Source organism: Dendrobates tinctorius, unplaced genomic scaffold (genome assembly GCF_039654945.1).
Source record: "Dendrobates tinctorius isolate UK_male_01 unplaced genomic scaffold, ASM3965494v1 ptg000202l, whole genome shotgun sequence".
Lineage (NCBI taxonomy): Eukaryota > Metazoa > Chordata > Amphibia > Anura > Dendrobatidae > Dendrobates > Dendrobates tinctorius.
The window spans coordinates 5,449,784-5,593,962 of record NW_027361869.1 but is presented as its reverse complement, the minus strand read 5'-3'; positions in this window follow the sequence as shown (position 1 = coordinate 5,593,962).

Genomic DNA, 144,179 nt, shown 5'->3' with positions numbered 1-144,179 from the left:
GCCCTTGCCGGTATCCATATACACCAGCCACCCGTACGACCGAGGAGTAGACATAGCGGCCTCCCCCTTCTCATGGAACAGCGCCCACACCTCCCGCTCTTTGGCCTTCTTCTCGATAATCTCTGCAACCCAAGCAGAGGGTCCGATATAGGCCGCAAAGTCCGGTGGGCGAGCTGCAACCGAGAGTGGAGCAGAGGTGGCCGCAGACATTGGGGAACAGGCCGCAACCGGTGTAGCGGACGGGACAGAGGCGGCCACAGGCATCGTCGGATAGGCTGTGGAGTCGGCTGCAGCCGGAATCAAGGCGGCCGTGGGCTCCGGTGAGTAGGCCGCAGCCGAGGCCGCGGATGGGACAGCGGTGAATGCCGGTAAGTAGGCCGCGGTGGTCTGCGGCGGGCCCGAAGTGATGGCAGGCTCTGATAAATAGGCCGCGGCCGGAAGATGGAGCGCAGCAGGGGCAGCGCAGGTTGGTTCCACGCCGGCGCCGCCAGGCGGGGTGGCTCGGGATGGTTGTCAGGAGCCGTAAAGTTATCCAGAGCCATAGTCGCTGGAGAGCGGGCGGTAGGCCGAGGGGGCCGAGGGCCGGTGTCAGAGCCCGGGGACCTGTCTGGTGCACTGGGCGTGGGGGCGGGATCTGTCTGTGGTGCTGCCGGCTGGACCAGGGGAATGCTCACCTCTCCCGGCCCCGCAGGCTTTCCTGCAGCTCTTTTAGTAGCCGTTGGTCTTCACCCTGCCATCTGGCAGGGCCGGCCTCCTGGAATGATGGCTCCGCGGGGAGAACTCATGCAGTTTCTTCCAGCGGCGGTTCCAACAAGGTCCGGGGTATCGAGAATGGCTCCCGGGGGCAGGTCTCCCGACGGGATTCAACCTCCTGATGCCATTTCCACTCCAGGCGTCCGAGGCCACGGCAGCTGCAGCGTCGCATCTCATCCGTGTTCCCGAAGCTCAATGGCGCCAAGCAGCTGCACCCAGTCTCTTCACCTGGGCCACTTCCGCTCGTGGGTGGGGCGTTGATCGGCCTCTTCACCCATCTTCCAAGGTCCAGCATGGGAGGGCGGCTGTCTCCTGATGTAGGGCACTCCCCCTTGGGGCGGATGCGACATAGTCCCAGATTGTCCAATATGGCTGCAAACTCCTGTGTTTCTTTTTGATGCTGAAATGCCACGGCCATTTTGGCAGAACACTTTTCTGCTCCGGATCCACTTAATGGCAGCCAGCAATCCTAGGCACAGTCCCAATTTGTAATCCACAGGAAAAAATAAAATCTTCACCCCGTACAGCTTGGGGTCCTTTGGTACTTTGTGGCAGGCTTGCCGCTGAAGGTAAGACACAGAAAAAACACACAGTATGACAAACGTGCATAAATACTCTGTTGTAAAATATATGTAACAGTAAGCAACAAGTGCTAGTAAGAGATGTTAACAAAACCAGGGTATTTTGTTGATACTTTTTTTGCAAAAAAAAGTACGCTAAGCCACTCCACCACGTCACGGTATACCCTTCTCGGAGCAGTCCTATCTAATATATTTAAAACCTGAACATGTGAACAATAGCTTCATGAGCAGGGTTCAGAAGGGTGCTGCCCGGTATGGACTCGCTGGGCAAGATGGCTTTTTATGTGCATGTCCCAAAGTTGTTGTATTTGCGGCAATTATCCTGCCGACTACGTCAAATGTAGGTTGGGTGGCCGACCGGGGGAGTGACCCACTTCTTGCCGCAGACAGACACGAGACGGAGACAGAATTTGTATTCAACAAGTCCGTTTTTATTGGCCGCCCTTCTGATGACCACAGCAATTCACCACAGCAGCTTCACATTTCTCCATACACAGGCCCAGGTACCTTCATTTCTTTTTCACTGTAGTCGTGGCGTCTCTCGTGGCTCTTTTCATTGTGGCTGCCCTAGGCCCATCCACCACAGCGCTTCACCAGTTTGAGTATGCCGTCCTTTTGGTACCCCCAGGCTGTCTTCATCTGTGGCTACTGTCCTCTGGGCCACCTCCCGTGACCGCCTCAACTGTCAGTCCCCTCCGGAACCTTTCTGCTGTCTCTATCTCCTCAGCAGAACTTCCTCTCTACTGTGCTCCTATCACTGACTGACCCTTCCAAAATCTTCCCTCAGCCTTTTATACTTCCAGTTCTGGTAACTCCACCCACCATCACCTGACAGTTTCTCTGACCAATGGCAGTTGTTCAGTCCCACTCTTACACTCTCCACTGCCCTCTAACGGTCAAACTACAATACTGCACCTTCCCTTTATCTCAGTGGTTTCACACCTACACTGCCCTACACCTCTGCCTACCCACTACAGACAGGTCTGTCTGTCAGTCCACCTTCCCTACACCAGCACCGATAACAACTGATCAGCACCGAGTGCTGGCCCCGGCCGATCATACATTGATGCCTTATCCTAAGTAATGGGCATCAATATAAAATTAGTGGACAACTTCTTTAAAGGGAATTTGTCAGCAGAATTTTACAGCCCAAACTATTTATGTAGCCCAGTCCAGCAATACCTTTATATGTCCAATCCATTCCTCCGTTACTGAGAAATCAGCGCTTGAATTTACTTGTAAATGAGGCTTAAGAGCTATGATAGATCTGAAGCCTCTGTCACTCCAGCTCTATTCCCTACCCAACGCCGTCCCCTCCTGCTTGAATGACGGCCTCTATGCTGTGTCTTTTTAGGCAAAGGCTCCAACATTCAAGCAGGAGGAGGCAGCGCTGGGCAAGGAACAGTTCTGGTTTGACAGAGGCTTCGGATCTACCATAGCTCTTCACCCTCATTTACATATCAATTCAAAAGCTGATTTCTCAGAAATGGAGGAATGGACTGACCATGTAAAAGTATTGTCGGACTAGTCTTTGAACAAGCTACATACACATAGAAATTGTTTTGGGGGTGAAATTGTGTTGGCAGATTCTCTTTAAGCCCCGTTATTTAATATGTAAAGGAGATAAACATGTTTTAAACTATTTCTATTTCTTACAATGCAGCTTCCATGTAAATACAAAAAAAAACAAGTTTTGATTTAAAGAATCCTATGATTTTTGCACACAGCTGCTATGTATATTGATGTATTTTCATGGCTACAGTCTATAATGAAATTATGTGTAATTTATAATATGGGGCAGATGGCAGAGGGTATGAATGTAGGACTGTAGCTGTACACGCAAAACGGGAAGGAAGGACAATTAATGTGATTTACCCATATTCACTTCATGCATATGTTCTCCAACTTCTCTATGCAGTTTTCTTAGCTGTCAGGGTGTGAATTGGGGTATCCCAGATACTGTAAGGTGGGGTACAATAAAATGCTTTGTGGATCACTGTTTTTATGTCTTTTAATCTTTTTTTTCTGCTGCGTCAAATTGAAGAACATTTTCCAAACATCTTAGATCTTTAGCTGTTACTTTTGCTGAACTGGTACATTATTAATATGGTGTCAAAAATTACTTTATATTTTGGCAGAAATGCTCCGTAAAGCAAATGAAGTAAATTAAAAGTTATCAAAGTGTCATATCCTCTTGTAAGCATTAATCTTGTCATCAGCTAGTATGTCTGGGTGGATTTTAAGGGAAGCATCCAACTTTAAATACCATTTAGTGTTATGCTCCAAACAGTTTTGAAATTATTTGAGTAATTCCTTAATCCTTTCAGGAGTAGGACATTTTTTTGTTTTGCTTTGTTTTTTTTTTCTCACCTTCTTCTAAAAGCCATAACTCTTTATTTTTCCAGTCGATATAGCCTTGTTAAAACTTGTTTTTTTTTTTTATGGGACGAGTTGTAGTTTTGAAAAGTGTCATTAGAAAAACACAGAATAATACAAAAATATTGTTTATACAACAGCAAAAAAAAGCCATACTCAGCTCTCTGTACCTAACGGGCCCAATTTCCATGTTGCCCAGTTCTTGCTGCTCTGTGTTCCCTAGTCCCATCCTCGACAAATCAGAAATGACTGAAAATATCCTCTCAGCCAATCACTGGTGGAGGCGTGTCCTCTCTGAAGTCAGCAATTGGCTGAGTGAGCATTTCCCGCCTTGGGACTATCACAAAGCAGCTTGGAATGGGCAGCACTGGCTAGGGATCTGTGGAGGTCAATTAGGGTGAGTATGGCTTTTTTGATTTGTTTTAAGCAGCTTATACCCTTTTTATAAAAATGTATCTTTTCTAGACAAACCACAGAATTTTGCTCATGAATGGATGTAATAAAATGAATTAGCACCCACTTTACATACCCCTTTGGATGTGATATGCTACAAACAAAACTTCTTCAACTCCATCATGGCTGAGCAATGCAGTGATGAAATTTCTATGCACTTTCTTCTATGGAGACCTTCGTCTAGACGTTTCTCCTTTAAGATGATATAATGTAAGCTCTTCTCATGCACCACTTAAAATGTATGCAATTATTATATGCCATTAAATGACAAGTATTTCAGAAAGTGAGATTCTGCCTTCAACAAAAGCAGAAGAAGAGGAGGAATCCATTAGTGAGTATAAGCTTGAAACATGATAGATAGCTCAATACAAAGGAAGCTGTAGAGAGAGCGCGAGAGAGAGACGGCCTTGAGAAGAAAACAAGACTTTACCAGAAATGGGAGTCTGGGCCGGGAGAAGCGATTCATAATTGATAAGAATTGAGTTTTGAGCGTTGTAGATGCTATTATGTTAATGCTACGAGTAACAAACAGGCCATTAATCTATAAGGTGAAGGAATCCATTCATAATAGTCCGGCTTCTACATATGCAGAAGTAGTTATGTAAAGTATTGCCCTCGTCGTGCCTTGAATATTACCGCTGTCAGCATTAATAAGCCATGAGAGTCTGGAGACGTTTTATTTTCCAATTAAACAGCATGTTTTATGGCGGAGCCTCGAGACTGCTTTATGATATCAGGCGCTCGTGCGGTTTGACACCGCTAATATTAACCACTCCCAAGTTGCCCGTAAGTTTGGAACATCCTTCGGTATCTCGGTGTCTCTGATTATACAATAGGATTAATTGATCAGCCCTCAGTCGGGGGAGACGAAAATAAATATATAATCTGGACTAACAGTTCGCACAATTACCGTCTCCTTGTTTCATGCTGGGAATCGTAATCAGGTATATGCACGGCCTACACTAATGAGAAAATAATAGATTAGAGCTTTTCCTATTTCAGGAGAAAAAAACGCACATAGGGATTTTCAGGCTAAAGTTGGAGATGAGCAGTTTAACCTATTAATGATATTGTGTCTGGAAGCTTGGGGGCCATTGCTTTGGGTAAAGCAAGCCGAAGTGAAAGCGGGAGAATAAAAGAAAACTACTACTATAATACCAATAGTATTAAAAAAAATAATCTGGAAATATTCCCCGTTTTTCACTGGACAAAGAGCTGTTAAGAGGTTAACATTTTTTTGCCTTGTGTGGTGTACATCTCATAATTATTGTTCGGTATTACAATACGGAGTGGTGTAATGCTGGCCTAATTGCAAAATCTACAATGGGGCTCCTAAAACACTTGAGTTTTCATTAGTGTTGTTATTTTTGTGACCTTTTGGTCACCCCCATAGCCTCCAGTGCCGGGGTGATATTGCCACCCTTGCACCTATTATAGCTACACTCCAGCTTCAATTATAAAGAACGAGGAGGATAACCCAACCTCATACCATTGTAAATTGGCAAGGCAGATAACCCAGTTTGTGTCCCCCTCTCTGCACCAAGGATAGTTTATGGCATGGCAAATTGGGCAATTATCCAGTCCTGAGTCCTAGACCTGCCTTAGGCTTCCTGCCATAATGGCAAGCCTCGTAAGGTTAGGAACAAGTAACTCCTTCACTGTGCTACACAACCAAGGACATTACAATTAGGCTACTACCAAACTATGCCACAGCAATGTGGAGTGAAACAAAATAGTGTAACATCTGACCATGGTGATGATTGAAGTTTTGGCTGGAAACATCTGACACTTCCATTAACGTAAGCAGGACCCTAACCTACCAAGAACTGTAATGTTACACTTTCATTATTTAGGCAATGAATAAAAGCACTAAATTAAGTTTTATTTATTTCCACTAAATTGGAAATATATGGGAGATGTTTGTGGGCAATTTTCACTTGGTGGATACAGACAGAAAAGGACCCCAGTGTATGAACAGTGTTGTGAGTTCATTTTTCCCTTCACCGTTGAGGTCTGATGAACTCCCTCTTCTGGTGAAGGAAGGTAGTGAGGCTGATTACCAAACACCTGGGCAGCCAGATAATGACTGGGTGGCTGGAATTGAGGACTGGATATAAGGCAGCCGACGCCCTTCTGTCTTGCTGGTGATCCTGCTGGATTCTTGGAGACCAGTCTGATTCCTGCGTCTCAAAGCTAGGTTTTTCTGCTCTGCTTTGTACACTTCAGTTTTGTTTTTGTTTTGCCTTGTTTTTTGGGAGTTCTGCCATCCCCGGCCGGCGGTGAGCTGAATTCCATTTTTGTCTCTGATCTGTTGATCTTTTGCTCTGTCTTCAGAATATACCTGAGTGCTGATATAGTCTTTTGAAGCCTAGCGACTTCAGGGCCTGTTTTTCCTATCAGTCGGTTGGCACATTTTGGATAGGGTTTTTGCGGATGGCAGACAGCAGCTTTCCTATCCTGTCCTATTTAGTTAGCTTGGGCCCCATCATTTGCTCAACCTATCTTTCTATCTGTGTTAGTGTTTTCATCTTGCTTCACCGTCATTATATGTTGGGGGCTGCCTATTGCTTTGGGGTCTGCTCTGGGGCAGTTTAGTTTTTCCCCTTTCTGTCTTTAGGCTATGTAGTTCTCCGGCTGTGATCGAGGGGTCTAGGGCACCGTAGGAACCCCCCACGGCTACTGCTAGTTGTTGTGGATAGGTTCAGGGGTCTGCAATCCGATAGCTGCCAACCTCTCTGGTTTTTCTGGACTTAGCTAGTATTTTGTTTTTTCCTCCTACGGTGACTCATCATAACAGAACAGTATAGCTGCACAGGATGCACCAATGAGGTGTCCACCCCTGGCACTTTCCACTGGCATGCCTGCCAATTGGCAAAAATTTCTCTGGACTGTCCCTAATTTTCAGACACAATTCCAAAAGATTCTGTGCATTTTGGACTGAAAAATGGAGGATGTATGTAAACTCTCCACAAATGCTAGTGTTCTGGAGTTGGATGGAGGCATTACCAAGAGTGTAAGGGCATTCCAAGGAGGAGTTTGCTGGTGGTACTTTTGTCCCTATCCCTCCAACAGAAATGTTGGTTAATAGACAGTAAAGATGAGCGAATCTGCAAAATTTAAATTTGCGAAATCACATTGATTTTATCAGAAAATGAAATTCATAGTTCTCAACCCTCTCCAATCCGGTTTCCGCTCTTTACATTCTACTGAAACTGCCCTCACTAAAGTCTCTAATGATCTACTAACAGCTAAATCAAATGGTCATTACTCCATGCTAATTCTCTTGGATATCTCAGCAGCATTCGACACGGTGGATCATCAGCTCCTCCACACTATGCTCCGTTCCATTGGCCTCAAGGACACCGTTCTCTCCTGGTTCTCCTCTTATCTTTCTGACCGCTCCTTTACTGTATCTTTTGCTGGCTCCTCCTCCTCTCATCTTCCCCTTACTGTTGGGGTTCCTCAAGGATCAGTCCTAGGCCCCCTCCTCTTCTCTTTGTATACTGCCCCTATTGGTCAAACAATCAGTAGATTTGGTTTCCAGTACCATCTCTATGCTGACGACACCCAATTATACGCTTCTTCTCCTGACATCACGCCAGCCTTTCTAGAAATCACCAGCAATTGTCTAAACGCTGTGTCTAACATCATGTCCTCACTATATCTGAAACTGAACCTGTCAATGACTGAACTCCTTGTGTTTCCTCCCGCTACTAATGTACCTATGCCCGACATTGCCATTTCCGTGTGTGTTTCTACTATTACTCCCCAGCAACATGCCCGCTGTCTTGGGGTCACACTTGACTCCGAGCTTTCCTTTGTCCCCTACATCCGATCACTGGCTCGCTCTTGTTATCTGCACCTCAAAAACATTTCTAGAATTCAACCTTTTCTTACTTTTGACTCTGCAAAAACTCTGACTGTTTCTCTTATTCATTCTCGTCTCGACTATTGTAACTCCCTTCAAATCGGTCTCCCTCTTACCAAACTCTCCCCCCTCCAATCTGTCTTGAATGCAGCTGCCAGGATCATATTCCTCACCAATCATTACACCGATGCCTCTACCTTGTGCCAGTCATTACACTGGCTACCCATCCACTCCAGAATCCAGTACAAACTTACTACCCTCACCCACAAAGCTCTTCATTGCTCAGCACCACCCTATATCTCCTCCCTTGTTTCAGTATACCATCCTACCCGCGCCCTCCATTCTGCTGATGACCTGAGGTTAGCATCCTCAATAATCAGAACCTCCCACTCCCGTCTTCAAGACTATACACGTGCTGCGCCAATTCTTTGGAATGCACTTCCCAGGTCAATACGATTAGTCCCCAATCCCCACAATTTTAAGCGTGCCCTGAAAACTCATTTATTCAGACTGGCCTACCGCCTCAACACATTAACCTAATATATCTCAATATGGCACAGCCAAAAGTTTTTTTTACCATAACCAGGTTCCCCGTATCATGTTCCCACATGCTTTATACATCCATTAGCCCTCTGCATCCGCACTGTTACACACTTAGCATTATGGCTGGTCCATACAATCAGGGCAACTGTTACCACCCACCTTTCGTGTCTCCCCTTTTTTCCTCATAGATTGTAAGCTTGCGAGCAGGGCTCTCATTCCTCTTGGTATCTGTTATGATCTATGTGATTATTGTTATGCTGTAATGTCTATTGTCTGTACAAGTCCCCTCTGAAATGTAAAGTGCTGCGGAATATGTCAGCGCTATAGAAATAAAATTTATTATTATTATATTATTATTATTAAGTCATTCTTCACAAATTGAATATTCCCTCTTATGTTCTGGGGTTTCTCTAGATCCTGAACTGTATTTAACATAAGATGTAAAAATAAACCCTTATACCTCACCACTCTCTTACCACTCTCCAGTTCTCTGCACCTCTGTCCCACCGCATCTCTGTCCTGGTATTCACTATGAGCCAGGACTTCTAGCCCGAACAGGCCATGTAAGTCTACTCTACTTTTGTAATGTTTAAGTAGAATTACATTCCACTCGAAAAAATCTGCCTATCTCTAGTGAGCAGTAGTAGTATTTATGACCCCTACAAATGTTACATTACTTAGCTAGTTTAGGCTGGATCAGCTGACCATCGAATGTGTATGTGGGGTATGAGGGCTACCCTTACTGATGATGCTATGGATGAAAATGATCACACAGTTTAAAACTGCCAAGCAAGCTAAAAAATGTAAAATAAGGTATACTCCTCTCACTAGTCCTCAGCTGGTCATCTAATGATGCCACCGGTCTCTGGTCACATACCAGGACCATCTGATCAAGATGCACATACACCAGCTGTGTAGATCATTTTTTAGCTGTATGGACACATGAGACCATCAAAGACCTAAGCATTACTGGAAGAGGAGCACCTGGGGATCGGTAGGGTAAGTGCACTTTATTTTATACTAGCTGAAGAGCCCGGCGCTGCCCGAGCATAGTAACTAAAACACAAGAAACGCATTGAGAACGCAAGCATCTATATCTTCCATGCAGGCATTTTAACCTCTACCCTGTATCAATTGAAGTGAATAAAATAAATTTGTTTTCACTACATCGTGGAGCTGGACAACTTTTTTCCATGTCCGAACCAGAGCGCTGAGTGAAACGGTCCTAACTTCCATACCCGGGATCCCTTTAAGAGAGGCCTGGGGTGAGAATCAGAGCACTGAGGGATTTACCCTAAATTCCATACCGGAGATCCCTTTAAGAGTGGCCTGGGGTCAGTACCAAAGCGCAGAGTGGATTTGCCCTGACTTCCATACCGGGGATCCCTTTAAGAGAGCCTGGGATCAGAACCAGAGTGCTGAGTGGATTTGCCCTGACTTGCATAGAGGAGATCCCTTTAAGAGAGCCTGGGGTCAGTACCAGAGCACTTGAAGGCAATTATCCTGACTTCCATAACAGAGATCCCTTTAAGAGAGGCCTGGGGTGAGAATCAGAGCGCAGAGTTGATTTGCCCTGACTTCCATACCGGGGATACCTTTAAGAGAGCCTGAGATCAGAACCAGAGTGCTGAGTGGATTTGCCCTGACTTGCATACAGGAATTCCCTGTCAGAGACACCGCACTGAACTTGCTCACTGAGCCAGTGCGCGTGTCCTGAGTAAAGCGAACAGTGCTCAAAGCTACCTGTGGAGCGGGCAGCAACCGAATAGATGTGTACTTCAGAGCCGCAGGACCTGAAGCACGTGACTGCTAGAGGCGTGGCTTAAACTCCACAGAGCTAGGAGCTGCAAGACAATTCCTAGCAGAGTAACTGCGAGACAAAGTTACCCAGGGGCATAGACAGGGAGAATAGTCAGGAAGTAGCCAATGAGTCACACACAGAGATAGTTACAAGGTACAAGAGGGGCGAGCAGAGAGTAGTCAGGTCACAGGCAATGAGTCATACACAGATAATAACGCAGTACAAAATCAAAAGGCAAACTCACAACGGGAAACAGAATCGGGTCAGAACCATATAAACAAGCTATAGCAACAAACAGGCACACGGGGGTCAGCACACTAGGCCAAAAGCAAAAGTATAACTGGCAGGGATTGAAGCTACCCAGGGGTTTATGAAGCTCTCCCAGAACCAGAAAGAGGCCACAATCATTAACCCCAAGTGTGCAGGTCAAAACCTGCACAGAGCTCCAGACATTAACCCCCGGTGTGCAGCTCAAAAACCTGCACTGGGACCATGACAGTACCCCCCTCTCAACGGGGGGCCTCTGGACCCCCAGGCTTCCCCGGGTACTTGGTATGGAACGCCTGAACCAGGCGATCTGCATGTACCAAGCGAGCAGGGACCCATGAGCGCTCTTCTGGTCCATATCCCTTCCAGTGGACCAGGTACTGCAAAGAGCGGCGCACCCGCCGAGAGTCCACAATATGTCCGACCTCATACTCCAATTGACCCTCCACCAGCACTGGAGGAACAACAGTCTCAGAGTTCTCTTTGACAGATCCTGCTGGTTTCAACAGAGACTTATGGAACACATTAGATATTTTTAAGGAGGCGGGGAGACGCAACCTATATGCCACAGGGTTGACTATCTCCATAATCTTGTACGGACCAATGAACTTTGGTCCCAAATTAACTGATGGTACCTTTAAGTTGATGTTACGCATGGAGAGCCAAACCTTCTCTCCCACCTGAAACATGTCTCCCAAGGCTCTCTTTTTGTCCGCAAAATATTTGTATCTCCCCTGGGCTCGAGAGACATTACGCCGGACTACAGCCCAGAGGTTTTTTAACCGTTGAACGGACCCCTCTGCTCCTGGACAACCGGAATCCACCCGAGAAAACTCCCCAAAATGCGGATTAAAGCCATAGTTAATCAGGAATGGGGACATGTTGGTGGACTGACTCACCCGGTTGTTAAAAGCGAATTCAGCCAACGGTAACGCATCACACCAATCCTCCTGTCTGGCGGAGGTCAGACACCTGAGAATTTGTTCCAGGGATTGATTGGCGCGTTCTGTCTGACCATTACTCTCCGGGTGATATGCCGACGTGAAGGAGAGTGAGATGCCCAATTTCATACAGAACGCTCTCCAAAATTTGGCCACAAACTGCACACCTCTGTCAGACACAACATTCAGGGGTACCCCATGCAATCGGACCACATGCTGCACAAACAATCTTGACGTTTCTGCTGAAGGTAATGCTGCCAAGGGAATGAAATGGGCCTGTTTAGAAAACCTATCCACCACCACCCAGATCACGGTATTGCCCCTGGAAGGTGGAAGGCCAGTAATAAAATCCATGGAAATATGAGTCCATGGCCTATCAGGAACCGGTAAAGGTATGAGTTCCCCAGCCGGTCGGTTATGCGAGCTTTTGGAACGGGCACATATGCCACAAGCAGAAGCAAATTCCTTGACATCGGACCTTAATGAAGGCCACCAAAAACCCCTGGCTACTGCCTCTCTAGTGGCCGTGATACCTGGATGAGCACTCAGCCTAGAATCATGAAACTCCTGCAGAAGTCTAGGCCGCAATGAATCTGGAACAAACAGTTTATCGCTTGGCCTGGTTACCGGAGCTAGCGCCTGAGCCCTTAGGATTTCTTGTTCCAACTCAGTTGAGACCCCCGCCACTACCACCCCTGGGGGAAGAATGTAGGACGGCGGCTCAGGGGGAGACACTGGATCAAAACGTCTGGACAGGGCATCCGCTTTAACATTTTTGGACCCCGGTCGAAAAGTAATTGAGAACTGAAATCGTGAAAAAAAGTGACCAACGGGCCTGTCTAGGAGTAAGCCTCTTAGCAGATTCAAGGTATGCCAAATTTTTGTGATCCGTGACAACCGTGATAGGGTGAGCCGCCCCTTCCAAAAAGTGCCTCCATTCCTCAAACGTCAACTTGACCGCAAGAAGTTCTCTATTGCCTACATCATAGTTTTTCTCAGCTGAAGAGAACTTCTTGGAGAAGAAGGCACAGGGTTTGAGATTGGTAAGGGTGGCCGGACCCTGGGACAGCACAGCCCCCACCCCCACTTCAGAAGCATCCACCTCCACAATGAATGGTTTGGACGGGTCAGGTTGCACCAACACCGGGGCAGACATAAAACATTTCTTAATCGCCGAGAAGGATTCCTTAGCGAGTACAGACCAATTTTTTACATCAGCTCCCTTCTGGGTAAGATCCGTGAGTGGTTTCACCACTTGTGAGAAACCTTTAATGAATCTCCGGTAATAGTTCAAAAATCCTAAGAAGCGCTGGAGCCCCTTGAGATCTCGAGGCTGAACCCAGTCAGCGATCGCCAGCACCTTCTTAGGATCCATACGAAACCCCTCACAGGACACAATCAACCCCAAAAAAGACAGCTCCTGTACAAAAAACGAACATTTTTCCAATTTGGCGAACAATTGGTTCTCCCTGAGTCTCTGGAGAACTGTCTTTAGATGTTGCAAGTGAGATTGACTGTCCGGGGAATACACCAAAATATCATCCAAATAAATAATAACAAAACGGCCTATCAGATCAGAAAACACAACATTGATGAAATTTTGGAAAATAGCGGGTGCATTAGTTAACCCAAATGGCATTACCAGGTTCTCAAAGAGTACTTCTGATGTGAGGAATGCCGTTTTCCACTCGTCCCCTTCCCGAACCCTTATCAGATTGTAGGCCCCCCGCAGATCTAACTTGGAGAACCATTGGGCCTCAGCTAACTGGTTACATAAGTCTGGGATGAGGGGAAGCGGGTAAGAGTTCCTAACCGTTATCTTGTTCAGTTCCCAAAAGTCGAGGCACGGCCGCAAACCACCATCTTTTTTCTTCACAAAGAAGAACCCTGCTGCCACAGGTGACACAGAAGGCCTGATATGCCCTTTGCGGAGATTCTCAGCTATGTACTCCTTCATGGCTTGGCGCTCAGGCCCAGACAAATTGAACAATCGAGCCTTAGGTAACTTGGCTCCGGGTACTAAATCAATGGCACAATCATAGGGTCTATGTGGTGGCAGCGCCTCAGCCTCACTTTCGGAAAAAACATCTTCGAAATCTTTCAGGTACTCTGGAATACCTTCCAGATCGACAGACGACACAGACACGGATTTAACAGCGTTAACAAGATGTCCCCGGTTACCACATTTATTATTGCATCCCCATTGAGTGATTTCCCCTGTAACCCAATCAATGGTAGGATTATGGCGTTGAAGCCAAGGCATCCCCAGTACCAGTCCTGCAGGCAAGTTATCTAGCACCAGACAACTTAGTTCCTCCACATGAGTGGAACCCACTTTTAGAGAAAAAAGTTCAGACCTGCAACAGATACCATCTTGGGTAAGAGGAGATGAGTCAATTGCCACAAGTTTAACAGGATCATGAAGCCTGACTGTCCCTATCTTATTAAGAGTCATAATCTTGGTATCAATCAGGTTCACAGCCGAACCGCAGTCAATAAAAGCAGTAGTCTGAACAGGACCATAACCAAGTTCCAGTTCCACCTGCAGCACCATTTTTGCACATGAGGAAAATTGTACCTGAAGGTCTGGGTAGCCTCCTCGATTACTACCCAGACCTAGTCGTTTCCCGCCATCTTGGAGGATGACGGACAGGAGGGGCAGTCCTTCTTCCAATGTCCAGATTTCCCACAATAGAAGCACAACTGCTTTTCCCGGCGGCGTCTTCTTTCCTTTCCCTCACAGGTGACAGCGCTCACCTCCATAGCCATAGGAAGAATCTGGGTCTCATCTCCACTGAAGAATAAGGGCGATTCCCATTGCATAATGCCTCTAGCCCGCAGCCTGCGATCCATGCGAACCGCTTGGACCATGGCATCCTCCAGGGAGTCAGGCGGAGGATGGAGTGCCAAAGCATCCTTCAGACGTTCACACAGGCCTCTGTGGAACAGCCCCCGAACGGCGGCATCACTCCAGGAAATCTCCGCTGCCCAACGTCTGAATTCAGTACAGAACCATTCGGCCGAGTGCTCCCCCTGACAGACACTCATTACTTTGTCCTCAGCCAACCGCACTCTATCAGGCTCATCATAAATAAGCCCTAAAGCTTCAAAAAATGCATCCACAGACATTCTCTTAGGGGCAGAAGAGGAAAGCGAGAATGCCCAGGCTTGTGGGGACCCCCTAAGCAGGGACATCACCACCCCCACCCTCTGTTTCTCATCCCCAGAAGAGCGGGGTCTCAAAGAAAAAAAAAGCTTACAGCCCTCCTTAAATGCCCTGAGCTCATCCTTGTTACCAGAAAATATATTTGGCAATTTAACCGGGGATTCAGGTGGGACTAAAATGACATCTCTATTCCCCACCTGCTGGAAGCCTGCGGAAAGTACCCCCTGAACTGAGTCCTCAACCCGCCGTTGGGACTGGGCCAGAGCTTGGTGTTCCAAACTAAGCTTCTGCAGTGACTGAGTCAAGCTTTTCACCTGCTCAGATAAAGCACACATTGGGTCCATGCTGCAGAAGTGAGGAGAGAGAAAAAAAAATTGTAGGCCAGTTATAATGTCAAAGACACCGCACTGAACTTGCTCACTGAGCCAGTGCGCGTGTCCTGAGTAAAGCGAATAGTGCTCAAAACTACCTGTGGAGCGGGCAGCAACCGAATAGATGTGTACTTCAGAGCCGCAGGACCTGAAGCACGTGACTGCTAGAGGCGTGGCTTAAACTCCACAGAGCTAGGAGCTGCAAGACAATTCCTAGCAGAGTAACTGCGAGACAAAGTTACCAAGGGGCATAGACAGTGAGCATAGTCAGGAAGTAGCCAATGAGTCACACACAGAGATAGTTACAAGGTACAAGAGGGGCGAGCAGAGAGTAGTCAGGTCACAGGCAATGAGTCATACACAGATAGTTACAAGGTACAAGAGGGGCGAGCAGAGAGTAGTCAGATCACAGGCAATGAGTCATACACAGATAATAACGCAGTACAAAATCAACAGGCAAACTCACAACGGGAAACAGAATCGGGTCAGAACCATATAAACAAGCAATAGCAACAAACAGGCACGCGGGGGTCAGCACACTAGGCCAAAGGCAAAAGTATAACTGGCAGGGATTGAAGCTACCCAGGGGTTTATGAAGCTCTCCCAGAACCAGGAAGAGGCCACAATCATTAACCCCAAGTGTGCAGGTCAAAACCTGCACAGAGCTCCAGACATTAACCCCCGGTGTGCAGCTCAAAAACCTGCACTGGGACCATGACAATCCCTTTAAGAGAGCCTGGGGTCAGTACCAGAGCATTTGAAGGCAATTGCCCTGACTTCCATACCGGAGATCCCTTTAAGAAAGGCCTAGGGTCAGAATCAAAGCGCAGAGTGGAGTTGCCCTAACTTCCATACCAATGATCCCTTTAAGAGACCCTGGGGTCAGAACCACAGAGCTGAGTGGAACGGTTTTAACTTCCATACCCGGGAGCCCTTTAAGAGAGGCCTGGGGTCAAAAGCAAAGTGCTCTGTGCTCCTTTCTGTGGGGCAGACAATGGCTGGGAGCTTATGTTGCTGGGGATGCTAGACTTCAGTGTCTGCTGAGGTGTTGTCAAGTGGGAAAACTTGCTCATAGCAACCAATCACAGCTCAGCTTCTTTTAACCAGCTCTGGTGAATTGACAGATGCTTAGTGATTGGTTGCAAGGAAAACTGTTGCTCATAGCAACCAATCACAGCTCAGCTTCTTTTGAACAGCTCTGGCAAAATGAAAACTGCTTCGTGATTGGTTTGTGATACACACATACATACTGTACATTCAGTTTTATATATATAGATTTTTGACAGAGCTGGAGGTGCTTGAAAAATTTTTTAGGAGTAGACAATCTTTTCAATTTTTCTTGGTGGTGTAGAAAAATTAACTTTCCTAAAGATGGAACGGTTCTACTTAGGAATTGCAGTCCCTGTGTCCTAAAGCCAGCGCAAAATATGTATCCTCGAACGTTCTCACATGGGTGTGTGCAGATCATGTACAGTTATTACAGCTTGAAAAAGGTCCTTGCTGCCGTCTACTATTCGTGTTCAAGGGCATCAACAGAGCGCATGCACTTTGCTCATCAAACACCACTAAATTGGAGTCATCTCACCTGCCAAAAAAATGTTCACGCACCATATTACTGAAATGGGGAACGAGTCATCATTCCGGCAAAATGATACAAGTTACTTTGTTGTTAATATCGTTACAGTATGACGCGATATGGCAGCTGAATTATGCTGTACCTTAACTTGTAGGTCAGCTATTTATTTTAAAGGAGAATGTCTCTGAAAAAGAAATAACAGAAATCGCTCTAACAAAGGTGGTCCTGCTGATAGGACAAGCACTGTTCCCGAGATATGCTGTGCCATCTGTTAGTCTTGGCATGGTGCACGCTGCAGGCAGTGTAAAGCGCATAGGCAACAAGACAACTATAACTTATCAGTAAGTATATACAGAACTCTGATGTCTGGCCACTAGTGTTGAGCATTCCAATACTGCAATATCGGGTATTGGCCAATATTCGCGGTATCGGAATTCCGATACTGAATTCCAATACTTTTAGTATATCGAATACCGAAATCGGAAGTTCCCATAATGCAATGAGCCAGTTTGATTTTATTCAGCCAATGAGGATCCTAAGAAGTGTGGGCACATCCTGTTAGAGCATGTTAGGCATGTAACTATTGGCATGGCTGTAATTGGCTGCTGAAATGCTGTCATGATGCACTATAAAAGCCGCCGCCGCCATTTTGGGTTCACTCTGCTGTGAATTCAGTTAGGGATAGGACGCTGCTGTTCAGAGGAACAGTGTGACCTAGCGATTTGCTATATTGTGCTTTACCCAGGCTACTTTATCAACCGCTGTAGCTTTCTTTTGCCTTGCAGCGCTGTTCACGGCTGTTGGCGAGGTCTCTGTGTGTGAGTGCAGCTCACGCTGTAGTGTGTTCTGCACCACCTCCGGTTGTAGTCCGCTCAGCGTGCATCACTGCCTCATACATTGTCCTTTTTTGCGTTAGTGCAGCTCATTTTTCCTGCTTTCTCCTATTAGTGTTGTTCCATCCGTATCCAGCTATAATATTTGCAAACACTATATAAGAGTAGATAGAGGAGCCTTCCTGCTGGCTTGTGCCCTGCAGCCCCAGCCAGATTAGCATTAGCCTATTTTTTGGAGCCTCATCTATTGCATTGTAGGCTACCTTCCTGCATTGTAATAGCTACAAAAAGTTTGTGATACTATCGGTTTTACATCTTTGGGCACATCCAGTGTCTTTTTGTGAAAAAAAAAAGTTAATAAAGTTCACCAAACACTCCAATTTACAGTTGTGTAGGCCACATTAGCTCATATTAAAGTCTAGTCCACACTTAATAAAATTAGTGATTCTTATACCTGTTAGCAGTTGTTCAGGAACAAGCACACTAAGCCCTTAGTACTTTTCTGCCTATCTTTATCAGTCTACCAAGATGAAGAAAGCAGGGAGTAAGGCATGTGGTCGTGGGCGTGGAGTTTCTGCAGGGAGAGGACGTGGGGATTCTGTGCCTGCTGCGGGCACCAGTGACACAGCATCCCCCAGTTTTCCCAGGGAATAGTCCTTTATGCGCAGCTTTGTAGGAGCTCGCCGTACCCCACTGCTGCGGGACGAACAAATTGAAGCCGTTGTCGGATGGATGGCAGCTAACGCATTGACTTCAATTAGTTCCAGATCCACTCGGGTCCAGAGCACTGAAGAGCACCCATATGTCTCTTCACCACCTGCCAAATTGCCCAGGCAGTCAGAGAGCCCTGGGCAGGAGCCATCTCTACTTCTGTTCTCTGAATCTGTTGGCTTGGAAAGAGGGGGCCAGCCAAGGAGCATTCAAGAATTTGAAGAATAGGTAGTATGCAGTGATGCACAACAGCTTTGTCTCTCTGAATCTGAAGAGGCAGGTGGGCCAGTGCCTATGGTCAGCACACCTCAGTACGCATCTGATGATGAGACTCAGGTGCCACTTTCTGGTGCATACTGTGCTGTCGAGACTACCCAGGAGAAGCAGTCGTTTCAAGAGGGTAGTGTAGATGATGAGGTCCTTGACCCATCATGGCGTGAGGTACAGGAAGGTGGTGGGAGCAGCTCTGAGGAAGAGATTCCCCGAAAGGCCAAAAAAGGAGGGAGAGGGAGGGGGCAGACTCGGTTGCCTGTAGCCTCAACTTCGGCACCCATTAGGAGCATGCCTCTTCCAAAACCCAAAACGGGCGCTCCCAAGACTTGCAGTGCCGGTCCTTTTTGGACACAGTTGCAGATGACATTAGCTTTGTCAAATGCAAGCTGTGTAATCAGAAAGTGAAAAGAGGGAAAAGTGTCAGCAACCACAATACCACAAATATGTGGAAACATGTGCAGACCAAGCATGTGGTGGAGTTACAAAGACACACTGAAGACCTAGGCCAACCTACAGCGCCACCTACCACCTCTTCAGCTCGTGTTGTAGCCTCTTCCTCCAGCACCACGTTCCCTGTCATCCTCACACTCCCAGGCCAGTCTATAGCCATCAGTAGCAAAGGCATGGGAGAAAAGGCACCCATACTCGGCAAACCACCCCCGAGCACAGGCTCTGAATGCTGGCATTGCAAAAGTACTGTCCTTTGAAATGCTCTCATTCAGGCTGGTGGAGACTGACACCTTCCGTAACTTCATGGCATTGGCAGTCCCACAATACAACATGCCCAGCCACTTTTATTTCAGCAGGCAAGCCGTCCCTGCCCTGCAAAAGCATGTGGAGGGAAAAATTAAACATGCGCTACTAAACGCCGTCAATAGCAAGGTCCACCTGACCACCGATGCATGGACCAGTAACCATGGACAGGGACAATATATTTCCCTCACTGCCCATTGGGTAAATGTTGTGGAGCCAGGTACAGATCTTGAGAGTGGCGCTGTACGTGTTCTGCCAACTCCAAGGTTTGCAGGAATCCAGTCTGTACACATTGACTCCTCTTCATACTCCAGTTCCTCTGAATCAGAGCTGCAGGAGCCATCACAGTCTACTTCCACATGGACCCGTGAACGCTTACCTGTTACAACCGATATGAGCACAGCCGTGGCCAAACGTCAACAGGCCGTATTGAAATCAATTTCTTTGGGGAATCAAAGCCACACAGCGCAGGAGCTCTGGAGTGCCATCAAGCAGGAGAGCGACGTGTGGCTTGTGCCAGCAAATCTCCAGCCAGGCATGGTAGCGTGTGACAATGGCCAAAATCTGGTGGCAGTTCTGGGCCTAGGCAACCTCACTTACATCCCATGTCTGGCACATGTTTTCAACTTGGTCATGCAGAGTTTTTTGAGGGACTATCAGGATCTTGATGCACTGCTGCACAAGGTCCGCATAGAGTGCGCTCACTTGCGGCATTCCAGCATGGCAAGATTGCGCATTGCAGCTCTGCAGCGCCGATTCCACCTTCCGGAACATCACATCATATGTGACCTACCCACCACAGGGAATTCTACGTTACATATGTTGGAGCGGTTGTGTGAGCAGCAGGCAGCAGTAATGGAGCACCAGCTGCATCAGGCGCAAACAAGTCGCACTGCGTGCTGTTCACACATCACCATCACTGAGTGGGCCTCTATGAAGCACATCTGCCACGTTTTGCGTGCCTTCGATGATTCCACGCGGATGGCGAGTCCAGATGATGCACTAGTCAGCATGACTATCCCCCATATCTGCCTGCTTGAAAAAACACTGGAATCACTAAGGGAGGAGGTTGTGGAAGAGGTGGAGGATGAGTCACAAATGCCATCTGCTTCTGGACAGTCTGCGCAACATGGTTCCTCACAAAGGCCTAGGCAGGGGACACTTTGTGAGGAGGATGAGGAGGAGTCAATGGAGGAGGAAGGGAAGACATCTGTCCAGAGGAGGGAGGTACACAATGCTCTAGTAGTCAGTATGTAGAGCAAGGGTGGGGTGATGCAGAGCCGGAACCGGGAGCGTAAAATGCGGGAGTACCAAGACACACTGGTGCAGTCCATCATGTTCTCCATTCCACCCGAGAGCAGTGCTGCTAGTGCTTTACAAAGCAGCTCAGTGCGTCAAGGCAGTGGAGGAAGCTCTGCACAAAGAGGGAGCAGAAGCAGCGCCTCAGTACAAGGCAAGACCAGTATGGCCCAAATGTGGCAAAGTTTTGTGTCCCCGCCACAAATGTCTACACCATCACAGACGACTCCAGTCAGCAGGAGGCAACGTTTCCGTCAGATGGTGACAGACTACATGTCTTGCCCTCTCAGTGTTCTCCTACACAGCTCTTCCCTCTTCAAGTTTTGGGTCTCTACGCTGGATACATGGCCAGAGCTTAGCCAGTATGCATTGGAGGTGCTGGCTTGCCCTGCTGCTAGTGTATTATCGGAACGCGTCTTTAGTGCCGCAGGTGGTGTACTAACAGACCGTTGCATGCGACTATCCTCCGATAACTTGGACCGGCTTACTTTTCTGAAAATGAACAAGGCCTGGATCTCGCAGGAATTTGCCAGTCCTCTTCCAAATTAAATAATTGTTTGGCAACAGTATCCAGGTCTCCTGTTGTGTTCATGTTTCTACCACCTGAACTGTAATCTCCGGGCTCCAACACCGCCAGTTGCTGCTCAGAAGTGCCGTCTGCACAGTCAACACATGCTCCAGTGTTATTGGGGTTCAGTAACGTCAGCTGATCTCCTACTGTGTGTCCGGCAATTTCTCCTGCTCTGTCCACAGTCACACTACTACAGATATTAAACTTGCTCCAATTAGGCCTCTGGCTACACTCTGTTTCTACTGTAATCCCTGGGCTCCAACACTGCCAGTTGCTGCTCAGAAGTGTCTTTGGCACGGGTACTCCCTCCTGCCCAGCCTGGTTCCAGCACGCCAGCTGTTTCCGGGTAGTGTAAACGTCACTTTGCCTCCAATACGTTGTACTGTTGTGTAGCGGTCGGGTTAGCCGACTCTATGGTGCCTGCAGTTTAGGTGCTTCCTATGTGGGCTGTGGGATCTGGCAATGAAGGCTGGTTCCGTAGTGCCAGTAGGACAAGCTCCCCCTGTAGGACTGTGGGTTTCGGTAACTTCGGCCGGCTCGCAGCCTTGCAACTTTTTTTTCATGTGTACCTTCTGCTGCCTATCTGAGTTCCAGTACCATTAGCTGGTTCTTTGGAAGTCAATCTTGAATATGTCCCCCTGTGTTCCAGTAACGTCAGCTGGTTCCATGCAGAGCCTTTGGCTTAGGTGCCTCCTTCTCGGTATCCGAGTTCCACTAACGTCTGCTGGTCCTTGGTAGCGCTTTCTGGCACAGGTACCTCCTGCTTAGTAACCAGGTTCCAGTACCATCAGCTGGTCCTCGGTAGTTCCATTGGCTCTTTTACCTTCAGCTACCCATCCAGGTTCCATTACCGTTAGCTGGTTCTCAGCAGTTCCTCAGCCTTCTTGTACCTTCTACTGCATTTCCAAGTTCAAGCTTTTTGAAATGGTTTTAGGTAATCACTCTGGATCTCCCTGACGATGACCCTAAAGACGACGACCCTGATGAACACCCCGAAGAAGACGACGACCCCGAAAACGACGACCCTGGAGATGACGACCCTGAAGACCACCCCGAAGAAGACCAAGAAGTTGACCCTGAAGACGATGATGAAGGAGAAAGTGTGGGAGAAGTAAAAAAGAAGGTGAAGAGCATGGAAGTAGTGAAACATAAATATCTGACAAAATATAAAAAAGCTTAACATAGTCAATATCTTTGTAACTCCGAACGTCTTAAAAAAAATTAATTCCTGCTATTCCATTTGATTGGGCTAAACCTCTATGCCTTTAATGTCTCCTCCACCTCCCCCAATACATTCTACATTATTCTTAGTTGTTTTCCTTCATGTAGAATTAACCTACAAGGAAAGTAAGGGTTTATTTTCATTCCGATATTTGTGTCCCATTGACTTGCATTGGTTTCCAGTATCGGAATCGGCGATATCCGATATTTTTGGGGTATCGGTCCGATCCAATCTGATCCGATATTTCCCGATATCGGAAGGTATCGCTCAACACTACTGGCCACATTCAGATCTTTTTTCTTTTTTTTTTTGCAGGAATACAATATGTTAACAATGGAATATTTTCCTTTTGTAAAGAAGATATTAACATGGCATCAGCTCATCCCACATTGAAGAACTATACAAGTTTTGCAATGACAGAATCAATGCTGTAGGATAGTCGACCCCTTATGTAGCATGAGTTGATTTGTGAAGACAAGCCCTTATATTAGCTCTCCTAGTAATCAGATGATCGATACAGGTCTAACTTCCTTCATACCTGGTGATCAGCTGGAGGAAACCTAGATCTGGCCATACAGATACGTTCATCGTAACGTTTTCACAAATTTTACTAAGAGCTAAGAAGGATTGTGGTAAAAATTCTATATATTATTGCAACACGTTATCGAAACCCTCAACAGGTTGCAATCCAACAACCACAAATCAATACATATGGCGTAAACATCTCAGAATGGAGTATCACAAATTCATGATTTTTCCAAGGCTGTTAATTTCACACCACTCTCCCCAGGAAAATTCAAGCCAAGTAGGAGATGTATCTGTACATTTTCCCCGCAGTGACTGTATTTATCAAGACGTTCAAGATCCAAAATGGAGGTGTCACTTTCCTGAGCAACATTTTTTTTTAAGTCCAAGACGAATACCTAAAGTGGGGAGAGGACCATAAACTGTACATGACCCATATTTTGTATTTTTTGTAAGGTCAAGAACAGTAGAAGAAAGTTAGGAAGACATAAGTGGCATGGCAGACCGACTCCTCGTTTTATTGCTTCATGGGAGCTTCCATGCTCAGATCCCGAATTATGCAATTTTTTACACATTAACATTTGTCTGAATTAAATCCCCTGCCCTTGAATACTTAATATGCTATTGTTTTTTTTTTCACTTAAAAAAGACGCTAATCCAGCCTTGAAACGTGTTGTAGAAATAAAAAAAGTTTAACTAATCTTGGTCCCAAGGATTCTTATTACAGCAGCGCATCCTGATGTCGTGTTATCGTCCAAACTGGTCAACTATCCTGGAGGAGATCATCCTCAGTCACAAGACAGTTGCAGCTATATAATCAGATGTTCATAGGAGTTGTGCCTGCACACAACCTGCTCAGGTGAGCCCCTTCCTTTTACTTTCCTTTGTAGCCAAAAGGGTATCATCCGATGGACTTGTGCGCTCTTTGTTCCCACACAGCTTTTATACTATGAACTTAGTAATAGTGCTGTAATTAGGATATGAGCTTGGTTCAGATGCTGAATTTAGGCAATGAGCTTGGTTCATTTTCTGTATTTGGATAATGAACTTAGTTCTAATGCTGTTTTTAGATTATAAGCTTGGTTCTAGTGCTGTATTTAGGTTATAAACTTGGTTCTTTTTCTGTATCTAGGTTATGAGCTTAGTGCTTGTGAAGATATGAGGTTGTGGGTTTTAATAATCACCTAGGCAGATAAACAATGCTACTAACTTTTATTCCTTACATACATGGTCTTATAGATATACCAGGTAGATGGCCACAATGCAATGTCCCCAGGCCACAAGGGTTGATAGTTCTACTGCCCCGGTACCAGGCGATACCTCAACTTTTGGTTGTCCCACAGCTTTTGTATCTCCTGCCAGTATAGCCTATAATCACAGTCCATGCTCCATACCATGACCATTGCGCATGTCTCCCACTCTAGCCGGCAGCAACAGTCCTTAAGATAGTTCCTCACATACAGATGTTATGTATCATGACCATAGCACATGAATCAAGCTCCAGCCCGCAACAACATAGTAAAGTCCCAACCGGGGTTCTCCAAACGTCTCCGTGGGTTAAGTGAGGGGCAGAGGACCAGACATGTATTCCATCAGTTGGAGCAATGGTTGCTTGGTCTGTTCAAGAAGAGGGTCTCTTTGCAGAAGGAGCCAAAGATGCTTCGTATCCACAGCACCCATTAAGGACATTATTCCACAGGATGGAGGAAGGTGAGGGGAGGTGATCCTTCATTGTTCCATTGTTCAAATAATCTGCTTATTTATCCTGAGTGGTATAGGTTAATAAACCACAGTGGGCTGATGCAACACTCAATCAGCATGCATTCACAAATCAGCATATGGCAAGAGTCAACATTAAAGGGGGTTTTACACTAAGCAATATCGCTAGCAATATCGCTAAAACGTCACTGGTTTAGTCTCACATTAAACAAAGGCTCATTTGAGGGTTCCGAGACACTATCAAGAATCATAGAATCATAGAATCGTAGAGTTGGAAGGGACCTCCTGGGCCATCTGGTCCAACCCCCTGCTCAAAGCAGGATTCGCTAAATCATCCCAGTCAGATGTCTGTCCAGCCTCTGTTTGAAGACTTCCATTGAAGGAGAACTCACCACTTCTCGTGGCAGCCTGTTCCACTCATTGATCACTCTAACTGTCAAAAAGTTTTTTCTAATATCTAATCTGTGTCTCTTCCCATTCAGTTTCATCCCATTGCTTCTAGTCTTTCCTTGTGCAAATGAGAATAAAGTTGATCCTTCTACAATGTGACAGCCCTTTAGATATTTGTAGACAGCTATTAAGTCTCCTCTCAGTCTTCTCTTTTGCAAACTAAACATTCCCAAATCCTGCAACCTTTCCTCATAAGACAGGGTTTGCAGACCGGTCACCATTCTGGTCGCTCTTTTCTGAACTTGCTCCAGTTTGTTGATGTCTTTTTTAAAATGTGGTGCCCAAAACTGGACACAATATTCCAGATGAGGTCTGACCAAAGAGGAGTAGAGGGAAATAATGACTTCACGTGATCTAGACTGTATGCTTCTGTTAATACATCCTAGAATTGCATTTGCCTTTTTTGCTGCTGCATCACACTGTTGACTCATATTCAGTCTGTGATCTATTAGTATACCCAAGTCTTTTTCACATGTGCTGTCACTTAGCCCTATTCCTCCCATTCTATATATGCTTTTTTCATTTTTATTGCCCAGATGTAGTACTTTGCATTTCTCCCTGTTAAAAACCATTCTGTTAGTTGCTGCCCACTTCTCCAGTTTATTTAAATCTTTTTGAATCCTCTCTCTCTCTTCTCTAGTATTAGCTATCCCTCCTAGCTTTGTGTCATCAGCAAATTTAATCAGTTTACCCTCAATTCCTTCATCTAAATCGTTGATAAAGATGTTGAACAATACAGGGCCCAGGACAGAGCCCTGTGGTACCCCACTTGAGACATTCTTCCAACTGGATGTGCAGCCATTTACGACCACTCTTTGGGTCCGATCACTAAGCCAGTTATGAATCCACCTAACAGTTGCCTTGTCCATTCCATACTTAGTCATTTTTTCAATAAGGATTGTATGAGAGACTTTGTCAAATGCTTTGCTGAAGTCAAGATATACTATATCTACAGCATTTCCTTGATCCACCCAATCAGTGATACCGTCATAGAAGGAAATTAAGTTAGTCTGACATGACTTATTAGTTAGAAACCCATGCTGACTCTGTTTAATCACTTCATTCTTATCCAGGTATTGACATACATGTTGTTTAATAATTTGTTCAAAGATCTTTCCTGGTATAGAAGTCAGACTCACCGGCCTATAGTTGCCTGGGTCCACCTTCTTCCCCTTTTTGAAGATAGGAACAACATTTGCTCTTCTCCAGTCTTCTGGCACTTCTCCTGTTCTCCAAGAATTTTCAAAGATTATGGAGAGGGGTTCAAAAATTTATTCTGCTATCTCCTTCAGTACTCTGGGGTGTAATTGATCTGGACCTGGAGACTTGAATTCATTTAGGTTAGCTAAGTGTTTCCTCACTATCTTTCTGTTTATAGATATCCTGGATTCTTCTATTCCCTTAATAGGACAGTGAATAACAGTTGATGTTGCATTTCCTTTCTGAGAGAAAACAGATGCAAAATAGGAATTTAAAAGTTCAGCCTTCTCAACATCCTGTCTTACCAGAGTAATGGAATGATTGCTTTTACCTTTATCTTTATCTTATGCATACTTAAGATCCAGCCAGCATGTCTCCCTCTGCATACTGTCACTGAATGGAAACATTGATTCCAGAGGCTAAACACTTTCCAGGTGTAATTAGTGCACTTAAACTGACAAGCAAGAAAACACAGCAAGCAAACATCCAATAAAACACAACACTAAAGGTACTGTCACACTTAGCGATGTACCAGCGATCCCAACCAGCGATATGACGCGGTCAGGATCGCTGGTACATCACTAAGTGGTCGCTAGTGATCTGTCACATAGGCAGATCTCACTAGCGACATCGCTGGGGACGGGGATCGCTACTTACCTGTCACACCAGGCGATCCTGCGTCCTCCCGCCCGGCTCCACGCGTCGCTCGTCCTCACAGCAGGAAGCGCCACAGGAAGCTGACGGCGAGAAACAGTCCTGAACGTTCTCGCGCGATCAGCGATAACCAGCGGGGGAGCCGGTCGCTGGTAATTATCAGACACAGAGATATCGCTAGCAATATCGCTATAACATCACTAGTTATAGCGATATTGCTAGCGATATCTCTTAGTGTGACATGCCCTTTAGTTTAACTTAATCGGTGCTCCTTGCTGAAAAAAGTCTGCATCCCTTAAGACCCCGTTACACATAGCGATATCGCTAGCAATATCGCTGTAACGTCACTGATTTTGTGACATAGCAGCGATATTGCTAGCGATATTGCTATGTCTGATAATTACCTCCGACCGGCTCCCCTGCTGCTCATCGCTGATCGCGCAAGAAGGTCCTGGACTGTTTCTCGTCGGCCACTTCCTGCTGGGCTTCCTGTGGCGCCGACGAGCGACGCGTGGACATGGGCGGGAGGACGTCAGGATCGCCGCGTCTGACAGGTAAGTAACGACCCCTGACCGCTGCTATGTCGCTGGTGAGATCTGCCTGTGTGGCAGCTCACTAGCGACCACTTAGCGATGCACCAGTGATCCATATCGTTGTTGGGATCGCAGGTGCATCGCTAAGTGTAACGGTACCCTTAGAGTCATGGTATTTGCTCTGCGTCCATTGGTTCGGTAGTCTTCAGAACAAGGCCAACTCCTCACAGTCCTGTATTTAGCTGATGTGCTTGGTTCTGGTGCTGTATTTAGGTTATGAGCTTGCTTCCCGGTCTGTATTAAGGTTATGAGCTTAGATTTAGAGATGTATTTAGGTTATGAACTTGGTTCTGGTGCTGTATTTTGGTGTTGAGATGGTGTGCTGCTGAATGTAGGTTTTGAACTTTGCTTTTTTTGCATTTTGGTTACGAGTAGAGTTGAGCGAAACGGGTCGAACAATTTCAAAAGTCGCCGACTTTTGGCAAAGTCGGGTTTCATGAAACGAAACCCGATCCTAGGATGAGGTCGGCCACGAGGTCGGCGACTTACGCGCCAAAGTCGCATTTCAAAAGTTTGTTTAGCGCTCTTTTTCAGCCAATCAGGATCCACGGACACTGTGGGCAACGTGATGACATAGGCAGGGGTCGCCACCATCTTTCAGAAGGGCATGCAAGTGATTGGCTTGCTTTGGTGGGCGTCACAGGGGTTATAAAAGGGCGTGCACGCCGACCGCCATCTTACTTCTGCCGATCTTAGCATAGGGAGAGGTTGCTGATTCTGTAGGGAGAGCGTTAGGCAGGGAAGAAGACAAAAAAACTCCTTCTGCTGCTAGCGATTTTGCCTGTGCAACACACCAGTCACTGTGTGTGTAGTGCAAGGGGAGGCTATATTGTGGTGGATCAGCGGTGTTGGTTGTTAGGCTGCCTTCTAAGGCTTCCTGACAGCTGCATTGCTGTTTCCCCACTGCTCTGCAAACTGCTTTTTTAAAAGCAATCCCAATTTTTTTTTTTTGTCCTGCTAAGGTACTGAGCGTGCATTTATTCACACCATACAGCGGTGTACGCTCCTCACACAGTACCGTGTAACGGCTGTTATCACAGCCACAGTGAAGCTATCTGTGTGTCACTGTGGAAGGATAAGTGGAGGACTTGTTCCGTTCTTACAGACCTACACTCTAGGGAGATTCCTATTCTGCCCAATTCTACAATTCACTTTTTTCACACCTGTGCCTGTGACATAGCGCTCTGATATTCAATGGGCCTCACACAATCCAAAAGTGTCCAGTGTCCACAAGTGTCTGCAGAAATTCAAAATCTCCCTTATCCTGTAGTCACTTTTTTCACACCTGTGCCATCGAGCCTGTGACATAGCGCTATGATATTCAGTGGGCCTCACACAATCCAAGTGTCCAGTGTCCACAGAAATTTAAAATCGCCCTTATCCCGTAGTCACTTTTTTCACACCTGTGCCATCGAGCCTGTGACATAGCGCTGTGATATTCAGTGGGCCTCACACAATCCAAGTGTCCAGTGTCCACAAGTGTCTGCAGAAATTCAAAATCTCCCAGAAATTCAAAATCTCCCTTATCCTGTAGTCACTTTTTTCACACCTGTGCCATCGAGCCTGTGACATAGCACTGTGATATTCAGTGGGCCTCACACAATCCAAGTGTCCAGTGTCCACAAGTGTCTGCAGAAATTCAAAATCTCCCAGAAATTCAAAATCTCCCTTATCCTGTAGTCACTTTTTTCACACCTGTGCCATCGAGCCTGTGACATAGCACTGTGATATTCAGTGGGCCTCACACAATCCAAGTGACCAGTGTCCACAAGTGTCTGCAGAAATTCAAAATCTCCCAGAAATTCAAAATCTCCCTTATCCTGTAGTCACTTTTTTCACACCTGTGCCATCGAGCCTGTTACATAGCACTGTGATATTCAGTGGGCCTCACACAATCCAAGTGTCCAGTGTCCACAAGTGTCTGCAGAAATTCAAAATCTCCCAGAAATTCAAAATCTCCCTTATCCTGTAGTCACTTTTTTCACACCTGTGCCATCGAGCCTGTGACATAGCGCTGTGATATTCAGTGGGCCTCACACAATCCAAGTGTCCAGTGTCCACAAGTGTCTGCAGAAATTCAAAATCTCCCAGAAATTCAAAATCTCCCTTATCCTGTAGTCACTTTTTTCACACCTGTGCCATCGAGCCTGTGACATAGCACTGTGATATTCAGTGGGCCTCACACAATCCAAGTGACCAGTGTCCACAAGTGTCTGCAGAAATTCAAAATCTCCCAGAAATTCAAAATCTCCCTTATCCTGTAGTCACTTTTTTCACACCTGTGCCATCGAGCCTGTTACATAGCACTGTGATATTCAGTGGGCCTCACACAATCCAAGTGTCCAGTGTCCACAAGTGTCTGCAGAAATTCAAAATCTCCCAGAAATTCAAAATCTCCCTTATCCTGTAGTCACTTTTTTCACACCTGTGCCATCGAGCCTGTGACATAGCACTGTGATATTCAGTGGGCCTCACACAATCCAAGTGACCAGTGTCCACAAGTGTCTGCAGAAATTCAAAATCTCCCAGAAATTCAAAATCTCCCTTATCCTGTAGTCACTTTTTTCACACCTGTGCCATCGAGCCTGTGACATAGCACTGTGATATTCAGTGGGCCTCACACAATCCAAGTGTCCAGTGTCCACAAGTGTCTGCAGAAATTCAAAATCTCCCAGAAATTCAAAATCTCCCTTATCCTGTAGTCACTTTTTTCACACCTGTGCCATCGAGCCTGTGACATAGCGCTGTGACATTCAGTGGGCCTCACACAATCCAAGTGTTCAGTGTCCACAAGTGTCTGCAGAAATTCAAAATCTCCCAGAAATTCAAAATCTCCCTTATCCTGTAGTCACTTTTTTCACACCTGTGCCATCGAGCCTGTGACATAGCGCTGTGATATTCAGTGGGCCTCACACAATCCAAGTGTCCAGTGTCCACAAGTGTCTGCAGAAAATCTAAATCTCCCCTGTCCTATAGACACCTTGTACCTTGTTTTACATTACTATATAGTTTGTAGGATTTTGTCTACATTTCTACCAAAAATGTGGAAGGCTGGTGGAAGAGGCCGTGGAATTGGGCAGGCGTTGGCAGCTGGTAATGATGGTGTTGGTGGTGGATCAGATTGTAGTGGCAAAAGCAAAATAGGACCGAATGCAGGAGGTGTTGAGCCTGCGTCATCGTCTGGCTCCATAAGGCTTCGAAGGCTTAGTTTTCTAGGAGTTGGCAAACCGCTTTTAACGCCAGAGCATCAGGAAAAAGTTTTGTCTTACATTGCTGACTCAGCCTCCAGCTCTATCGCCTCCTCTTCTGAAGTTGTAAAAAGTAAAAGCACTGAGTCGTCATTGGAGGCTCATGTTCATGAACCACACCTTTCCTTGTGTCCTTCACCACAACCAAGATTGAAGGATGACGCAGGCCATACTACTGATTACTCCATGGAGCTGTTTTCACATACCATGCCTGGATTATCAAGTGAAATGGTGAATTACCCAGGCCAAGATGAATCTGACATGGAGTGCACTGATGCACAGCCGCTGATAGATCATTCTGCTGGTACATTCACTCAGAGCACTACATTGTCCTCGCAGTGTACAGAGCCAGATTCTGACCCTGATGAGACTCAGGTGCCCCTTCCCGCACACTATACCACCATACACGGTGACACAGAGGAAGGTGCACATGACATTGAAGAGGAGGTGATGGATGACCCAGTTGTTGACCCAGATTGGCATCCATTGGGGGAAGAAGGTGTTGCTTCCAATAGCTCAGATGAGGAGCATCCACAGCAGACATCAACATCACAACAGCTGTTATCTGGCAGGCCCGGAGCACTCCAAAGACAGGTTCCAAAAATCAAAAGAGTTGCTGGACAGCTTGTCCAGAGGGTCAAAATATCACAGCGTGCTAGGCCGCAAAATGTCTGCCAAAGTAGGAAGAGTGCAGTGTGGCACTTTTTTGAACAAAATCCTCATGATCAGGCCAAGGTTATCTGTAAGAAGTGCGCAAAGACCTTTAGCTGAGGGAAAAATCTGAAAAATTTGAATACCAGTTGCATGCTTAGACATTTAACCAGCATGCACTTGCAAGCGTGGACACAACAGCAAACCTCAAGTGCCACATGTGCAACTGATCACAAAGAAGGTAGTCAGCAACGCTACATTGTTTCCCCCACTGTAAGCCCACCGGTTAGCACAGCAGCAAATGTTGAGGTGTCGATGCAAAGCCACAGCAGTCAGGGAATCCCACTGTTATATCAACGAAACACTGAATCTAGGCCATCAGAAAGAACACCAACTCCATCACCATCATCAACCCTCTCTCAGTCCGCCCTGTCCACCGCTACTTCCACCATATGCAGCTCTCAAGTCCAGCTCACCCTCCCAGACACTATGAGTAGGTCAAGAAAGTACTCAGTCTCTCATCCGCGTACACTGGGTTTGAACGCCCACATTGCCAAACTAATCTCGTTTGAGATGATGCCCTTTCGGTTGGTGGAAAGCGTAGCTTTCCGCGAACTCATGGCCTATGCAGTACCACGCTATGACCTACCCAGTCGCCACTTCTTCTCTCGCAAAGCCATCCCAGCCCTCCACCATCATGTGAAAGACCGCATTGTCCATGCACTCAAGCAGTAAGTGAGTGGAAAGGTGCACCTCACAACTGATGCATGGTCCAGTCGGCATGGCCAGGGCCGTTACGTGTCCATCACTGTGCACTGGGTTAATGTGGTGGATGCAGGGTCCACAGGGGACAGCGGTGGTGGGACAGTGCTGCCTAGCCCACGGTATAGGAAACAGTTGGCTGTAGGCGTTCCACCCTCCTCCTCCAGAAGCGAAAGCTCGTCCACAGAGCGCAGTCGTACGAGCACTCCATCTGCAGCTGCCACTGTTGCACACGAGGTGTCCCCCTATCGAGCAGCTAGTGGAAAGCGTCAGCAGGCTGTGTTGCAGATGATGTGTTTGGGCGACAGACACACCGCCGAGGTGCTGGCCGAGTACTTGAAGCGACAAACTGAGTCATGGCTGGGCAGTGTACATCTTGAGGCAGGCAAGGTAGTTAGTGATAACGGCCGTAATTTTGTGGCAGCCATAGCCCTTTCAAAACTCAGCCACATACCTTGCTTGGCTCACACCTTGAACCTGGTGGTGCAGTGCTTCCTCAAAAATTATCCGGAGTTAACAGCCCTGCTCCATAAGGTGCGAAGACTGTGCGCGCACATCCGCCGGTCGCCTGTACACTCTGTTCGTATGCAGAAGCTGCAGCGATTGCTCCACCTTCCCAACCACCGCCTCATTATCGACATTGCAACAAGGTGGAACTCCACCCTGCACATGGTGGAGCGGCTGTGCGAGCAGAGGCAGGCCATAATGCATTTGTGGGAGGATACACGGCCAGGCACTTTGAGAGCAGACATGGAGTTGACAGGTGTGCAGTGGTCGAAGCTGAAAGACCTCTGTAAAGTCCTTCAGTGTTTTGAGGAATGCACACGGCTGGTAAGCGCAGACGACACCATCCTAAGCATGAGCATCCCACTTATGCGTCTGCTCATGCAAACTTTGACGCACCTTAAGGAGCAGGCGTCTGCAGCCAATGTTGACGAGGAGGAAGAGGTGGAGGGAATCCTTGATGACATTCAGCCATTGTCTGCTCAGGGACCTCTCCTGGATGAGTTGGAGGAAGAAGAGGAGGAGGAGGATGATGATGGGGATGATTACTTAGGGGAGGAGGATGCATATCGTGGGGCAAGTGAAAATGTTGGCGTGGCAAGGTCTGGTACAGGGTTTGTGCGTGACTGGAGGGATGTGGATTTGCCAGAAAGTGCTCCTCCAACCAGCACTCGCAGTGCATCATTGACACCGGGAACATTGGCCCACATGTCAGATTATGCCTTGCGGATCCTAAAAAGGGACCCCCGCATTGCCAAAATTATGTACGATGACGACTAATGGATGGCCAGCATCCTGGATCCACGCTATAAAGGCAAATTACAAAACATCATGCCACAGGAGAACCTTGACCTAATATTGGCTAATAAACAAGCAACTCTGGTAAATCGGTTGCTTGAGGCATTCCCAGCACACAGCAGCGGTGATGGTTCTCGCACGAGCCGTACGGGCCGGGGGCAGCTTGGCAGAGGTGTTCATGGTGCTCACAGCAGAAGTGGCATTGGAGACAGGGGTTTCATGACAATGTTTTGGACTGATTTTTCAAGTACCGCTCACACAATTATACACAGTAATACAGCATCGATGGAAAGTGACAGGAGACAGCAGTTGTCAACTATGGTTACAAACTACTTTTCCTCCCATATCGATGTTCTCCCACACAGGTCATTCCCCTTTGACTATTGGGCCGCTAAACTGGACACCTGGCCTGAATTGGCACAATATGCCTTACAGGAGCTCGCTTGCCCAGCTGCAAGTGTGCTATCGGAAAGAGTCTTCAGTGCAGCTGGATCAATCCTGACAGAAAAAAGGACCCGTCTGTCAACCCAAAATGTGGATGATCTAACCTTCATTAAAATGAACCACGCATGGGTTTCCAAGGATTTTGTCCCACCTTCCCCTGATGACACATAGGGTGACAGAAAAATGGCTTGCTTTGGTCCACCTCTTCCTGGTACTTCACCTATTTCGCCTTTTGCATCAGCTGAATGTCCAACATCAACATATGCCACTTTCTAAAACTCCCTAACTGTGCTGCCTCCCCCCCCATGGCCGGGGTCACCACCTACCGCACGACACCGTGCGAGTGCCGTTGCCCTGGACAGGTGGGTAGGCCGACTCTTGGGCGCGGGCACTGGCACAGGGTCCCTCATAGTGCAATCAAGTGTCTCTGACGGTGGTGGTGCACACCCGCCGTCAGACACACAGCTGTACTATGAGGGGCCCAGTGCCAGTACCGACGCCCACGAGTGGGCCCCCCTTGCTTGGGCAGGGCCCCAGCATTTGCAATCTTTACCTCTCCCTGCTCCTCCGCTGTGTAATCTGGGCCGTCAAATCCATACTGTGCCTGACACCGTCTGAGCCTGCCTCCTGAGACATATATTTTGAATGTGTACGCTATCCATACATGTTATCCAGGGATACGGTACCCTTTCTAACCTTTGTGCAATGACGTGCAATCCATACTGGGCCTAACACCGTCTGAGCCTGCCTCATGCTGTATAGACATATATTTTGAATGTGTACGCTATCCATACATGTTATCCGGGGATACGGTACCCCTTCTAACCTTTGTGCAATGACGTGCAATCCATACTGGGCCTAACACCGTCTGAGCCTGCCTCATGCTGTATAGACATATATTTTGAATGTGTACGCTATCCATACATGTTATCCGGGGATACGGTACCCCTTCTAACCTTTGTGCAATGACGTGCAATCCATACTGGGCCTAACACCGTCTGAGCCTGCCTCATGCTGTATAGACATATATTTTGAATGTGTACGCTATCCATACATGTTATCCAGGGATACGGTACCCTTTCTAACCTTTGTGCAATCACGTGCAATCCATACTGGGCCTAACACCGTCTGAGCCTGCCTCATGCTGTATAGACATATATTTTGAATGTGTACGCTATCCATACATGTTATCCGGGGATACGGTACCCCTTCTAACCTTTGTGCAATGACGTGCAATCCATACTGGGCCTAACACCGTCTGAGCCTGCCTCATGCTGTATAGACATATATTTTGAATGTGTACGCTATCCATACATGTTATCCGGGGATACAGTACCCTTTCTCACCTTTGTGCAATCACGTGCAAGCCATACTGGGCCTAACACCGTCTGAGCCTGCCTCCTGATGTATAGACATATCTTTTGAATGTGTACGCTATCCATACATGTTATCCGGGGATACGGTACCCTTTCTCACCTTTGTGCAATCACGTGTAACCCATACTGGGCGTGTTGAACGGCTGGCGAGCTGTTAAGCAAGCTACAGCACCTGTGGTTTGCACACGTAAGTTTTTCATTTTTTTCAGGAATGACGGTTAGGCCTAATTCCGGAACTGCGGTTGACCTGCACTTACAGGGAAATCATCGTTCGCGAGTAGAGTTGAGCGACTTTTGGTTTTTTAGGGTCGCGTTTCGTTTCGTGAAACCAGACTTTTCCAAAAGTCGGGTCGAGCAAGATCGTCCGATTATAGGGAAAAGTCAGGGTCGTCCCGAAACACGAAACCCAATGTAAGTCAATGGGGAATAAAAGTCGGCAGTGAGAGGAGGACAGGAAACACACCTACAGTGCCCATTTGAATGCCAAAAGCATCAATTCTTCTTTCTTAAGCTTGTCAACCTTAATTAACTTCATATTACAAGTTACGCACTGAAAAATGGGGGTTATTTGGCTACAAACTGTGGGGGGGAGGGCTGGCTCCAGGTTTTCATGTGCCCTGGGCGAAAGAGCGCCCCTTTAACACATACCACAACTCATCATGCTCCGATACGGCAGAGAAATAGCGGTATAGTACAATGAAAAATACCTCACTTTTTACATCTCATGACGAGGCCCATCTATTTCTCCATACAGAATCATTGGTCCCATATAATGTTTGAAACAGTATATGATGAGCTCCACATAATGCTACAGTATATGTTGGTCCCCATGGATGAAGCTCCACTGTCTTATGGGCCCAAATAATGCTCCAAACATAATGGGCCCCATTTCTAATGCTCTAGTGTATAATGGGCCCTGTAAATGCTGCTCCAGTGTCTGATGTCCACCTTTGGAATGTTCCAGTGTATGGTGGGCCCCATCTATCATTCTCCAGAGTATAGTGCTCCCCAAAAATTGCTGTCCCAACATTGAAAACAATCAAATAAGTCTCCTCGCTAGGGAATCCCTGTACTTGTCTGGACAGGTGCTGTAGCTTGCTTAACAGCTCGCCAGCCGTTCTCACGCCCAGTATGGATTGCACGTGATTGCACAAAGGTTAGAAAGGGTACCGTATCCCTGGATAACATGTATGGATAGCGTACACATTCAAAATATATGTCTCAGGAGGCAGGCTCAGACGGTGTCAGGCCCAGTATGGATTGCACATGATTGCACAAAGGTTAGAAAGGGTACCGTATCCCTGGATAACATGTATGGATAGCGTACACATTCAAAATATATGTCTCAGGAGGCAGGCTCAGACGGTGTCAGGCACAGTATGGATTGCACATGATTGCACAAAGGTTAGAAAGGGTACCGTATCCCCGGATAACATGTATGGATAGCGTACACATTCAAAATATATGTCTATACAGCATGAGACAGGCTCAGACGGTGTTAGGCCCAGTATGGATTGCACGTCATTGCACAAAGGTTAGAAAGGGTACCGTATCCCCGGATAACATGTATGGATAGCGTACACATTCAAAATATATGTCTATACAGCATGAGGCAGGCTCAGACGGTGTTAGGCCCAGTATGGATTGCACGTCATTGCACAAAGGTTAGAAAGGGTACCGTATCCCTGGATAACATGTATGGATAGCGTACACATTCAAAATATATGTCTCAGGAGGCAGGCTCAGATGGTGTCAGGCCCAGTATGGATTGCACGTGATTGCACAAAGGTTAGAAAGGGTACCGTATCCCTGGATAACATGTATGGATAGCGTACACATTCAAAATATATGTCTCAGGAGGCAGGCTCAGACGGTGTCAGGCACAGTATGGATTGCACATGATTGCACAAAGGTTAGAAAGGGTACCGTATCCCCGGATAACATGTATGGATAGCGTACACATTCAAAATATATGTCTATACAGCATGAGGCAGGCTCAGACGGTGTTAGGCCCAGTATGGATTGCACGTCATTGCACAAAGGTTAGAAAGGGTACCGTATCCCCGGATAACATGTATGGATAGCGTACACATTCAAAATATATGTCTATACAGCATGAGGCAGGCTCAGACGGTGTTAGGCCCAGTATGGATTGCACGTCATTGCACAAAGGTTAGAAAGGGTACCGTATCCCCGGATAACATGTATGGATAGCGTACACATTCAAAATATATGTCTATACAGCATGAGGCAGGCTCAGACGGTGTTAGGCCCAGTATGGATTGCACGTCATTGCACAAAGGTTAGAAAGGGTACCGTATCCCTGGATAACATGTATGGATAGCGTACACATTCAAAATATATGTCTCAGGAGGCAGGCTCAGACGGTGTCAGGCACAGTATGGATTGCACATGATTGCACAAAGGTTAGAAAGGGTACCGTATCCCCGGATAACATGTATGGATAGCGTACACATTCAAAATATATGTCTATACAGCATGAGGCAGGCTCAGACGGTGTTAGGCCCAGTATGGATTGCACGTCATTGCACAAAGGTTAGAAAGGGTACCGTATCCCCGGATAACATGTATGGATAGCGTACACATTCAAAATATATGTCTCAGGAGGCAGGCTCAGACGGTGTCAGGCACAGTATGGATTTGACGGCCCAGATTACACAGAGGAGGAGCAGGGAGAGGTAAAGATTGCAAATGCTGGGGCCCTGCCCAAGCAAGGGGGGCCCACTCGTGGGCGTCGGTACTGGCACTGGGCCCCTCATAGTACAGCGGTGTGTCTGATGGCGGGTGTGCACCACCGCCTTCAGAGACACTTGATTGCACTATGAGGGACCCTGTGCCAGTGCCCACGCCCAAGAGTCGGCCTACCCACCTGTCCAGGGCAACAGCACTCGCACGGTGTCGTGCGCTAGGTGGTGACCCCGGCCATGGGGGGCAGCACAGTTAGGGAGTTTTAGAAAGTGGCATATGTTGATGTTGGACATTCAGCTGATGCAAAAGGCGAAATAGGTGAAGTACCAGGAAGAGGTGGACCAAAGCAAGCCATTTTTCTGTCACCCTATGTGTCATCAGGGGAAGGTGGGACAAAATCCTTGGAAACCCATGCGTGGTTCATTTTAATGAAGGTTAGATCATCCACATTTTGGGTTGACAGACGGGTCCTTTTTTCTGTCAGGATTGATCCAGCTGCACTGAAGACTCTTTCCGATTGCACACTTGCAGCTGGGCAAGCGAGCTCCTGTAAGGAATATTGGGCCAATTCAGGCCAGGTGTCCAGTTTAGCGGCCCAATAGTCAAAGGGGAATGACCTGTGTGGGAGAACATCGATATGGGAGGAAAAGTAGTTTGTAACCATAGTTGACAACTGCTGTCTCCTGTCACTTTCCATCGATGCAGTATTACCAGTTGTGTGAGCGGTATTTGAAAAATCAGTCCACAACATTGTCATGAAACCCCTGTCTCCAACGCCACTTCTGCTGTGTGCACCACGAACACCTCTGCCAAGCTGCCCCTGGCCCGTACGGCTCGTGTGAGAACCATCACCGCTGCTGTGTGCTGGGAATGCCTCAAGCAACCGATTTACCAGAGTTGCTTGTTTATTAGCCAATATTAGGTCAAGGTTCTCCTGTGGCATGATGTTTTGTAATTTGCCTTTATAGCGTGGATCCAGGATGCTGGCCAACCAGTAGTCGTCATCGTTCATCATTTTGGCAATGCAGGGGTCCCTTTTTTGGATCCGCAAGGCATAATCTGACATGTGGGCCAATGTTCCCGGTGTCAATGATGCACTGCGAGTGCTGGGTGGAGGAGCACTTTCTGGCAAATCCACATCCCTCCAGTCACGCACAAACCCTGTACCAGACCTTGCCACGCCAACATTTTCACTTGCCACACGAGATGCATCCTCCTCCCCTAAGTAATCATCCCCATCATCCTCCTCCTCCTCCTCCTCTTCTTCCTCCACTTCGTCCAGGAGAGGTCCCTGAGCAGACAATGGCTGAATGTCATCAAGGATTCCCTCCTCCTCTTCCTCCTCATCAACATTGGCTGCAGACGCCTGCTCCTTAAGGTGCGTCAAAGTTTGCATGAGCAGACGCATAAGTGGGATGCTCATGCTTAGGATGGCGTCGTCTGCGCTTACCAGCCGTGTGCATTCCTCAAAACACTGAAGGACTTTACAAAGGTCTTTCAGCTTCGACCACTGCACGCCTGTCAACTCCATGTCTGCTCTCAAAGTGCCTGGCCGTGTATCCTCCCACAAATGCATTATGGCCTGCCTCTGCTCGCACAGCCGCTCCACCATGTGCAGGGTGGAGTTCCACCTTGTTGCAATGTCGATAATGAGGCGGTGGTTGGGAAGGTGGAGCAATCGCTGCAGCTTCTGCATACGAACGGAGTGTACAGGCGACCGGCGGATGTGAGCGCACAGTCTTCGCACCTTCTGGAGCAGGGCTGTTAACTCCGGATAATTTTTGAGGAAGCACTGCACCACCAGGTTCAAGGTGTGAGCCAAGCAAGGTATGTGGCTGAGTTTTGAAAGGGCTATGGCTGCCACAAAATTACGGCCGTTATCACTAACTACCTTGCCTGCCTCAAGATGTACACTGCCCAGCCATGACTCAGTTTGTCGCTTCAAGTACTCGGCCAGCACTTCGGCGGTGTGTCTGTCGCCCAAACACATCATCTGCAACACAGCCTGCTGACGCTTTCCACTAGCTGCTCGATAGGGGGACACCTCGTGTGCAACAGTGGCAGCTACAGATGGAGTGCTCGTACGACTGCGCTCTGTGGATGAGCTTTCGCTTCTGGAGGAGGAGGAGGAGGAGGGTCGAACGCCTACAGCCAACTGTTTCCTATACCGTGGGCTAGGCAGCACTGTCCCACCACCGCTGTCCCCTGTGGGCCCTGCATCCACCACATTAACCCAGTGCGCAGTGATGGACACGTAACGGCCCTGGCCATGCCGACTGGACCATGCATCAGTTGTGAGGTGCACCTTTCCGTTCACTGACTGCTTGAGTGCATGGACAATGCGGTCTTTCACATGATGGTGGAGGGCTGGGATGGCTTTGCGAGAGAAGTGGCGACTGGGTAGGTCATAGCGTGGTACTGCATAGGCCATGAGTTCGCGGAAAGCTGTGCTTTCCACCAACCGAAAGGGCATCATCTCAAACAAGATTAGTTTGGCAATGTGGGCGTTCAAACCCAGTGTACGCGGATGAGAGACTGAGTACTTTCTTGACCTACTCATAGTGTCTGGGAGGGTGAGCTGGACTTGAGAGCTGCATATGGTGGAAGTAGCGGTGGACAGGGCGGACTGAGAGAGGGTTGATGATGGTGATGGAGTTGGTGTTCTTTCTGATGGCCTAGAATCAGTCTTTCGTTGATATAACAGTGGGATTCCCTGACTGCTGTGGCCTTGCAACGACACCTCAACATTTGCTGCTGTGCTAACCGGTGGGCTTACAGTGGGGGAAACAATGTAGCATTGCTGACTACCTTCGTTGTGATCAGTTGCACATGTGGCACTTGAGGTTTGGTGTTGTGTCCACGCTTGCAAGTGCATGCTGGTTAAATGTCTAAGCATGCAACTGGTATTCAAATTTTTCAGATTTTTCCCTCGGCTAAAGGTCTTTGCGCACTTCTTACAGATAACCTTGGCCTGATCATGAGGATTTTGTTCAAAAAAGTGCCACACTGCACTCTTCCTACTTTGGCAGACATTTTGCGGACTAGCACGCTGTGATCTTTTGACCCTCTGGACAAGCTGTCCAGCAACTCTTTTGATGTTTGGAACCTGTCTTTGGAGTGCTCCGGGCCTGCCAGATAACAGCTGTTGCGATGTCGATGTCTGCTGTGGATGCTCCTCATCTGAGCTATTGGAAGCAGCACCCCCTTCCCCCAATGGATGCCAATCTGGGTCAACAACTGGGTCATCCATCACCTCCTCTTCTATGTCATGTGCACCTTCCTCTGTGTCACCGTGTATGGTGGTATAGTGTGCGGGAAGGGGCACCTGAGTCTCATCAGGGTCAAAATCTGGCTCTGTACACTGCGAGGACAATGTAGTGCTCTGAGTGAATGTACCAGCAGAATCATCCATCAGCGGCTGTGCATCAGTGCACTCCATGTCAGATTCATCTTGGCCTGGGTAATTCACCATTTGACTTGATAATCCAGGCATGGTATGTGAAAACAGCTCCATGGAGTAATCAGTAGGATGGCCTGCGTCATCCTTCAATCTTGGTTGGGGTGAAGGACACAAGGAAAGGTGTGGTTCATGAACATGAGCCTCCAATGACGACTCAGTGCTTTTACTTTTTACAACTGAAGAAGAGGAGGCGATAGAGCTGGAGGCTGAGTCGGCAATGTAAGACAAAACTTTTTCCTGATGCTCTGCCTTTAAAAGCGGTTTGCCAACTCCTAGAAAACTAAGCGTTCGAGGCCTTATGTAGCCAGACGATGACGCAGGGTCAGCACCTCCTGCATTCGGTCCTATTTTGCTCTTGCCACTACCATCAGATCCACCACCAACACCATCATTACCAGCTGCCAACCCCCGCCCAATTCCACGGCCTCTTCCACCAGCCTTCCTCATTTTTGGTAGAAATGTAGACAAAATCCAACAAACTATATAGTAATGTAAAACAAGGTAAAAGGTGTCTATAGGACAGGGGAGATTTAGAATTTCTGCACACACTTGTGGACAGTGGACACTTTTGGATTGTGTGAGGCCCACTGATATCTGAGCGCTATGTGACACGCTCGATGGCACAGCTGTCTGTGACCAAAGTGACGAGAGGATAATGGAGATTTTGAATCTCTGCGTACACTTTTGGACACTGGACACTTGTAGATTGTGTGAGGCCCACTGATATCTGAGCGCTATGTGACACGCTCGATGGCACAGCTGCCTGTGACCAAAGTGACGAGAGGATAATGGAGATTTTGAATCTCTGCGTACACTTTTGGACACTGGACACTTGTAGATTGTGTGAGGCCTACTGATATCTGAGCGCTATGTGACACGCTCGATGGCACAGCTGCCTGTGACCAAAGTGACGAGAGGATAATGGAGATTTTGAATCTCTGCGTACACTTTTGGACACTGGACACTTGTAGATTGTGTGAGGCCTACTGATATCTGAGCGCTATGTGACACGCTCGATGGCACAGCTGCCTGTGACCAAAGTGACGAGAGGATAATGGAGATTTTGAATCTCTGCGTACACTTTTGGACACTGGACACTTGTAGATTGTGTGAGGCCTACTGATATCTGAGCGCTATGTGACACGCTCGATGGCACAGCTGCCTGTGACCAAAGTGACGAGAGGATAATGGAGATTTTGAATCTCTGCGTACACTTTTGGACACTGGACACTTGTAGATTGTGTGAGGCCCACTGATATCTGAGCGCTATGTGACACGCTCGATGGCACAGCTGCCTGTGACCAAAGTGACGAGAGGATAATGGAGATTTTGAATCTCTGCGTACACTTTTGGACACTGGACACTTGTAGATTGTGTGAGGCCCACTGATATCTGAGCGCTATGTGACACGCTCGATGGCACAGCTGCCTGTGACCAAAGTGACGAGAGGATAATGGAGATTTTGAATCTCTGCGTACACTTTTGGACACTGGACACTTGTAGATTGTGTGAGGCCCACTGATATCTGAGCGCTATGTGACACGCTCGATGGCACAGCTGTGACAAAAGTGACTAGAGGATAAGGGAGATTGGATTGCTTTTAAAAAAAGCAGTTTGCGGAGCAGTGGGTAAACAGCAATGCCAGCGTGTCAGGAAGCCTTAGAAGGCAGCCCAACAACCAACACCACTGATACACCACAATATAGCCTCCCCTTGCACTGCACACACAGTGACTTGTGTGTTGTGCAGGCCAAATCGCTAGCAGCAGAAGCAGTTCTTTTGTCTTCTTCCCTGCCTAACGCTCTCCCTACAGAATCAGCAGCAACCTCTCCCTATACTAAGATCGGCAGAAGTAAGATGGCGGTCGGCGTGCACGCCCTTTTATACCCCCTGTGATGCCCACCAAAGCAAGCCAATCACTTGCATGCCCTTCTGAAAGATGGTGGTGACCCGTGCCTATGTCATCACGTTGCCCACAGTGTCCGTGGATCCTGATTGGCTGAAAAAGAGCGCAAAACAATCTTTTGAAACGTGACTTTGGCGCGTAAGTCGCCGACCTCGTGGCCGACCTCATCCTAGGGTCGGGTTTCGTTTCATGAAACCCGACTTTGCCAAAAGTCGGCGACTTTTGAATTTTTTCGACCCGTTTCGCTCAACTCTATTCGCGAGTAATAATTGTAATCAGTGATCCCCATCACTAACGTTGTTCAGCGAGTTATCTGCACCTGTAAGCGACAAACGCTGGCCTTTTCAGTGTAGCGCACATGCAGCCACGGACATGTAAGGGCATGACACACCAGTTATTGGCCAATCTCATGTGCCAGAACCTCACGTATCCCTCTAGTAAGCCGGACTCGGACCGCGGGGCATGACGGAGTCTCGTTCGTTAACGGAATTAAGCTTGCAATGTGTGCATCTGTTCTGTAGCTGGCATGGTTGAGGTTGCCCGTGTTGAGTCAAATTACGCCGTAGGCTCCACTCCTGGTGGTGCCCTTCTGGACATTCCTTTAAGGTTCAGCTTTGCAACCATACTGCCCACGTAAAACAAACACTTTGCCTTCATGGACGCTGTTTGGAGGGTCATCACTCGTGGGAATAACGCCGCCCAATCAGTTAACCTGCTAGAGAGATCCTTCGTTGCTCCCAAGCATGACATCACACTCCCTAGGAGGAAGATAATGCCACTGTGGCGACCATACTCCTGGGGGCGACACAAGTGCACTGATGCCCAGCCACTGCTCGATGAATCTGCTGGTACATTGACCCAGACCACTACATTCCCCTCGCACGCTACCCGGCCTGAATCTGACCCTGATGAAACTCAGGTTACCCTTCCCATATACAGTTCCATCTTACACGGTGACAAAGAGGAAGCTGCAGATGAAAGTGCAGGCTCGGCCCACCCGCCATCAGACACACCACCGTACTATCATGGGCCCTGTGCCGGTGCCGTCGCCAACGAGTGGCCCCCCCTGCTTGCTCAGGATCACAGCACTTGCAAGGTTGAAATACTGTGCAGTGAGATGGAAGATGGGGACGACGATGAGTCCAGACTAGTACAGGGATTCCCTAGCGAGGAGACTTATTTCATTGTTTTCAATGTTGGGACAGCAATTTTTGGGGAGCACTATACTCTGGAGAATGATAGATGGGGCCCACCACACTGGAACATTCCAAAGGTGGACATCAGACACTGGAGCAGCATTTACAGGGCCCATTATACACTAGAGCATTAGAAATGGGGCCCATTATGTTTGGAGCATTATTTGGGCCCATAAGACAGTGGAGCTTCATCCATGGGGACCAACATATACTGTAGCATTATGTGGAGCTCATCATATACTGTTTCAAACATTATATGGGACCAATGATTCTGTATGGAGAAATAGATGGGCCTCGTCATGAGATGTAAAAAGTGAAGTATTTTTCATTGTACTATACCGCTATTTCTCTGCCGTATCGGAGCATGATGAGTTGTGGTATGTGTTAAAGGGGCGCTCTTTCGCCCAGGGCACATGAAAACCTGGAGCCAGCCCTACCCCCCCACAACTTTAGCCAAATAACCCCCATTTTTCAGTGCGTATCTTGTATTATGAAGTTAATTAAGGTTGACCAGCTTAAGTAAGAAGAATTGATGCTTTTGGCATTCAAATGAGCACTGTAGGTGTGTTTCCTGTCCTCCTCTCACTGCCGACTTTTATTCCCCATTGACTTACATTGGGTTTCGTGTTTCGGGACGACCCCGACTTTTCCCTATAATCGGCCGATCTTGCTCGACCCGACTTTTGGAAAAGTCGGGTTTCACGAAACGAAACTCGACCATAAAAAACCAAAAGTCGCTCAATTCTAGTTACGAGCTTAGTTATAGTGCCATATTTAGGTTAAAAACTTGGGTCTTGTGCTGTATTTAGAGTGTGTTCTTGGTTCTGGTTCTGTATTTAGGTTAAAAGCTTAATTGTTTTGCTGTATCTAGGTTATGAATTTAATTTTCATAGTGAACTAATGTGATGAGTGTGGTTTAGGTGCTAGATGCTAAGTTGGATACATAAAAAGTTTAAATCTGTTGAGGATTAGAAGAAGGTAAACAGCTACAGGAGGCTTTGGCACCCCTTTAGATAAATTTCCTGCTATGCCTCTGGTAGTCAGCCCACAAAATGTCTGATTTTACAAAATGACTCCACAGGATGCATCCTTCAATAAGTGGAAATGTCAGTGAGTTGATAATATATCCAAATTGTGAATTTGTCACCAAAAACAATAATTTCCAAAGACTTTTAGAGTTGAATTTCCTTTGATAATTAATGAGCTTTCCGTTACATAAAGATCAAGATAAATCAAAGTTTGTCTGTTATTCCCACTGTTTTCCCATTAAGCTCAGTTGAGCGGGTTTGTTAGCTCGGCGGCAGATTTACCCTCTGGGCTTGGGTGTTAATAGTGTGAAACATGATTAGCAAGTTTGATTCCATTGTAAATAGATGAAGAGAAGGATTCTCACAATGTGTCAACGTATCATTGCACAATTACGGGCAGAATCATACACATCCGGTGTGGTGTGAACATAAAGTATCATGTTTGGTATTTCAGCTTCAAATTATCATATTAAGTTCTTAAATCGCTCTGCGTAAATATATATCAGTGTAGCACTTCATTAACCCCTTTTACTCCAAGTCAACCGGCAGTAATTAGATAGAAGCAAGGAGTAATATCAATTCTACTATTTTGCTCATGCCTTGACAACCAGAAACCGCTTATGCATAATGGATTTCCAAACTGAAAGATGTAGAATAAAAAAAAACCCTCTTGATGCTGGTGAATACTTAGGTCCCAATTCATGAAGACCAGTGGATTTTTGCTTTTGCCAGTCTTGATGACTTAGTGTGGCGGAGTCAATAGCACCTGATTCATGGAGGTGCATGCATCTTTATAAATATGGCGTGTCTGACAAGTGGCGTATGCCACCGTGTGCTATGCCAGAAAACTTACTCAAGTCAGGGATTGGAGTGAGATTTCTGGCTCAGGGATTCCCACAGGTCATTACGCCCCCTCTGCACCCCGGCCACAACCGAGCCTCTCCCATTTTAGCAAAACATGGAAAATCTGGCATTGCAACGCTAAAAGTGGCATAATTCTGGAGCAACTTTGATTTGCTTCAAAATTTTGTGACTTTTCAAAGTTTTTACGTTACGTTTTGGGCATAAAAGATTTGATGAATCGGGGCCTAGCACTCTGCTGTGTCTTTGGACATAAGAAGACATTTTCCCCATTTCAAACCCTTTATGTGTCTCTTGAACTATTTCTTTGGTGGTTTCTCAATGCTTTAGATCATGAAAAGTCTTACTTTCCTCATGGGCTATATTATTTGAGCTTAGGTGCAATTTAGCTGCTAGTCCTTATGTAACTGATACATTGGGTCGAGGCTTGATTTCTTAATGGAGTGATAATGTCTTATGTAACTTTCTGCATATGGCAAAGACCAGACAAAAAAATAAAAAACCATCGCAAAGCCATAGATTTTCTTTTGTACAGGCACAGTTTTATCTTGCTGCCCTAGACCTCTACATGAACGCATTGGCCAAGGCAGAGTGGCTCATTGGCACCACATCATACTCAGTAGTCAGCAACGTAACACCAACCACCCCCACTTGTATATTGCCTCCAATGATATACGCATTGTGCTATGGTGTTATTGATTGACAATTTATGAAATACATCTTTCAGATTCGTACAAAAAAGAAAAAATATCTTTTGCCTGTGCTCTAGAATCTTCCATAATTGTGTTCATTTACGGAGAGATCTAACATTTACGTTTAGTTGCAATATAACATTTTCCTTTTGTTTTTCACAAGCATCCTTAATTTCTCCTCCATCGAAAAAACTTGAAAGGTAAATGATCATCTTTTATTTTTACGAGCCCATTAAACAACGTTAAGTATTGCAGTGTTGCTTTCTCTTTCCTATTGTTGCCCGTATGCATACATTTCGTTTTTGTCTGCAGTGATTCAGTAATTCCGTTATTTCCAATTAATGTTTTGTACTGTTCCGTTCCATGCTACAATTATGCCTTCATATTACTTTTGGGAAAAGAACTATAAAATTCTTGTAAGAGCAGAAAAAAATCTTGTATGACAGGAAGAAATGTTAAAATTATTAAACAACTCTGTTGTTGGGTGACCCGGGACAAGGGGCTCCTTTTTCTCCCTAACGCTAGGGAGCGCCCTAGCTCACCCTATTCCATGGGTTACTTCTGAAGGTGAAGATGCCGGGGCCACATACCTTGCCTTATCTCCTGTACCCACCCTCTGTCTGTACCCTTCCCCCACCAAGGGAAGATGGGCGTAGCAATCCACCGACGAACAAGATAACACGAACACGGGAAATGGAAAATACCAGGCATACAAGTATTCATAAACATATAACAGACAAATGCATCAGGGAGTAGAGGATGGGGTCAAACTAAAGTAGGAGAAGGAAAGGGAATTATCACAGTTACGAACCAAAGTAACAGTCACAGATAAATCCACTAATCTCCTTCTCATATATCCACCAACTACTATCCTCCCACCTATTCAGCATAAGCTAGCTTTGATGATGGATGTCAGTCAGGACCCAGATTATATAGGAGATAGGAGTGGCTAACCGAGCTCAGCTGAGGACCCAGACTCCCAGAGTATCCAACATGGCCGATTAACCGGTGTAGTGCCAAAAGAAATGAACACTGTTTAAAAAGAATGTAAAGTGCTTCTATTCAGCGCAGGAGAAAGAGCAATCAGACACTGCAGTCTTATGGCTCCTCTCTGTTGCGGTAACCAGGTATCACATATTTTTGGAGAAGGTGGAGAGGTCCGTACATAGTTAACTTTTTGAACAAAAATGGTATTTTAATATGGATTATTTGTCCAAAGTTTCACTAAATAACAAATATTAGCAATAAATATTATACAAACATGGATACTGTCAGAATAGTTGGGCAACCGAGTTAATCAAAGCAACTAAGTTAGTCTATTTGGCCACGCTCAGACTAACAAGCACACCAATTTATGGTTCAGTTATGTCCAAAAATTACTGATGTGGCTGCATTTTTGTGCAGCTCTTCGTGCTCAGCCACAAATTGGATTGGATTGGTACATGCTGCAATTGCTCATGCGAGCTAACGCATTGACTTACATTGTTTGGAAGGGACAAAAGGTGCAAATACGCTAGTTTCCACAATCAAGGGGACCCCAGTGAAAACCACACAGACGATGGACAGGACTGGAGTGGGCCGCACGGAAAGACAGATGAAAGCCAAGTGGCTACAATTTTTTTTTGCATATGTTTAATATGCTTTGGGGTCTGGAGAGAACATAGTAATGTACATTGGATTCCGATCAAATAAATTTGATGCAAGTTGATCTTCTGACCCAAATTTGAGCAAATTGCCAGATTCAATTTTCGGTAGACTTGCTCATTATTAAGTGAACTCTGATTATTGGTATTTATGTATACTTGTTTACACTTTCTGAAAGAATTTTATTTTGGAGCTAAAAAGATGTGTCTACATTATAGATGAATAGCAGTCGCTAACACACTAAACCTTGTTCTCTTTATCAACTTGGGCTTTGCCAATACATTTATTTCTCATGGACATTTCTTTTGCTTCTCAGAAAAAATCCGCAAAGGAAAATAAAAACTACAGATTTAGACATATATATTCAACCAAACAACAGCTCAAGGTCATAATAGTTGAGAAGATCCATTGTCACCCCATGAAGCTCTCGACATGTTGTTTAGGACATAATGGATTGTTGGACAGACAAGAGGGGTGATCATCTAAAATGAGCTCTGGACGACCAAGAGGCCTGTTTTTAGTTTTTAATCTGGCCCTTTTGTTTGTGTTCATTTCTTGAAAATCACAAAAGTTTTCTAAACTTATTGGAAAACCAAAGAGCATTAAGATTATTCAATAAAATATCTCCTTAGTCTATACCTACTAGAAGTGTTTGCAATGAGGCTAAACTTTAGCAGCACTGCCCCTTCACCATCACTGACTGCCATAGAGCTGTAAGGTGTTAATCACACTCAGGTCTGCTGTGCTCCAGCACCTGTCATCACTATGCAGTGAGGAGAGCAGACAATTTGTCACTCTTATTGTGGGGGAATATTTTCATTTCCCTGATGTGTTGCCTCCTTCTTAAGATTGGTCAGAGTTAGATAGAGGAAATCTATGAAGAGTGAAATCTGTTTGGAAAATCCCACTTGGGCTTTAAAACAATTAACTGCCTAGGTGCCGAATATTTTGATTGCTAATATCTCAGCAATGGAGAGGTGAAGCCAGTATTACATCATGTGTTCAGTTTAATTTGAAAAATTTCGTGAAAGGTCCTTTTTAAAGGGGACTACCCCTTCTCAATGTCTAAGTTTCCCCCTTGTAAAATAAATGACGCCGGCACCGTTTCAGCAGTGTTGGCACTCGCTCTTCCGAGGATCACGTGACCTTACTATGTCATGCAGTCCCTGCTGCCAAATCAGCAGCTACTTCACTCTCCACATCTTTGGACGAATCACAAATATCTGGGGGAAATGAGAGAGCAGCAGCTGTTGTTTATGTGAAGGACTGGAGAGAGAAGAGAGTGGAGATTGGCTGCAGGGATCTCATGACATATCTATGTCACACAATCTCCAGAAGATCTAATGCGAACAGCATTGGTACAACGCCGGACCAGAAGTGTGCATAAGTGTTATAATTTTACAAGGGGAAAACGTAGGGATTGCCTAAGTAGTGGACAACCTGTTTAAATATTTGGTGTCCAAAATTCAGCATAGCCAGTAGCTTAAAAAAATCTGTATCTATCGGGCTTAGAAAAGCTCCATCACTAAAATGTTTATTCCATTTGGGATGTGCAGATTTTTTAACTGTTGGAAAGATAGAAAAACATTTGATTCCTCTTTCCAGACCAAAAACTTTTTCAGAACTTTTTTAGAACTTCTTTAGGTCCATGGCTGTGTTGGCTTTTACATAGGTTACAAATGATTTTCCCTTCCCCGGAGCAATGTATATCTCCTTTAATTGAACTCCAAATAAAAGATCCATGTGTCCTATGAATCTCTTGTCTGGATTAGATTGTAAAATGTGTTTCACAGAGGGCTTAAAACCTCTATTCTGGCTAACCTGATTGATGCATGCAGCTACTCTTTTACAAAGTTTAATGACCCGCGTTCATTTAGCATTTGAAATATTTCTACTACTAGAGAATAAAAATTGAAAGATTGTTGCAATTACGCTTTAGAAGGTCACTGCTGCAAAAGTTTAGACAAAGGTGTGAACTTCAAAGCGGCTCCATCTTGTAGCCAGTGACCCTGACGCATTTCATTTTATCCACATTTTTTTGGCTAGAAGAATTTCAGCCAAAAAATATCACATAGCATATGAGAGCTCGGGCTGGAGAAGTGGCGTGAATCACTCTCTGGGCAGGTCTACAATTATGCCAAATTATGCCTGATACATGCTTGGAATATTCATTCATCACCCAAGAGAATGACTGAAGACGGGAATGCTTCAATAAATCAGTCATCTCAACGTCTTGTCTTGTGGAATTTCATATTCTAGTGGAAAATCTTAGGCAAACGACTCCATCCGTGATCCAATGAGTAGCCACATTTTTTTTTATTATGGTAGTGTCGTTGTCACCATAATAAAATATACTCGTGTATCAAGAGTCTATATGATACTAGACAGGCTTTTTAGATTTTTACCAAATGATTAACATTTTTTGTAAATTTTTCTCATTTGCATGCTCATTTCGGTTTGTCAGCTACTTATGCTAGTTTCCATTACTCTGGGCAAATGCTTAGGCTACTTTCACACATCAGGTTTTCGGCGTCAGGCGCGATCCGGCGTCGTGCCGGAGCGCCGGATCCGGCAAATATTTCGTAAAACCAGATGTGACGGATCCGTTTTTCTGCTGGATCCGTCTTGTTCTTGACAGACAAAACCGGATCCGTCTCATCCGGTTCATCCGGTTTTTGTTCCGTTTTTCGACGGATTACGCCGGCCGGTTTTTAAAATCGCCCCTTGTGGCCTTCCGAATGGGATTGGCTACTGAAAAACTATATATAGCGTGTTCCTACAGCCCTTCTTTGACAGGTTGTAGAGGAGAAAGTGCAGGTTGGAGAGAAGAGCAAGTTACTGGCGAAGATGGATGTTGTGATTGGAAATATTTTGAAGAATTTGGCGGATTTTACAGCGGAGGCGAATCGTTTGAGGGTGATTGTTCTGGAGAAGGAGAGAGGAAGACAGCAGCGCATCAGGCATCGTAGACGACGTTTGTGGATCCACCCCATCACAGCCAAGAGAATGACGCGTGGGGTCTATTCTACACTCTGCATGGACCTTAGACGAAACCCGGATAAATTTTTTGGATATGTTCGGATGAAAATGGAGAATTTTGATTACTTGGTGGAGCGCATTGCACACCTCATAAGAAAAGCGGACACCTATTGCTGCTTCTCTGTTTTACCCGCAGAGCGTCTGATGGTGACTTTAAGGTAAGCCACATTTATTGGATGTGCTCGCATCAGAGCACACTTTCACTGCAATCTTATTGGTGGTAGTTTGTATCTCCAAGTGTTAAAGCTGAGTTTTGGTATGTAATACTGTGATTTTAAACTAATTGATTGTTTTTTAATTCCCCACAGATTTCTTGCAACTGGAGAATCCCTTTGGTCACTGCATTTCCAGTACAGACTCGGGATTTCCACCATATCTGGAATAGTGAAGTACACATGCCGTGCACTGTGGGACTCCTTAGCTGAAGAGTTTTTACCAGAGCCCACAACAGAGAGGTGGATTGAAATTTCAGAAAAGTTTCAACAGATATGTCAGTTTCCAAACTGCTTGGGCGCTGTGGACGGGAAACATATCCGCATTGTAAAGCCAGCCGGATCGGGATCGGAATATTTCAATTACAAGAAATATTTTTCAATTGTCCTCATGGCCATCGCTGACGCGGAATACAAATTTATTGCTGTTGATATTGGGGCCTATGGCCGCTCCAATGACTCTCAAGTTTTCAAACTGTCTGCCATGGGGCGTAAACTGTATGGAAACACCTTCCAGTTCCCACCCCCTAGACCGCTGCCGCAAACATCTGGTCCACCTATGCCATTTGTCTGTGTAGGGGATGAAGCCTTCCAGCTGTCAGAACACCTTTTGAAACCGTACGGTAGCAGAGGATTGTCAAGAACGAAACGCATTTTTAATTACCGCCTCACAAGAGCAAGAAGAATGGTTGAATGTACCTTTGGTATTCTGACAGCCAAATGGCGGGTCCTATTGACTGCGATCAACCTCAAGACAGAAACTGTGGACGAGGTGATCAAAGCTTGCGTGGTACTCCACAATTTTGTTATCTGCAAGGAACCCATTTCCATTGAGGACACCTCTGAAGAAAACACCTTGCAAGATTACCATGACATTACCACTAGAAGTTCTGTGACGGTTTCAGTAATGAGGGACAATTTTGCACTATACTTTATGTCATCTCAAGGCAGAGTACACTGGCAGGATGACAGAGTGTGAAAGATTTGTGCCCTTAACCAAACTTGTGTACCTTCTGGACCAACAGTATATACCTTTGCCAACCAAAGTTGGCTATCTTGTCATGGTCTTACTATTTTTACCTTTAGGCCACAGGTGTGTACCTGGTTGTGTTTTATGCAAAGTATTTCACCTTTTTTTACAAAAGTTGTGTACACTGTTAGGAAATCACCAACAATAAGCACAACTTTTTAGGTGAAATACTTTGCTTCAAACACAACCAGGAACACAACTGTGGCAAAAAGCTAAAATTTACCCACAGTTATATACCTGGTTTTGAATACCTTTTTACCTTTGAAATACCCTGTATTTAACCTTTTTTTTAAACATAGTTCGCCGCGGAAAGAAATGACAGACAACCATTGTGAAACGATAATTTAACTTTTATTTAAAATATTTTTTTTTTTGTAAAATGTTTTTAATGTGCAAAAAACTTTTTTAATAAAGGTTTTAAACCCAATGGGCATTTTTATTAAAAAACACATTGTAAATCTGTGTAGTGTGGGGTGGAAATACTGCTGGAGGGGCTGCGGGACACTTCGACACTGGGAGTGTGGAGAGAGGACTGGGATCGTGGTGGGGAAGGAACAGTTAGAGGTGAAGGTGTGGAAAAAGCTACAGAATGGGTGGACATGTGGGAGGCAGAAGAGGTGGTGGGCGGTGGAGTGGAGGGTTGGGCAGGGACTGTAGGAGCAGATGATGTTGATGGCAAGTTGTATGGGGAAGGAGTTTGGTACGGGGAAGGAGTTTGGTACGGGGCAGGTTGCTGGAAGTGGGGAGATGTCTGGTACTGGGGAGGTTGCTGGTACTGGGGAGGTTGCTGGTACTGGGGAGGTGGCTGGTGCTGGGGAGGTGGATGGTATGTAATAGGAGGGGGAGGATGGAAAGTGGCTGGAGGGGGTGCAGGTGGAGGAACTACTGGTCTGGGAGGAGGAGGTTGGGAGGTAACGTGCTGGAGAGCACCATGGCATGAATGCATTACATGCATCTGCTGGCTAGGAGAGAGCGTTTCCATGCGCTCCACAACAGACCTGAAAAAGGTGTGGTTTGGCGAAGATCTTGCTTCTGAATGCATGGTTTGCAGAAGTGTCTTCACCTCCAGAATGCTGGAGTTGATCTGCTGAAAGCCTGTGGAGACTTGCTCTGACAACACTTTTAGACAGTTCTGGAAAGATGCATTCAGATGCAAGAACTCTGGCACATAAGTCTTTTCCTGACCCCTCTGCCGCTGCCGCCCAGTACCCGCAGGTGTACTAGAGGTGGCAGGGGCAGAAGGGTGGGGTAAAGGGAAAGCGATCTCCTCACCAGCAGCTTCATGTAATGTAGGCGGCCACGATGCTCCTGTGCTGGTGGATGGGACAGATGGGTCGAATGTGTGGGAAGGCTGGGAAGGTGCAGATGTACCGGGGCGGTCGAAGTGTCCCTCGGTGCCGGTCTCCTCAGGGATCGCCTCAGAAGGGTCCAATCATGCAGGCTCCCGAGTGCTGCTCACCGTGCTGTGGAATAAAGAGAAAAAAAAACAATTAAAATAGTGACATGGCATGGCCCTGGCTGAAAAAAAATTGTTACATCTAAACATTTTTTTTCACATGTGGTGTATAATATTTACCTTCTGGTGACCATTGTATCCCGGAGGAACGACAGGGCTCGTGCGTACTTGTACTTGCTCCTGCGTCCTCCAGATCCACTCGGGGCCCGCATCTCTTTATTGAACTCCTTCTTGAAACGATCCCTCACAGACCGCCACCGATTCACAATTCTGTGCCCTGAAACGAGAAAGGGCAAAGTGGTTAGTATACAACATCAGTGTTTCCCAAACTCCAGTCCTCATGGTCCCCAGGGGTCATGTTTTCAGGATTTCCATAGTAAATAGAAATCCTGAACACATGATCCGTGGGGACCACGAGGACTGGAGTTCGGGAAAACACTGGTTTACATCAAGCAACCGGTACTGTATATACTTACGCTCTTTAATCTGGGCCCGAGCATCGAGGTCCTCCCAGCGGTCCACAAGGAGCGAACAGATTTCCTCCCAGAGTCGTCGGGTAACGATCAGGTCAGCATGGCGGCGGTCAGCCATATTCCATAGCGGCTCCCTTTCTCTGACGAGATCGATGAGGTGGTCCACATCAATCCCTCCATCCTCACCGTCAGAGTCGGGAGCACGCTGTGAAGGCTGTTAAAGAAAAAGACAAAAATAACATAATTAGCCTCCACACTTAAAGAAATGAAATAAAAAGTGCAAAAAAACAAATCAAAAATATTATACTTACACGCTGGTGACCGCCGCCTCGCTGTCGCCGACGACCCTGGGAGGCACTGCGAGGACCTCTTGGCCGAGCAGCAGATTGGGAAGACTAGAGAAGAAAAGAAAAAAATTATGTGTTTGGATGTAGGCATTTGTTTGCTGTGTGTGGTCTTCAGAACATTGTTTTCTATGTGTTGTGTGTAGTGTGATGTTGTGTTTCTGCGTTTGATGCAAAAAACTTACCAATTGTGAGCCCACTCCAGGTGTCTGTCCACCCCTTCCTTCTTCTTCTGGGAGCTCCTCTTCAGCTTGTGATTCCTGTTTTGAAATAAAAGGCAATGAATAGACATATATTACAGAGATGATGGATTTTGGAAATAAAAACTTACCGTCAAACGCTGACGATGCGAGGGAGGGCTCCCAGAAGAAGATGTGCTGTCTTCCTGCTGGCCAGACTCCATGCCTGTGGGTGGTGTTACTGCTGCTGCCATTGCTGCCAGTGCTGCCACTGTTGCTGCTGCTGCATCTCTTGGGCGGCTGTTGAATAAAGAGAAACAAAGGGCCAATGAATATCTTGATATTCCATGGCCCTAGTTTGGAGGAATGGGGGATTTGATAATTACCGTCTCTCATCTGCTGCTGGACTCCCCTCCTGTTGTTCAGCATGCTGCTCCATTTGGGGTGGTGGTGGTGGTGCTGATGGTGCTGCTGCAGTGGTCTCCTGCCTTCTCCTGCGCCTGGTTGCTGTCTTGGGTGGCATGTTGGGTGTGGCTGAGGGTCCCACTGTCATGATTTTATATATGTGTCTTGTGGACAGAGCTACTGAGCATGCTCAGACCAAAAAAACCGGATCCGCCCTCCGGCGCTCATAGGCTTTCATTGTGTGAAAAAGCCGGACACGCCGGATCCGGCGTGTCCGGCTTATTCGCCGGAGACAAAAAACGTTACAGTAGCCGTTTTTTCCAGACGCCGGATCGCGACACATTGCCGGATCCGGCGAAAATCGGATGAAACGCATGGCCATCCGGCTCGATCCGGCTCTAATGCAAGTCAATGGGGGGGAAACCAGATCCGGCATTGCATTTCGCCGGATCCGGTTTTTGTCAAAAGTGCCGGATCGCGCCTGACGGCGAAAACCTGATGTGTGAAAGAGGCCTTAAAGAGTAACCATAATTTTATTTTCTCCCATAAATCAATAGTACATGTGAAAGTTAGAAACTTTGTAATATATCTCAGGAGAAAAATGTGCTTGTTTCGTTCATTTAATCATAAAATTTGCAATTCTCAGGTAAAATCTGTCTTCATTGAAGACAGATTTTCCCATTACTGAGATTGGAGGTTACAGTTGCCTAACGAATAGGCAATCCCTGCATGTGTTGTGGCTGTGGAACAGCCATGAGATATGAAGTCGCCGGGGAATCGATCATATTTTTCAAGCACGCCGAAGACACGGTTACACCTTATCCGAGCACATTCACTCATCACTAGTCGATATCTGTGTATATGGCAGAGTAAAACTCTGTTTTGATAAGCTGTCACTTGTATAGGACGCTGTCTAACATTGAACCTTCTCCAAGTGGGTTTCTTCGTTTTTGGACTGTGCATCCCTCTGAAAGAGAGAGCATTGGGTCACACGTTTTTTACATTAACTCTTATCAGAATCATCTCATGACGGAGTATCACAAAGTCGTGTTTCTTATTTTCAAAGCTGATCATCTCAAAAAAAGGTTGCGTTCAAAGAAAAGGTAAGGAAGGATTTATAGCATGCTAATACCTCTTTAATGAGTAGTTTAGGTAGGAAAGTTCTGTTTTCAAAGTTTCTTTTTGAAAAAATAAAAAAGAGAGATATTTACAAAGGATCTTGTATTACAATGCCGGTTTGGGAAGCTGGTAATGTAATTGCATGTATTACTTGCACATTAATTGCAAATCTAATTGCAGGAATCAATTGAACTATTTTTTTCCTCGCTTTAGGTACAGAAGTTCATTATACTCTAGCAATTTCCCTGTAGGTGTTAAAGACGAGCCCTGCCTTAATTCTTTGTGGCCAATTTTATTTGTTCTGAGACTCGTTTCTACTCCTTGTGACATCAAAGCTGGTTGAAGTAAAGCAGCCCGGACAACGTTCTTTGGTTTTATTTAATTTAAAAGTTAATGATACAACATCTGTAAGAGAACTTTTATCACGAGGCCTTCCAGAATTGCTCCTATAACATTAATTAACAGGATATCAACACGTTCTCTAAGCAGCTTCTATTTCAGTCAATGTGCCCCTTGGTTCCTTGCATATTGATCTTTCCTACTTCTCAACCTTCTTGTCGTTTTTCCAGTCAAGAACTGAATCCAATAATAGTGTTTGAACACCAGGGATTGATGGCTTTGGACTTTTGTCCCCTTCCTTAAGCTGTTGGATATATATATATATATATATTGCAAGAACTAAGTTACTAAATTACCGAAATATCATCAAACTTGTTATCTTGTAAACCTAATGATATTACTTAGTGACAATGATCATAGCTTCTGCTGCAGACATGGTTACAACCCATTAACGAGAACGTCTAAATAGCTTACAGTAGACAGTGGACTGATTATTACTAACATAACATATTGTCTAAAATTTGATATAGGGATTCAATCCATTGCAGAAATGTTGGCATGAGAAGAAAATAAAAAAACACTTCAACAGGACAGTATAGTGAGCACGCTCTGTATCATGTGCAGAGATCATTGTGCAGGGAGAGGAAGGAAAGAGGAGGAGCTGAGCTCTCCTCATTGCCTAAACCAATAATGAGATTCCTTGTTTTGCTCCTCCAGATTTTTTGTATCTCTGGCTTCTGGCATGAGTTGACTGCTAGTCCTGTACGCAGGGCCGCCATCAGGGAATGACAGCCCTTACAGGTGTATGGGGCCCCGGTGATTAGGGGGCCCGCACGGGTCCGGCGGCGCCTGAGCACGCTGGCAGCCTGGTCCACACTCGGCGCTCGGGCCCCGGCCGGGCCCCCCTAAATTTTGTTCAGCCCCCACAGCCTGCCCCTGCCCTGACTTCTCCATTTTTAATTACTGATATGGATCATGTCCCAGTGGTGCAGCGCCTGCCGGGCCCCTCCTCCCCCCCTTCTCGGTGCACCATGGTCCAGCACCGCCCCCTCACTTGACGTCAAACGCTGGCCTCTGCTCGCTCCACTTCCTCATTCCGGAGCAAGAAGAGCAGTGTGCGCGTGCCACGTGGTGTGAGACTGGGAGCGGCTGCGCCGGTGGCAGAAGACGTCTGACGGTGGACGGCGAGGCAGGGGCGAGCGAGCAGGTAAGGTAAGTATTATTTTATGCTTCTGTCTGTCTGTCTCCCTCCCCGTGGAAGCTACACTGATGATGGGGGCCTGGGGGAGCCAGGGGCCCAGCTGATCATGGGGATCTGGGGGAGCCAGGGGCCCGGCTGATCATGGGGGTTTAGGGGAGCCAGGGGCCCAGCTGATGATGGAGGTCTGGGGGAGCAAGTGGCCTGGCTGATGATGGAGGTCTGGGGGAGCCAGGGGCCTGGCTGATGATGGGGGTCTGGAGGAGCAAGGGGCTCGGCTGATCATGGGGTCTGGGGGAGCCAGGGGCCCAGCTGATGATGGGGGTCTGGGGGAGCCAGGTGCCTGGCTGATGATGGAGGTCTGGGGGAGCAAGGGGCCTGGCTGATGATGGAGGTCTGGGGGACCCAGGAGCCAGGGGCCCGGCTGATGATGGGGGTCTTGGGGAGCCAGGGGTCCAGATGATTATGGGGGTCTGGGGGAGCCAGGGGCCCAGCTGATGATGGAGGTCTGGGGGAGCAAGGGGCCCGGCTGATGATGGAGGTCTGGGGGACCCAGGAGCCCAGCTGATGATGGGGGTCTTGGGGAGCCAGGGGTCCTGCTGATGATGGGGGTCTGGGGGAGCCAGGGGCCCAGCTGATTGATGATGGGGGGTCTGGAGGAGCCAGGGGCTCGGCTGGTGATGCGGGGTCTGGGGGAGCTAGGGGCCTGGCTGATGGAGGAGCCAGGGGCCCAGCTGATGATGGGGGAGCCAGCCAGGGCCAGGGGCTGATGATGGGGGAACCAGCCAGTGCCAGGGGGCTGTTGATGGGGGAGCCAGGGGGCTGATGATTGGGTGAGCCAGGGGGCTGATGATGGGGTGAGCCAGGGGGCCCAGCTGTTGATGGGGTGAGCCAGGGGGCTGATTTTAGGGTGAGCCAGGGGGCTGATGATGGGGTGAGTCAGGGGGCTGATGATGGGGTGAGCCAGGGGGCTGATGATGGGGTGAGCCAGGGGGCCCGGCTGTTGATGGGGTGAGCCAGGGGGCTGACATTAGGGTGAGCCAGGGAGCTGATAATGGGGTGAGCCAGGAAGGCTGATGGTGGGGTGAGCCAGGGCCCAGGAGGACAAATCTCCAGTGTCCATGATTACAGTTTCCACCTGCAGCTCAGCCTGTAGTTCTATCCTTTTAGTCAGCACAGACTGTGTTGCACAGTACCAGCATGTTGACTGTCTCCACCTGCAGCTCAGCCTGTAGTCATATATGGGTATCAGCCTACTCAGGACAAATTGCACAACAACTGTTAGGGTCCAATTTCTCACGGTACACTTGGGAAAATAAAACATTGGGGCTGACAAGATCATTTTTGTGAAAATGTGGCTCTACATTATGAACTTCTGTCAAGCACTTGGAGGTTCAAAGTGCTCACCACACATGTAAATAAGTTCCTTAAGAGGTCTACTTTACTGTAGCGTTACATTACTGTAGCGTTTACTGACCGTGGGAACATACCTTAAGGAGTTTTGGAATTATTACTGTATAAAAGTTAATAAACTAAATAAATGGGGTCATCAGCCCTTTACTCTTGACTCCTATTTTATTTATTTTTGTTTTTTTACATACAGTTGTGGGCAAAAGTATTGACACCCCTGCAATTTTGCCGGATAATACTCAGTTTCTTCCTGAAAATGATTGCAAACACAAATTCTTTGGTATTATTATCTTCATTTAATTTGTCTTAAATGAAAAAACACAAAAGAGAATGAAGCAAAAAGCAAAACATTGATCATTTCACACAAAACTCCAAAAATGGGCCAGACAAAAGTATTGGCACCCTCAGCCTAATACTTGGTTGCACAACCTTTAGCCAAAATAACTGCGACCAACCGCTTCCGGTAACCATCAATGAGTTCTTACAATGCTCTGCTGGAATTTTAGACCATTCTTCTTTGGCAAACTGCTCCAGGTCCCTGACATTAGAAGGGTGCCTTCTCCAAACTGCCATTTTTAGATCTCTCCACAGGTGTTCTATGGGATTCAGGTCTGGACTCATTGCTGGCCACCTTAGAAGTCTCCAGTGCTTTCTCTCAAACCATTTTCTAGTGCTGTTTGAAGTGTGTTTTGGGTCATTGTCCTGCTGGAAGACCCATGACCTCTGAGGGAGACCCAGCTTTCTCACACTGGGCCCTACATTACGCTGCAAAATTTGTTGGTAGTCTTCAGACTTCATAATGCCATGCACACGGTCAAGCAGTCCAGTGCCAGAGGCAGCAAAGCAACCCCAAAACATCAGGGAACCTCCGCCATGTTTGACTGTAGGGACCGTGTTTTTTTCTTTGAATGCCTCTTTTTTTCTCCTGTAAACTCTATGTTGATGCCTTTGCCCAAACAGCTCTACTTTTGTCTCATCTGACCAGAGAACATTCTTCCAAAACGTTTTAGGCTTTTTCAGGTAAGTTTTGGCAAACTCCAGCCTGGCTTTTTTATGTCTCGGGGTAAGAGGTGGGGTCTTCCTGGGTCTCCTACCATACAGTCCCTTTTCATTCAGATGCCGACGGATAGTACGGGTTGACACTGTTGTACCCTCGGACTGCAGGGCAGCTTGAACTTGTTTGGATGTTAGTCGAGGTTCTTTATCCAACATCCGCACAATCTTGCGTTGAAATCTCTTGTCAATTTTTCTTTTCCGTCCACATCTAGAGAGGTTAGCCACAGTGCCATGGGCTTTAAACCTCTTGATGACACTGTGCACGGTAGACACAGGAACATTCAGGTCTTTGTAGTTGGACTTGTAGCCTTGAGATTGCTCATGCTTCCTCACAATTTGGTTTCTCAAGTCCTCAGACAGTTCTTTGGTCTTCTTTCTTTTCTCCATGCTCAATGTGGTACACACAAGGACACAGGACAGAGGTTGAGTCAACTTTAATCCATGTCATTTGGCTGCAAGTGTGATTTAGTTATAGCCAACACCTGTTAGGTGCCACAGGTAAGTTACAGGTGCTGTTAATTACACAAATTAGAGAAGCATCACATGATTTTTCGAACAGTGCCAATACTTTTGTCCACCCTCTTTTTTATGTTTGGTGTGGAATTATATCCAATTTGGCTTTAGGACAATTCTTTTTGTGTTTTTTCATTTAAGACAAATTAAATGAAGATAATAATACCAAAGAATTTGTGTTTGCAATCATTTTCAGGAAGAAACTGAGTATTATCTAACAGAATTGCAGGGGTGTCAATACTTTTGGCCACAGCTGTAATCACTTAGTTACGTTATGAGGTGTATTTATGTTCTATAACTTATCGTTTTTTAATAAATACCAATAAAGATTTTTTTCTAGTGTATAATCAGTGATTATATATGTAGTAATATACACTTTCCATTTCTTTGGTGGGAAGGCTGAGGCGGCAGCGGTGGGCAGGCTGAGACGACCATTAGATTCTTCTTGACTGGGTGGTGGGCGCGGCTGCAAGACCGGCTGTGTGAGTAAAGGCCCCGTCACACACAGTGATCTCGCTAGCGAGATCGCTGATTTTGTGACGCAACAGCGATCTCGCCAGCGAGATTGCTATGTGCGACGGGGATCAGCGACCACCCCCGCTGCCGGGTATCGCTGATCGTGCTCAATCGTCCTGGGCCATTTTTTGATCACTGGTCTCCTGCTGGCCAGCGCACATGCATGTGGCAGCGAGAGGCCAGCGATCAGCGACGCTGGACGCTGGTTTCCAATGTAAACAGTGGGTATCTAAGGGCCGCACGGCTCTTAGATACCCGCTGTTTACATTGGAAACCAGCTTGCTCGCTGGTCCTGATCGCTGGAGGGACTGTCTATGAGACAGGTCACCAGCGTTCAGCCTACCAATGTCCCAGTGATCCCCTCCATGTCGGATCGTTGGTGGGATCGCTGGAACATCGTTATGTGTAACAGGGCCTATGATAATGTGTGTAAACTGTAAAGCGATGTGGAATATGTTAGCACTATATAAAAATAAAGATTATTTATTTATTTATTTAGTAACAAGTCCATGTATTCGTTTGTACACCATTTCACACAGGTATGCACAGGAATCTATGTATCAGCAGAACAAAGTCAGAAAGGGAAAAAGCAGGTTAGTATTGTGTTCGCTGGCAGTGCAGTTCATAAAAAATGTTTCCTGAAACACAATCTGAAGACACAAGTGTGTGTCAATAGGCCTTAAATAGGTATAGGGGGGTGATGGCATAGATCCATGCTGGGCAGCCTGCAAAACCTGACTCGGAGCACAACAGAGTGCAGCAAAAAGAGGTAAAGGGAGCTGAGACTGGGATACCAGGGACAGGTATGTAATATTCAATGTTAGAAATATTATTTCTGCTACTCATGTGCAGTTTATGTGATGCATAGTTATGGGTGAACCTGATCAGTAAAGTTTGAGGACTGTATCGACCACCTAGTGCTCCTGCACAGACCTAGACCTGTTTGGGTTCAGCAGCCAGAACATTGCATGTTTCCCACGCTGTCGTCTGTGTGACAGTGCGAGAAACTATGGCGACTCTTATCAGCGGTAAGTTCGTTACCACTGGTCAGAGTGCTGCGGTTCCTACACTGTCAGATGACAGCATGTGAGCCAGCAGTTGTACTATTCTCATCATCCTACACTTGATCTCTCTGATAGCAGCGGGAGCAGACGAGGTTGATGAGTATTCATCAGCTGGTGGCTATGCAATAAACAAATAAATAAAAAATGTCATGACTCCCCTGTATTTTTGATAAATAGCGCAGGTAAAGCTTTCAGCTGCAGGCTGCAACCCCCAGCTGTCAGCTTTATTATGGCTGGTAATAAAAAATAGAGGGATCCCCTCTCTGTATTTTTTAATTATTGAAATAAATAATTAAAAAACCCAAGTGGGGTCCCACCTTTTTCAACAACCAGCCAAGCTAAAGCAGACAGCTGGGGGCTGGTAATCTCAGACTGGGAAGAAGCCATAGATATTGGCTCTCCCCTGCCTAAAAATAACAGCCCACAGCTGCTCCAGCAAAGGCATATCTATAAGATGCACCAATTCTGGCGCTTTGCCTGGCTCTTCCCACTTGCCCTGGTGTGGTGGTAAGAGGGGTAATAGCTTTGGGGTTCATGTCAGCTGAAACCAAGTCCAGGGGTTAAAAATGAAGAGGTGTGTATAAGATGCCCCATTACTAACCCCCTAGTTATATTGTAAAAAATACACAGCCAGAATAAAGTCCTTTATTTGAAAGAAAGACACAGACTCCTTAATTTTAAATTAAACTCCCTACCCTCATTTACCCATTTACTCAACAAAAAAATTAAAATAAAAAAGCAAAGCTATACTCACCTTTCTGCTGATAATCCATTGATGGCCATGTCCCACTGTAAACTACATTAAATAATATAACACCATATTTCTCACCAGTCCGACTATATTCCATTGATGTCCATATCCCAGTGTAAAAAACACAAAATAATAAAACACTATATTCCTCACCTGTCCAACAATAATCCATTGATGCCCATGTCCCACCGTATAAGGCAAAAAATATTAAAACACGATATTCCTCACCTGTCCGACAATAATCCATCGATGCCCATGTCCACTGTAAAAGACAGAAAAATAATAAAACACCATATTCATCTCCTGTCCAACAATAATCCATTAATTGGCATGTATGATTTGGAGAGTGGTCACATCACTGATGCAAACGCTCTCCACGCCAGCCAGAGCACGAAACAGGAGAAAGGTCATCGGAGTTCATAGCTGAAGAGTCAAGGTCACCTCACTTACGGGACCGCTCACATCGTGGGGAAATTCTCATGCAGCGGAATGGTGATGATTCTGAACTGAACAGTTCCCAGGAGGAATAAGGTTCATTTTCCCTGGGGAGCAAAGACCTTGTTAGAGTGCATAATATGTACATGTACAGTTAGGTCCATATATATTTTGACAGAGAAAACATTTTTCTAATTTTGGTTCTAGACATTACCACAATGAATTTTAAACAAAACAATTCAGATGCAGTTGAAGTTCAGACTTTCAGCTTTCATTTGAGGGTATCCACATTAACATTAGATGAAGGGTTTAGGAGTTTCAGCTCCTTAAATGTGCCACCCTGTTTTTGAAGGGACCAAAAGTAATTGGACAGATTAAATAATTGTAAATAAAATGTTCATTTCTAGTACTTGGTGGAAAACCCTTTGCTGGCAATGACTGCCTGAAGTCTTGAACTCATGGACATCACCAGATGCTGTGTTTCCTCCTTTTTGATGCTCTGCCAGGCCTTCACTGTGGTGGTTTTCAGTTGCTGTTTGTTTGTGGGCCTTTCTGTCTGAAGTTTAGTCTTTAACAAGTGAAATGCTTGCTCAATTGGGTTGAGATCAGGTGACTGACTTGGCCATTCAAGAATATTCCACTTTTTTGCTTTAATAAACTCCTGGGTTGCTTTGGCTTTATGTTTTGGGTCATTGTCCATTTGTAGTATGAAATGACGACCAATCAGTTTGGCTGCATTTGGCTGATCTGAGCACACAGTATGGCTCTGAACACCTCAGAATTCATTCGGCTGCTTCTGTCCTGTGTCACATCATCAATAAACACTAGTGACCCAGTGCCACTGGCAGCCAAGCATGCCCAAGCCATCACACTGCCTCTGCCGTGTTTTACAGATGATGTGGTATGCTTTGGATCATGAGCTGTACCACGCCTTCGCCATACTTTTCTCTTTCCATCATTCTGGTAGAGGTTGATCTTGGTTTCATCTGTCCAAAGAATGTTCTTCCAGAACTGTGCTGGCTTTTTTTAGATGTTTTTTTAGCAAAGTCCAGTCTAGCCTTTTTATTCTTGATGCTTATGAGTGGCTTGCACCGTGCATTGAACCCTCTGTATTTACTTTCATGCAGTCTTCTCTTTATGGTAGATTTGGATATTGATATGCCTACCTCCTGGAGAGTGTTGTTCACTTGGTTGGCTGTTGTGAAGGGGTTTCTCTTCACCATGGAGATTATTCTGCGATCATCCACCACTGTTGTCTTCCGTGGGCGCCCAGGTCTTTTAAATCTTCTGCCTGAGCATATTTGGGAAACCTATAACAAATACCTGTGTGAGTTGCTGAATTGTAGGTTGCTGAGTGCTTTCTACCTGTTCAATTTTTGGGGGGCTTGGGGGCTTGTTTAACCTATTGTTTCTCTCTACAGGGTTAATATCTTATTTTACTATCTGTGATTTTAAGGGTTAACTATATTGCATTTAAATCTTGAGGTGTAACTATATTCACAAGGGGTTAATTAAGGGTGGGAGTTCATACAGTAATTAAGGGTTTATAAGGGGCAGCTGGTTGGGGCTCAACTCCTTTTGGAAGTGCATTGAGCAGCAAGGTGGTGTGCTGGTAAAAGGGGAAAAAAAAAACAAAACAAAACTCTGCGATCATCCACCACTGTTGTCTTCCGTGGGCGCCCAGGTCTTTTAAATCTTCTGCCTGAGCGAGTGTGAACGAGCTGAGTGTGACCTGAGCGTAAGTGCGAACTGTGGTAAGTGTGTGACTTGAGATTCAGTGACTTTGGATTCAGGGAGTTTCCAAGGGAGCTCTTACTGAATTGCTGTTATATTATATTAATACTCTATTTTTTTTTTTTTTTTAATTTATTTTTGCTTATCTTATTGTCTGGTGCAATCCCCATTAGGATGTGCTCCACTATTGCCAATGCCATCCAGTGCACGTCTTGCTGCATGTATGAAATCCTTGAACAGCCGGTCGAGGGTTCATACTGCTGTGCAAGATGTGAGCACGTTGTGCATTTGGAAGCCCAGATACTGGATCTAAATGTGCAGCTGGCAACACTGAGATCCATAGACAATATGGAAAGGAGTCTTCTGCTCACTGAGCAGACGCTCAATGGGATAGATGAGGGGGGGGATGCTAGGTTGGAGCTGCAGGATAATGAAGCCGCTAGCTGGGTGACAGTTAGAAGGCGGGGTAGAGGGAAGAGCACCAGGGAGGCTAGTCCTGATCTGGCACACCCCAATAAGTTTGCTAAGTTGGCAGATGAGGGGAGTGTTAGTGCAGGAGTAGCACTGCTGCAGCAAGGCATGTCCTCTGAAAGCCGGAGGAGTGTCTGCTCCAGTAAGGGGGGAAATAGGAGAGCAGGGCAGGCCAGACAGGTTCTGGTAGTGGGAGACTCAATTATTAGGGGAACAGATAGGGCAATCTGTCACAAAGACAGGGATCGTCGAACGGTGTGCTGCCTACCTGGCGCTCGAGTCCGACACATCGCTGATCGGGTTGACAGATTACTGGGATGGGCTGGTGAGGATCCAGCGGTCATGGTGCACATTGGCACAAATGACAAAGTTAGAGGTAGGTGGAAGGTCCTTAAAGATGATTTCAGGGAATTAGGCTGTAAGCTTAAAGCAAGGACCTCCAAGGTGGTATTTTTGGAAATACTTCCTGTACCATGTGCCACACCAGAGAGGCAACGGGAGATTAGGGAGGTTAATAAGTGGCTCAGGAATTGGTGTAGGAAGGAGGGGTTTGGGTTCCTGCAGAACTGGGCCGACTTCTCAGTTGGCTACAGGTTCTACGCTAGGGACGGGCTGCACCTCAATGGGGAGGGTGCAGCTGTGCTGGGGGAGAAAATGGCTAGAAGGTTGGAGGAGTGTTTAAACTAGGGACGGGGGGGAGGGTATTCCTTTTATAGGAGGGGAAGACAGTGCAGATAGAGACCTGGGCACAAATAATGACATTGGGGGTGGGGGTGGCATGGGGGGTGGGGTTAGAACAGTTAATAATTTAAGAAAGAATAGAGGTACAGAGAGATACATAAAGTGCATGTATACTAATGCCAGAAGCCTCGCCAACAAAATGGAGGAATTGGAGTTAATGTTGTTGGAACATAAATATGACATGGTGGGGATATCTGAGACATGGCTGGACGAGAGCCATGACTGGGCGGTTAATTTACAGGGCTATAGCCTGTTCAGAAATGACCGAACAAATAAGCGAGGGGGAGGTGTGTGTTTATATGTAAAATCATCCTTAAAACCCATCCTTCGTGATAATATATATGAGTCTAATGAAAATGTAGAGTCCCTGTGGGTGGAGATAAGGGGAGGGGGGAAAAATAATAAATTACTGATAGGGGTTTGTTATAAGTCTCCAAAAATAATGGAAGCAACAGAGAATATCCTCATAAAGCAAATAGATGAAGCTGCGACTCAAGGAGAAGTCATTATTATGGGGGACTTCAACTACCCTGAAATACATTGGGGAACCGAAACCTGCAGTTCCAGCAAGGGTAATAGGTTTCTGACTACTATGAGAGACAATTACCTTTCACAACTGGTTCAGGACCCAACAAGAGGGGGGCACTGCTAGACCTAATATTAACCAACAGGCCAGACCGCATATCAAATGTAAGGGTTGGGGGTCACTTGGGGAATAGTGATCACAAATTAATAAGTTTTCATGTATCCTTTAATAAATTGTGTAGTAGAGGGGTTACAAGGACACTAAACTTCAGGAAAGCAAATTTCCAACGGATGAGAGATGATCTTGGTGCAATTAACTGGGATGATATCCTGAGACATAAAAATACACAAAGAAAATGGGAGACGTTTATTAGCATCCTGAATAGGACCTGTGCACAATATATACCATATGGGAATAAACATGCGAGAAATAGGCGGAAACCACTATGGCTAAATAGAGCTGTAAGGGGCGCAATAAGAGATAAAAATAAAGCATTTAGAGAAGTAAAGCAAGTAGGTAGTAATGAGGCATTAAATAAATACAGAAGATTAAATAAATTCTGTAAAAAGCAAATCAAGACGGCAAAGATTGAGACAGAGAGACTAATTGCCAGAGAAAGTAAAAATAATCCCAAAATATTCTTTAACTACATAAATAGTAAGAAGCTAAAAAATGATAGTGTTGGTCCCCTTAAAAATAGTCTGGGTGAAATGGTGGATGAGGATGAGGAAAAAGCCAATATGCTAAATGACTTTTTTTCAACAGTATTTACACAAGAAAATCCCATGACGGATAACATGATCAGGGATAAAATTCTCCATTAAATGTCACCTGCTTAACCCAGCAGGAAGTACGGCGGCATCTAAAAATCACTAAAATTGACAAATCCCCGAGCCCGGATGGGATACACCCCCGAGTACTGCAGGAATTAAGCACAGTCATAGATAGACCATTATTTTTAATCTTTAAAGATTCCATAATAACAGGGTCTGTACCACAGGACTGGCGTATAGCAAATGTGGTGACAATATTTAAAAAGGGGACAAAAACTGAACTTGGAAACTATAGGCCAGTAAGTTTAACCTCAACTGTGGGTAAAATCCTGGAGGGTTTTCTAAGAAATACTATACTGGAGTATCTGGAGAAGAATAACATTATGACCCAATATCAACATGGGTTTACAAGGGACCGTTCCTGTCAGACTAATCTGATAAGCTTTTATGAAGGGGTAAGTTCCGGACTGGACCAAGGGAATGCAGTGGACGTGGTGTACATGGACTTTTCAAAAGCTTTTGATACGGTGCCACACAAAAGGTTGATACATAAAATGAGAACAATGGGGATAGGGGAAAATATGTGTAGGTGGGTTAAGAGCTGGCTCAGGGATAGGAAACAAAGGGTGGTTATTAATGGAGCACACTCGGACTGGGTCACGGTTAGCAGTGAGGTACCACAGGGGTCAGTTTTTTAACATATTTATTAATGACCTTGTAGGGGGCATAGAGAGTAGAATTTCAATATTTGCAGATGACACTAAACTCTGCAGGGTAATCAATACAGAGGAGGACAATTTTATATTACAGGAGGATTTATGTAAACTAGAAGCTTGGGCTGATAAATGGCAAATGAGCTTTAATGGGGATAAATGTAAGGTCATGCACTTGGGTAGAACGAACAAGATGTATAATTATGTGCTTAATTGTAAAACACTGGGCAAAACTGTCACTGAAAAAGACCTGGGTGTATGGGTGGACGACAAACTCACATTTAGCGGCCAGTGTCAGGCAGCTGCTGCAAAGGCAAATAAAATAATGGGATGCATTAAAAGAGGCATAGATGCTCATGAGGAGAACATAATTTTACCTCTATATAAGTCACTAGTGCGACCACACTTAGAATATTGTGTACAGTTCTGGTCTCCGGTGTATAAGAAAGACATAGCTGAACTGGAGCGGGTGCAGAGAAGAGCGACCAAGGTTATTAGGGAACTGGGGGGTCTGCAATACCAAGACAGGTTATTACACTTGGGGTTATTTAGTTTGGAGAATCGAAGGCTTAGGGGTGATCTTATTACAATGTATAAATATATGCGGGGACAATACCAAGACCTTTCTAATGATCTTTTTACTCTTAGACCTGTGACGGGGACAAGGGGGCATCCTCTACGTCTGGAGGAAAGAAGGTTTAAGCATACTCACAGACGCGGATTCTTTACTGTAAGAGCAGTGAGACTATGGAACTCTCTGACATATGATGTTGTAATGAGTGATTCCCTACTAAAATTTAAGAAGGGACTGGATGCCTTTCTTGGAAAGTATAATATTACAGGGTATATAAACTAGTTTCCTTAATATTGCGTTGATCCAGGGAGCTAGTCTGATTGCCGTATGTGGAGTCGGGAAGGAATTTTTTTCCCCAACGTGAAGCTTACTGTTGCCACATGGGTTTTTTTTGCCTTCCTCTGGATCAACATGTTAGGGCCGGTTAGAATATGGGTTGAACTAGATGGACTTAAAGTCTCCCTTCAACCTTAATAACTATGTTACTATGTTACTATGTTACATGTTAAGGAGCTGAAACTCCAAATCCCTTCATCCAATTTTAATGTGGATACCTCAAATGAAAGCTGAAAGTCTGAACTTCAACTGCATCGAATTGTTTTGTTTAAAATTCATTGTGGTAATGTCTAGAACCAAAATTAGAAAAATGTTGTCTCTGTCCAAATGTATATGGACCTAACTGTATAACGTTGAAGATATGGGGTAGGACACTTTGGAGACCTTACAAGTTCCCTTTAATGCCAGGACAGAACTTCCTCTTGTGTTTCCTGTCAAAGCCCTGCATAATAGCATACTTCAAACATCTTGTTTAGTAAAGTAGGGATATTGTTGCATCATGGGTCCAAGAAGTAAGGGGGCCTAGTTCCACCTCCAAAGTAGTAGACAGCTTCTGCACAGACACATTATTGGACTGCACTGGGCCCATATACTATTCTTGCTCAGGGGTCCTCTTCTGTTTATGTCCACCCCTGAGGAAGTCTATGTGACGTCCTAAGTAGCTGCCTGGAAATGCCTCAAACCTTAGAGGAACACAATTTAGGGCAAAGTTTACATCTCTATTATTTCTCTTATCCGAATTTGCCATGACTATTTGCAGCTAGAAATACAAAATAATGAGTAATGCAATGTATCAGCACCAAGGCAAGAAGTAGGTCAGAGAAGGAATCTGCAAAAGGAGAGAAGGCATAATTTTGTCAAATCATAATACCTTTTCCTATCCCAATGTATTTGCAAAGTGAGGCAACTTTTGACATCAGTGCTAGTTATAAGTAAATGATGCGTAAAGATGGACAGACCCTTCAGATATTCGAGGCTGCAGCTTCCAACTAATCATGTAAATGATGATATTAATTAGATTAGAAGCATACGCTTGTATTTTCTTCCAGTGACTCCTACAGGCTTACATTCTTCATAATCATTAGGGTTCTAGTATTCTGCGTTACTTATTAAATTAGTGAACTCGGCGCCCACCACACTTCTTGTTCTGTGACATTTAAATACCCATATCACAGTTTTATGCCTGATTACTGCACCGCACTTAGTGGGTTTTTTCATTTCTTTTACCACTTTCAAGAGTTTAATTGGACCTCTCGCTGTTGTTTTATTCCATCGAATTCATTCCTCATGCTTTGTGTTATATTTTATTCTCTTTTATGTGAAGCCAATTTGGCTTTTTTTTTCGTTCTTATTTTACTATATCTACTTGCGGCTTCATGCAAAGCAGTTTTTTTTCTTTTCAATTCATTTACAGAGTTCTAGAAATGTATGGAATATAAAGTGTTGGATTATTTTGGTTAAATAAACATCTATAAAGTGAAAGGGACATCAGTAAATGGATAATTTTACTTTATACATAATGCTGGCTGTGTCAGCAGATCTAAAAATTAAACTTTTAATTAGTCCATTCTATTTAAAAAAAAAAGTTATTTTTTTGTGTTATTGTATTGGGCCAATTCATTAAGACTGGCATTGTGCACACCAGTGTTAATGAAAAGGCTCGATGGAGCACAATGCACCTAATTCATTAAGAAGCGAGTGCCGTTTAATAAATTAGGCTCATGTCCTTACTGGTGTGGGTCATTTGATGTCTCCCAAACACAGACATGTAGAATTCATGCTTCCCTCTCTCTGTGTAGCATGAGCAGCATGATGTCTCCCAGAGGCGTACAGCAGCAGATCATGCGGCTGCTACGCTGCCGGTGAGTCCGGGGGGCGGACAGCGCCTCTCACAACCCTCGCAGAAAACTTTCAAATGTATCCGCCAACTAGATGTATATACAGCAGAAAGCAATGATGGAGGAAGGAGCAATCAGCTGACATTCCCTCCCCCATCATTCTCGCTGTGCATCTGACGTCTCAGTGCAGTGGGTGCGATAACGTCAGTACATTGTGAACGCTTTGCCAAACAGTGCAGACCACACCCTGCAGAGAACGGAGCAGCGGGGGAATGGAGAGAGTTAAGTATTTTATATTTTTATCAATGAGCACTTTATAGGGCCATCGTACTATGTAAAGAACTGTTTATGGGGCCATCATACTATGTGGAGGACTATTTATGGGGCAATCATACTATGGTCAGGGTTGTTTATGCGGCTGTCATATTATTTTGAGGGCTATTTATGGAACTATCATACCATGAGGATGACTGTGGGGCCATCATACTATGTGGAGGGCTGTTTGTGAAGCCATCATACTATGTGCAGATGACTATTTATGTGGCCATCAAACTATGTGGAGGACTATTTGTGAGGCCATCATAGTATGTGGAGAGCTATTTATGGGACCAACATACTATATAGAGGACAATTTATGGGGCCTTCATACTGCAGAGAGGACTATTTATGGGGCCATCATACTATGTGGAGGACTAGTTTTAGGGCTGTGATGCTATGTAGAGGACTCTTTTTGGGCTATGATACCATGTGGAGGGCTATTTGTGAGGCCATCATAGTATGGGGAGAGCTATTTATGGGACCAACATACTATATGGAGGACAATTTATGGGGCCTTCATACTGCAGAGAGGACTATTTATGGGGCCATCATACTATGTGGAGGACTAGTTTTGGGGCTGTGATGCTATGTAGAGGACTCTTTTTGGGCTATGATACCATGTGGAGGGCTATTTGTGAGACCATCATACTATCAGAAATGCTATGTGGAGGACATCATGCTACTTGGGGGGCCATAATACTACTTCGAGTGCTACGTGGAGGACATCATGCCACTTGGGGGGCCATTATTCTATTTGGAGGGGCTATCTGGGGAACCATTATTCTATTTGGAGTGCTACGTGGGGGCCATGATAATACTTAGATGGCTATTTGGGGGCAGTCATATTATTTAGAGTGCTATGAGTGGTCATTGTGCTATGTTGACGGCTGTGCAGGGGCTATTATACTGTGTGGAGAATTTTATGGGGGGTGCCATTATACTGTTTGGAGTGCTAATGGGGGTCACTATAGCTTGTGGGAACAGTAAGGGGCTTCAATTCCCTTGCTGGAATGTTACCAATTGTTTGGAGTTCCTCATATATTTTCTATATGATTTAATGGATAAATAAAGAAGAAGATTTTATAATTCTGGTGAACTTTCATCTTTTTGCTGGATCCCAATTCTCTTATATTTCTATTTGTTGGGGCATACTCCCTGCCTGGATCCGTGCAGAATATAAGGTGAACACCGACTATTGCATTAAGAGGAACTCCTTTATGGTGAGCTGGCTATATGTTTTTTACATTGTTTGAATATATATATATATATATATATATATATATATATATATGTATAGCGGGTACCCAATTAGGGCTTTTGGGGCCCAAATTAGGACCTTTGCTATGGGGTCATATGATTTTTATGTGCCCAATACACAACACACACGTGAAGCTTTTCTGCTTCTATCTTTCTCTCACTCTTCTCCTCCTCACTCCATAGACTTTAATAAGAAGTTATATTCTGACGCATTTGTGAGATGAGAGTATATTTTCTCTTAAAAAAAGAGTATTTTAGTTTTCAGAGTGAATGATGTATTCAGGAGGCAGAGAAAGGAGAAGAAATGGGTCAGAAGTGGGAAAGAAGCACATTTCCATTATAAGATAAATTACAAAATTTGATACATTTATCCGTTCTATTGATTCATGCAAGTGTTAAAAAGATATTGACTATGCACATAATCTGATGAGAGAGAATATCTGTAAATATATTTTTCTGTGTGTTTGACACGCTAAATGTTATTCTTGGCGTGCTGAAAAGTTTTATAACAGTCCAATATTTCTGTCAATTATTCCTAACAGGTTTTCCCATCTCTTGAAAATCAATTGGATCCTTTTTTTATTCTTTTATAAGTTAAACATCTGTCCTGGTCATGAGATAGACACACAGGCCATATGTCCGTTGATGCCAGCGCCTACTTCAACTGGATGTGCAACCGAGGACGCACATTCAGCTGAAGTGTGTTGCGGTGCAGGGACTCTCTGTCTCCTTGTGCTGCAATGCACGTCACCGGCCAATCAGAGGCCGGCATCTAACGTCAGCGTGCAAGTCATGAGCAACGTATGGGCAGTGACATCTTGTGCTGTCCATGCTGTCGCGCCAGAGGCGTACCTAGGGTTTTGGTTCAGGGGCGCGAAACTTCTGAGTGGGCCCCCAACCAGGTAACCTTGATTACAACTCGGTGACGCACAATAATAGTGGAGGAGAACCTCAGCAGAGGACCGCACTGTTGCTGAATATAATTTCTAAATAAAGACCAATATTGATATTATAGCCATATAGTGAGTGGTAGATACCTGTCCTATACAACATACTGTATAAGAGATCACAGCACACTTACAGATGGTAACTTACAGCTGACATTCTTTCTGATGGAAGCGTTCACTTTTCCATCTGGCCCAGACCAACATGACAACTTCTTCCAGCCAGGACTCGTCTGCAGAGATTACAACAAAGATTCATTTCATGTCTCATATTTTCAGCACTGTCACCGATGGGACTACTCCCTACCTGCACAAACTCCTTACCCTGCTGATACCCCAATGCTGAGCCACTGCTGCTGTATGTGTCCCTTTAACTGTACCTGCTGTGTTGTTCTCTGTACCCTCTAAATTCTAAAGCAACTCTCGAAAACAGTGCCCATATTTTGTCCCCTAGAAAGTAATAGCGCCATTTGTGCCCCTTTGACAGTCACAGTTACCTGAGTTCCCTATAACAATAAGTGCCCACTTTACATTTAATAATGTAATGAGTCTCCCCCCTGTACTGCTCCCCTATACACTTTATGATGCTCCCCTATACACAGTATGATGCTCTCTTATGTACAGTTTAATCCCCCCTCACTGTATATATACTGACCGCTTATTATTCCCCAAATTGTTTGATAGCTACAACACTGTAATCTCCACACTGTATGATGGCCCACTAGATAACCTCCATATAGTATAATGTGCCAGACAAGTTTACTATAGTCCTCAATATAGTATAATGCACTCCCCATAGGCAGACCCTATAGAATAATGCAGTCCTTTATATAATGCACCCCATAGGCAGCCTCATAAAAAATAAATCCAAAACTCACCTTTCCTCCTGGTTTCTTCACTGTTGCGAGCTCCCTCCCGCACATCTCCGGACTGTAGGCTCCGAGTAGTGACGTCATTGCGACCCCCTGTCAGTGTTGCCATTAGTGACATCAAAAGCTGATGAGAGGGGGATGATGGGAGAGGGAGCGTAATGCTCCTTCTCTCATCAATGTAGTCAGCTGAAATGGCATCCAGCCAACACAGTTGATTTTGCAATGACAGGTGGGGACCCACTGCTGGCGCAGGGCCCCTGTGCCTGCTCACGGGCCCCATAGCGGCTGGGTGGCAGAGCAGGGAGATCGATTCTGCCTGATCTGCTGCAGAATGTACCACTATCGGCGTGCTGAGGGTGGGTCCCCTCAAAGCGCTGGTCCCGGGATGACCTCCCTCCCCCTGTAGCTCACCACATTGTAGGATTCACTCCAACAATAAGTCACCTGCATTACTGATACTAATATATTATATCACACTAGTAAAATGTCCATGCCACTAACAATCGCCGTATAGAAAAACACTATTCCACAGCTATTTGTCATCAAGCACTAACTGCTGCTGTGGCACTACAAGTGCCAGACTTAACTTCCCAGTAGGAGCTCTACTCTGGGAGCAGCAAACACTAGTTAGGGTGGGTGCACACGTTGCGGATCCGCAGTGGATTAGGTCCTGCGGATCTGCAGCAGTTTCTGCTGCGTTGTACAGTACAGTCTATGAGAAATGAAAAACACAGTGCACATGCTGCGGATTTTCTGCAGATTTAAATCTGCAGCATGTCAATTCTTTGTGCAGAATCCGCAGCGTTTTGACACCTGCTCCATTATAGGAATCCGCAGGTGTAAAAACGCAGGGGAAATCCGCACAAAATCTGCGCTAAATCCGCAGGTAAAACGCAGGTCATTTAACCCGTGGATTTACCTGTGGATTTGGCCAAATCCGCGCGGAAAAATCCGCAGAGTAATCCACGTGTGCACATGCCCTAATCCTTTAGGACTCGCTGTCAGCCTGGTAACGGGTAAGTTGATAATTACACGCCAGCGCAAACAGCGAGATAAGGTGATCGATACGCTGGTTTAACCCTCCCTCTGCCTGCCAGGGAGGGTGCGCCGCTTTCTCTGCACAGCTCAATGACTGCAGCCAGCAGTGCGATCTGTAGTTTGCACTTTTCCTGGTTTTCTTTCAGTCCCAAAGTGCAATAAATTCCCAGGCCAAGACAAAGCATCGCCATATAGCGCATCAGTGACCTCTGCAAAGTGCCTGAAAACTATGTAACACGTAAGGAGAGCATCATGCAATGAATATTACACCCAAATAGCAGTAAGTTGTATGTATATATCCAAAGCAACAGATTAGACTCTTCAAATAGTAATTAACATAGATACTCATCAATTCCCACGCTGTGTCCAGTGTCCACTGGTCCTGGAGCAGCACGCTCCTCAGCTTTCAGGCTCCTCTCAGTCAGAAGCAATCAAGTGCAGAGCAGACAGTGAACTCTGCTCACAGGCAGAGGCAGAGCCCCCTGCGTCCAGGCTGCTGCTGGAGCTGATGTCGCCTCTGCAGCAGGGAGCTTTCAAGGAGCGCGCGCTCAGCCAGGATTGGGTGAGCGACCTCCCTTCCCCCTCTCCTCTGCAGAAGAGCGGTCACATGACTCACTCCCCGCTGTAGCATGTAATTGTATCGGCGCGATCTGCACGCCGATATAGTTACATAGCATAGCTCGAGTGGGCCCCATCCGAGCGCAGGGCTCGGGGCCACTGCCCCCTCTGCCCCCCCCCCCTGTAGCTACGCTACTGCGTCATACTCAAGCCAGCTACAGAAGAGGACGCCACATGGCATGGGAGCAGAGGAAGTTACGAAGAATCACTTTTTTTATGTTTTGGAAAACAGAATGGACATTATACAAAATAAGGCCATGGATCAGAATCATTATACACACATTCTACAAGGAAGGTGTCCAGGATAGGGGTCAGTATATCAGAATGTGGTCCAGGATGGGGGTCATTATACCAGAATGAAGTCCAGGAAGGGAGTTATTATACAAGAAAGTGACCCAGAATGGGGGTCATCAGTCCAGAATGCGGTTCATGATGAGGTAATTTTACAAGGAAGGTGTGGGTCATTGTTCAAGAAAAGGGCTCAGGAAGGAAGAATTACAAAATTTACAAGAATGAGGTTAAGGATGGGGTCATTGTACCAGGAAAGAGCCCAGTATGGGTGGCATTATACCAAACTTGGGTCGATAATGGGGGTCATTATTCTAGAATGGGGTCTGTCATGATCTCAGTGCAGGTTTGACTCGCACACGTGGGGTTAATGTCTGGAACCAGTGCTGATGACTGGCATTTCTGGGGTTAAAGGTTGTGATCCCGATGCAGGCTTACCTGCACAACTGGGGCTATGATTGTGGCCTCTCCCTGGTTCTGGGAGAGGCTTCTTATAGCCTCAGGACGCTCCCATCCCTGTCAGTTATACTCTTGCCCTTGGCATAGTGTGGTGACCCCTGAGTGTGTTTTTGCTGTGTTCTTGTTGCTTGATTATCTGTGTATGACTCGGTCTGTGCTCTCAGGGCCGGCCCGAGAGATTACGGTGCCCTAGGCGAAACTATTTTGTTGCGCCCCTACTATTCTTGGCAGTAGATGAAAACTTGGGATATAAATTTAGGCGCAAAATAAACCACAACAATGATTAATTAACTCTCTCTTATCAGGTTTCACACAGCAGCTAGAGCCAGGAGACTATCTAGAGGGAGGGGGTTTCCTGAAAATCTGATGGAAGGGAGAAATGAAAGTAGAAGAGCTGCGCCTGTCAGATCCATTGTTCCTGACGGAGGGTTAAGTATACGTATTTTTTTCTCTCGGGCGCCCCCTTAGTGTAGTGTGTGCTAAGTGTGCATTTTTGGTTGTTTGCTTTGCTTTGCCAACATTTGAAAACTTAGGAGCAAAATGGACGCACGGGATCAAACAACTGTCAGCAGACGATGCAAACGACTCACGTCCGTAGTTTAGTGCCTCCTTTCCGTGCGTAAATTGAAGCTCAACGGTTTTTCTTTTAAATTTATGGTAAAAAAAAGTTATGTACACTTTTCTTTCCATCCCTAAAACTTTTTGCCTTTTGAAAAGATTTTTTCTATTTTTTTCTATTTTTTCTCTGGCGCCCCCTTTGGGTCGGCGCCCTAGGCGGCCGCCTAGTTCGCCTATACGTTCGGGCCGGCCCTGTGTGCTCTGGATATTATTTTGGATTCTGCTTGGTACCTTCTATGTCCGTTTGGTTTTGACTTCTGCTTGGCCCTGACTATCCGTTCTGTCTCATCCCTGGTACGTTACTGCTATCTCTGTGTATGAACCCCGTTTTGCCTGACTTTGAGTAATCCTGTATGGTGTCTTGCCATCTCACTAAGCAGGACACTAAGCCCCGCCCCCTTAGTCACATGATCGTAGGTCCTGTGCCTGCTTGCTAACTTCAGCGTCCACAGGTCCTGTGTATCGGTACTTTCTGGCTGTACCTGACCCCGGTACCCCTACAGTGCGGGTGAGTCCCTGCTCAGTGGAGGCTGCATGCTGGCGCTGACAGGATCCTGACAGGGTCCAGGAAGGTTGATACTATACCAGGAAGGGCCCAGGATAGAGGACATTGTAACAGCAAGAGACTCAGGACAGGGGATATTATAAAAGGAAGGGGCTTAGAAGAAGCGACATTATCACTGGATGGGAGGCAAGACAATGGACATTACAGAATGAGGCCAGGACTGGGGACAATACAAAAAGGGGCTAGGACGGAGGTCATTATTACAGGATGGAGACGTTATTGCAGAAAAGAACCAGATGGGCACATTATAACAGAAAGAGGCCAGGACTGGGTACATTTTTACAGGAAGGGCACAAGACAGGGGAGAGTATTACTGAAATGGGCCAAGAAGGGTGACATTATAAGATAAAGTAAATAGGATGGGGGCGATATTACAGAAAAGGGCCAGGAAAGGGGACATTTTGCAAGAAGGTACATTATGGGGATACTATTACACTTATGTCTTTATAGGATCTTGAGAGCTACAAAGGCCCTTACATTTGACCAACATGGAGTTGGAGTCACAGGTCCAAATTTTGCACCGGGGCTCAAGTGACTCTCGACACGCCAGTGGACATTCCTATCTCAGATAAAGGATATATACAATACATATGCACGGGATATGTCATAAATGTTTAATAGATTTGGATCCCACCACTGCGATCTTCATGCAACTCAAAAATGGAGTAGCATTTTGTGCCACTGTGAATGAAATGTGGTCACATATTTGGGATTGTTCTGTCTCTGACATTTCATTCATAATCTTTGATTGTCTATCTGATAATATTACTAGTGAATATCCAGAACATTCAGTTTCTTCCATAGATTTTAATGTTTTCATTGTTTCTGGCTTCATCTAGTGACCAAAGTCATAACCGCAGTGTCATTGTGTGTTGAACGTCCTGAATCTTTCCCTCAGTTCACAATGTATTCTGGGAAGGTTGCAAGGCACCCTGGTAGGTTTTGCAAAGGATTATGGTTAGTCCAGCCCCCATTTTCCCTCCAGTTCTCCATTTTCTCTCAGCCTGCATCCTGGAAGCATCTCATTCCTCTCCTTCCCTTGTGTCAGCATCGCTGGTATGTAAACATGCTTCTGGGTCGCCCTCCCAGGGCTGTGGGGTACTCGGTACCGGGCCCGCGGATCTCCAAGAGGGGGTTTTGTCACGGCAGCTATGACCCGGTCCGTGGCCCTGGGCGCCCATTGTAGACAGCGGAAATGTTCATTGCACGTGTGGGCAATGGTTGAAACTTGGTATAGGAATGATTCGTGACGCCACCTGTGGTGTTCGGCAAGGGAGGTGTTAAGCCGACGCTGCAAACAGATCCTCTGGGACAGATAGTGTAGTGCAGCAATGATGTTTTGGCCCTCCACAGGTAGGGCAGTAGTCCCAGGGCAGTGTAGGTGAGGAGATAGAAAGGAGACGTAGATGGTGCAGTGCCAGGCACAGAGATGTAGCAGTGCGGAGTGTGTGACCGCAGGAATAAGTGGAGGACACCAGGGCATGTAGTTTCAAAGCTTTACTCACAGTTAGTGTTGAGCATTCCGATACTGCAAATATCGGGTATCGGCCGATATTCGCTGTATCGGAATTCCGATACCGAGTACCGATATTTTTTCAATATCGGATACCGGAATCGTCCCCATAATGCATGAGCCTCTGTTGTGACTGTGATTGGCTGCTGAAATTATGTCATCATGATGCGCGGTCTGTGCGCATCATGATGCGTGGTCTGTGCTGACTGCGGGGGGTCTGTGCCGACTGTCGGGGGTCTGTGCCGGCTGCCGCTTGTCAGTACGGGCCTCTCGGGGTTCTGTACAGGCCTGTCGGGGGCCTGTGCCGGCTGCCGGTGGTCTGTACGGGCCTCTCGGGGGTCTGTACAGGCCTGTCGGGGGCCTGTGCCGGCTGCCGGTGGTCTGTACGGGCCTCTCGGGGGCCTGTGCCAGCTGTCGGTGGTCTGTGCCGGCTGCCGGGGGCCTGTGCCGGCTGTCGGTGGTCTGTACGGGCCTCTCAGGGGGCCTGTGCCAGCTGTCGGTGGTCTGTGCTGGCTGCCGAGGGACCTGTGCCAGCTGCCGGTGGTCTGAGCGGGCCTGACGGGGGTCTTGTGTGTGTGCAGGCATCGTCCGATGGGACTACAAGTCCCATCGGGCGATGCCTGCTACAATGACAGTGATTGACACATTAGCCAATGATGGGACAGTAGTAGTCCCATCATCCGGCTAATGTGTTGAATGTAAAAAAAAAAAAATACATACTACATATATACTACATCATACAACATACATATACTGTATACTACATACATACTACATATATGCTACATTCATACAACATACATACATACATACTACATACATACAACATACACTCACTGGCCACTTTATTAGGTACACCTGTCCAACTGTGTGTTAAGACTTAATTTCTAATCAGCCAATCACATGGCGGCAACTCAGTGCATTTAGGCATGTAGACATGGTCAAGACAATCTCCTGCAGTTCAAACCGAGCATCAGTATGGGGAAGAAAGGTGATTTGAGTGCCTTTGAACGTGGCATGATTGTTGGTGCCAGAAGGGCTGGTCTGAGTATTTCAGAAACTGCTGATCTACTGGGATTTTCACGCACAACCATCTCTAGGGTTTACAGAGAATGGTCCGAAAAAGAAAAAAAATCCAGTGAGCGGCAGTTCTGTGGCCGGAAATGCCTTGTTGATGCCAGAGGTCAGAGGAGAATGGGCAGACTGGTTCGAGCTGATAGAAAGGCAACAGTGACTCAAATTGCCACCCGTTACAACCAAGGTAGGCAGAAGAGCATCTCTGAACGCACAGTGCGTCGAACTTTGAGGCAGATGGGCTACAGCAGCAGAAGACCACACTGGGTACCACTCCTCTCAGCTAAGAACAGGAAACTGAGGCTACAATTTGCACAAGCTCATCGAAATTGGACAGTAGAAGATTGGAAAAACGTTGCCTGGTCTGATGAGTCTCGATTTCTGCTGCGACATTCGGATGGTAGGGTCAGAATTTGGCGTAAACAACATGAAAGCATGGATCCATCCTGCCTTGTATCAATGGTTCAGGCTGGTGGTGGTGGTGTCATGGTGTGGGGAATTTTTTCTTGGCACTCTTTGGGCCCCTTGGTACCAATTGAGCATCGTTGCAACGCCACAGCCTACCTGAGTATTGTTGCTGACCATGTCCATCCCTTTATGACCACAATGTACCCAACATCTGATGGCTACTTTCAGCAGGATAATGCGCCATGTCATAAAGCTCGAATCATCTCAGATTGGTTTCTTGAACATGACAATGAGTTCACTGTACTCAAATGGCCTCCTCAGTCACCAGATCTCAATCCAATAGAGCATCTTTGGGATGTGGTGGAACGGGAGATTCGCATCAGGGATGTGCAGCCGACAAATCTGCGCCAACTGTGTGATGCCATCATGTCAATATGGTCCAAAATCTCTGAGGAATGCTTCCAGCACCTTGTTGAATCTCTGCCACGAAGAATTGAGGCAGTTCTGAAGGCAAAAGGGGGTCCAACCCGTTAATAGCATGGTGTAACTAATAAAGTGGCCAGTGAGTGTATATACTACATTCATACAACATACATACATACTACATACATGCTACATATATACTACATTCATACAACATACATACATACTACATAGTACATACATACTACATATATACTACATTCATACAACATACATACATACTACATACTACATACATACTACATGTATACTACATTCATGCAACTTACTTGTAGTCCCATCGGACGATGCCTGCACACACACAAGACCCCCGGCAGGCCCGCACAGACCACCGGCAGCCGGCACAGACCACCGACAGCCGGCACAGACCACCGACAGCCGGCACAGGCCCCTGAGAGGCCCATACAGACTTTTGGCAGCCAGCACAAGCCCCCGACAGGCCTGTACAGACGCCCGAGAGGCCCGTACAGACCACCGGCAGCCGGCACAGGCCCCCGACAGTCGGCACAGACCCCCGAGAGGCCGGTACAGACCACCGGATGCCGGCACAGGCCCCCGACAGTCAGCACAGACCCCCAAGAGGCCCGTACAGACCACCGGCAGCCGGCACAGGCCCCCCGACAGTCGGCACAGACCCCCGAGAGGCCCGCACAGACCCCGCCCGCACACACAGACATGCACAGTGTCCGCCCACGCACCGCCCACACTCTTCCCCCCTCCCGAACAGGATGTACAAGGCAAGAAAGGGTTTTTTTTAATTCCGATATTTCTGTCCCATTGACTTGAATGGGACTTCCGGTATCGGCATCGGCGATACCCGATACTTTTTGTGCATCGGGCCGATCCAATCCGATCCGATATTTCTGAATATTGGATGGTATCGCTCAACACTACTCACAGTCTGTTGTGCATACAGGTGTCCACATCCGTGCCGTGTTCTCCGGGTCCGGGGCCCAGCCAACCTCCAGGCAAGATGAAGTACTCCCTTCCAACACTCTGCCAACATATGTGCCTTTTCTGAACATCTCCCGTTTTGCGCCTATAGTGAAGTACTCTCAGTACGGAGTTACACTGGAGTTCCTCCTGTCAAATGTTCCTATGAACTCTACTTGTACGGCAGACAGCTGTAGCCTGCTTCGGGGACTCCTTGCTACTGAGTCCCGGCTCACTCACGTTGCTGTTGTGCCCCCAAGTCTTTTGTGGGAATAAAGTGGTGACAACTTCTATTCCTCCGGTGACTGCTGCAGGACCATTAGTATCCAAATCCATACAACCTCGGGGACCGGACCCCGGCCTTGCGCTGTGAACTTGGGAAGGGTTCTGCCCTAACCCTAATCCTCAGTCCTCCTCTTCTCCTTACATTCCGTTCAAATCTATCTTTCTTATGAAGAGTCAGGCTTTCCATCAATGTCTCTTTCCTGTGCCAGCAGACCCAGGTCACTGAGGTCCGCTGCAGCACTTCCCTCGTCCATCCCACTCCGGGGATCTTCTCTCTCCTTCTGACCCCATCAGACTGACTAAATCCTAAACTCTTCCAAATCTTTTGGTACAGACTAAGCTCCACCCACCTCCCAGCACTCTTCGTGTTCCAAGCACGGAGCCACCAAAGGGTGCTTTGCTACACTACTATGTTGTGTGGGATGAATGTGTTGGAGTGTGGTCAGGTGTCCCCAAATTACCTGGATGGTGGGGTACCACATCTCAGGAGGAGGTGCAGTACCTCTGTGGCGACTGAACCCTCAGGGGCGCCACACTTCCTGTATCTACTGTAATTCCTGTGTCAGATCAACCTGCTCAGTTAGTTCTCCCCTGCTCAGCTAGTAGTGCAGATGATGATTCCTAATGTATTATGTATGATATGTATCCTGGATATACCCTGTATTGACTCAGTATATATATATATATATATATATATATATATATATATGTTTTTGTTTGTAGTTTCACTGCATCAATATACCACCACATTCAATAAAGCACAGATTCAACCTACAATCTCCTTATTGGACCCCGGTATAGTGGTTTAGCTGCATGTATACCTACATGAAGTCTGCTTCAATTAGTGAGGACAGAACAGGGATTCTCAACACACACTTCAATGTAAGGTCCATAAGAAGCCAAGCAGAATGGACTGACTTTTTTAGGACTTCTGTAAAAGTCAAGAAATCCTTCTGTCCCTCTGTAGAAGTCAAGAAGTTCTGTAGAAGGACTTCTGTGGAAGTCGTGCATGTGCACCCACTGTTCCACTGACCCATTATCAATGCAATTCAGGGAGGTGAGACCCCCATCTATCAAATATTTATGGCAAATCCCGTGGAACAGCCACAAATGTCTGTGTTGGTGATACCCCATCAAGATCATCATTATAAAACAACAAGCAACAACTGCAAAATATTTATGTGAAGAGTATATTGGAAAACTAAATAACTTTTCATTACAGCAAGAACACACTTTTTAGAAACTTATTTTAGCAAAAAAAAAAAAAAGACACACTACTATGGCTTTAATACCGATCTTCTGCTAGTTCTCAGTATTAAACCTCTACATATCTGCGCAGCCACCACATATTTAACCTTAAAGGAAATAATGAGATATAATGAGTATGAGAATAATGAGATCTGTGTCTGACAAATGTTTTGTTGTGTGTTCGATGCCCCAAATGCAAAGATAATTAATGTCAAGTTGTTATCCATGTAAAAGAGGCGCAAATTAAAAGCGCGTTGGTCAATTAGATGCTATCTGATCTGACAGCTTCGGTAAAGGCCGGGAACGCACAGCTGCTCCTGTTGTTTTACTATATATTAGAAGATAAGGTCATTTGTTGGAGGGGAGTATCTGTGACACTCACATATCCAATGTGTGGGGGTCTTCCGCTTGGAGGAAATGTACAGCATTGATATTAATTAGACTTACCAGCCTTCGAGAAAGTGATGGTGGCGCTTGACATGATATGGTGTCCTGCAGACCGCTGGGAGGTCTGTCCTTCCCCGGTTTCTGAAATTAGAGCACTGAGTTTACACATGTATCTGTCTTTTCCAGAACTAATTGTCTATGTTTATATGAGGCATCATGTAATGTAATATAGATGTACAAGTAGCCACCATATTCTCATGTATCCACTTACACTCTTGTTAATGTTCATGGTTTACAAGATAAAATGAAAACTGATAAAAATTTTACACTTTCAGAATTATCAACTGGTCACTTGCAGAGATGAGCGAATCTTTCGAAACCTACGTTCGAAAAATTCAATTGAATCTGTATTATTCTCTTTTATTCACCTACCTTTTTTTTCTGTTGCTGCGCTGTTGCACACTATCTGTAGTTTCTTATGTGTTTTATGACCTTCTCGCTATCTCTATCGCTTAGTCTACGTGTCTAGTAGAGTTGAGCGAAACAGGTCGGTCAGATTCAAAGTCGCCGACTTTCGCCAAAGTCGGGTTGCATGAAACGAAACCCGACCACAGTGTGAAGTCGGCCATGCAGTCGGCGACCCAAGCGCCAAAGTTGGGTTTCGCCGAATGCTTGCACGTGACTTTTTTCAGCCAATGAGAGAAGCGGACCGTAGCGTAGCGGGAGCGTAGCTGGAGTGGGAGAGAGAGAGAGGGAGAGAGAGAGAGAAGAGAGAGAGATTTCGCCACCTCTAGGGTTAAAATTCATGCCAGGTATGTTTACAGTCCTCCACTCACTGCCGACTTTTCTCCCCATTGACTTGCATTGGGTTTCGTGTTTCCCGACTTTTCCCTATAGTCGGCCGATTTCGTTCGACTTGACTTTTTGAGAAAGTCGGGTTTCATGAAACCCGACTCGACCCTAAAAAAGGCAAAGTCGCTCATCTCTAGTGTCTAGTAGTTATTTCTATTTTAGGATCTGTTCTAGTCCAATGAGGAATCTATTAAATTGAATGAGGACAGAAGTGTCCTACAATGCTTTAGTCTTGACAGTAATACAGCGCCTATCCGTTTTTAGCTGGATCACAAAAATGTAGTCAGAACTGTAGAAAAAAATAAAAATACATGGACCACACATCCAAAAATCACACATTGATATAGTAACGTTAGGCAAAAATTTCAAAAACTGAAAATGAGCTTCTTAGTTTAAAATTCTGATCAGACTGTAAGAAGCCCGCTGTCATGAAACAACAAACATCTCAGTGGGTCCCTAGCCTAAAAGATGTCATCCTCATATCTAGTGTTGAGCATTCCGATACCGCAAGTATCGGGTATCGGCCAATACTTGCTTTATCGGAATTCCGATACCGACTTCCGATATTTTTTCAATATCGGAAGTCGGCATCGGAATCGGAAGTTCAAAGTTGATTGACAGCCGAAATGACGTCATCATGATGCGCGGTGTGTGCGCATCATGATGCGCCGTCATTTCGGGCCTTCCGGGGGTCTCTGCCGGCCTGCCGGGGGGCTGTGCCGGCCTGCCGGGGGGCTGTGCCGGCATGTCGGGGGGCTGTGTGGACTGCCCGGGGTCTGTACCGGCCTGCCGGTGGTCTGTGCACCCTGTGGGGGTCTGTACCGGCCTGCCGGGGGGCTGTGCCGGCCTGCCGGGGGGCTGTGCTGATGTCCGGGGGTCTGTGCAAGCATCGTCCGATGGGACTACAAGTCCCATCTGGCGATGCCTGCTACCATGACAGTGATTGACACATTAGCCAATGATGGGACAGTAGTAGTCCCATCATCCGGCTGATGTGTTAAATGCTAAAAAAAAAAAAAATACTACATACATACTACATACATACTACATGCATGCTACATACATACTACATGCTACATACATACCACATATATACTACATGCATGCTACATACATACTACATGCTACATACATACTACATATATACTACATGCATGCTACATACATACTACATGTTACATACATACTACATATATACTACATGCATGCTACATACATACTACATGCTACATACATACTACATATATACTACATGCATGCTACATACATACTGCATGCTACATACATACTACATGCTACATACATACCACATATATACTACATACATACTACATACATGCTACATACAATACATACATAGACATACAGTACATATAACATAGAGTAACATACTTACCAATACTTGTCACATTGTTCCCCGAAGCCATTGTCTTTTACGGAATAAATATTAACATAACAAACCACAAAAATACTCACCCACGATCCGAAGCAGTCCACGAGTGTGTCCCACGACGATCTTGGGTAGAGAACTGCAGCATCAGCTGATGCTGCCGTTCTCTACGGGCTGCAGGAATCCAATGACGGAAGGTAGGTATCCTTCCGCATTGTATTCCTCCGCCACTTAAAAAAAAAAAGTCCCTAGTCTCACTTTATGCCATTGCTGCGTGGGAAATTCCCACACAGCAATGGCATAAAGTGAGACCAGGGACTTTTTTTTTTTAAGTGGCGGAGGAATACAGTGCGGAAGGATACCTACCTTCCGTCATTGGATTCCTGCAGCCCGTAGAGAACGGCAGCATCAGCTGATGCTGCAGTTCTCTACCCAAGATCGTCGTGGGACACACTCGTGGACTGCTTCGGATCGTGGGTGAGTATTTTTGTGGTTTGTTATGTTAATATTTATTCCGTAAAAGACAATGGCTTCGGGGAACAATGTGACAAGTATTGGTAAGTATGTTACTCTGTTATATGTACTGTATGTCTATGTATGTATTGTATGAATGTATTGTATGTAGCATGTATGTAGTATGTATGTAGTATATATGTGGTATGTATGTAGCATGTAGTATGTATGTAGTATGTAAGTAGCATGCATGTAACATGCAGTATGTATGTAGCATGCATGTAGTATATATGTAGTATGTATGTAGCATGTAGTATGTATGTAGCATGCATGTAGTATGTATGTAGTATGTATGTAGTATGTATGTGGTATGTATGTAGCATGTAGTATGTATGTAGCATGCATGTAGTATATATGTAGTATGTATGTAGCATGTAGTATGTATGTAGTATGTATGTGGTATGTATGTAGCATGTAGTATGTATGTAGCATGCATGTAGTATATATGTGTTATGTATGTAGCATGTAGCATGCATGTAGTATGTATGTAGTATGTATGTAGTATGTATGTGGTATGTATGTAGCATGTAGCATGCATGTAGTATGTATGTAGTATATATGTGGTATGTATGTAGTATGTATGTAGCATGCAGTATGTATGTAGCATGCATGTAGTATATATGTAGTATGTATGTAGCATGCATGTAGTATATATGTAGTATGTATGTAGCATGTAGTATATATGTAGTATGCATGTAGTATATATGTAGTATGTATGTTGCATGTAGTATATATGTAGTATGAATGTAGCATGTATGTAGTATGTAGTATGAATGTAGCATGTATGTAGTATGCATGTTGCATGTAGTATATATGTAGTATGTATGTTACATGTAGTATTCATGTTGTATGTATGTAGCATGTATGTAGCATGTAATTTTTTTTTTTTTTTTTTTTTACATTCAACACATTAGCCGGATGATGGGACTACTACTGTCCCATCATTGGCTAATGTGTCAATCACTGTCATGGTAGCAGGCATCGCCCGATGGGACTTGTAATCCCATCGGACGATGCCTGCACAGACCCCCGAAGCCTGCACAGACCACCGGCAGGCCGGCACAGCCCCCCGGAGCCTGCACAGACCACCGGCAGGCCGGCACAGCCCCCCGGAGCCTGCACAGCCCCCCGACAGGCCGGCACAGCCCCCCGGCAGGCCGGCACAGCCCACCGGAGCCTGCACAGACCACCGGCAGGCCGGCACAGCCCCCCGGCAGGCCGGCACAGACCACCGGAGCCTGCACAGACCCCCTGGCAGGCCGGCACAGCCCCCCGAAAGGCCCGTACAGACCCCAGAGAGGCTGTACAAGGCAAAAACAGGGTTTTTCTTATTCCGATACCGGAAGTCCCATAGACTTGAATGGGACTTCCGGTATCGGAATCGGCGATACCGATACTTTTTTTTAAGATCGGCCGATCCATTCCGATCCGATACTTTGAAGTGTCGGACGGTATCGCTCAACTCTACTCATCTCCTCATGACTCCAGGTCACACCTGGTGTTGATGTTGTGTAGTGGCCATTGCTGTTGTGGTTTTGTGTTTGTGGGGTGACCTGGAGCATTAGGGCTTCACCCTTGCATCACGGGTGCTGTATGGCACCAAGTCACTCACCCTGCTCATACATTGTGACAACATTGCGCAACTTTTAGGGCAGGACCCCACTGAGAGGTTTACCATGAGGTGGCAGTGGGCTTCATACAGTTTAAACAGAATGTTAAACTAAAAACCTCATGTCACATTTGTAAATTTTTGCCTGGCGGTAATAGATCAGTATATTATTTTTGGATGTGTGGTCCATGTCTTTTTTCTACAGTAATGTAGTCTGCACAATTTTTCTGTCCAACCAAACAAATGGATATCAATTGGATCAATTTTTTTAAATTATTGAATCTATGGAAAATGAATCTATTCTGATGGTTGTCAGTTAAGTCAGCCATTAACGAATACATTGTTTAAGCACTGTGCACGGACAGAACGCTAGAGGAGCTTAGAGACACTTGTAATAAAAACAAATCCATTACAAACATAACAAAGATGGAAGCCAAATGAAATCAAACCATTTTTTCCTTCGTCTGTTATTATTCCATTTTTTTAAATGCATGATCCATTACAAGCAGATGTCAACTGACTGATACATTCCCTGCCTCTACTTTTAAACAGGCTTTGATAGTCTTCCTGATTGGCTGTGTCATATGATATGATTTCTACAAGGCATTAAGGGGAAGTCATCTGGTTGCACCTGAGGTTTGTTTTTGTCTAATCCAATCTTCTTTTAATTGGAAAAGTTTAGACGAGTTAAGGAAAGCAAATCGCATATTGTTAATTACTTTTGGTCCCTTTTAAAAACAGGGTGGCACATGTTAAGGAGCTGAAACTCCTAAACCCTTCATCCAATGTTAATGTGGATACCCTCAAATGAAAGCTGAAAGTCTGAACTTCAACTGCATCTGAATTGTTTTGTTTAAAATTCATTGTGGTAATGTCTAGAACCAAAATTAGAAAAATGTTGTCTCTGTCCAAGTGTATATGGACCTAACTGTATATGCTTATTTATACTGTTTTGTTTTTTTTAAGGTATGCTAGACTGTTTTTCATATAAGTCACCACTGGCTTTTGAGATTGGAAAATTGAAGATCAACCTGCCCTCCATGAGCCCGATGTTGGGCATTGTATTTCTGTCTCTGTGCTTTGGTTTAATGTATAATAAAACATGCTGTTCGTAACTGTGTTAGCTAAAAGATTAAAATCTGCGGCCACCACAAAGAAAAGGTTAATTGGTGTCTGTGTTTATTTTTACACCAGGTTAACATGTTAATTATTGCGAAAAGTAATGTTCTTTTGTTCCTGCGATCTACGGCAGGAACGTAATGGCCCCCACTGCCTAAGAACCTTGAGCACAGCTCTTGTTCAGTTTTCTGACTTTCCAAAACTGGCCGGTTTGGTAATTTTCAGAGGTTCATTCTCCACCATCAACTGAGAGAGGCACGTGACAGCGCCATGTCCTAGAAGATGGAGGTCCCAGGGAATAGAGTTTTTGCCCTCTATGAAAAGTATAGCTACAGCTCGGCCTTAAAGGGGGTTCTCCACGTTTGGAGGCAAATTTACTTTCTTACCTAAATGCTTGTATTTTTTGAAAAAATAATCTTTTAAACTGGACTTCAATAAAAAATGTGCAGTTTTTGACATTTTTTTACTTTTTTCATGTATGACCTAAACTTAATGGACATGTTACCGGCAAGACAGTGCAATATTTTTCATAAAAGTGAATGGGAAATATGATTTTCAGCCCCAAAGACATGCATTTAAGTTAAAAAAAAAAATGGCCCCAGAGGTGGATCTTATTCTTAAAAGTTTTTTTTCCATTTGAATCTTCCATAAAACTCCACAATACGCCTATTACTGACCTTACTAATTCCATGTCTTTTCAAGGCTAAAACAAAGTTGTACCAGGGTCCAAAAATGGCTGTCAGCTGGGCACTGCGAAAATCTTTTAACCTGTGGTTTATCAGATCTCACAAAACCTGTGATTTCCATAATGCCCTTGTCATGATCCAGTGTTGGATCTGGCGGTATTAAAAGCACAAAGTGAACTTTTTTTACTTTGGTTAAGTTCAAAGGTGTTTTGACTGTCCCCGGTGGTGGTTAGCGGTATCGCACCTTAGGTTTAGGTTAGGTTGCACTTAATTAGGAATCAGGTGTGACTCCCTATAAAGGTGGGCTCAGGGTGTTCACTCACTGCTGGTGATATTTCTTGCTGAGTTGTTGGAGAGCCTGGTGGAAGGATGGAGCGGGATAGGAGTCCTGCGCAGTCAGCCAGAGAGAATGAGTGCCAGCTAATGGTGTCTGCAGGAAGGACTGGCATGGCTTGGTGGAGTCGCAGTTTATGGTGTCGGCGGGAAGTGCGGGCATGGCTTAGAGGAGTGGCGACTAGGAAGAGAGTTGCACTCAGCATGCTCTACTTGGTTGCTGAGAACTGGACTCGAGCATGCTTGGATTCTTGGCAGAGGCTGGACTCATCTTGGGACTCTGTGTACTGGACTGCTGCAAGTGGTGATGGACTCTGCTCCCAAGCTGCACGATGGTGATGGATCCAGTTATGGTGATGGATCCGGGTGGAGGAGAAGATGCACACAGGTGGTGGGCTCTGTTGCTAGGAGCGCACGCAACAGAGCAAAGATAAGTGGTGTTTCCCCTGTATTGTCTCTTTCCTCATGTGTGTTGTTAGTGCAGTGGTGGGATTAGTCTCCGCACCGACCTATTCCCTAGTGAGGGTTTAGGCTCAGGGCGAGCAAGGGCGTTAAGGTACGCGTGCGCCGACAGGTGCGGAGCCTGTTTAGGGAATGTGAGGAGTGTAGGGACACTGGCTCAGGGGAGTGCAGGAGGTCTCCATTTCCCCATTCCCTATCGCAGGGCCCACCATTGTTAAAGTTACCCAGGTTTCCCCCCTTATTATTTAAATGCGCCTTACTGGAGGCGGTGTTTCCAGATATATGTATGCATGGCGTGTAATACCTAAATCCGCCAGGTGGAGGCGGCGTATCCACCTGCACGCTTTATTATTTAAATTCGCCCCACTGGAGGCGGTGTATCCAGGGTCACGTGTGTTATGGGTTCGCCTTGCGACATCATCTGCGTCCTGACACACGTGATCATGACAGCCCTGATGATCATTGATTGGAAATTGGTTGGCACCAAGCTCAAAGACTCCTAACAATGCCATTTACTGATTGCCAAGATTATATGGCAGAAGAATAAAGGGAATCTGTCAACAGGATTTTTCTATGTAATCTGAGAGCAGCATAATGTAAGGGCAGATATTCAGATTGTAGCGATGTATCACTTACTAGGAAGTGTCAATACAATTAGTGCTTTATCAGCAGGAGATTATCACAACAGGACTAAGTGTCTCTTGCCTCCTAGTAAAGCCCTGTCCCCAGCACTGATTGGCAGGTAACTGTTTCTATACAATGTATACAGAAAGTAGCCACCAATCACTGATGTGGGTGGGGTTATATACAACTCAGCATTCCCAGCTCTACTAGATCTACAGCAGAGAAAACCGTGATTGTATCACAACTGCTGTACCCAGTAAACTAAGTGATACATCGCTGGAATCAGAGTTTCAGCCTCTATAGAATGCTGCTGTCATATTACATAGCAAAAACTTGCTGACAGATTCCCTTTAATATTGATACAAGATAAAATTGATATAACATGGCTAAAGTGAGCAAAACATGATGCATGAATTATCTTTTTGGCTTTCCCTGAATTTCCAGTCTATACTCCTACCCATCTGAACATGCTGCATTAGACATAACATAACGTAAAAGTTTCGCCTGGACTGTTCCTTTAAAAGCACTTTTGGATTATTTTTCACTTTACTTAGCGTTATAAATGTCAGAAAGAGAAATGCCGGCAAATCTCTTATAGCGATAACATCTTATGGAATACTTTGAAGACATTGTGCTATCGTCTCATACTTATGACTCATTAATCTTAATCTTACACATGATACAGTATCAGCCCTCTGGTTTATTGAACTGCTCCTCTAAAAGGAACAGAGGGTTATGAGCTGAGCACAGGAAAATCAGAAAATTCTCCCAGTTACATTTAATTAAAGTCTCTTTGGCTGGGTGTATGAAATGCTTCACTGATCGAGGTTCCCTCCATCAGCTCTTTCAAAACTCCCAACCATAGATATTTAATACATTTGAGAACACCGGTGCGGACGATAACGCACTTTTTAATAGAAGTTATGGGGAAGAATCTGGAATTGACTAATTTGCACTTTTTAGTACTTTACAAAGAGAATAACAAAGTGCAAAGACATAGCAATCGGGGGGCAAAGGAAGCAATTGCACCCAGGTACCTAGGCAAGCCCAATGTCCTCTCCAACTCATCAATATTACACATGGCACATGGTAGTTGGTACACATTTTGCATTGAGGCACATAAGCTACTCCTTTAACAGCATCCTTGGTATATAGTGGTGAAATATTATAGTGGGGGGAGTCCAACTGTATGGAAAAAATTTGCATTTGTTGAAAAACAGCACCACCCCTGACAATGGGTTGTACATGTTGTTTCAGCTCAGCTCTATTCACTTCAATAAGGTGAGTGGCAATTACAGACAAAACGTGTGGGTCGTAGTGTTGCTGTTCCTGAAAGCAAGCAGCCATGTTTTATTTTATAATTATTTTTCCTTATGACGATATCTTCTTTTAAACACACCTCTTGGTTTATTATCTAATGAACTTGTGAAAAATATGGGGAGATTTAATGGCAGCTTACCTCCTTCTACAGCATGTGTAGCTGTAACAGGACACCTGGCTTTACAGGTAGTCCAGCACCACCTACTATCCAGGCACATACAGGATGACCACCTGTGGAGTCCGCGCTGTGTGACTGCTTCATTCAAACTTCCTCCAGTCAGATAGGATTTCATAAAGAGATTTAAGAAGAATTTGGAGTTATTGTAAGTCCTAGCCACACACACATTATATTTTCAAGATCTCTGTAATGGGCAGAATGCCTTCCAGGGTCTTGATCTGTTTTAGCCCCCCCAGAGTTGGGAGATACGCAGAATGGCTAGTAGAAGCCAGGTAGCAAAGTTGTGTTTGGTCTCCAAGGGTAATGGGGACCCAGCCAGATCTGATGGCATCAGAACTGCTGCCTTATGACATTGCATTAGGAAGTTATGATGCTTAATAGGTTTTAGGAGTTTTAGCTACAAACACCAAGGGAAGGGGATAAGGCCCATCCCTGTGGCGAAAATGGTATGAATGGACCAAGAGGTTAACAGAATTGAGACATTCCACGTGCTCTCTCTTTCAATTTTTATGGAATTAATTTTTGGACTTTCTGTGTGCTGCTCGACAAAATACACGATTCCAATTATGATTGAAGATTAATCATTTATTCCCAACGCATTTCGAAGTGAACACCATTTCTTCCTCTCTTTGTTATGCTTGCTGTTACAGTCCCGAGTAATGTGTTGGGAGGAATTGGAACTATCTGGCAGCTCATGCCCCTGCACAGCCCAGCACACATGGTTGAGCATTAAGCCGGTAATTGACATGGTTCATTTGCTTATATCTTTTGTACTTCACCTGGATTTGCATATCTGACCATTGTGTATAGTGTTTTGTCTAGTATGCCTTTAAGGCGATAAAATACAAAATTTAACCTTAGGCTGCTCATTTATCTCGATCCATAAATCCACATGTCTGTGTTCTTGGTTTTAACTTCACATGCTACTGGGGCTGGTTTCTGGCTCAATAATATCCCATTAACAGGCCTGGCTTATATCAAACGAGGAACTGATGGCAGTCCTACCGGGGTGGCAGGGCTCTGCTTCACTGATGTTAGTGAAAGGAGCATGTCAAGGTTGTGAGCGAGCGTGGAGTCACGTCAGCGGCTGCATGGACCACCTTCTTTCACTCCCATGACTTCGTGGTCCCGTGCGGACAAGTTGGTGTCCGTGTAAAACTGTGTCAAGCTTACCTTATGCGTCCTCAGGGGGTTCTTAATGTCACGTTGGTACAAGTCCGGAGACAGTACCTTGTGATCTCTCCGACATAATTGTGACATCAGGTGGAGTTGTGAGGTACAGGTGCGAGTTCGTCATAGTACTAATAAAGAAAATCTATGTGGCATGGAATGGAGGAAAAAAATCTGAATTACGCCATTGTTGTCATGGAGTTAATTGTGCAGTAAAAGTGACTTTCTTCTGTGTGTCAGAACAATTTGAGGGATAAAAAATGTATATAGCTTTTAAAAGTTTTTTTAAAATAAAAATGTGGTTTGTTGTGCCTTAATCTGAAACCCAACTTTTTTTTTCTTTTTCTATTCCTGGGGCTGCGGGAGAATGTATTTTTTGAGTGACATGTTGTAGTTTATTGGTACGCTTTTAGGATACATACACTTTTATGATTACTTTTTATTCTATTTCTTGGAAGGAGATAAGATGATTGAAAAATGTCAATTCTGACATTTTTTCTTAATATTTCCCAGAATAAATGTAATATTTAAAATATTCAGACTATTTCCAACAAATAATCTGTTTATCCATTACCTGTAACATACATACTACTGCGCAGGTTACAGTCTGCTGCCTCTCCTGTGCCATGTCTAAATATAAGGGCTCATGTACACTTTCGTTTTTTTATGGGTAGCGCTTGTACCTTAAATAGTGAATGGGGCTATTTACATGTTCATGTTTTCTGGCAGGACAAATGAGGAGACATGTCCGATCTTCATCCAAATGATGGATCAAAATAAGCAATGCAAGTCTAAGGGTCCACGAAAAAGTTAGACAGCATTCGGATGCCAATCCAAGACCACCAAATAGGAAAAGATAGAGAATTTAAAAAAAAAAAAAACTGATGAAACTCTGATGGTAAAGATTTAGACCCTGACCAAACTCTGAAAAAAAAATAATCCCTGATTAAACTTTGACCAATTATCTCCTAAAAGAAAATCTCTGATGCTTGCATGAGCACTAGGACTGAAGGTCAATTTATAGGTAGAGTTGATCAAAAAGATTACAGGAACCTGGTCCAGCTGCTACATCAGCAGTCCATGTCCACTGGACTAGGACACTGCAAACTTCCTTTTTCCAGCAGACATGCCCGGGACTTCTAAAATGTTTGGCGTAGTGAGAGAAACATCGTTATTGTGGCTCAAAGTGTATGATGCCAGCAGGTAGGAGAAGGTTGGCAAGGCTTTTGTCCCACAGTTGCGGGTTACCGTCATGGCCTCTAGACTACATGGCTGTAAATCTTTTTGATCAACACTACTTATTAATGGTGGTAATTTACGGAAAGTTGCCGAAAAATATTATAATAATGTGATCTTGGTTTTACCGATGGAGGGTATTTTTACATCTACTTCCTGAAATTGCTCCTTATCAGTTATGCAATGCCCAATTCTTATTTTCAATGAATCCATTTATTTTCTGAAAAGTCATTTTGATATTCTGAGCCCAGCAGCCATGTTTTCTCTCTATGGTTCTTTTATGAGGAAATTCCTTATTTCATTGCTTATTGCTTTAATAATAAATGAGCATGGCTGCCGCAGAATTTACTACATAGGAAGAGACCAGGAGGAAAGAATGATGTCTTCCTAAATAATGCTGTACGCAAACAGAAGTCCCAGCAAGGTGGCCACCGCATAGGGATTAAAGGGAAAGGAGTAGTGGGAGTAAATGGTAGCATCTAAGGAATCATCTCAGAGGAGGCATGATTTCTTTACCAAAGAAAGATGGTGGTTGAATAATTTGCTATTTGGCAGTTATCGTGTGGAACATCAAGGATTGGGGTGAAGGGAAGGTGCAAGCAAAACTTCTTTCTTTGGCATCACAAAAATTAAGAGGGAGGAGCGGAGCAACCCACTTCCCAATCGACTGACTATAATTATGCCTCACTTTAGCATAAAACTACACTAAAATCTGGCATCAATTTGAGTTTTGGGGTCCTGGCTCAAGCACAGGGTTCTGAATCTTCCTTCAGTCTCAGTGAGAATCCCTTTGTGTACTTCTGTGCAGGTTACCATGGCTGTGATTCTTGTAGACCTTAAAAGGCCGGCACAGACGGTTGGATGCCGCCTGAGTATTTTATCTTAGTTTTTGAACATTCAAACATATCCAGCTTTGCTATCTCCACCAAATTCAGTGCCAGCGCTGGAATGGACTGAGCCCTGCATTATTGTGGGTACATCATATAAACCTCTTGTGCAACCCAGTTTTCCTTAATTGAATCCTGTAGGTCCAGTTTGCTCTTCCTCTATCACAACAGTTTCCGTGGTGCCATCTGGATCTCTCTGCTGCACCGACACCATTTGTCCATGTTGTATAACAACTGTGCACCTGGATTAATGTCTTCGAGGATCCACAAAACACATGGGCAGCCTAAGATGAGCCAAACGAGTCTACACCTCTTACTGAATTTTGTACACTTTAACCGTTCACTTTTAGTTATGAAACCCTGGTCTTAAGGAATTGTGTCCTAAAGTCCTTTGCAAGAACTACTGGTCTCTTGTACTCTTGTCTTGAAGGGCTTTTTTTAGTGTTTATTGCTAGGATATGCCACAAAAGTCCAATCGGTGTGGATCTTTGAAGAGCACAAGACATTATAGTCAATTGGCAACCAAATATCCATCTGGGAAAAGTTGAACAATGCTTGACTACACAACATAGAGTAGTGTTGATCTGGTGCCATTTTCTCAAGCAGTTGATGGGTGTTCTACAAGTCAGTCCTCCACCGATCGACACTGAGGACATACCCTAGTAATTAATCACTATAGTTTAGTTTGAGACAAGGCTTCATACCAAGGATTTTTTTGAAAATCGCACTTTAGGATAAATCCCTATAAAATAAAATGGCATCTTATTCTAGATAGAGAGTGTGTGAAATGAGTGGGATGGCTAAAGAATTGAGTTGAGCGAATAAGTGCGGAATCGGTTGCCGAATCTGCACTTGTTATATTCGTGCCCCATTGCTACCATATTCATGACAAATTTATGTTTAATGATTGGTTCTGAACATATTCATTCATTTCTACTCCCATTGACTCCAATGACGTTTGGCTGTGTTCGCAAATATTGCAAAGAAAAATTTTTGTCGCCGATCACAATCAGAACTTTGAAATTTTGAAAAACTAGCTCAACTCTAATGACAATAATGACCACAGGATGGGTCAGTAATTGTTATTCATGTTGTAGTCCTGCTATTTATACATGTACCATAGACATCATTGACCTTGCTAGGCAGTTGACACTCGCTGATGAATCGGCCAGCGTGCATTAACGATGGAATCTGAAGTTTCCATGGACGCTTGTACAAACACCATCTGTGAAGTAATCCCATGCTGGGAAACACAGCCTGGTAAATGATCTTGTGCTTTGTACAAGTGAGGTGACTGCGTGGGACCAAATCAAGCACTGAGTATTGAGTATGTTACACCGCTTATTAGGTAGGATATGACCCTGAACTGTGCGCTAGCAGACTGCACTGAGTTTATAGGAGAGAATTCACACAGAACGCTGGTTTAGTAATAGTTTCATATGTAAATACTTGGAATTACTTTACATTTTAGGATAATTACTTGGAAGAGGAGTCTAAAAATTCATGTTCACTAGTTAGTCCTTTTTTACAATCCAGCCGTAATTCCTACAAGTGTCCTTCTTACCCTTGACAGCTAGAGAACGAGGCAGATAGTGACCTGGACATTGGATCATTTAAGCTGGGCAATAAAAAAACAACATAAAGTAAACATATAAATCCCTAATAATTACCTATAATGCAGCCGCATATAAAGATAAATGGGATTAAAGGGGTCGTTCAACATACACTTTTTTTTCAAAATGCAGGAAATTTAATATAATTTAAAAATCAATATACTGTGACGGCGTCAAGCAAGTTGCAAGAAGTCCAAACATTTTGCGTTTTTTTCGACTTGCAGTAACCTTGAGTTTGCAATGCTACTTCATTTACTTTCATGGTGCTTCATTGTTACAGCGACATCTAAAAAACTTTGGTCAAGTTTCCAGTCTTATTTTAATAGTACCTAATTTTGGAATCAGTGTCCACAATCAGTTGCCTATCACTTTGGAGGATCAAACACGTCTGAACATAGATAATGCAATAATTTCAATGGATGCCATGCAATACCTAGCGTCCCCTGTGGAGGCACTGTAGGAAAATCAAGCACTCAATGTCAACTCAACTTAATGTCATCCTGTGACCATTTTTTTTAGGTAGGTCCCTCTTTATAAAAGGATTGTCCAAAGTGGACTACTCAGTTAAACAAATGAGCCGCAAAGCTTTGATACATTAAGATGTATAGGTTTACAAAGAGTGTCCATTTTACAGAGGCCACAGTGATAAAACGCTGGTTATTTTAATGTATTGTAGTCAGGGTCACAGAATATTTTATTGGCCTGGAGACTCAATGAGAAAAAAAGACAAAAAGCACTGTCTATGTTTCTATCACGGAAGATGTAAGACCCCCGGCAAGGTTGTAATATATCATGGGACGAAGAGCTTTGTCCATCCTGACAGTCTGGTTCTTTTGGAAATATGATAGTAATGTGAGGTTCCTCCCGTGGACCTCAAGGCAGTTTAGTTCCCTTGTTCAGGTTGAACACAACATGGGTGGTAAAGACGAGACAGATTGCAATAGAAAAATCCCAGCGCTCTACGAAGATGATTTGTATTCCGCGATGGTCTTCCATTTTTACACACGCAATAGTATCTCAGGCCATTGTGTTAGACATTATAAATTATACCTAGTGAAATGCCACCTCATCAAGGTGGCAAGTCATTTTTTTTTTTTGGACTGATTGATTTCTTTGATACCACAAGTTCTGTAATCAGTTCCTGGAGCCGCTGGAGTCTGATCCAAATGTGTTTTTATGAACCACGTGTAAGAGTGTATTGAACCGACACAGTATCATTCCCGTTGGATAATTGACTTCCATAAATCACATTTAAATACTTCTATAAGACACTCAATAAAAAGTATTAAGACTACTAGATTCATAGTCCGTCAGAGAGGGACATTTCGCATTGTGCCTCGCTGTATATTAAATATTCACACCGTGAAATTCAACCATGATTCTATTCGTCACAGTAAAAAAAAAAAGATTTTTGCAACATAAAATCTTTATAACTGGCTAATAGCAAAGGACACAAACCATAATAATAGAAATACTGCAATTAAATTACCCTATTTGAAACTGCAGTACCGGTCAGGGCCTAAATTAGTGGTGATGCTCTGTACTAGCGAAGAACCGTTAGAAAATCATTTAGAAAAAGCCAAGGCGGTTCTAGAAAAAGAGGAGATCTCATCGACTTTTGGTAAAGTTTGCAAGTGACCCAAGTGCTGTGAAATCCTCTAAAGACCTTCCGGAAAGCGTGTGCAGGAACAATTTGCCATCAGATGGTTCTCCATTGTCCAGGAATAAATGGCCTGTGAAATGAGCATGGATATTGAAAAGATTAGGGTTTCATCTTATGTGTATGGAAAGTAACTCCTCTCTTAGCTCTTTCCCCTTTATTTGCCACAGTAAATAGCAACTGCTGTATTTAAGAAGTTTAATACATGGAGAGAAGTCTGTTAACAGTAAAATTAAAGTGATGGCTCTTGAAATTCGGCTATGAAAAAAAAATATTTGCATTAATTGTGCTATTATTGGGGTTAAAGTGAATCTGTCAGCAGGTTTTGGCTATGTAATCTGACAACAGCATAATGTAGGGCTGAGACCCTGATTCCAGCGATGTATCACTTAGCTTACTGGGCACAACATTTGTGAAATAGTCACAGTTTTCTCTGCTTTAGATCGAGCAGAGCTCGGAATGCTGAGCTCTGTATAACCCCGCCCACAGCTTTCTGAGTACATTGTATAGTGAGTGAGAGCTGCTAATCAGTGCTGGGGGTGTGATTGGACCAGGAGGCACGAGGCAAGTTGTCCTGTTGTGATGACCTTCTACTGATAAAGTACTGATTGTATTGAAACAACCTAAACACAGCCCATTAGGTAAAACATCTCGGAAATCACAGGCTTTGCCCCCTACTTGCTGCTCTAGGATTAAATAGCAAAAACCTGACAACTTATTCCCTTTAAGCAGTCAAAAAAAAAAGAAATCTAAGTGTTTGACAAGGGTGTAATTATACAGCATGTAATGATTGCATAGCATTAAAAAAAAAGGCAGAATTGGTGTTTCTCCTTCCAAAAAAAGCTTAAAAAACTAAATCAATAATTTATATGTTTTATTAAAAGAAATTAAGTCCATATACACAGTAGTACTTATGCCCTAATGCTGTATATGTAGAGTACTTTTTGTTGGGAGTTTAATAATAGTCAGACGACCAGATCCAGTGATATTCCAATACTTCACATTCTCAATTCTTCATATGTTCTTTCTCTTGGTGTGACTTAACATGTGCATACAGTGGGGCAAAAAAGTATTTAGTCAGTCAGCAATAGTGCAAGTTCCACCACTTAAAAAGATGAGAGGCGTCTGTAATTTACATCATAGGTAGACCTCAACTATGGGAGACAAACTGAGAAAAAAAAATCCAGAAAATCACATTGTCTGTTTTTTTTTCATTTTATTTGCATATTATGGTGGAAAATAAGTATTTGGTCAGAAACAAGCAATCAAGATTTCTGGCTCTCACAGACCTGTAACTTCTTCTTTAAGAGTCTCCTCTTTCCTCCACTCATTACCTGTAGTAATGGCACCTGTTTAAACTTGTTATCAGTATAAAAAGACACCTGTGCACACCCTCAAACAGTCTGACTCCAAACTCCACTATGGTGAAGACCAAAGAGCTGTCAAAGGACACCAGAAACAAAATTGTAGCCCTGCACCAGGCTGGGAAGACTGAATCTGCAATAGCCAACCAGCTTGGAGTGAAGAAATCAACTGTGGGAGCAATAATTAGAAAATGGAAGACATATAAGACCACTGATAATCTCCCTCGATCTGGTGCTCCACGCAAAATCCCACCCCGTGGGGTCAGAATGATCACAAGAACGGTGAGCAAAAATCCCAGAACCACGCGGGGGGACCTAGTGAATGAACTGCAGAGAGCTGGGACCAATGTAACAAGGCCTACCATAAGTAACACACTACGCAACCAAGGACTCAGATCCTGCAGTGCCAGACGTGTCCCACTGCTTACGCCTGTACATGTCCGGGCCCGTCTGAAGTTTGCTAGAGAGCATTTGGATGATCCAGAGGAGTTTTGGAAGAATGTCCTATGGTCTGATGAAACCAAACTGGAACTGTTTGGTAGAAACACAACTTGTCGTGTTTGGAGGAAAAAGAATACTGAGTTGCATCCATCAAACACCATACCTACTGTAAAGCATGGTGGTGGAAACATCATGCTTTGGGGCTGTTTCTCTGCAAAGGGGCCAGGACGACTGATCCGGGTACATGAAAGAATGAATGGGGCCATGTATCGTGAGATTTTGAGTGCAAACCTCCTTCCATCAGCAAGGGCATTGAAGATGAAACGTGGCTGGGTCTTTCAACATGACAATGATCCAAAGCACACCGCCAGGGCAACGAAGGAGTGGCTTCGTAAGAAGCATTTCAAGGTCCTGGAGTGGCCTAGCCAGTCTCCAGATCTCAACCCTATAGAAAACCTTTGGAGGGAGTTGAAAGTCCATGTTGCCAAGCGAAAAGCCAAAAACAACACTGCTCTAGAGGAGATCTGCATGGAGGAATGGGCCAACATACCAACAACAGTGTGTGGCAACCTTGTGAAGACTTACAGAAAACGTTTGACCTCTGTCATTGCCAACAAAGGATATATCACAAAGTATCGAGATGAAATTTTGTTTCTGACCAAATACTTATTTTCCACCATAATATGCAAATAAAATGAAAAAAAAACAGACAATGTGATTTTCTGGATTTTTTTTTCTCAGTTTGTCTCCCATAGTTGAGGTCTACCTATGATGTAAATTACAGACGCCTCTCATCTTTTTAAGTGGTGGAACTTGCACTATTGCTGACTGACTAAATACTTTTTTGCCCCACTGTATACTGTATTATTAGTAGTCTTCTGGGCTGAGCAGACATTAGCATTGATTAAAAAAGAATACATCCATCTTCGGAGAAGCAGCGTGCTGCTGGTGTCATAATGGCTGCAGCATTGGCAAGGTAGGATGGCCCGCAGGGAAAGCAGCCATATAAGCCAAATAGCCATGAAATATCCACTTTTTATTAATTTTGACAACAAACCTTTATTGGAGAACTCTGAGCACTGCGGTCTTCTTAGTGCACGGCAGATGGAAAGGAGCAAAATACAACCATTCTCTTTTTGTCTTTTCTTGAATCCTTGCAAAAAATAAAAGCATAGAAAATAATATTCACCTTACCAATCCCCTGCTGCTGACTCTTTCCTAGTCTCCGACAGGTCTCAGTTCTTCCTACTAATTCTACTCCAGTGATGACTCTTCTACATGAATGTTCCCCAAAAATTTGATATGTGGCAAATACATTTCCATGAATTTTCGAAATGTTGTAATTATTTGGAAAATGCATGTGGAGAAGAGAGAGAACCCCACTGACTACAAGAGCTTACACGCTACAGGAAAAAGAGAGTACTCATCTAACCATAAGAGCTTAGTTTAGGTTCACATTTCTGGCTGGGTGAGCTGCGGAGGGCTGCGGAGGGCTGCGGACGTCCTCTGTGAGGCTCCGCCCATGGCCACGCCTCCTCCGGTCAGCGCCGCCTATGGCCGCATACTTCTGCATGCGGCCTACGTACACTATCTTTAGCATTGGGTACGCGGATCGTGCTGCAGTATGTGGATGTCTCTGCATGCATAGTTTTGATGGTGCGGAGACCACACAATGTGGGATTTTTTTTGCTGCATCATCAAAACGACACATACGGAGGCATCCGCATACTGCGGCACGACCTGCGTACCCAATGCTAAAGATAGTGTATGCAGGCCGCATGCAGAAGTATGTGGCTGTAGGCGGCGCTGACCGGAGGAGGTGCGGCTATGGGCTGAGCCCCACAGAGGACGTTTGCAGCCCTCCGCAGTTCGCCTAGCCACAGATGTGAACCTAGCCTTACACTATGAAGGAAAGAGAGAGAATCCTGCTGTTCACAAGAGCTTACACTCTACAGGAGAGAGAGAGGAGCCCACTGACGATAAGAGCTTATACTCTACAGGAGAGAGAAGACCTCACTAACCATAGGAGCTTACACTCTACAGGAGAGAGGACCCCACTGACCATAAGAGCTTACACTCTACAGGAGAGAGGACACCACTGACTAAAAGATCTTTCACTCTATTGGAGAGAGAGGACCCCACTGACCATAGGAGCTTAGACTCTATTGGAGAGAGAGGACCCCACTGACCATAAGAGCTTACACTCTACAGGAGAGAAAGGACCCCACTGACCATAAGAACTTACACTCTACCGGAGAGAGATGAACCCCACTGACCATAAGAGCTTACACTCTACAGGAGAGAGAGGACTCCACTGACCATAAGAGCTTACACTCTACAGGAGAGAGAGGACCCCACTGACCATAAGAGCTTATACTCTAAAGGAGAGAGAGAGGACCCCACTGACCATAAGAGCTTACACTCTACAGGAGAGAAAGGACCCCACTGATCATAAGAGCTTACACTCTACAGGAGAGAGAGAGGACTCCACTGACCATAAGAGCTTACACTCTACAGGAGAGAGGACACCACTGACTAAAAGATCTTTCACTCTATTGGAGAGAGAGGACCCCACTGACCATAGGAGCTTAGACTCTATTGGAGAGAGAGGACCCCACTGACCATAAGAGCTTACACTCTACAGGAGAGAAAGGACCCCACTGACCATAAGAACTTACACTCTACCGGAGAGAGATGACCCCACTGACCATAAGAGCTTACACTCTACAGGAGAGAGAGGACCCCACTGACCATAAGAGCTTACACTCTACAGGAGAGAGGACACCACTGACTAAAAGATCTTTCACTCTATTGGAGAGAGAGGACCCCACTGACCATAGGAGCTTAGACTCTATTGGAGAGAGAGGACCCCACTGACCATAAGAGCTTACACTCTACAGGAGAGAAAGGACCCCACTGACCATAAGAACTTACACTCTACCGGAGAGAGATGACCCCACTGACCATAAGAGCTTACACTCTACAGGAGAGAGAGAGGACCCCACTGACCATAAGAGCTTACACTCTACAGGAGAGAGAGGACCCCACTGACCATAAGAGCTTACACTCTACAGGAAAGAGAGGATCCCACTGACCATAAGAGCTTACACTCTACAGGAGAGAGAGGACCCCACTGACCATAAGAGCTTATACTCTAAAGGAGAGAGAGGATCCCACTGACCATAAGAGCTTACACTCTACAGGAGAGAGAGGACCCCACTGACCATAAGAGCTTACACTCTACAGGAGAGAAAGGACCCCACTGATCATAAGAGCTTACACTCTACAGGAGAGAGAGGACCCCACTGACCATAAGAGCTTACACTCTACAGGAGAGAGAGGACCCCACTGACCATAAGAGCTTACACTCTACAGGAGAGAAAGGACCCCACTGATCATAAGAGCTTACACTCTACAGGAGAGAGAGGATCCCACTGACCATAAGAGCTTACACACTATAAGAGAGAGAGATACATCTCGACTGACTATAAGAGCTTACACATTAAACAAGAGGGAGACTTACCCAGCACCTCTGGAGATGGAGAATGACTGTTGTCCAAACTGTGCTCCTATAGGAACCGCTGATTTCCATTGACCCAGGTACTGACCACTGTTCAAGATATGATTATCCATCCTGCAGTACAATATGGGAAGTCCAGCGCGGCAACGCAAAATCACGTTAGCCCGTTCTTTGATGCTTCAGCAGTGTGGGAAATGATGCCGAGTTTTTTTTGCAAATCGCAAATAAATTCTTAAAATGTTTGAATTCTCACGGAACCGCAAATTTCATGAAATTTAATTCTAGCTTAATCCTCTGCTGATTGATCATCTCTACATGTGAGCACTGCAGCCAATCACGGACCTCAGAGGTGTCCTCAGCAGTGGCACGTGCCAGTGACTGTGGTTATTACTTGTTGTTTCCCCAGGACTTCGCCGGCCCCTGGTAAAAACTGGCTAGGGATGTGGAAAGCAACAGCAATGCAGCGGCAAGAGATTGGTAAGGTAGGTATTGCTTCTGATGTTATTTTATAGCATAACTCAACACATTTTAGGTGGCTTAAAAATTCTGGATTATATGGAATAACTTCCTGCTACGCGCAAAGTGACAGCTATTGTATTGTCTTTCGATTACACTGCCCAATTAACGAAACACGCTTTTAGAAAAGAGCAAATGGGAACCATCCCTGACCATTACACCAGTTATACTGTGGAAACCAAGTTGCTCTCGATCTGCGTTAAGCTTTAAGCAAAATGCGAATAGCCAGTAAAAAAAAATGGAGAAGAAGAACCCTTTTCTCAAGTAACTTTTTTCTTAACCTGACCCACTTCCAATATAAAAGAATTCTGTTCTTTCTTTCGTGACACAAAGAAATTACAAAATCTCTCTAAGTAATAGGTCTACATAGAAAAAGCATCTGTTGTTACCTCCCGCGGATCGGCGTCACCACAGCAACCGTGGAGGCTTTATAGATGGAGCGCGTGTCGAACACATCACAACCCTGACCCAAGGTTAAAGAGTATTGTATAAGTCCAGAGCAAGGCCTCACGCAAAAAGCTAATGTAGCTTTCACACTGACTTTCTGAAATGTTAAAGTTACCATTAGCTAATCTCAACAATACAAGATGCTTTGATAAACCGATGTCCCTCGTATAAAGCCAAAACTGGAAGTAGATTAATCTGTAAGAAAATTCCTTAAGGAGAGAAGGACTCTAAACATGGACTACAGTTCAATCATCATCGACAAAGGGAGGATTTTAAAGTTTGGATTTTATATAAGCATTCACAGCGCTGTGCAAACGTTTTAGGCAGGTGTTAGAAAAATGCTGTAAAGTAAGAAAGTTTTTAAGTTAAAGGTATCACTTGATATATTTTTATCAATTAGCAAAATGCAAAGTAAACAAACCCAGGAGAATTGAAAATCAATAATTAGTGTGACCACCCTATGCCTGATGACAGTTCTTCTAGGTACTTGTCTCTTAAGGTACCGTTACACATAGCGAAGCACCAGCGATCCCGACAACGATACGACCTGGTAAGGATCGCTGGTGCGTCGCTACATGGTCGCTAGTAAGCTGCCAAACAGGCAGATCTACTCAACAACGCAACAACAATCCGGCGATCTGTATAACGACCTTATCGGTCATTGGGACCTTGTCACACAGCAGCTATTCTGACGACTCAGACCTCGATAAGTGTGAGTTCTGCGTCGCCAACGAGGTCGCTGGTCGTTGTTATGGTGTCAAACACAATGATACATGTTGGCCAGCGGGACAACAGTGATCAAAAAATGGCCTGGGACATTCGAGCACGATCAGCGATATCGCAGTGGGGGGCTGGTCACCGCTATGTGTCACATGTAGCGAGATCGCTGGCGAGGTCGCTGTTGCGTCACAAAGCCTGTGACGTTTCAGCGATCTCGCTAACAATCTCGCTTAGTGTGAAGTATCCCTAACACACAATGGCTTGACTCCCATGTTTAATCTGGTGACCTCTGGCTGTGGGTTGGTTTCCCTCTTTGTTGGACCACAGCCCGTGTTGTCTCTGTCCAACTGCTAATAATGTTCTTGTCTTTGCTTTGCTGTGGTGCTTCTGTGCAGATGTTTTCACTTCCTCATTTGGTTTGTCCTATCACATGGTGGAAAAGGCTTTTATACTCTTCTGGCACATGCAGTCTTTGCTGGCCATATTCCCAGTTAGATAGATGTTTAGAGTCCCAGCTCCCCAGTGAAGGATTATGTTGCTGAACTTTTCTCTTTTGCCTCTCCTGCAGTTTGTTTGTTCCCTTTCTCAGCTCTCTTCCCATTTTGTTATATTCAGGGTCTGGGGGGTTTTCACGTATACTGAAGGTCTTTTTGGGTTCCTTTCTTCTTTCATCTTGCATTTATGACTCTGTGAACACATTTTTAGCCCTTTGTCTCATCTTCTGTCTATGCGCACTACATTTTGTTTTTGTTGTTTTGAGTTACCGTACATTGAATGTGCCGTTATGGACACTAAGGGTCTGCTAAGATTTAATTTTGGCACCATTGTGCAATTTCAATGTCACTTGGATTTTTCTTAATCTTTTAGAACCCCCTTTTAAGGGGTCATTCAGGACCACATATTTTTTTTTTACTATGTTCCTAAGAAATAATAGGCAGGTAGTTGCTAACTACCTGCCTGTTGAATCCGGCTCCAATTTCTGTCAGCTCAGAGTGGTCAAGGATCCTTCCAGTGATTGAATTGCTTTCGCTGACGTCACATGAACAGAGCAGCAGCTTCTCATGCTCTGTTGACAAGGTATGACTGCTGACCTCATGCTGATTGACATCTCGATCCCCACTGCCTATCTGCATGGAGCAATCTGTCAATCATCATGATATCGACAGTAATGCCCCATCGACAGAGCAGCATGAAAGAAGAAGAGCTGCTCTGTTGAGGTGGAGCAGCTGAATCGCAGGCAGGAGCGGTCGGTGACATCTGTGAGCCTATGCAGGGTAGAACAGGCAGGTAGTTGCACCTACCTGCCTGTTAGTTTTTAGACCCATAGTGAAAAAAAAACTATAATAGTCCTGGACAATCCCTTTAAGTAATGTTTATTGCCTTGTAATTGTCACAAAGCTCAACATTTCCCATTCTGGAGAGATTACTTTTTGCACCATTTTCGGGATTAAATATGATATTTTTATCTTATAACTGTATATCTTAAATATCTCAAACAAAAAAAAATGCACATTTTGCTTCATTTAGACCCCATCATGGCAAAACATGATGAAACTAGCAATTTCTTTTCACAAAATACACCAGTCTCAGCATTTTCTGTTCACAAGTCATAAGGGAGTCCAAAGAAGTTGAAAAGAATTGGTTATGGAACAATGGAAAATGCCAAAAGAACGCGCTAAATCCCAGTCCTACGACATTAAACCCTCTGTAACACTTCCTATAACCACTTTCCAGCGCTAATATTACTTATATCAATCCTGCTAAAGCTCCTTCTTTTTTCCTGAAAGTGCTCCCCCGGCCTCTCACTGATGCAACGAAATGCAAAGCGAGAACAAACGGCGGTAATATACCGCAATACACATCCCTCTTACAGTCAACGCGGAAACTTTTATAGGCACAGATCTGAATTTATTAAAATATCCTTTACATGAACTTTGGGAGGAAAACTATTTGTTTATTCTTGGGCCAACGCAAACCACAAAATTGGATATGACAATGTTTTCGCAGCGTTTTGTTGAGTTCCGCACGTTCTGCGTTCACTCTGTATTTGGCTTTTCACTAATTAACTAGATTGAGTCCATTTCTGTAGCCTTCAGCTCATTAAAGTCGTTAATTACATAAAAGTGGAGTTGCTTTGCCATTCACTGCATCCTGTATTGTCTTCGCAGTGATTAGTTCTATAATTGTCACTTTGAAAGGACAATTAAAAATGTTTAAAGACGTCTTATCGGCGCGCTGAAGAGGGGGCCATTAAATAATAGGTATTCGGGTATGACACAATGTTAAAGATGTCACCACTAGTATGTTTAACGTCCCCAGAGGTTTTTCTTTGACGGATGGTTCATTGCAAATCTTTATTATTTTGTCAGCCCACTAAACATACCGAATTATTATTTTTTTTTTTACAGAACAGAGGCATATGACTATGAATTAAAGGGTCGTTTAAATGCACCAAAACACAGTTCCAGAAGTTACAGTGTCCTGAATTGTCCTCTTCAGTTCTGTCTTTAAAGAGAGTCTGTCAGCAGGGTTTTGCTAAGGAATCTTACAGCTGCATAATGTAGGAGCTGAGATCCTGATTCCAGTGATGTATCATTTACTAGGCTGGTTGATGCAGTTTTTGATAGAATCCCTCTTTGTTGTAGAAGCGGTCACAATGTTGAGCTGTGTATAACTCCACCCATACCACTGATTGGCTTCTTCCTGCTAGCAAGCGGCCAATCAGTGGTGGAGGTGACATTACATAAATTAGCAGGACTGCCTGGCATGTGACACCTGGTCCTCTAGTGATAATCAGCTGCTGTTAAAACACTTATTATATTGAAACTAAAGCAAGCAGCCTCGTAAGTGACACATCCATGGAATCAGGCTCTCTGCTCTCAGATTACATAACAAAAACCTGCTGACAGGCTCCTAAACACAAGAGGACAAGTAATGATTAGAGATGAGAGAATTGATTCAAAGCAAATCGAATTTCACTAAAAATTGTGATTAACATAACCTAAATTTTCTGCCCAAATCAAGTAAAATGGAGATATCTTAGCTGTCATTTTTTGTTTGATTTTTTTTAGGGTAGGTAAAGGGTTGAAAAATAAAATAAATATTATACTCACCTGGTCCAACACTAGTCCTGGTGCTGCATCTTTTCCCCTTCTGCCCTCAGCCTTCTTCATTCCTTCGTCCAGCAGTGGTCTTTTCTTCCATCTTAATGCTGACGAAGGCTGAAGCAACCCTGTGGTACGACACATGTTGTAAAGGTTCGTCGGATGCAGTGAACAGCAGAAGGCAGAGAAGGGGTTAACAAAGTTTACTTGAGCAATTAACGAATATGTTTTCAAGGAAACCTTCCGCACAGGGAGGTGTTGAGAAAGACAGTGAAATATACAACATAATACAACAAAAGAGTAAAAGTGAAGATAAAGACATTGATGATCTTATTGGAGAACGGTTGGAACATTTTCGACGGTGTCGCAGTCCGGGAACAAAGTCTTTGGCTCTGTGGCTTAAGAACGAGATGCACTGTCTCCTGTCCATGCCGAAGTATCCCGATCCGTTGGTCTTGGGGTCGTTGTGCTTGGGTCCGTTGAACTTGGGTCTGTTGAACTTGGGTCCGTTGAACTTGGGATAAAGTTCCTGCTGTGGGATGTTGAAGCGTCGTGCAACACGCCGGGAGCTTGATGTAGTACAGGCCACGGGGCTGACAAGTCCTCGTACAGAATCACAACGTCCAGAAAAGGTCGGTAAAGGGCATGTCACACTAAGAGATATCGCTAGCAATATCGCTATAACTAGTGACGTTATAGCGATATTGCTAGCGATATCGCTGTGTCTGATACTTACCTACGACCGGCTCCCCCGCTGGTTATCGCTGATCGCGCGAGAACGTTCAGGACTGTTTCTCGTCGTCAGCTTCCTGTGGTGCTTCCTGCTGTGAAGACGAGCGACGCGTGGAGCCGGGCGGGAGGACGCAGGATCGCCTGGTGTGACAGGTAAGTAGCGATCCCAGTCCCCAGCGATGTCGCTAGTGAGATCTGCCTGTGTGGCAGCTCACTAGCGACCACTTAGCGATGCACCAGCGATCCTGACCGCGTCATATCGCTGGTCGGGATCGCTGGTACATCGCTAAGTGTGACAGCACCTTAAGTCTGCTGTACTACCCGTTATGGGTCTCATTCATGGGGAGGCACTGGGTAAAGTACACGAAAGGGAGACAGTCTGTAAATGACTAGTGTCAGTGTGGATAGTTGAGGAGAGGGAGTCAACCCTCGTCCTGTTCTGCAGTCACCTTCCCGGCAAGTCCAATCAGGCATGTCAGGCAAGTCATCCCCCTGCAACAGCGGGAACAGCCCCGATAGTTCCGGCTCCAGAGCGTATTTCTGTCCTATGATGCTATTCCTGTTCATCCGTTCATCCACGTACAATGTCATAGCATCTTGTGAAGCCTAGTTTGCCATGGAGCCCCTAAATAGTGAAGATGGGCCACCAAGAGCTGGAGGGAAGAAGTGTGTATGTGTGTATGTCTGTGTGTGTGTATGTATGTCTGTGTGTATGCATGTGTGTATGTGTGTGTATGTATGTATGTCTGTGTGTATGTATGCGTGTATGTATGTGTGTATGTCTTTCTGTGTGTGTGTAGGTGGAGCCTGGCCCTGGAGGAGATGGGGACATGAGGAGAAGACCGTGATGGGGAGAGAAGGCCATGATGCCTGGGATGATGGGAGAAGGCCGTGAGGGGGTAATGGGAGAAGGCCATGAGGGGGTAATGCGAGAAGGCCATGAGGGAGTAATGGGAGAAGGCCATGATGGGGGTGATGGAGTGAAGGCATTGATGGGATCATGGGAGTGATGGGGAGAAGGCAATGATGGAGAGAAGGCAGTGATGGGGGTGATGGAGAAGGCAATGATGGGAATGATGGGGAGAAGGGAGTGATGGGGAGAAGGCAATGATGGGAGTGATGGAATGATGGAGCAGTGTTATGAATGGGTCACCGAGGAGGAGAGCGCAATAGGCTATGCCACCAGAGAGGTTGATCGCTCAGCGGATTGCAGACCCCTGATCTTAACAACACAACTAGCAGTAGCCGTGGAGCGTTCCTTCGTTGCTCTGGACACCCTGTCACAGCCGGAGGACTAACTAAGCCTAAAGACAGAAAGGTGAAATCTAAACTGCCCCGGAGCAGATCCCCAAAGGAATAGACAGCCCCCAAACATATATTGTCAGTGAGACAAGATGAAGCACAAACACAAGCAGAAAATAGACTGAGCAAATGATGGGGCCCACACTGACTAGATAGGACAGGACAGAAAAAGCACTGTCTGCAATCACGCAAAAACCCTAATAATCTCAACACGACTGATGTACAAAAATACTGAGGTTTGAAAAACCTCGCCCCCACTATATCAGCATTCAGGTGTGAACTGGTGGCTAGTAACAGGCTAATACAGCAGTGGACTGAGCAAACAAACACAAGATACAAAAATACAGGGCTGGAGCCAGCAGCCCCAGGGGGAGCAAGCTGACCCGTGACAGCCAGGGAAAAACAAATGCAAAGGGTTTAGCAAATGACACTTAGCTGAAACAATGCAGGATCAGGCAGCAGACAGAAATCCTCAGTAAGCAAAGAAAGGAGTATCACTGGCTGTTACTGAGAGAAGTCTGTTCGCTTATGTAGTCCCAGTCACTACCATCACTCCTCCAATTATCTTCTGCAGCTGTTGGGTTAACATCATGTTGACCAGCACCACTACCAGCAGTATCCACCAGAGGGAGCCTTGCCTCAAAAGTCAGATCAAGAGAGCTCACAACAGAGCAGGCAATGATGGGAGTGATGAGGAGGAGGCAATGAGGGGAGTGATGGCGTGATGGAGCAGGCAATGATGGGAGTGATGGGGTGATGGAGCAGGCAATGATGGGAGTGAGGGGATGTTGGAGCAGGCAATGATGGGAGTGATGGGGTGATGGAACAGGCAATGATGGGAGTGATGGGGAGAAGGCAGTGATGGTGTGATGGAGAAGGCAAAGATGGGATGGTGGGGGTAAAAGAAATGATGATGGGGTGGTGGGGGAGAATGCAAAGATGGTGGTGGTGGAAAGGGCAATAATGGGGGTGGTGGAGGAGGAGGAAATGATGGAGGTGGTGGAATGGGCAATGATGGGAGTGGTGGGGGAGAAAGCAAAGATAGTGGTGGGGGAGAAGAAAATGATGGAGGTGGTGAAGAGGGCAATGATGGGGTTGGGGAGAGGACAATAATGGGATGCGGGGGGAGGAGGACAATGAAGGGTGTGGGGGATTGGGATGGGAGGAAGGGGGACTTATAATGGCCTTAGGAACAGGGGGAGGTGGATGAAGACATTATTATCGCTTATTATGTCTAACATAGTCACTTAATATATAGTATATGTACTTATTATGTATAACACAGTCCCTTAGTATACAGTGTACTCATTATGTCTAACACAGTCCCTTAGTATATAGTGTCCTCACTAATTCTGTATAACACCATCCTTAGTTACATAGTTTCCTCTTTTATTATGTATCCGTCCCTTATTATGTACCATCCTCTCTAGTTATATATAGTGCCGTCTCTTATTATATAGCTTCCTCTGCTGTTATGTATAGGGCTGTCTCTTACATAGTGTGAGCCATACTCTTTTATTACATAGTCCCCTCTCTTTTTAGATATAAAATGACTGCTGATCGAGGAGCCGGTGACCAAACTACCAGTCCATCAGCTCCTACATTAGAAAGGAAGCTTTCCCTTAGGGCCCCGTCACACATAGCGATCTCGCTAACAAGATCGCTTGTGAGTCACAAGTTTTGTGACAAAACAGCGATCTCACCAGCGAGATCGCTATGTGTGACAGCGATCAGCGACCTGCCCCCCAGCTGGTATCGCTAATCGCTCTTGGAAAGCCCTGGACATTTCTTTGATCGCTGGTCTCCCGCTGGCCAGCACGCATCGCTGCGTGTGACAGGCGGGAGACCAGCGATCAGCTAGTAACTAAGGTACACATCGGGTATCTAAGGGACGTGCGTCACTTAGAAACCCGATGTGTTCCTTAGTTACCAGCGTGCTGATGCAGGGAGCTAGTAACTAAGGTACACATTGGGTTTCTAAGTGACGCATGTCCCTTAGATACCCGATGTGTAAATTAGTTACCAGCTCCCTGCATCAGCGTGCTGGTAACTAATGTACACAGCGACGCCGCGCGCTTGGCATCACTGGTGCTGATCGCTGGTGAAGCTGTCTGTTTGACAGCTCACCAGCGATCATGTAGCGACTCACCAGCGATCCTGACACGTTGATATCGTTGTCGGGATCGCTGGTGAGTCACTATGAGTGATGGGGCCTTTACTTCATCAGCCATCATTGCTCTATACAGCTAACAAGACAGGACGGTATGTAATAAAAAACAGGGCTCTATATAATTCAATATGTAAGGGACAGTACTGTACATAACAAGAGAGGGCACTGTGTAAGGGACAGCAATATACATAATAAAGGAGACTATGTAATATATATACATGTACTGTATGTGTGTGTGGCTATACAATATTAATAAATATATATATATATATATGAGGGGGGCCCAGACACATTTCTTGCACAGGGGCCCCAAGCTGCCAGTGTCCGCCCCTGAGGTGAGGGATGAGGTGATTAAAGTTGGAGAGTCGTCAGAGCATAATAAAAAGCTTATACTAGTAATTCGATTCAGAAAAAATAAATTAGACGCAAATAAAATTTGTTGGTTGAATTTGAGGAAATCTGGAAATCAAATTCCTGCAGGTTGGCTCATCTTTAATAGTAAAACCACTCCTCTGCCTCCAGGACCACTCCTGTGCCTCCAGGACCATTCATCTGACTCCAGGACCACTCCTCTAACTCCAGGACCACTCCTCTGACTCCAAGCTTCCTGGCTGCCTATGGCAGTGTGCTCATAGCCTGATATGTGCACTTTCCAATGCTGCAAGTAGAAGTAGCTTTGCCTTTGCAGCACTGGAGGAGCATAGGGACACTGAAGCTGGCAAATCATGCATGCCGGTGATCCAGATGCTTTAGATCAGTGCTTACCAGCTTGAGCGTACCTAAATTTGAAGATGAGCTTGAGGTAAACTAGAAAACAAGCACTAAACGAAACAATTAAATATGCAAATTGTCTTTTCCGAGAGGAAGAGAACTTGGGCTCTGGTGCCACCTATTAGAAGTAGCAATCCTACAAGTCATTATCAACCCTTTAATGATCCTTTAACTAGAGTTCAAGTCCTCTTCCTCTTTGAAGAGGCAATTTGCATATTTAATTTCCCAGAAGAGCAAGCAATGCATTTAAGACTCATCATACTGGCATACCAGTCCTGGCATGTCACTCTCCACAAGGCGAAGCCCTTAGTTCCTTAAATAGACAGATGGAGCACAAAAGAACTTTGTCTGCCTCATTAAAGTAAATGGTTCCAATGGATGCTCTGTCCGAATCCAGTTTTTCAGGGTTTCAGACTGAAACCCTAATGGAGGTACAAATGTGATGTGAACCCCGATATAAATCTGTAATGAATAGTGATGAGCAAGTATACTCGTTGCTCGGGTCCCCCGAGCATGCTCGGGTGTCCTCCAAGTATTTTGGCGTGCTCAGAGATTTAGTTTGTGTCGCCGTAGCTGCATGACTTGCGGCTGCTAGACAGCCTGAATACATGTGGGGATTCCCTAACAAACAGGCATTCCCCACATGTATTCAGGCTGTCCAGCAGCCGCAAATCATGCAGCTATGCCGACACAAACTAAATCTCCGAGCACGCCAAAATACTTGGAGGACACCTGAGCATGCTCGGGATAACCAGAGTGACGAGTATACTTGCTCATCACTAGTAATGAACTGTCCAAGGTACTAAAAACAAAGCACAATACTTTGGAAGCAACCGTTCACACCCCTGTCCCCTAGCCAGAGGCTCAGCAGTCACTTGTATCTTTCAATTTCCAGGCATATTGATGTCCAGATACTAATAGATCTCTGCATAAAGAATAGCAAAAGGCTCACATTACTTTCTTCCATTTATTCCTTCCCCTGGGTTGGCAATAACAGGAGACAAACGGGGTGAAGTGATACATGACTGCAAAATTAAGCAACACAGAGTGAGGATGACTCACAAAGCAAATTTTTTTATACATTAAATGAATTCGGAAAATAAACTAATTAGTTAAAATGAGTGTATATGAGATACAGGTGTGGGATGCTGCAAAATAATGACAGGTGGAAACGAGAAGTTTGGATGGAGCCAAAAGGTTTAACTTTATTTTTTATTAAGGTCATAAAAATCAGATTATAACATCTCTATATAAAACTGAATGTGTGTTTGTATGTGTGTGTATCACCAACCAATCACGAAACATCTTTCATTTCACCAGAGCTGTTCAAAAGAAGCTGAGCTGTGATTGGTTGCTATGAGCAACAGTTTTCCTTGCAACCAATCACTAAGTATCTGTCATTTCACCAGAGCTGGTTAAAAGAATCTGAGCTGTGATTGGTTGCTGTGAGCTACATTCCCACTTGACAACACGACAGCAGACACTGACATGGTGGGAGAAATCTAGCATCCCCGGGAATATAAGCTCCCAGCCATTGTCTTCCCCCCTGAAAGGAGCAGACAGCACATGATAGAAATGAATCCCCCCTCCTGTGCCAATAAACCCATCACACATCCTCCATCCCGTAGGCACATCTTCCGTCTTAAAGGGATCATTGGTATGGAAGTCAGAGCAAATCCACTCTGCACTTTGGTACTGACCCCAGGCCCTTCTTAAAGGGATCTCCGGTATGGAAGTCAGGGCAAATCCATCCAGTGCTTTAATTCTGACCCCAGGCCTCTCTTAAAGGGATCCCCGGTATGGAAGTCAGGGCAATTGCCTTCAAATGCTCTGGTACTGACCCCAGGCTCTCTTAAAGGGATCTCCTGTATGGAAGTTAGGGCAAATCACTCAGCGCTCTGATTCTCACCCTAGGCTTCTATTAATGGGATCATTGGTGTGCTCTGGTTCTGATCCCTGGCTCTCTTAAAAGGATCCCCGGTATGGAAATTAGGGCAAATCCACTCAGCGCTCTGGTTCTGACCCAAGTCCCCTCTTAAAGGGATCCTCGGTATGGAAGTGAAGGGAAAATCAACTCTGCACTTTGGTACTGACCCCAGGCCTCTCTCAAAGGGATCTCTGGTATGGAAGTTAGGGTAAATCCCCCAGCGCTCTGATTTTCACCCTAGGCTGAGGGGTCATTGGTATGGAAGACAGGGCAAATCCACTCAGCGCTCTGGTTCTGACGCCAGGCCTCTCTTAAAGGGATCCCCAGTATGGAAGTTAGGACTGACTCCAGGCTGACGGGATGATGTGGAATATTAGTGGTAGTTGTCCGGTGGCTCTGGCTGATGGGATGATGTGGGATATTAGTGGTAGTAGTCCAGTGGCTCTGGCTGACGGGATGATGTGGGATATTAGGAGTAGTAGTCCGGTAGCTCTGGCTGACGGGATGATATGGGATATTAGTGGTAGTAGTCCGGCGGCTCCGGCTGATGGGACGATGTGGGATATTATGGGTAGTAGTCCAGCAGTTCTGGCTGACGGGATGATGTGGGATATTAGGGGTAGTTGTCCGGTGGCTCTAGCTGACGGGATTATGTGGGATATTAGGGGTAGTAGTCCGGTGGCTCTGGCTGACGGGAAGATGTGGGATATTAGGGGTAGTTGTCCGGTAGCTCTGGCTGATGGGATGATGTGGGATATTAGGGGTAGGAGTCCAGTGGCTCTGGCTGAAAGGACTATGTGGGATATTAGGGGTAGTAGTCCGGCTAGCTCTGGATGATGGGATGATGAGGGATATTATAGTGAATGTGGCTATGCGGAATGGGCGGGGCTCTATACTCAGCTTTATGTATATATATATAGATATAATCATTATAATTTGTTATAACTAACCGTAGTTAGCCACTATGCCCGGGCAGCGCCGGGCTCTTCAGCTAGTATATAATATGTGAAGGAACATAGAAATTAATCAACATTATGATGGCAAAGAAGTTGTTGGGCCATTCCAGATACTATTCTCCATTAGGTGGTCTACTACATGTGACTAGTGTTGAGCTTTCCGATACTGCAAATATCGAGTATCGGCCAATATTCGCTGTATCGGAGTTCCGATACGGAGTTCCGATATTTTTACAATATCGAATACTGGAATCGGAAGTTCCATGCAATGAGCCAGTTGTGTTAGCCATGTTAACTAATGGCATGGCTGTGATTGGCTGCTGAAATTATGTCATCATGATGCGCGGTCTCTGCGGGCCTGCCGGGGGTCTGTGTGGGCTACCGGGGCTCTGTGCGGCCTGCCGGGGGTCTGTGCGGGCCTGCCGGGGGCCTGTGCGGGCCTGCCGGGGGTCTGTGTGGGCTGCTGGGGGTCTGTACAGGCCTGCCGGGGGTCTGTGCGGGCTGCCGGGGGTCTGTGAGGGCCTGTCGGGGGTCTGTGCGGGCTGCCGGGGGTCTGTGCGGGCTGCCAGGGGTCTGTGCGGGCCTGCCGTGGGTCTGCAAGGGCCTGCTGGGGGTCTGTGTGGGCTGCCGGGGGTCTGTGTGGGCTGCCGGGGGTCTGTACGGGCCTGCCGGGGGTCTGTGCGGGCTGCCGGGGGTCTGTGCGGGCTACCGGGGGTCTGTGCGGGATGCCGGGGGTCTGTGCGGGCTGCCAGGGGTCTGTGCGGGCCTGCCGTGGGTCTGCACGGGCCTGCTGGGGGTCTGTGCGGGCTGCCGGGGGTCTGTGCGCGTCTGCCGGGGGTCTGTGCGGGCCTGCCGTGGGTCTGCACGGGCCTGCTGGGGGTCTGTGCGGGCTGCCGGGGGTCTGTGCGCATCTGCCGGGGGTCTGTGCGGGCTACCGGGGGTCTGTGCGGGATGCCGGGGGTCTGTGCGGGCTGCCGGGGGTCTGTGCGGGCCTGCCGTGGGTCTGCACGGGCCTGCTGGGGGTCTGTGCGGGCCTGCCGTGGGTCTGCATGGGCCTGCTGGGGGTCTGTGCGGGCTGCCGGGGGTCTGTGCGCGTCTGCCGGGGGTCTGTGTGGGCTGCCGGGGGTCTGTACGGGCCTGCCGGGGGTCTGTGCGGGCTGCCGGGGGTCTGTGCGGGCTGTCGGGGGTCTGTGCGGGCCTGCTGGGGGTCTGTGTGGGCTGCCGGGGGTCTGTGTGGGCTGCCGGGGGTCTGTACAGGCCTGCCGGGGGTCTGTGCGGGCCTGCTGGGGGTCTGTGCGGGCTGCCGGGGGTCTGTGCGCATCTGCCGGGGGTCTGTGCGGGCCTGCCGTGGGTCTGCACGGGCCTGCTGGGGGTCTGTGCGGGCTGCCGGGGGTCTGTGCGCGTCTGCCGGGGTCTGTGTGGGCTGCCGGGGGTCTGTACGGGCCTGCTGGGGGTCTGTGCGGGCTGCCGGGGGTCTGTGCGGGCTGCCGGGGGTCTGTGTGGGCTGCCGGGGGTCTGTGTGGGCTGCCGGGGGTCTGTACGGGCCTGCCGGGGGTCTGTGCGGGCTGCCGGGGGTCTGTGCGGGCTGCCGGGGGTCTGTGCGGGCCTGCCGTGGGTCTGCACGGGCCTGCTGGGGGTCTGTGCGGGCTGCCGGGGGTCTGTGCGCGTCTGCAGGGGGTCTGTGCGGGCCTGCCGTGGGTCTGCACGGGCCTGCTGGGGGTCTGTGCGGGCTGCCGGGGGTCTGTGCGCGTCTGCCGGGGGTCTGTGCGGGCTACCGGGGGTCTGTGCGGGATGCCGGGGGTCTGTGCGGGCTGCCGGGGGTCTGTGCGGGCCTGCCGTGGGTCTGCACGGGCCTGCTGGGGGTCTGTGCGGGCGTCTGTGCGCATCTGCCGGGGGTCTGTGCGGGCCTGCCGGGGGTCTGTGCGGGCCTGCCGTGGGTCTGCACGGGCCTGCTGGGGGTCTGTGCGGGCTGCCGGGGGTCTGTGCGCGTCTGCCGGGGGTCTGTGTGGGCTGCCGGGGGTCTGTACGGGCCTGCTGGGGGTCTGTGCGGGCCTGCTGGGGGTCTGTGTGGGCTGCCGGGGGTCTGTGTGGGCTGCCGGGGGTCTGTACGGGCCTGCCGGGGGTCTGTGCGGGCTGCCGGGGGTCTGTGCGGGCTGCCGGGGGTCTGTGCGGGCTGCCGGGGGTCTGTGCGGGCCTGCCGTGGGTCTGCACGGGCCTGCTGGGGGTCTGTGCGGGCTGCCGGGGGTCTGTGCGGGTCTGCCGGGGGTCTGTGTGGGCTGCCGGGGGTCTGTGTGGGCTGCCGGGGGTCTGTACGGGCCTGCCGGGGGTCTGTGCCGGCTGCCGGGGGTCTGTGCGGGCCTGCCGTGGGTCTGCACGGGCCTGCTGGGGGTTGTGTGTGTGTGTGCAGGCATCGTCTGATGGGACTACAAGTCCCATCGGGTTATGCCTGCTACAATGACAGTGATTGACACATTAGCCAATGATGGGACAGTAGTAGTCCCATCATCCGGCTAATGTGTTGAATGTAAAAAAAAACCATGCATACTACATGCATACTACCTACATACTACATATATACAAAATTCATACAACATACATACATGCTTCATATATACTACATTCATACAACATACATACATACTACATAATACATACAAACTACATACTTACTACATTCATATAACATACATACTACATACTACATACTTACTACATACATACAACATACATACAACATGCTACATACATACTACATACATACTACATACAATACATTCATACATTCATACAATGCATACATATAGACATGCAGTACATAAAACATAGAGTACATACTCACCATCACTTGTCACTTTGATCCCCGAAGCCAGTGTCATCTCACTGTAAAAAATATTAAAATAACAAACAACCAATATACTCCCTGATCCGCAGAAATCCACGAGTGTCCCACGAAGATCTCCTGCAGTGCATCACTGAGAGGTTACTATAGCTCACTGGTCTCACTTTATGGCAAAAGCTGTGTGGGAACTTTCTCACACAGCAATGTCAAAAGTGAGACTAGGGACTATTTTTTACAGTGGCGGAGGAATACAGTGCGGAAGGATACCTACCTCCCGTCATTGTATTCCTGGAGCCCCTAGAGAGCGGTCGCATCAGCTGATGCTGCTGTTCCCCACGGGAGATCGTTGTGGGACACTCATGGATTTCTGCGGATCATGGAGTATATTGGTTGTTTGTTATTTTAATATTTTTTACAGATGACACTGGCTTCGGGGATCAAAGTGACAAGTAATGGTGAGTATGTACTCTATGTTATATGTACTGTATGTCTATATGTATGTATTGTATGAATGTATTGTATGTTGTATGTACTATGTATGTATGTTGTATGAATGTAGTATATATGTAGTATGTATGTAGTGTGTATGTATGTTGCATGAATGTAGTATATATGTAGTATGTATGCAGTATGCAGTATGTATGTATGTTGTATATATGTAGTATGTATGTAGTATGTATGTATGTTGTATGAATGTAGTATACATGTAGTATGTATGTATGTATGTATGTTGTATGAATTAAGTATATATGTAGTATGTATGTAGTATGTATGTATGTTGTATGAATGAATGTAGTATATATGTAGTATGTATGTATTATGTAGTATGTATGTATGTTGTATGAATTAAGTATATATGTAGTATGTATGTAGTATGTATGTATGTTGTATGAATGAATGTAGTATATATGTAATATGTATGTATTATGTAGTATGTATGTATGTTGTATGAATGTAGTATATATGTAGCATGTATGTAGCAGGTATGTATGTATGTTGTATGAATGTAGTATGTATGTAGTATGTATGTATGTTGTATGAATGTAGTATATATGAAGTATGTATGTAGTATGTAGTATGTATGAATGTTGTATATATGTAGTATGTATGTAGTATGTATAGTATGCATGTTTGTTTTTGTTTTTTTTACATTCAACACATTAGCCGGATGATGAGACTACTACTGTCCCATGATTGGCTAATGTGTCAATCACTGTCATTGTAGCAGGCATAGCCCGATGGGACTTGTAGTCCCTTCGGACGATGCCTGCACACACACACAACCCCCAACAGGCCTGCACAGACCCCCGGTAGCCCGCACAGACCCCTGACAGGCCCGCACAGACCCCTGGCAGCCCGCACAGACCCCCGGCAGGCCCACACAGACCCCCGGCAGGCCCGCACAGACCCCCGGCAGCCCGCACAGACCCCCGGCAGGCCTGCACAGACCCCTGACAGGCCCGCACAGACCCCTGGCAGCCCGCACAGACCCCCGGCAGGCCCACACAGACCCCCGGCAGGCCCGCACAGACCCCCGGCAGCCCGCACAGACCCCCGGCAGGCCTGCACAGACCCCTGGCAGGCCCGCACTGACCCCCAGCAGGCCCGCACAGACCCCCGAGAGGCCCGTATAGACCCCGCCCGCACACACAGACACGCACAGTCTTCGCCCACGCACCGCCCACACTCTTCCCCCCTCCTGAACTGGATGTGCAAGGAAAGAAAGGGTTTATTTTCATTCCGATATTTGTGCCCCATTGACTTGCATGGGTGTCCGGTATCGGAATCGGCGATACCCAATATTTTGGGGGTATCGGTCCGATCCAATCCGATCCGATATTTCCCAATATCGGAAGGTATCGCTCAGCACTACATGACAAAAAAAAAAAAAAAACCCTCATGTGTATAGATGGCTTCTGAGTTCTTTTGCGATAATTTCTCTTTGTTCTATTTAAATTTAAAATTTTATTTGTACTATTTGTGTCAGTTTCCCTTGTTTATAATGTCAACCTAGTTATGCAGTCCCCGCCTTGTGGTTTTTAATATATTTTTTTATAGATTTGTTTGCACTTAATGCAATACCTAATTGCAATTTTATATTTATATTTATAATTAATTTTACAATACTGTGCCTCCTTGGTCTAATGAAAAAGGAAGAGGAGGGAAAAAAAAAAAAAAAAAAAAAAAAAAAAAAAAATTATTTATGTATTTGCTTAAATATTGCTTGTGCGTTAGCTCTAAAAGAGTGTTATATATATGAAAATCCTGTATAGCCTCCTATCAGGTTTAGCTCCTTTTGCCCTTGGGAGCAATCACTTTCATACCTCTGTCTTAAACATTATCTCTGTTAGTTGCATTTTTTGAAGAATTTTTTGAAGAGTTTTTTTTTTTTTTTTTTCTTTAATTAAGCCCGGGTAAGCGCTACTAATTCTACTAGTCTGACATGAAAGAATGACCCCGGCTGATAATAGTATCTTATTTCTCCTTTAACTCAGCTCCCATGCATATATTGCCTAGTCATAGAGATTAGTGAACAGTGCAAGAATGTTACTGCCACTCCTTCACAGTAAAAAGACTTATGTGTCAGGGGGTGAACACTAAAGCTGCCTGCGATCTTATCTATTAATGAAGCCACCCATTCACTCTGCCGCTTTATCCTGCGTTTTTTCTTTGAGCAGTAGTTGGCTCCTGCACAGCGTCCTGTGTGTTGCTGCATCTGATATTAACCCCCTTTTTTATGTGCTTCATGTTATATCTAAAATTTGCCCATGATCTTTGTATTAGTGAAGTAATGAATCCATGCTGTTTGCGTTCTCATTCTGAGCAGCGCTGGCTGCTGTGCAGCTTCTCGTGTGTTGCTGCTTTTAGCATCCTTTATTATTTTTTAACCCATTTCCTCTATACTAAAAAAAAATTTTATATTTAATTTTTTAGAATTTAACTAAAATTATATATTTTTTATTGGTAATGAATTAAAATTATGTTTTTACTTTTTTCCCCTTTTTGTATTAAGATTGCAATGCTTTCAATGAAAAAAAAGCGGTTTGCTGTTTCCATACGATAGTCCACTTGTAAGGTATCCACCTCTAAACAGGAATAAACTCCCCCTTTCCCCTTTTTTTTTTTTTTTTTTTTTTTTTTGTTTAAATCGTAAATTTGACTTTATTATCTGTTTTGTAAACGAAAATTTAATCAAAAAATCTTTTAAAATACGTATTCTTTTGTAATATATCTTAGGTTAACTGTTAACCATGTGGTGTCATTGAACTTTGACACTGCATCATCTGACTTGTTGGCGCTCATTTTTTTGAAATCCAGCATCCTTACAAACCTATTTATGTCTGTGATACCTGTATGTATTTGTGGTATTTCCTGATGAAGGGGGCATGAGACCCCTGAAACGCGTAGAATAAAACCACTGCAATCATACAGCATTCTCCTGGAATTTGTCTAAAGCGGCAGCGCGGAATATAGCTACAAACTCCCTTTGGATTCATCAGCACTACATGTGACACTTATAAATCCAGCTGCTCATTCAGTGAGTTTTTCTATCATATATTACCTATACAAGACATGTGACACTAATGGCATAGGTGTGTTATCACCGTATCATGCAGCACTAATAATGAAAGAGCTTGCAACATCATGGGCTAAAAGGGATTATCTCAGAAAAAAACTGTTAACATAACTAAGCAAATAGCCTTGTAAGGAATTTAGCACCTATAAAAATTGCACCTTTAATGCACTAATCGCTGACTCCATTCTTCAAAACCTGAAGTTTAATAATATATGCTAATTAGAATCCTTGGGGCACCCCGGGTGTGGCCCTGAGGCTTAGTGCACCACTGCACCCACTAATTTGCATGCACCACCTTCTTCACTGATGATTAACAGCACTGGCTTACTTGAGCTTTGTCTGCAGACAGCGCCCCCTACAGGCAAGCAACATCACTTTTTGCTGACAGGAGGCAGTGCTTATAGCACTAGAGGTGCTATATCCCCTACAAGGCTGTGTGCTTATTTTTTATGTCATTTTGAGCTGATAGATTCACTTGAACAAGGCTTCCACTGTCCAGGCAAACACTCCCAGCACTGTCACAGTTGCCTTTAGTGTTGAGCATTCCGATACCGCAAGTATCGGGTATCGGCCGATACTTGCTGTATCGGAATTCCGATACCGACTTCCGATATTTTTTCAATATCGGAATTCGGCATCGGAATCGGAAGTTCAGTTGATTGACGGCCTGACGTCATCATGATGCGCGGTGTGTGCGCATCATGATGCGCCGTCATTTCGGGCCTTCCGGGGGTCTCTGCCGGCCTGCCGGGGGGCTGTGCCGGCCTGCCGGGGGGCTGTGTGGACTGCCCGGGGTCTGTACCGGCCTGCCGGGGGGCTGTGCCGGCCTGCCGGGGGGCTGTGCTGATGTCCGGGGGTCTGTGCAAGCATCGTCCGATGGGACTACAAGTCCCATCGGGCGATGCCTGCTACCATGACAGTGATTGACACATTAGCCAATGATGGGACAGTAGTAGTCCCATCATCCGGCTAATGTGTTAAATGTTAAAAAAAAAAAAAAAAATACTACATACATACTACATGCTACATACATACTACATATATACTACATACATACTACATACATACTACATACATACTACATGCATGCTACATACATACTACATATATACTACATACATATTACATACATACTGCATGCTACATACATACTACATACATACTACATACATACTACATGCATGCTACATATATACTACATGCTACATACATACCACATACATACTACATGCATGCTACATATATACTACATGCATGCTACATACATACTACATATATACTACATGCATGCTACATACATACTACATGCTACATGCATGCTACATACATACTACATACATGCTACATATATACTACATACATACTACATATATACTACATGCATGCTACATATATACTACATACATACTACATATATACTACATGCATGCTACATATATACTACATACATACTACATATATACTACATACATGCTACATATATACTACATGCATGCTACATACATACTACATATATACTACATGCATGCTACATACATACTACATGCTACATGCATGCTACATACATACTACATACATACTACATGCTACATACATACCACATATATACTACATACATACAATACATTCATACAATACATACATAGACATACAGTACATATAACATAGAGTAACATACTTACCAATACTTGTCACATTGTTCCCCGAAGCCATTGTCTTTCCGGAATAAATATTAACATAACAAACCACAAAAATACTCACCCACGATCCGAAGCAGTCCACGAGTGTGTCCCACGACGATCTTGGGTAGAGAACTGCAGCATCAGATGATGCTGCCGTTCTCTACGGGCTGCAGGAATCCAATGACGGAAGGTAGGTATCCTTCCGCACTGTATTCCTCCGCCACTTAAAAAAAAAAAGTCCCTAGTCTCACTTTATGCCATTGCTGTGTGGGAAATTCCCACACAGCAATGGCATAAAGTGAGACTAGGGACTTTTTTTTTTTTTAAGTGGCGGAGGAATACAGTGCGGAAGGATACCTACCTTCCGTCATTGGATTCCTGCAGCCCGTAGAGAACGGCAGCATCAGCTGATGCTGCAGTTCTCTACCCAAGATCGTCGTGGGACACACTCGTGGACTGCTTTGGATCGTGGGTGAGTATTTTTGTGGTTTGTTATGTTAATATTTATTCCGTAGACGACAATGGCTTCGGGGAACAATGTGACAAGTATTGGTAAGTATGTTACTCTATGTTATATGTACTGTATGTCTATGTATGTATTGTATGAATGTATTGTATGTATGTAGTATATATGTGGTATGTATGTAGCATGTAGTATGTATGTAGCATGCATGTAGCATGTAGTATGTATGTAGCATGCATGTAGTATATATGTAGTATGTATGTAGCATGCATGTAGTATATATGTAGCATGCATGTAGTATGTATGTGGTATGTATGTAGTATATATGTAGTATGTATGTAGTATATATGTAGCATGTATGTAGTATGTATGTAGCATGCATGTAGCATGTAGTATGTATGTAGCATGCATGTAGTATATATGTAGTATGTATGTAGCATGCATGTAGTATATATGTAGCATGCATGTAGTATATATGTAGTATGTATGTAGTATATATGTAGCATGTATGTAGTATGTATGTAGCATGCATGTAGCATGTAGTATGTATGTAGCATGTAGTATGTATGTAGCATGCATGTAGCATGTAGTATGTATGTAGCATGCATGTAGCATGTAGTATGTATGTAGCATGCATGTAGCATGTAGTATGTATGTAGCATGCATGTAGTATATATGTAGTATGTATGTAGCATGCATGTAGTATATATGTAGTATGTATCATGTAGTATGTATGTAGCATGCATGTAGTATATATGTAGCATGCATGTAGTATATATGTAGTATGTATGTTGCATGTAGTATGAATGTAGCATGTATGTAGTATGTAGTATGAATGTAGCATGTATGTAGTATGTAGTATGAATGTAGCATGTAATTTTTTTTTTTTTTTTTTTTTACATTTAACACATTAGCCGGATGATGGGACTACTACTGTCCCATCATTGGCTAATGTGTCAATCACTGTCATGGTAGCAGGCATCGCCAGATGGGACTTGTAGTCCCATCGGACGATGCCTGCACAGACCCCCGGAGCCTGCACAGACCACCGGCAGGCCGGCACAGCCCCCCGGCAGGCCGGCACAGCCCCCCGGCAGGCCGGCACAGCCCCCCGGAGCCTGCACAGACCACCGGCAGGCCGGCACAGACCACCGGAGCCTGCACAGACCCCCTGGCAGGCCGGCACAGCCCCCCGGCAGGCCGGCACAGCCCCCCGGCAGGCCGGCACAGCCCCCCGGAGCCTGCACAGACCACCGGCAGGCCGGCACAGACCACCGGAGCCTGCACAGACCCCCTGGCAGGCCGGCACAGCCCCCCGAAAGGCCCGTACAGACCCCAGAGAGGCTGTACAAGGGCAGGAAAGGGTTTTTCTTATTCCGATACCGGAAGTCCCATAGACTTGAATGGGACTTCCGGTATCGGAATCGGCGATACCGATACTTTTTTTAAAGATCGGCCGATACCATCCGATACGATACTTTGAAGTATCGGATGGTATCGCTCAACTCTAGTTGCCTTATATTTCCTTTCTCTGCTGCGGCAGAAAACTGGTGATCCTCTAGCAATCACTCCAGGCATCAGCCGGCTTGTCTCTGAAAAGGAAAGGTAACAGAACAGGACATAGACACCGATAAATGCAGAAGATTTCTTACGCTCCTTTCTGTTGGCCTAGGATAACAATCTCAGATTTCCAAGTTAATGTGTGCCCCTTGGTGGGGAACATACTCTTCCCCGGAACACTAATGGCCTCTCTCCAGTTGCTGTTATATGGAGCCCCACTTCTTCACTGGAGCAGTGTCCCAGGGGCTGCATCCTCATAGAATCATACAAGGTTAGAGTTGGAAGGGGCCTCCAGGGTCATCGTGTCCAACCCCCTGCTATATGCAGGATTCACTAAACCATCTCAGACAGATGTCTGTCCAGCCTCTGTTTGAAGACTTCCATTGAAGGAGAACTCCCCACCTCTTGTGGCTGTCTGTTTCATTCATTGGTCACCCTCACTGTCAAAAAGTTTTTTCCATTATCTAATCTGTATCTTCTCCCTTTCAGTTTCATTCCATTGCTTCTCGTGTTTCCATGTCCAAAAGAGAATAAGGATGAACCCTGCTTTGGTGGACCCAAAAGATATAGCCAGCATTATCTTCCTTTTAATGTCCAAGCAAGAGTGTTCTCTAAGGCCTCTTTCACACATCAGTTTTTTGCCGTCAGGCGCGATCCGGCTTTTTTTTGTAAAACCGGATCCGGCAAAATGCAATGCCGGATCCAGTTTTTCCCCATTGACTTGCATTAGCGCCGGATCGCGCCGGATGACATTGCGTTTCATCCGTTTTTTGCCGGATCCGGCTACTTGTCTCATTCCGGCGTCTGGAAAAAACGGCTACTGTAACGTTTTTTGTCTCCGGCGAAAAAGCCGGAAGCGCCGGATCCGGCGCTTCCAGCTTTTTGCTACAATGAAAGTCTATGGGCGCCGGAATGCGCCGGATCCAGAAAAAGACGGATCCAGCCACCGGATCCGTTTTTTTAAGTCTGCGCATGCTCAGATCCAATCGGCCAGCCCCCAGGAAACAGATATAACCTGCTAGACGGATCCAGCAAAAAAACGGATCCGTTTCTACAGTTCTCCAAAATTTATGCCGGATCCGTTTTTTCTAAAAATAGCCGGATCCTGCCTGACGGCAAAAAACTGATGTGTGAAAGTAGCCTAAGACTGTGAAGATCTAAAACCACCAATTACCCATTAGTGAACCTTGTTCTGTCATTACTATAAAAACAACACAACTTTATATGGGTCAGGTGGGGATGGTCACAGCTTTACTAAACATGAACGATACCAAACCATCCATAGCTTTTTACTTTCTGTGCCCAAATGTATCCTGCTTCTTGACAAGACACAGATAACATCTGATAAACGGCCAACTGGTGTCAAATAGAGGGCCTGGTAGACCTTCATTTTTTTCCAAACTAAGGACAACCCGTCAAGCCATGGCAACAAATTCAGAAACGATATATAAGGATCACAAATGTAAGCTTGCACCATCTACTGTCTTGTACCCAAAATAATGGAGGCCAGGCGGAGGTTCCTCTCACCAAGCTGACAGAAGGCAAGCACACTCATGTAGCACCACCTCATGTTGCCTCCTCCCATAGCCAGCCCTAAACCAGCCTGTAGACCACTAGCGAAGCCAGCCTCTCATGGATCCAATTCTCCCCTAGCAGCCACTGACTTTTTCTTTCTGCACTTTCGGAGCCTCCTATTTGGATTTGGACAATAAAGGTATGATTTTTATTTGGACAGTGTCCCCTACAAGGTGCACTACTTGTCATATTATTTAGCTGATAGACTCCATTATAACAGTGAAATTGAAGGTATTACTGAAAGGTTAAATACTTTGTCCTTGATGTAACATTTTCGTAGATTTGGTTTTCTGAATCTTAATTAACTTTAGTCATTTATAACTTGTAATGTCGATTTAGTAGTAACTTACCTGTAGACTGTCTTTCATCATGCATGGGTGAAGAATTTGAACAGGCAGAGAACACTTCCCGGAATATCTGTACTAGGTGGAAAAAAGACGGATCTACAATTACAAATAATGATTTGCACAAGCACAGAACTCTTGGACCATAGCTCAAAGTAATTAGAGAAGCCAAATTTCATTTGTTCAACCATCTCCTCTCAATTTCGGAAACTCTTACTGAATGCAGAAAAAAAAATGCTATTCTGCATTCTTGTCATTTCACAAAAAAATGTTAGTATTCCTTATGCAGATATCTGCTTTCTTCAATAAACCGCCTTCCATAAGACGGCATTTCAAAGCCGGCGAACACTACGTGCTGTGGCTTTTATACACTAGTGCCAGACATTATGCATATGACCCATTTCATCTTGACTAAGTGTTAGGTTATGTGCACACAAGAGTTTTTAAATCAGAAACTAAGTGGAAACTTTCCAAATCCTCCTCAAAAAAATTGAAACTGATCAAAAACTTGAAGTTTTTGCTTTGTTTCTGCTCCAAAAACGGTGCACATGCCTTTAGGCTACATTCTCACCGAGTTCTTCAAACAGTTTTTGGTGCAGAAACAAAACTGAAATTTTCCAAGGCTATGTACACACAACGACTTTTTCAGATGCATTCCACCTGGAGCGTGCCTTGATAAGAGCAGCAAAAGTTACTCCAAGAATGATGGTGAAGATGTAGGCAAAGTTAAGCCACCTCAGGAAAACAATGGGCATGACACTGAAGCGGCTTTGCCTGGGAAATCTCAGAAGCGCTGGTGCCTGAAAGGTGCCATCTGCACATAGCCCGAATCTTTCTTAAAACTCTTCAAAAATTTCTAGTTTCTGCTTAGTTTCTGCTCTGCAAAAGATTAGCTGTGCACAAAACCTAAGGTTATGATACCATGGAGTCTTTTTGCAGAGTTTCCAGGCCAAAAACTGAGCCACATCTGAGCATGTTTTTGAGTTTTGAGTTGTACAGCTTTTGTTTTAAGACTTCCACTGGAGGAGCACTCACCACTTCTCATGGCAGCCTGTTCCACTCATTGATCACTCTCACTGTCAAAAAGTTTTTTTCCAATCTGTGTCTCCTCCCATTCAGTTTCATTCCATTGCTTCTCGTGTTTCCATGTGCAAATGAGAATACGAATGATCCCTCTACACTGTGACATTTGTTCTGATATTTATAGACAGCTATAAAATTCTCTTCTTAGCCTTTTGTTGCAAGCTAAACATTCCTAGATCCTTTAACCGTTCCTCGTGGGACATATTTTGCAGTCTGCTTACCATCCTGGTAGCTCTTCTCTGAACTTGCTCCAGTTTGTTGATGTCTTTTTTAAAATGTGGTGCCCAGAACTGGACACAATATTCCAGATGAGGTCTGACCAAAGAGGATAGCTGGGGATAATTACTTCACTTGATCTAGACTGTATGTTTCTCTTAAATACATCCTAGAACTGTGCTTGCCATTTTTGCTGCTGCATCACACTGTTGACTCATTTACAGTCTGTGATCTGTTAGTGTACCCAAGTCTTTTTCATACGTGCTGTTGCTTAGTTCTATTTCTCCCATTCTGTAGATTTAAAATATTTGAAAATTTGGGTGATGTGCGCTGGTTTGGTGTCAATGCAATTTTATTTTCGATGTGTTTCGAATGTAGGAAATTTGGCGCTTTGAATAATTAAAGCTAAGCTCCAGCCCTTCTATAGACATGTTGAAAAATGAATTGACTCAGCACTTTGGATCTAAAAGTGATGTAGACTCAAAAGCTGGACATTCACTTTACAGCAGTTCCATACATGACGTCCCAGAGATGGACTGTAAATCCTCCACCGATTCCAGCCTTTGGTTACACAAGTTGCTAGGTGCGTTTGATTTTATGATAATTTCTGCGTGTCACATAAATTTACTCATAAAGCTAGCCTGACAACGATTTGTGCATTTCAATCTCTGTCCATGCTGAGTTTTTTTACTCTCCAATAAGCTCAATAAATAATAAAAAAAAAGACGAAAACATTGTGGTTCGTGAGGCGCGGATGGATAAATGTGCAACATTAAAAGGAATAAATTGCATCAGTTCAGCTCCAAATAACAGATTACAAACAGATGACATTCTCAGCAGGAAGACGGTTTGATGGCAGGTACGGCAGCCTCGCCAACTAATGGCTTTTCTTCTGTAAAATTAGGCCTTGTTATCTCGTTGTCAATTTTATTTTAATACACATCTGAAACCCTTGGAATACAAATCTTGCTCGTCCGCCAGTCAGTCCCTAGCGTGATCAGGATGGCAGGGGAACACTTATTTGGGTATGGCTCTGCATATAAAGGGCTGTGCCAGATTGTAAAGTCTCTCAGTTAGCGATGTAATTATGGATACTGAATGCAAAAATAATGAGCGCGGAAGAATGGACGAAAGCCATCTGAGTTCTAAGATGATGCCTCAGACCAAGGAGCCGGATTGATTTGGAAAACCATCTGACTCGCATAATGACAAGATTGCTCCTGTGTGGTCTGAGTTTAATGCTCAGTGTTACTGGTTTGGAAGACAATCCTGTTGCAATCAAGGCTCCCATTTGTAAGATTTTGCACACCGCCTCCAGCAGGGAGGTGGTTAATGGCGCGAATCCACCGCACCGTTTGGAAAAATGTTTCATTGCCACATAACTGGAGGTGATTTTTATTTCTCGCATGATTGGATGGAGCTGTATGTTTTGAACTTTCTACTTAGTTTATAACTGTGAAATAAAGAATGTCATACTCCCTCCGTCAATGTTATTCCGCATCTTGATCATTCATCGTAGGCGGCTTAGTTCTTCCACTGAGTTTGGTCAGAGGTAAATGCACAGATTTAACCACTTTAAGGCCGGTTTCACATATCCTGATATTTCTGGTACTGGAAAAAACAGTAATGGAGATATCAGTGTGTAATACTTGGAAAGCAGTGGTACTGTAAGAGTTTTTCCCAGGCATCGGGTGCTGAAGACCACTCTCATCATTCTCAATTGCTCGCGCTGTGATCAGTACCAACAGGGGAGAATGTTGAGAGTTACAGTCAACTGATATCAGCGAGAATAGGCATCGGCTAATAGGAGTATTCATCAGTCGCCATCTCTGGTATAAACAAAGAAATAAATAAAAAAAAAACACGTGGGTTCCCCTGTATTTTTGATAACCAGCCAAGCAAAACTGACAGCTATCAGCTTTTGCAAGACTGTGCGCAGCGTGAGCAGGGGAGAATGATGCAAGCAATCTTCAGCACTCGGCGCCGGGTAACAGCGCTAACTGTACCGCTGCTTTCCAGGTGCCGGTATGTGTCACACTAATCACACACAGATCTCATCCATGTGTGATCAGTGTGCTCATGTGTTGGACACATTGGGGCCTGTGCTGCTGTTAAAAAATGAACATGTCAGCGTATTTTGCCCGTGGACACAGGGTAAATGGAAACATACCCATTTCACATACTGGAAACAGTGACGTGTGAAAGAGGTCTAAGACTGGGCCAACTTTTTCTATCTATGACTAGGGATGAGCAAACCCAAATTTGAAAGTTCAGGATTCGTACCGGACAGTTAGTGTCCAGTGCTAAATGCCGAACACAGACTTGCAAAGTTCGGAGTTCCAGGGGAGAAGAGAGAGAAAAAAAATGTCTTGCTGCAAAGTTTGGGTCCCCATTGTTTTCAATGAAGTTCGGGTTCTGGTTGAAGTTTGGGTACAGTTCTGTAACCCAAACCGAACTTTGCAATAAAGTTGGGGTCGTGTACCAGAACCAGAAGTCCCATGGTCCGCCCATTCCTATCAACAACCATTTTGAGTGAGCATATGTCAGATTGTGAAAGTCTTTTATTTATGGAGGTTTTCAATGAGGTTTTGTCCATTTGGGGGTGTTTGTGGCCATATAGTTTTAAAGCTTCCCGACTTGCCGATTAAAGCAGCATAATCAGAGAATAAGGGTTCAGAATAGTGGCACAGCTGGTAATAAAACCTCCATTAATGGAGTACAGGCGGGAACACAACTTTTATAGAAAAAAATATTTAGTAAAAAAAACTGTTGAAAAGAAAAAAAAATGGAGACTAATGTATATAAAATTGTATTACTAAAACTTTTCTTTGCCTGCATTATTGCGTAAGTGGTGAAGGCGCTATAGCTTTTCCTTTCTCCACTGACGTTCGAATACTTGATGCCTTTGTCCCATGGGGCAGTAGAACGTACCACGTGTAAAAGCAGATGTGCTGTATATCAGGGTACTTCAGTGCTGGTTACCTTAGCAACCGGAATCAAGTTGAAAAGTTCTTTAGAGTTTTTCCAGCAAACACCATTTGGTTTCCTATATTGTGCTTAACTGTTTTCTATCCTTTTTTCTGACATCTTAGGATAGATAATAGATCGATAGATATGAGATAGATAGAAAATAGATAGAAAATAGAGATAATAGATAGATAGATAGACAGATAGATAGATAGATTGATTGATTGATATGAGATAGATAGATATATAGATAGATAGATAATAGATAGAAAATAGAGAGATAGATAGATACTGTAGATAGATAGATAATAGATATATAGATGATAGATAGATAACAGATAGATAGATGATAGATACTGTAGATAGATAGATGATAGATAGATAGATAGATAGATGATAGATAGATGATAGATAGATAGATAGATAGAGATAGATAGATAGATAGATAGATAGATAGATGATAGATAGGTAGATGATAGATAGATAGATAGATAGATAGATGATAGATAGATAATAGATAGATAGATAGATAGATGATAGATAGATAATAGATAGATAGAGAGATAGAGAGAGATATATGGATAGATAGATAGATAATAGATGATAGAGAGATAGATAATTGATAGATAGATGATAGATAGATTGGATAGATAGATAATAGATAGATGATTGATAGATGAGATAGATAATAGATATATGAATGATGGATGCCTGGTCATTTATTTGGTGACCACACCTCTGGATATATTGAAACTCAATTATTCAATAAAGAAAATAAATGACACGGAGTCGTCATCATACATAGAAAGGTGAAGGTTTCCTACAAATGATTTCGGTATTTCCTCCTCGTTTTAGCCGGAGCCTGTCCTCCAGATGCGCCCTCTCCCTATGAAGAAGTGGAATATATCATTAGGTGGCCTGAACACTAATGACATCCTGGATAAGATTAAGCCCCATCACTCATTATAATGTATTTTATCTGGTTCTTCTCCATCGTACATCACCCCAGTAATGGCATCGCTGTTATACATCACCGGGGTTACTGCACTAACAATGCCTGCCATTCGTAGCACAGTGCCGGACATGTCTGAGAGCTAGCATGATAAATAGATGGACACCGGGAACACTTTCTCCTAAGAAGTAGGACAAATGGAAGGGATACAGGAGCCTGGACTGACACCAGAATTAAAATGAGGGAATATATGAGGGGTATTTCATACAGCGAGCATGGCAGGAAAGATGATTTGTGAAATGACAATGAATCACTCCAAAATTTCATATAGGCTTATTTATTAGCTTAGCACTATCATGGCACACATCCACTGCAATAGAAAACAGGGGAGAACTTTGACCTGAATTAAAGAGAATCTGTCAGCAGGATCCACCCTGCTAAGCCGCCTGTATGGACATGTAGGTCATAGGAAGCTGAATAAAATGATACCTTGATATCTGTAATACATGCAATTCCATAGAAATCCACATTTTTCAAGAAATCTTAATGACAGAGATTCCCAAGAATCTGCCTCCAGAGCTTTTTTTCAATAAATTGGGCTTTACCAGTTTGAAATATCGGATCGGATTGGATCGGACCGATACCCCAAAAATATCGGATATCACTGATTGCGATACCAGAGACCCATGCAAGTCAATGGGGCACAAATATCAGAATGAAAATAAACCCTTTCTTTCCTTGCACATCCAGTTCGGGAGAGGGGAAGAGTGCGGGTGGTGCGTGGGCGGAGACTGTGTGTGCGGGTGGAGTCTGTACGGGCTTCTCGGGGGTCTGTGCGGGCCTGCCAGGGGTCTGTGCGGGCCTTCCGGGGGTCTGTGCGGGCCTGCCGGGGGTCTGTGCGGGCTGCTGAGGGTCAGAGCGGGCCTGCCGGGGGTTGTGTGTGTGTGCAGGCATCATCTGATGGGACTACAAATCCCATCGGGCTATGCCTGCTACAATGTCAGTGATTGACACATTAGTCAATGATGGGACAGTAGTAGTCCCATCATCCGGCTAATGTGTTGAATGTAAAAAAAAAACCATACATACTACATGCATACTACATATATACAACATTCATACAACATACATACATACTACATACATACTACATATATACTACATATATACAACATTCATACAACATACATACATACTACATACATACTACATGTATACTACATTCATACAGCATACATACATACTACATACATACTACATAATACATACATACTACATACATACTACATTCATACAACATACATACATACTGCATACTACATACATACTGTACTACATTCATACATACATACTACATACTACATACATACTACATATATACTACATTCAAACATACATACTACATACTACATACATACTACATATATACTACATTCATACAACATATATACATACTACATACAACATACATACATACTACATACATACTACATATATACTACATTCATACAACATACATACATACCTACTATATTTATACTACATATAAACTACATTCATACAACATACATACATACTTCATATACACTACATTCATAAAACATACATACATACTACATATATACTTCATTCATACAACATACATACATAGTGCATACTACATACATACAACATACATAAAACATGCTACAGACATACAATATACATACTACATACATATAACAAACATAAAACATGCTACAGACATACAACATACATACAACATACATACTACATACTACATACAATACATTCATACATTCATACAATACATTCATATAGACATACAGTATATATAACATAGAGTACATACTCACATCACTTGTCACTTTGATCCCCGAAGCCAGTGTCATCTGTAAAAAATATTAAAATAACAAACAACTAATATACTCCCTGAGCCGCAGAAATCCACGAATGTCCCACGACGATCTCCTGTGGAGAACAGCAACATCAGCTGATGCGACCGCTCTCTAGGGGCACCAGGAATACAATGACAGGAGGTAGGTATCCTTCCACACTGTATTCCTCCGCCACTGTAAAAAAAATAGTCCTAGTCTCACTTTTGGCTTTGCTGTGTGAGAAAGTTCCCATGCAGCTTTTGCAATGAAGTGAGACCAGTGAACTATAGTAACCTCTCAGTGATGCACTGCAGGAGATCGTCGTGGGACACTCATGGATTTCTGCGGATCAGGGAGTATATTGGTTGTTTGTTATTTTAATATTTTTTACAGTGAGATGACACTGGCTTCGGGGATCAAAGTGACAAGTGATGGTGAGTATGTATTCTATGTTATATGTACTGTATGTCTATATGTATGTATTGTATGAATGTATTGTATGTAGTATGTATGTAGTATGTATGTTGTATGTATGTTGTATGTCTGTAGCATGTTGTATGTATGTTGTATGTATGTAGTAAGTATGTAGTATGTATGTTGTATGAATATAGTATATACAGTTGTGGCCAAAAGTATTGACACCCCTGCAATTTTGTCAGAAAATATTCAGTTTCTTCCTGAAAATGATTGCAATCACAAATTCTTTGGTATTATTATCTTCATTTAATTTGTCTTAAATGAAAAAACACAAAAGAGAATGAAGCAAAAAGCAAAACATTGATAATTTCACACAAAACTCCAAAAATGGGCCAGACAATAGTATTGGCACCTTCAGCCTAATACGGTTGCACAACATTTAGCCAAAATAACTGCGACCAACCGCTTCCGGTAACCATCAATGAGTTTCTTAAAATGCTCTGCTGGAATTTTAGACCATTCTTCTTTGGCAAACTGCTCCAGGTCCCTGATATTCGAAGGGTGCCTTCTCCAAACTGCCATTTTTAGATCTCCCCACAGGTGTTCTATGGGATTCACGTCTGGACTCATTTTTGGCCACCTTAGAAGTCTCCAGTGCTTTCTCTCAAACCATTTTCTATTGCTTTTTGAAGTGTGTTTTGGGTCATTGTCCTGCTGGAAGACCCATGACCTCTGAGGGAGACCCAGCTTTCTCACACTGGGCCCTACATTACGCTGCAAAATTTGTTGGTAGTCTTCAGACTTCATAATGCCATGCACACAGTCAAGCAGTCCAGTGCCAGAGGCAGCAAAGCAACCTCAAAACATCAGGGAACCTCCGCCATGTTTGACTGTAGGGACCGTGTTTTTTTCTTTAAATGCCTCTTTTTTTCTCCTGTAAACTCTATGTTGATGCCTTTGCCCAAAAAGCTCTACTTTTGTCTCATATGACCAGAGAACATTCTTCCAAAACGTTTTAGGCTTTTTCAGGTAAGTTTTGGCAAACTCCAGCCTGGCTTTTTTATGCCTCGGGGTAAGAAGTGGGGTCTTCCTGGGTCTCCTACAATACAGTCCCTTTTCATTCAGACGCCAACGGATAGTACGGGTTGACACTGTTGTACCCTCGGACTGCAGGGCAGCTTGAACTTGTTTGGATGTTAGTCGAGGTTCTTTATCCAACATCCGCACAATCTTGCGTTGAAATCTCTTGTCAATTTTTCTTTTCCGTCCACATCTAGGGAGGTTAGCCACAGTGCCATGGGCTTTAAACTTCTTGATGACACTGCGCATGGTAGACACAGGAACATTCAGGTCTTTGGAGATGGACTTGTGGCCTTGAGATTGCTCATGCTTCCTCACAATTTGGTTTCTCAAGTCCTCAGACAGTTCTTTGGTCTTTCTTTTCTCCATGCTCAATGTGGTACACACAAGGACACAGGACAGAGGTTGAGTCAACTTTAATCCATGTCAACTGGCTGCAAGTGTGATTTAGTTATTGCCAACACCTGTTAGGTGCCACAGGTAAGTTACAGGTGCTGTTAATTACACAAATTAGAGAAGCATCACGTGATTTTTTTCGAACAGTGCCAATACTTTTGTCCACCCTCTTTTTTATGTTTGGTGTGGAATTATATCCAATTTGGCTTTAGGACAATTCTTTTTGTGTTTTTTCATTTAAGACAAATTAAATGAAGATAATAATACCAAAGAATTTGTGTTTGCAATCATTTTCAGGAAGAAACTGAGTAATATCTGACAGAATTGCAGGGGTGTCAATACTTTTGGCCACAACTGTATGTAGTATGTAGTAGGTATGTATGTTGTATGAATGTAGTATATATGTAGTATGTATGTAGTATGTAGTATGTATGTATGTATTGTGGTGTAGTGACCACTATGCCAGCTAGGGGGCGCTGTGTGGGTGTCCCAGGATGGGTGTACAGGCACATTCAGTGTGGTAACAGGAGCAGGGTCCTAAATGACCATTATGGGTCTCAAGGTGGGTGGCCTTGGGATGCAGTCTCCAGGGTGTTTTGATCAGCAGAGGTACTGCTGATCTTTCTGTTACACTGTGTCAGGGAAGCCTGTGTGTGTCTATGTGCAATACAACCTTTAGTGATGTCAACCATGTGATCACCTGTGGGTGTGGTTACAGGGCTATCTAATTGAGGTGTTTAGCACATGAGAGAGTGTGAGGGAGTCTGTCAGTGTGGAGAGACTTCCCTGTGTCCAGGTGGGACACTACAGAAAGTGTATATGGGGAGGACTACAGCTCCCAGCATGTGCTGAGACTCTCGGTCCGAGTCTCCAACCACGGATGTTTTGTATTCCTTTGCCTGAGCTGAAGGCTACTTTTCAGTGTTACTCTGCCTTGTGGGTTTATGAAGTGAATAAACCACATGAACTTTGGGAAGAACCTGTCTCATGATTGTCCCCTGCTGCACCTAAGCGAGTCACATCCCTACAATTGGTGGAGAATGCGGACAATAATACAGGGTACTCACCCTTAATAGTTGTGTAAAGCCACAACTACTGTATCCGCTTAGTCACATGCAATAAAGCTGCAGCAGGATGGCGTAGACAGACAGCGTCTGCTACCAATGCTCCCAGGGCAGATCCCAAAAAGAAAACACCAGGTCCCTGTGCTGCGAGACCTTCGTGACCCCACTGAACCACAGCAAGCACCTTCAGGTTTTGTAGAGAAAAAAAACACATGCACAGTCTCTCACGTGTTCTGTTCGTGTGCCACTCAGGACGTACCGTCTCCACCTGAGAACGTCCAACACACAGGGCACACCGGGTGCTATTCAGGGAGCTGACCCTCCTCCCAGGGTCTCCCAACACACCGGCCTCACCAGGTCCAGGAGCTCAGCGGGTGCTCTTCAGGACATCCGTCTCCGCCTGAGACTGCCCAACACACGCCTCACCAGGTCCAAGGTCAGATCACGTGTTCCAGGGATCCGATTCCTCTCCCAGAACCTCCCAACACTGACCCTCCAGGACCTTGCTCACTGACCCCTCCAGGAACACAGTCTCTCACTGACCCTGGTCAGTGCAACACAGACTCCTGTCTGTTACCTGTGTCGGCCACACAGGTTCTCGGATGCCTCTTCTCCTCAGAGGTATCCCACAAATATTAATAGTCACTTTCTCTGACCTCGGTCAGTATTACTCACGGTTGTCAGACCATCTGCTCTCCTGGCTCAGAATCGCCAGCACTGCCACACGTGCTTCTGGGAGTCGCTGCCCGCAGTCTGTCACCTGTAGGGATGTGACTCGCTCAAGTGCAGCGGGAGACAATTATGAGACAGGTTCTTCCCAAAGTTAATGTGGTTTATTCACTTCATAAACCCACAAGGCAGAGTAACACTGAAAAGTAACCTTCAGCTCAGGCAAAGGAACACAAAACATCCGTGGTTGGAGACTCGGACCGAGAGTCTCAGCACATGCTGGGAGCTGTAGTCCTCCCCATATACACTTTCTGTAGTGTCCCACCTGGACACATGGAAGTCTGTCCACACTCTGACAGACTCCCTCACACTCTCTCATGTGCCAAACACCTCAATTAGATAACCCTGTAACCACACCCACAAGTGATCACATGGCTATGACCTCACTAAAGGTTGTATTGCACATAGACACACACAGGCTTCCCTGACACAGTGTAACAGAAAGATCAGCAGTACCTCTGCTGATCAATACACCCTGGAGACTGCATCCCAAGGCCACCCACCTTGAGACCCATAATGGTCATTTAGGACCCTGCTCCTGTTACCACACTGAATGTGCCTGTACACCCGTCCTGGGACACCCACACAGCGCCCCCTAGCTGACATAGTGGTCACTACACCACAGTATGTTATATGAATGTAGTATATATGAAGTATGTATGTAGTATGTATGTAGTATGTATGTATGTTGTATGAATGTTGTATATATGTAGTATGTATGCAGTATCTATGTAGTATGTAGTATGTATGTATGTTGTATGAATGTAGTATATATGTAGTATGTATGTAGTATGTAGTATGTATGTATGTTATATGAATGTAGTATATATGAAGTATGTATGTAGTATGTATGTATGTTGTATGAATGTAGTATGTATGTTGTATGAATGTTGTATATATGTAGCATGTATGTAGTATGTATGTAGTATGTAGTATGTATGTATGTTGTATGAATGTAGTATATATGTAGCATGTATGTAGCATGTATGTTGTATGAATGTAGTATATATGTAGTATGTATGTATGTATTGTGAGGTGCCAAGGGGAGAGGTACTAGAAAACAGGTATATTTCTCCCCGTTTCATTTCATATGTCTCCCTGTACTGATGATGAAGCCAGTTTATTTCACTGTAATCCAGTCCTGGTTTCCTTAGTGATCAGCATGGAAAGGACTGGTAGTTCCCCCTCCACTAATTCAATTCAGGTTTTGGTTTCCTGACTGGTCCAGCTGATATAATCAGGAGGAGCTGGGATCTCTCAGTCTATCTCGTCTGCTGAGCTGGGAGCTGTTAAATATTAATAATCCGTTAATTTCTTATAAGACCCAGTTCTGTACATTGCTTTAGCTTACACGACATAGGCTATTTTTAAGCTTGGCTCATGGTAGAAAGACAGCTCCATATATGTAGAGACCACGTGCTTTAGGAGACGTATATAATTCATGGCTAACTGTAGAGGTCGCTCTCTTCTTCCCTCACCATCATGAGAGACAGACGCAAGATGACATAACTCAACAGCTGGTATGTTACTTTAGTACGAAGAAGTCGAACAGAGAGACAGACGCCATTTGCCATGTGGGTTCCCGGAGAGTAAGAAGAATACATGCTGCTAGAACAATGGACAATTTCTCTTTCACCTATTTTTATTCACCTGTTTTTCTGTAATAACCTTTCTTTGATGGAAGAAACCAAATAAACCACTATATTTTTATCTGGTAACTAGTCCTGAGTATTTTACAGGATATGCATTATTTTACATTGGAGAGCCAGCCAGATCTGAATTTTTGTACTTTTTTGCGGATTTCCCTCAACTTGCACACACGGGGGATTGGACTTTGCTAACGTCAAATCATATGTGCAAGTTATCGCGAATTCCACTACTTACAAGAATCACATAGAACCTAGAAGTAAGAAGTACCAGATAGATTGAGAAGTACTACAAGTGCCAAAAGTACCAGACGTAAGCCAGACGTGTGAAGACAGGAACCCAGCGTTGTCCATCAAAGGAGCTGAGACATTTCAAGGTAAGATAAAATGGATGTCATTAATTGTCTTGCTAAGCAGAGTAAATTGAAATTTAAGTCTGTAGACAATTCTGATAAAGAAGTTTTATGGTTAAGTTTATATGCCGAGTGTGAACTCGAGAATCAGAGGTTAGATTCTAAGTTTTTCAATAGAGAAAGAGAGAGATTAAAAAATATTCTACAGATGGTAGATATATTTCATAGATCTGTGTCAGAGAAATCTAAAAATGATTGTGTAGAGGATAGTGATATTCCCGAGATTCACTGTAATGTGGAGAAACAGTTACAAGTAGCAGTCATTGAAGGTGACCTTGCAGACGTGGAACAAGATGGAGACGTAGGAGGAGACTTCAGAACTGACGTAGAGGACGTACAAGGGAAA